This window comes from Crotalus tigris, unplaced genomic scaffold (genome assembly GCF_016545835.1).
Source record: "Crotalus tigris isolate CLP2741 ecotype Arizona unplaced genomic scaffold, ASM1654583v1 scf7180000018833.132574, whole genome shotgun sequence".
Classification (NCBI taxonomy): Eukaryota; Metazoa; Chordata; class Lepidosauria; order Squamata; family Viperidae; genus Crotalus; species Crotalus tigris.
The window spans coordinates 3,213-132,574 of NW_024097223.1; the positions used below are offsets into that span (position 1 = coordinate 3,213).

Consider the following 129,362-nt stretch of genomic DNA (forward strand, 5'->3'; position numbering starts at 1 on the left):
TCCTGTGTCTCCACCACTTCTTCTCCTGAGGAATCTGGCCTCTCGGATCCCAACATCTGGCAAGGTTCCAACTGGGTCAGCAGCTCTCTTTCCAGGGAGTTTTCCCCTCTCTTGCTTCGTTGTCTGACATGGTAAATTTTTGCAAAATCCCCCGGCAAGGGTCTCCTTCCAGGTGGATTAATTTTGCAAGTCCTGTCTAATGTAAGGACCCACCCCACTTTGCATCTTAAGAAGACAGAACTCTTGGAATAATTCTTCCAACAGGAATCCTTTATTAAGAGAAGTGGTTGCAGGCATGCTAGACAGGACTTGGGGTTCAAGCTCTCCCATTCAAGGTTTTAAGGGGTTCCCCAGTAGTCCCACCCAATCAAACCCCCTTCCAGTGATAGTTTCAAGTATCACAATTCCACCCCTTTTCTTCTTTCTTCCGTCTGGATGGAGACTTCAGATAACTACATGAAAGGCAATTACCCTTCTTTGATATGCTAACGCTTAGAGGTCACAATAAACACACATTCATCATTCAGCCCTTTGAAGTGTACTGAAGGAAGTGAGGGCCATAAAGCCCCTTTGCTCTCCCCCTTCTCTCCCTCTTATGGCAGAATCCAGAGAAGGCAGAATTGGGAGTTTCTATATTTGATAATTAAAGATGAAATATAATTGGATTCTGACAGTGTTCTTGATCTGGCCAACTGTTGTGAAGGGTGTTTTCTTCACCAGGGAAAGAATTCTTTGGTCATCCACCACAGTTGTTTTCTGTGGTCTCCTGGGTCTTTTGGTGTTGCTGAGCTCACTGGTGCGTTCCTTCTTTTTGAGAATGTTCCAAACAGTTGTTTGGCCCGCCTAATGTTCTTGCTATCTCTCTGATGGGTTTGTTTTGTTTCTTCAGCCTAATGATGGCTTGCTTCACTGATAGTGACAGCTCTTTGGATCTCATATTGAGAGTTGACAGCAACAGATTCCAAATGCAAATAGCACACTTGAAATGAACTCTGGGCCTTTTATCTGCACATTGTAATTGGGGTAATGAGGGAATATCACACACCTGGCCATGGAATAGCTGAGAAGCCAATTGTCCCATTACCTTTGGTCCCTTAACAAGTGGGAGGCACATATGCAAACTGCTGTAAGTCCTACACCATTCACCTGAGTTGGATGTACATACCCTCAAATTAAAGCTGACAGTCTGCAATTAAAGCACATTGTGTTTGTTTCATTCCAACTCCATTGTGGTGGTGTATAGAGCCAAAGATGTTCAAATTTTTGACCTGACTGTACATCAAACCTCAACTTTTTACTTTTACAAAATAATATAAACTAGCCATTTCGATAACATCAAGTCTATCTAATTGGTAAAACCCTCAAGCACAAAGTCTAGAAGTGGTTTCCATGTAACAATAAAAGTATTTGTATTCTTTTCTTTAATCAATACAGTCAGTTTAGCCATCTTTGCTAGCTCCATCAGTTTTTGCAATCATTCCTCCATTATGGGAATCGATGTAGTCTTCCATTTCTGAATGTAGAGTAATCTTGCTGCTGTCAACATATATAACATCAAAGTTCCATATTTTTTTCCAGATCCTTGTCCATTAGCCCCAAGAGAAAAATCTCTGGTTTTCTTTCTATATTCACTTTAAGAATTTTCTATTAACATATGAATCCTACTCCAATATTTTCTTGCTTTATCAAATGTCCACCATAAATGGTAAAAAGACCCCAGAACTGCATGGTCTGATCTTGGAGAGAATTTGCTGGGACGCCCACTCCTGGGAAGATTGACAACTGACTTGAATGTTTTCCACTTGTGATTAATCTTCCTCACTGTAGAGTTATGGATTTTAAATTGTTAGGAAATGGCCAAAGAACCCTTCCCAAATTGATGGGCAGCAATAATTGCTTCTATATGATCAATGCTGATGTCTTTCCTCTTTGGCATTATGTTAGGGCAGTGGTTCTCAACCTGTGGGTCACGACCCCTTTTGGGATCAAACGACCATTTCACAGGGGTCGCCAAAGTCCTGGAGTTTTTCCTCATAGAATCCTTATGAAACGCAGTCCGGCATTTTTCCCCCCCTTTTTCATGAGCTGTGTTACTCCCTCTTATTCTATTGGCTTTTGAAAGCCAATAGAATAGACTCTATTCAAGAGTGTCTATTCTATTGGCATTCAAAAGCCAATAGATTCTATTGGCTTTCGAATGCCAATAGAATAGACTCTCTTGCATAGAGTATAATTCTATTGGCTTTCAAAAGCCAATAGGAATTATCCAGGCTGTCTCTGCCCTGCTGAGCCACCAAAAGTTCCAGTCGGCAAATGTTGCTGCAAGTTGTCCGCAGCTAAGGTGAGCTTTCTGGAAGTTTCCACCCCTCCCTGCTGAGCAACTACTAAATGTAAGTAAAAGAGGGCCAGGGGTGGGAGGGCTGCCCAGGAGTGCCTGGGCCTGCCTACTGCTGCACCGAACAGGCGATGGCAAAGGTAAGGCTAGTGGGCAGCGGCAGGCACTGGGAGGGTAGCTGGCACGCATGGGACCTGGCGGGTGGCTTACCTCCCTTGGGCTGGGCCAGCTGGTGGCCCAGCCGGTGGTCAGCCTGCGCCCTCGCTGCCACTTGCCATGGCCACCCAGGAGCACCTGGGCCTGCCTGCCGCCGCACTGAATGGGTATCTTGATCCGCGATTGCTGGCTCCGTGCAAGAAACAGAGTTTTCTTTTCTTTCTTTTACCCCCCTTTCTCCCCCTCTCCTGTCCCCTCTCCCCTTCTTTTCTCTCCTCTCCTTCCCTTCCCTCTCCTCTCCCCTCCTTTCTTTTCTTTTCTTTTCTCTTTTTCTCCTCTCCTCCCCCTCCCCTTTTCTCCTCTCTTGTTCCTTGTCCTGTCCTGTCTTGTCCTCTTGTCCCCTTTCCTTTTCTTTTCTTTTCTTTTGTTTAATTTTCTTTTCTTTCCTTACATGGTGTAACTTCTTAATTGATTGCCTACTCAAATAATGGAGTAATTACTTTGTTGAAGTGCTTAATTACATGTTACGATTTCCAGGAAGAGGGTTTGGAAAAGGGGAATAAAAGTTGATTTGTTCTGCTCTTTTCCTTTTTAATATTTCATTCCCAGAATGAAATCTGAGTGCAACGTATTTCAGCAAATATTGGGCAGATTCTGCCTATACTCCCTCAGGTTGGGTGGGGCATCTTGGGCTCCCAAATCATGATGAATACTCAATTATGTGGCCACCTAAATATGGACTTGTGGTTTCTCATGGTCTCAGATCTCTGGCTAAAAATCTGAATTGCATGAGCCTGGTTTCTTTCCCAGGATAGTAGAGTTGATTTTCCACCAAAGGAGTAAGACTCCTCTCATGGAGTTGGTGATTGATGGATGTGAAGTTCTGGGAGTTGAAGTCCACATGCCATAAAATTGTCAAGGTTGAGAAACACTGGGTTTGTAAATAGAACAACACAGAGAATGGTAAATTATAGGAAACTTTAATGAACTGTTTTGACTGAACTATGCCATGTGTCATGTTTTGTATTATTGAAGCTATTGTTACATATTTTCACTAGCAAATCATTCAATGACAATGGATCCGAAGAACATCAGGAAAAGGAAATATAGTGAGGATTTCTTACAATATGGTTTCACCTCAATATTTACAGCGGGAATTGAGAAACCGCAATGTGTAATTTGTTCCGAAGTTCTATCAGCTGAATCGATGAAGCTAAACAAACTGAAATGCCATTTTGAGAGCAAGCATCTGAGCTATGCTGGCAAGGATACAAACTATTTTAGAACCAAAGCTGATGGACTCAAGAAAGCCAGACTTGACACTGGTGGCAAGTACCACAAACAAAATGTAGCAGCCGTTGAAGCGTCATATTTGGTGGCACTCAGAATCACCAGAGCTATGAAACCTCACACCATTGCTGAGGAGTTACTGTTGCCAGCAGCTAAAGACATTGTTCGACTTATGATCAGAGACGAATTTGTGATGAAATTGAGTGCAATTTCCTTGTCCAATGACACTGTCCGCAGAAGAATAGATGACATGTCTGCTGATATTCTTGATCAGGTAATCCAAGAAATCAAATCTGCTCTACTTCCAATATTTATTATCCAGCTTGATGAATCTACAGACGTTGCAAACTGTTCCCAGCTACTGGTTTGCATGAGGTATATTAACGATGGTGACTTTAAAGATGAGTTCTGTTTTGCAAACCTCTTGAGATGACAACTACTGCATGTGATGTATTTGACACAGTTGGTTCCTTTCTGAAAGAGCATAATATATCTTGGGAAAAGGTTTGTGGTGTTTGCACAGATGGTGCTCCAGCTATGCTAGGATGTAGATCTGGATTTCAATGTTTGGTACTGAATGAGTTACCAAAAGTCATAGGAACTCACTGTATGATTCATCAGCAAATATTAGCAACAAAGACACTGCCACAAGAGTTACGAGAAGTAATGAAAAACATCATAAATTCTGTCAACTTTGTAAAGGCAAGCAGTTTAAACACACAACTGTTTTCACAACTGTGCAACGAGTCAGATGCACCAAACAATGCTCTGCTATTTCACACTGAAATGAGATGGTTGTCGTGTTTTTGAGCTTTGTGATGAACTCAAAATGTTTTTTAGTCAGAAAGCAAGACCACAGTTTGAAGCTCTTTTCAGCGATAACAGTGAACTGCAGAAAATAGCTTACTTGATTGACATCATTGCCATCTTGAATGAGTTAAATTTATCACTGCAAGGACCAAATGCAACATGCCTCGATTTGTCTGAAAAGATCCGATCATTCCAAATGAAACTGCAGCTTTGGCAAAAAAAAATTGTATGAAAATAAAATTTACATGTTGCCTACCTTATCTGCTTTCTTTGAGGAACATGACATTGAACCAGACAATAGGATTACGATGATAAGTTCTGTTAAAGAACACCTGCGCATGCTTGCAGATGAAACTTCATCGTACTTTCCAAATCTACCTGACACCCCATTTGCACTTGCCAGAAACCCATTCACAGTCAACGTTGAAAATGTTCCTGAGACAGCACAAGAGGAGTTCATTGAACTTATTAACAGCGATGCAGCAAGAACTGATTTCTCCACAATGCCAGTTACAAAATTCTGGATCAAATGTTTCAAGTCATATCCTGTTCTGTCTGAGATTGTGTTGCGCCTTCTTCTTCCATTTCCAACAACATATCTTTGTGAAACAGAGTTTTCCAGCTTGTTGGTTATCAAGTCTAAATATAGAAGTAGACTTGTTGTGGAAGATGATCTTTGTTGTGCTATTGCAAAGACTGCCCCAAGAATTTCTGATCTGATGAAAAAGAAGCAACCTCAACCTTCGCACTGATGTTGGCTTTTTACGCATACTGTTGAAAAATGTAGCAATGTAGTTTACTGTTGTTATATTAAGACTGTTGCCCATGCTACACCATGCTTCAAGACAAAATTTCATTTTTTTGTAATTAAAAATAAATATTTAACAATATATAATTACATATTGTTTTTGTGATTAATCACTATGCTTTAGTTATGTTCAATGCAAATACATCCTGCATATCAGACATTTACATTGTGATTCATAACAGTAGCAAAATTACAGTTATGAAATAGAAACTAAAATAATTTTATGGTTGGGGGTCACCACAACATGAGGAACTGTATTAAGGGGTCACGGCATTAGAAAGGTTGAGAACCACTGGTCTAGGACAACTTGGTGCAGCCATCTCAGCACAACCAGTTTGGTATGGCCAGCTAGCCATTGCCAAATCACCTTTGCCAATGCACTGCCACCAAATCATCACAGGATAACTCAACAAGGCCAATTCGCTGTAGAGATAACTTGCTGCAAGCAGCTGGAGAGAGAGTCGGGTGGGCGAGCAAGTGGGTGGGCAGACCACAGAGCAGTGGCAGCAGTCAGGGGCTTTCCATTTTCACACACCACACTGCCACTGCCAGTGTGGGCTATTTGGCAGCAGTGGTGTTTGGACCATTGGTGGTGGAGGTGGATGGGGCAGGCAGTAGGGAAGTGGCAGAGGCTGCATGTCCCATTTTCACACCTTCTGCCACCTCCATGGTGAGTTCACTTGCTCACGTTCAGCACTGCTGTGGTGGGGTGTGTGAAAATGGGACGCCATGCTCTCTGCTGCCTCCCCGCCACCCGCCCTCCCCACCACCATCACCAAGCAGCCTGAACAGTACAGCTGCCAAACGGCAGCAGTGGCAGGAGAGGGGCTGTGAAAATGGGAAGCTCCCAGCTGCCGCTGCCATTGTTCTGTACTCTACCCACCCACTCACCCACCTGGCTCTCCCTCCAGTTGCCTGAGGTGAGTTCACCACACACTAAATTGGCTGTACTAAGTTGTCCTGTGATGACTTGGTGGTGATAAATTGGCCATGCTGAGATGGCTGCACCAGGATGGCCGCACCTAGTTCTTGTATTCTGATTGCATTAACACACAACTCAGTGCTAAAGACCAGCAAACTCCTAAAACTTCAGCTTTTATAAAAATAGATAAACTTGCTGATGATCAATTGATCAAGGGCATGATTAGCAGGACCTGGCTGCTACTTAGCCTCTTTATATCTATGGAAAGGTATACTTAGGTGTACTTAGTTTTTCACATATGACTTCCATTTTGGCTTTCTTTTTGTAAAATAAATGATGACATGGTGTAATATAGGTTAGCAGGTAACAGAATAACAGAGTTGGAAGGAACCTTGGAGGTCTTCTAGTTCAACCCCCTACTCAAGGAGGAGACCCTATACCATTTATAGTGATGTAGCACTATAACTTCTGAAGGCAAGCTGTTAATTGTTCTCACTGATTTATTTTTGGCTAAATTTAAAATCTTACTTTTCTTTACATTGAATTTCATTTTGTTAGACAGGGTCCAGTGTTCAAATACACGGAGATCTGTATGTGGAGGTTATTTTTAGTGTCATCTGCAAATTTGATGAGTTCCCCTTCTATTCCCTCATCTAAATTGTTTATAAAGATGTTGAAGAGTACTGGGCTGTGGTTGTCCATCTATGGTTGAATTTACTTACTTTTAAGAACAGCTAAGGACAAGATGGTTTTTACTATGTCCTGATAGGTAAAGCCATTGAACTCAAAGACGGTGGACCAGTAAAATGCTATGGACATAGTACACTTGGATTTCAGTAAGGCATTTGACAAAGTAGTCCATGATCGATTTCTTGGTAAGCTAGAAAAAAGATGAAAGCTATGCCAGAGATTTAACCTTACTGGGCAAACTTCATCCCTAAGGGGTACTTTTTATGGGGTGAGAGATATTGGCTGGTCCAAGAGACCTATCTTTGTCAATATCCAGATTTTCCCAGCAGTTGCTCATGCCTGGTCTTCATGCGGTTTATCTTTTGGGTTTTGCAGTGTCCACTAACAACATCTTCTTTTAAATTGCAGTTGAATGTGTTTCATTTTAAAATCCTGTCATTGATTTTCCTAACTCCTTTTCCAATTTACTATTTGCAAGGCAGAATGTCAAAGTAGAAGGTATCTTCTGAACTTTCTGGTACTAGATTCAGGGCCTGTGACCACATTCCCTATCTCATCTCATCTCATCTCATCTCACTCATCTCATCTCATCTCACTCATTTCATCTCATTTCATCTCATCTCATCTCATCCCATCCCATCTCATCTCATCTCAACATCATCTATTCTAATGTCAAAGCTGATTCGGATTTTATCCCTACCTGAAATTTTCCTCCCAGGATAACAACAGAAATGGAAGGGAGGGGGTGGAATCATTGGAGGGAATTGGGAGGGGCTGAGGAATCAAGCAAGCCAGTTGGGCCCTGTGAAAGTTCCTTCACTTCAAGGTCATTTTATGAGAACTCTTTGAATGGCACAGACTGTTTTCCAAAACAGAAAGAAAGCATGCTCCATTGGCAGAAAATGGAAAATAGCTGGTCTAAGGGGAAAAGGGGGAAATTTACTTATGCTGCTATCTGTGGGAACCTTTAGAATTGGCTTCACTCCATCTGTACCTATATGGATCTATCAGTAAAATTATATTCTTGGTAAAACTATGTCCTAGGAGTTTCTTTTTCTGCATATGCTAATGGGACAGTTGACATTAAGCCAATTCTCTTAATGTAACCTAATTGGACCCTACCAGGAACTCAACAACCTTGAGATGTTGATGGTTGACAAAGAATCAGAGAAAAAGAAGACGCTAGGAGAAATTCTGGCCTAGGAGGTTCCGGTAGCTCAGCAAACTGGAACAGGAACGTACATCGTAAGCAGAGAGATGAGAAATCTATGCAGCAGCCTGCTAGCACCAGGCAATGCCTGAGGGATGCCCCATCCCAGGGACCAAGAACCCACTGGGTGACAAATATGGGCAAGGAGTGCTAGCAGAAGACCCCATAATTTCTTCAGGGGTCAATGTGGTCTGAGGGAGTAAGTGGAAAGCAAGGTAGCCAGTTGAGTGGGATGAGCCAGCTGAATGGAAGCTGCTGATTGCCACCCCCTGCCCCTCAATAGAGTAGCTGAGAGTGAAGGTCATGCAGTTGATAAATGAGGTTCTGCATGAACATCTGTACAAAGGGTTCTTGGTGTACCTGGTGATATATTAATATACACAGAGACCCCAGAAGAGCATATGAAATTGGCCAGAGTGCTCCTTAAAAAGTCACAAAAGACTGACTTTTATGCAAAGTTAAGTGTAAATGGAAGGAGACAAAAGTGTATATACCAGGAAGCCAGGGATCGTGACACAAGGGTAGCAGGACATTTTGGAATTGTAAACATTCTCCACCTAGTGAAGAGGCAGTTTTGGTGGCCCAAAAATGAAAAAGGACATGGAGGTGTATGTGGCCAGCTGCCCTGTGTGTTTGTCAATGAAAACCCCCCCAAACTACTGTAACCAGTGGCCAACCCCATGAACCCATGGGAGGAGATCTCTATGGACTTTATTGTAGACCTGCCAGAGAGTGCTGAAAATCCCGTAATTTGGACTATTACTGATATTTTTTCTAAACAGGCAAATTTTGTGGCATGCTCCAGGATTCCTTCAGCCCAATCCTTGGCTAAGTTATTCGTGCAGCATATCTATTGACTGCATGGGGTCCTGAAATGCATCATATCAGACTGAGGAATGCAGCTCATGACAAAATTTTGGAGTGAATTCCTGAAGCTAATAGGCTCCTCCCAAGGGCTTAGCTCCACCCACCATTCTTGTATTAATGGAACTTGTGAACCATACAAATGCCATCCTCGAGCAATACATACAATGTTATGTAAATTACCAGCAGACAAATTGGACTGAGCTTCTGTCTTTCACAGAAGTGGCATATAATAACTCTGTACATAGTGGTACAGGATTTAGCCCATTTTGGGTGGCTACTGGGTAGAGTTTGTGCCAATGCCAGAAATCCATCAGGAGAAACCATCCTCAGCATCCTTGGCTGAGTGGATAGAGGTGTTAATGGATATGTGGGCAGTGTGCAAGGCATTAGAGAAGACTAGGGAGGCTCAAAAGAGACAGGCAGACCAGAAGAAGGCACTCCAAAAGGAATTCAGAGTGGAAGATAAAGCGTATCTGTCTAGTAAGTTTTTGAATCTGAGGCAACCCTGTAAGAAGCTGGGATTCAAGTACATAGGACCTTTCTAAATTATTTCGATCATAAATCTGGTGACTGTAGAGTTGCAGTTGCCAAAAAGCCTTAGGTGCATTCATCCAGTATTCCACTGTAGTTTGTTAAGGCCTTTCCATATTCAGCACTGAGATCTGCTACAGAGCCACCTCTCCCTCCAATTCTAGTGAGAGAAACGCACTATGAAATCAAGAAGGTCCTTGATTCCAGGACTCATAAAGAGAATGTCAGAATCCAGTTATATTTCATCTCTAGTTATCAACTATAGAAAACCCCATTTCTGCCTTCTCTGGATTCTGTCATACGATGAAGGGAAGGGGATGAACAAAGGGGCTTTATGGCCCTCACTTCCTTCAGTACACTTCAAAGGGACTGGATGTGGATATCACCAAAAGGACTAACCATAACAATGGGGCTATTACCTTTCATGTACTCCTCTCTGAAGTCTCCATCCAGCCGGCAGTAAGGAAAAGGGGGTGGGAGTGTAAGGCCTGAGACTGTCACTGGAAGAAGGGGGTGATTGGGTGGGGCTACTGGAGAACCCCTTAAAACCTTGAATGGGAGAGCTTGGACCCCAAGTCCTGTCTAGAACGCCTGCAACCATTTTCTCTTAATAAAGGATGCCTGTTGGAAGAACTATTCCAAGAGTTCTGTCTTCTTAAGATGCAAAGTGGGGTGGGTCCTTACAGAGAAGCTGTAATACCTCCTGTTATGCAAAAACTACCCCTCAGCTGAGGCTGAATGGGTGACAGTGAAGGATGTTAGAGCAGCTAGACTAATTGGCAGGTTTCCTGCCAAATACCCAAACCAACCCAAATAGAGCTCCAGCATGGAGGCAATGGTGTTGTGTATTATTGTGTATAATTGTTTTCTGTCTTTTAGGCTTATCATTCTTCTGGAGGGTCAGCATGTCAAAGCTGATTCGGATTCTATCCCTACCTGCAATTTCCTCACAGCTTGACAACAGAAACAGAAGGAAGGGGGTGGAATCCTTGGGGAGGATTTGGGAGGGACTAATGAATCACACAAGCCAGCTGGGCCCTGTGAAAGTTCCTTCACTTCCAGGTCATGTTATAAGAACTCTTTGAATGCACAGACTCTTTTCCAAAATACAAAGAAAGTGTTAGCTTGGCAAGCAATGGACAGTGGGTAGCCTAAAGGGAAAAAGGGAAAATTTACCTATGCTGCTTGTTCTGGACTTAGCATAGACCTACATAACTCTAACTAGGGAGCATGTGTTAGTATGTTAGAATATCTGGCAGTTATTGGGTTAAATGCTGGGTATGTTGATGGGTCAGTGGGAGGAGTCAAAAAGGGTCATTGGGAGACTTCCTGGACACAAGCCAGATGGAAGCCTTTGTTCATCCAGCCACATGTGTTTTGCCAACATGTGATTCTCAGCAGAAGAGGGGAAAATTCAATATTAAATTACCTATAGGAATGAACAAATATGGAAAACCAGATGCATCTACAGCATAGCAAGTCTCTGCTTAGAATTCCTGGACAATAAATGTTTGTTTAAATCATTTCTATCGAGTTATCTGTCTGTTTAGATTGAATTCAGAGCCACGAGTTCCATCTGGGCAGAACACTGCTGTCTGTGAGAACCTTTATAGAATTTGCTTTACTTCATCTGTATCTATATGGATCTATCAGTTAAATTATACTCTTAGTGAAATTATGTCCTATGAGTTTCTTTTTCTGCATACGCTAATGGGACAGTTGACTCCTGTCTTAACATCTTATATTTTATCTTATCTTATTTCTTATCTTGTCTTATCACACATCCCAAGATGATTTCAATGGAGGAGGCAGCATTCCATCATGGAAAGAAAAAGTTAATAAACTAAGAAGGAATGGAAGAAGAATAGGAGGAGGAGAGGGAGCAGAAAGATAGTGAGAGAAGGAAGACAAGACAAGAGAAAAAGAGATAAAGGACAACTGAAAACAATATCAAGAGAATACGAACAGCTAGGCAAGAAAGTTAAGGAGTTAGAAGCACAAGTCATATTTTCATCTATACTTCCAACAAAAGATCAACATCCTATGAGGAAACAAAGGATTTTATAAATGAACCACTGGCTTAAGAGTTAGTGCCACCAAGAGAATATCAGATTCCTAGACATTGTCTGCATTACCTACATGAAGGGCTCAATCAAACAAGGATATAAAGTGTGAAGAGAAGAAAGAAAAAACTCAGATACAACTTTGAAGATGTAGGAAACATACTCAGGGTCAGCCATAAAGGAGTAAGTTGCCTATACACTAATGCTCAAAGTTTGGGAACAAATAGGAAGAAATTATGACGAGACTAAAAAGAAGTTTGACAATATAAATGAGCACATCTTTAACTTAAACCTACAACAAGTAAACCCTCAGAAAATGACTATAAAGAATGAATAAGCAAGTCAGAAAACAGAAGACAAATAAGAGGAAATTGACCCAAAGATGGAGGATATAAAGGAAGGAAATTACAGACTGGCACATGCAAATAAAAATCTGGAAGACTTAACCATAATACCGGAAATGGAAAAGATATCCTATTTCTTAAAACCTCAAAATATACCAAAGAATAAGGAAGATCATCTTATTGAATGGACTATAGAATTAGTAGGTGAAATGTTAGAAATCGGAAAACAACAAATGAAAAGAGAAACTGAAGAAGAAGGAAAGTGGGAGTTGTTTAATGAATATAAATGGATTGAACTCCCCCTCAAAAATATTCTACCCAAATTGTCTTTCCTATTTCAGACAATATCCATAAAAACAGAGGAAGAATCCTTTGGTGACTTAAATACATTGACTTGGAAAGTTATTTGGCAAAGGAAGAAAGACAGAGTTAGACTGAAGAAAACAAAAGATCTGACATACCAGATGGGACACCATATGAATAAACCTGTGTTCGAATATGGCTAAAAGAACAGATAACCTTTTGATACCAAAAGATTTTTATAATTAGAAAGAAATTATTTATAATTAGGATAGCACACTTCTTTATGATAGGGGAAATATGAAAATATAGGATGATTTGTACAAATGGAATGTTTGGTCACCCAAATGTAATTAATATTGAGAAAATAAAGATACTTTGAATACAGAGGGGAAATTAAAGCTAAATAAGGGCTGGAAAAACAGGATATTGACTTAACAAAGAGACTTTAATTGCAAATACAACTAAGACATGAGTGGGTTAGAAGAAATGTTACAAACAGATACTATTTTTATTATATATAATGCTAGAAAATTATGTCTATACTTAACTTTGCATGTATTAATAGCAAAAATTTCTATTTGCTCAGTGTTATGAAAATGAGAACACCAATGGAAGAACAGAGGATCAAGAAAGCACTGTACTCTGTAGTATTGGACAGATCAATGTTGAAGAAGTTAATATGTATTACTGAGTAACAAATGAACCAGACAACACATTGTTTACTAAGCACGTATGACTTGTAATAATAAAAATTAATAGAATTGTTTTTTTAAAAGAAAGAAAGAAAAAAAGATTGGACAGCCATTTGTTCAGGATGATATAAGACTTCTGCTTTGGGCAGGTGATTGGATTAGGAGACATCCAAGGTCCCTTCCAGTTCTAGGATTCTACAGGAACAGATTAGATGAAATGTGGCTCAATAGAAGTAATTGCAAGAGGGATCTTAGAGTCCTAGTAGACAACCACTTAAATATGAGTCAGCAGTGTGTTGCAGCATCCAAAAAAGCCAATGCAATCCTAGGCTGTGTTAACAGAGGGATAGAATCACCATCACATGAAATGTTAGTACCATTTTATAAAGCCTTGATAAGATCTTATTTGGAATACTGCATTCAGTTTTGGTCATCTTTTGAGACTCTGGAAAGAGTGCAGAGAAGAGCAACAAAGATTATTAAAGGGCTGGAGGTAGAACATATGAAGAATGGTTGCAGGAATTAGTTTGTTTTTTTAGTTAGAGAAAAGAAGGACTAGGAGTGATATGATAACAGTGTTCCAATATTTGAAGGGTTTCCAAAAGAAGAGGGGTCAGCTTATTTTACAAAGCACCAGAAGGCTAGACAAGAAGCAATGGATGGAAACTAACCAAGGAGAGAAGCAACCTAGAACTAAGAAGAAATATCATGACAATTGGAACTATTAAGCAAATGGAACAGCATGCCTTCAGAAGATATGGGTACTCCATCACTGGAGGCTTTTCAGAAGAAAAGCCATTTGTCTGAAATAGTATAGGGTCTTCTAAGCCAGCCTCCTGCTCAAGCAGGAGAACATATACCATTTCAGACAAGTGACTGTCTAATCTTTTCTTAAAGTCTCCAGTGATGGAGCGTCCATGATTTCTGAAGGCAAGATGTTCCATTAGTTAATTGTCCCCACTATCAGGACATTTCTCCTTAATTCCAGGTTGCTTCTCTCTTTGGTCAGTTTCCAACCATTGTTTTTTGTCTTGCCCTCTGGTGCTTTGGAGAATAGTTTGACCCCCTCTTCTTTGTGGCAGCCCCTCAAATACTGGAATACTGCTACCATGTCACTCCTATTTCTTCTTTTCTTTAGACTAGCCAAACCCAAGTCCTGCAGCCGTTCTTCATATGTTTTAGTCTCCAGGCCTTTGATCATTTTAATTGCTCTTCTCTGAACTTTTTCCAAGGTCTCAACATCTTTTTTGTAGTATGATGACCAAAATTGGTTGCAGTATTCCAGGTGTGGTCTTACTAGGGTATGATAAAGTGGTACTAATGCTTTGTGTAATCTTGATTCTATGCCTCTGTTTATACAATCCAGGATTGTATTAGCTTTTTTGCCAGCTGCTGCACATTGCTGGCTCATAGTCCAGTAATCGTCTACTAGAAACTCAAAGGTCCCTCAAACAACTGCTGTTTTTGAGCCAGGTCTCACCTAATCTGTACTTAAACCTTTGATTTTTCCTACCTGTTGTGTCCTGGGCCTGATGAGGAAACTCAGCAGGCCCAGAAATGTTGCAAGTGGTCCTGGGCAATCTAAAAGCTGCCCAAGACCAGACTGGCTGGTGCCGGACTAATGCGCATGCGCAAGGCATGAAGAAAGAAGGATTCCTATTGGCTGGACTGCCTGGGGGTTGGAAAACTATAAAAGGCCTGCGTGCCCGTTTTGCAGTTGCTTGGAGTGGAGTTAAGGTGAAATAAAGAAACTTGTTTTATGATGTGTCATGCTTCAATGCCTTGAATTCTGAAACACAAAAGTGGTGATGAAGGTGGGATCGCTGCAAGGAAAAATAGCCTGAAGAGCCTGAAGCCTGGGGAATCGGCGTCCAGCTTTGCACTCACTGCCAGTACAGCATCGTTGGAGGTGAGCTTGGCAAACGGGCCCTTCCCCTCAACGAAGGCTTGCAGCGAGGCATTTGAAGCAGAAGATGTCAAAGATTGGACGTCTGTCCGAGTTTGACATCTCTCACCCAGAGCGCTGGAACTCCTATGTGGCCTGGGTGGAAAATTACCTAAGGGTTAACCAGGTTTGGGAAGATGGCTTGAAAGCGGCAACCCTGCTGTGCATCTGCGGTCAGGGCACTTTCGATGTAGCTGAGAACCTGGTAGCCCTGACACTGCTGGAGTCTGTCACCCATACAGATCTAAAGAACATGCTGAAGCTTGCTCACCCCAAGCTTTCTGTGATTGTGTGGAGGCATGCTTTTGAGCAGAGGGATCAGAAGCTGGGTGAGTCTGCTGCTGAATTCATCGCTGCTTTGAGACAAGCTGCCAGGCCTTGTGAATTCAAGGCCTTGAATTCACAATGCTTACAAGAATGCTTACAAGACATTTCATCTGCGGCCTTAGAAGCAGGGAGCTGCAACAAAAGATCTTTGCTAAAGCTGAAATCACATTCCAAGATGTCTTATGTGAAGTTGCAGCTGAAGAAGCAGCAGGCGGTACTGTGAAGGGCTCTGCGGCTCGCCAGAAACGCTCCAGCTGTCGTGACCGTCCATCAAGAGGTCGCTCAGGAAGTCCAAGATTTGGATCCTGAAGAGGAGGTGGACAGACTTCACCAGCCGGCGGTAAGAAGACTGTGAGAGAAACCAGACAAGGCCCCAGCATCCCTTCAGTATCTCGGTTGCGGAGGATGCCACAAGTGCACGGACTGCCAGTTCCACTCCGCCATTTGCCGGGCATGTGGTAAGCAAGGCCACATTGCCACCATTTGTTTGGGTCGCCAGCAGGTGCAACCTCGGGAAGAATCCCTTTGGAAAGGTACCAGGGTCCCCAGCCAACACAGGGTGGGTTTCTGCATGTCGCTTAGAAGCATCTTGCAAACAGGATGCACAAACCCCTTAAAAAGAAGCTTCACATTGATGTACAGTTACAAGAAGTTCCCTTATCGATGGAACTGGACACCGGGTCCGCTCTATCAATCATTTCACACAATACTTTTAAAAGGATTTGCTGTAGTAGTGGCCGTCGAGTCAAACTCAGGCCATCGAACTTAATTCTTACTGACTTTCAAAATTCAAAGGTTAATGTACTAGGAGAAGCCACACTCAAGGTGCAGTGTAAGGCTTTCCAAGGCCTCTTAGATGTGGTGGTTGTTGGGGGTGATCGTACGAGTCTAATTGGACTCGACTGGTTTGAGATCCTGGGAATTCAGGTGACTGGTCTGAATAGTTTGCAAACTCCAGGACTTGCAGAAGTCTGCAAAGAGTTTGCGGATGTGTTTAGTTCAGAGCTTGGTTCATACAAAGGGCCTCCCATCGCACTGCGATTAAACCCAAACATCGCACCAGTTAGGATTAAACCTAGGAGGGTACTATTCGCCCTCAAAGGCAAGATTGATGCTGAACTGGACAAGCTGCTCCAACAGGGCATCTTGGAACCTGTGGACTCAAGTCCATGGGAAACCCCAATCATGACGCCTTTAAAGGCTAACAGGGAAGTCCGAATTTGCACAGACTATAAGTGTACTCTGAACACAGCTTTGCAACAGCATGCATACCCTGTACCAGTAATGAGTCATATTCTGGCCTCCCTTAAAGAGGGAACACTGTTTGCAAAGCTTGATTTAGCACAGGCCTATCAACAGCTACCTGTTGATGAGGCAACTGCTGAAGCCCAAACAATAGTGACCCATAGGGGTGCTTTTAAAGTAAAAGGGTTACATTTTGGGGTGAATGTTGCTCCTGGCATATTCCAAAGTGTCATGGAGCACACGCTCAGGGGTATTCTGGGGGTTTGCCCCTACTTTGATGACGTCCTCATTGCAGGGGAGTCATCACAGAATTTGGTTGAAAGATTAAGGGCTGTGTTGATGAGGTTCCGTCAAATGGCCCTCAAATTAAAAAAAGACAAATATAAAATTGGTGTTACTTCTACAGAATTTTTAGGCTTTAAAATAGATGCTCAAGGCATCCACCCTGCAGAATCTAAGTTGAAGGCCATTCAGGAGGCCCCAAGTCCCAAGTCTAAAAGTGAGCTTTAGGCTTTCTTGGGACTTCTTAACTTCTATCATGCTTTCCTTCCCCATAAGGCTGCTGTGGCTGAGCCGTTACACCGGCTCTTAGACAAGCAAGCTCCATGGCAGTGGACTAAAGTCCATGACAGGAGTTTTAAAGAGGTCAAGGTCTTGCTCTCATCAAATGCAGTATTAGCCCATTTTAATGAGCAACTGCCTGTTTGCATCGCTTGCGATGTATCCCCTTATGGAGTGGGTGCAGTACTCAGTCACCTAAAGGCTGATGGAACACAAGTCCCTGTGGCTTACTACTCAAGGACCCTGTCATCTGCAGAGCGGAGTTATGCTCAGATTGACAGAGAAGCCCTGGCAATAGTGTCTGGCATAAAGGAATTCCATGATTTCTTATATGGCCTTCACTTCATGGTCTACACAGACCACAAGCCATTGCTGAGGTTGTTTGATCATTTCCCCCCGTATGCTGAGGTGGTCCATTTTCCTGTCAGCATATGACTACACGCTCATTCACAAACCTGGCACAGAAATGGGCGATGCAGATGGCCTCAGTAGGCTACTTCTGACTCACATAGAGGCAGATCCTGCCCCTGCTATTAATATTCTTTCTATTCAGCAACTACCTGAATCTCCCCTCAATGCTAGGGACATGGCTGCAGAAACTGCCACTGATCACACGTTTGCATGCGTGCTGACATGGGTGTTGTCAGGATGGCTTGACATGTGTCCAGATGCTACATTTCAAAGTTTCTGGCAAAGGAGACACAAACTGTCTACCTTTAATGGGTGCCTTTTATGGGGGAGTAGAGTAGTTATCCCAGCCTCACTGAGGTCTAGAATCTTGTCCTCTCTGCATGAGGGACATCTGGGCATCGTGCACATGAAAGCGCTTGTGTGCAGCCATTTCTGATGGCCTGGGCTTCACAAAGCTATCGAGGCCCAGGTGCACGGATGCCAGGTGTGCCAACAATCTTGGCCTGAAATGCCTCAGGCCCCTGTACACAGGTGGGAGAAGACACAAACCCCTTGGTCAAGGGTACATTTAGATTATGCAGGGGCAATTCTTCCTTATCCTTGTGGATAGCCATTCCAAGTGGCTAGAGGTTGTACCTGTCTCCTCCACCACCACTGCTAGGATCATCCAGATGCTAAGAGGAATCTTTGTAACCCATGGCCTTCCTGATGTTCTCCTTTCTGACAATGGTTTTCAATTTACATCTTGTGAGTTCCAGGCTTTCCTTCAGGCCAACTTGATACGGCATGCAATGTCAGCTCCCTTCTACCCTTCCACCAACGGGCAAGCTGAAAGAATGGTGCGCACCACCAAAGACGTGCTCAAAAGACTAACACATGGCAGCTGGCATCAAGGTTAGCAGACTTTCTTCTTGCACTGCCACCAGGAAGAGCCCAGCTGAACTCTGCTGGGGCCGCCGCCTCATCACAAAGTTAGGCAGACTGCACCCAGACTGCGTGGTTTCACAGGTGTCACAGCCATGGGCTTCTAGGAGACTCCAGGTGGGTGATCTGGACTGGGCAAGGGACTATGGTCCTGGACATCTCTGGGTTCCTGCTGTCATCTGTAAGATCTCTGGACCTCTATCATACAAAGTGACCTTGGGAGACGGCCGCGTCCTGCAGTGTCACATTGATCAATTGCGCTGGTGGTTGTCCTCTGTTGATTCCGCCCCTGCCTCCGCTCTGGGGGGGAAGGAGGCCCAGGAACTAAGTCACACTTCAGGTCAACATTTTGAGACCCAGCCTCACTGTTCCTGGGAATCACCACAGGTCGCTAGGGACTTCCCAGGGGAGGAGCAAGGGCATCCTCATGGTTCAGTTATTGTACCAAACAGGGAGTCATACATATCTGCAAGAGCTCCAGAAAGGAATTCTCCTGAGGAGGGGTTTGCCATAGAGGCAGCTCCTGACTCTGGCACCCCGGCACTTACAAGGGGGAATGGAATTATTGGGGCACACCTGCAATGCAGGTCACATCTGAGACTGGTCACTGGCTTGAGGGACTAAGTTCCCTGGAGCCATCCAGGGTAGTTGGGGAGTCCTCATCCACTCCAGGGGGTTGGGGAAATTCCTCTGCTCTAAGGGAGCTTGGAGAGAGCCCCAACAACTCTGCCAGCCCGCCTCATCAGGGGGTCACCTGCAAAATTTGTGCATAAAAGTCCTGGTCTAGCGAGCCCACCAGATGGGCCGGTAGGCCAGGCGCCCTTAAGTACAAGTCCTGGTCTGCCTAGCTGGGCAGGTGAGCTGACAGGCCAGGCACCCTCCCTGACTTTGCGTAGGTCACAAAGGGCTAAGGCCCCTCCTAAGCATCTAGGTGAGGTTCCTGTCAGCACAAGGAAACCTTACTGGTCTAGATGGACCTATGTTGGGTAGAAGATAGACATATGAAGTCCACATTAAAGGGTGGGTTGCTTAGATAACCCTATTATTTTATAAAAACATTGCCTGTGTGTGAGCAGGAATATTATTTTCTTTTTTTAAAATTTTATTTTATTATTAGTGTGAAAAAATTGGAAGTGTGTGTGTTTTATCTAGGGGGGAGGGGTGTTGTGTCCTGGGCCTGATGAGGAAACTCAGCAGGCCCAGAAATGTTGCAAATGGTCCCGGGCAATCTAAAAGCTACCTGGGACCAGACTGGCTGGTGCCAGACTACTGCGCATGTGCAAGGTGCAAAGCAAGAAGGATTCCTATTGGCTGGACTGCCTGGGGGTTGGAAAACTATAAAAGGTCTGCGTGCCTATTTTGCAATTGCTTGGAGTGGAGTTAAGGTGAAATAAAGAAACTTGTTTTATGATGTGTCATAACATTCAACGCCTCGAATTCTGAAACACAAAACTATCTAAATGTAAAACATTGCTTTTTTCTACATTGAAACTCATTTTGTTGGATAGGGCCCATTGTTCAAGTTTGTCAAGATGTTTTTAGATCCTGAGCTTGTCTTCTGGGTTGTTGGCTACTACTGCCAGTTTGGTGTCATCTGCAAATTTGACGAGTTCCCCTTCTATTCCCTCATCTAAGTCATTAATGAAGATATTGAAGAATACTGGGCCTAAGACAGAGCCTTGTGATACCCCACTGCTTACTTCTCTCCACGTGGATGTAGTATCATTGAGGACTAGCTGAGTACGGTTTTGTCACTGTGTAAGAAATTTTATGAACTGGAATAGCCATAGCAACAAACCAGCCAATGAGAACTGTTTTTGATTAAGACACAGTATTGGCTGTGTAAGGAATGTGATCCAGCCTAGGTCTGGGCGTGTCTTAGTCTTCTGTTTTGTTTTTTTCCTGATCTCCAAGTTAAAAGTTGTTGATGTTCCCCAGAGCTGAATGAAAGTGTATGTATCATGTTTATATATATTTTATAAATAAAGTTTTTCTAAACTATGCCTCCTGCTCATTTTGAATGTGTGCTTATTTTTGCACCAGAAAACTATAAAACTAACAGATTATGGGCCCAGATCCCAGCCAGCCCTTTCACACAGTTCAGACTGAAGAAAAAAATTGAGGCTCAGCAAAGAGCTGTAATTAACCTGAAGGACTGCCTGAGTTAAGAAAGAAAAAGGCAAAGACTCAGCTAAAGGCTTGCAGGTAGCTGATTTAAAGGAGAGCTCTCTGCCTCGATTGGGACAAAAGAATTATCTTATTTGGGCTGCAAAAATGGAATGCTTCCTGAAGGCTAAAGAGCTCTGGGATATTGTGATTAATCCACTCCAGGAGCAATTAGCAGCTGCAGATCAATGGAGGCATGATAAGACACTGGCTCACATCATCTTAAGTGTGGAAAATGAACAATTCTTAAATGTAGCTGACTTAAAAACTGCAAAAAAAGCAAAAGTCATGGGGAAAGGAGTGTGCTGATTCCATGTCTGAAGGAAAGGTTTAATAATGTATTATGTGTGCCTGAAATGGAGCATAATTTACTGAGTGTCTCCAGTCTTGACAAACAAGGGTTTTAAGGTAGAATAATATAGAATAATGTGGAATAATAATAATAATAATGAAAAATCACTAAAATAATGATGTGTCTGCATAATTACTGGAGTAATGCTGTGTTAGCAATATGTGACTAACCAAATGGAAATGTATGTAGCAAAACTGTCCATTGTATGCCTGTGAGAAACTAACCTAATGTAATACAATGTGTATTATAATGTATAGTTCTTTGTTCCTGAGAAAAGAAAGTATAAAACTGATGCCTGAACCCGCCCTCGGGGTTCAGAATTGCTTGTCTCTATTGCTTCTGAACCTGCACAATAAATCTCTCTGCTAAACCCTCTGGAATTCGTAAAAGTTCCTTTCGTTTTCCACAAGGGTTTGAGACCACACTTGTGGATGAGAGATGACTCATAAAAAGAAATGGGAATGTATGTGCACAGGGCATAAAACAGGATAATCTTTATTTGTTGCAGACACAAAAGATTAAATGTGCCCAAACATTTGGTAATGTAGCACAACATGATTCATGCATTTATCTCTTGCACAGAAAGCTTGGCCATGACAGCTTCAGAGGGTTGCATAGGACAGGGCTTTTCAACCAGTGGTACGGGTATCACCTGTGGTACATTGGCATCTGGCAGGTGGTACGCGAGCATCCTAGAAAAGTGGTAGCAGGGGAGGAGAATGAGCTGAACCAGTGGCAGCACCGCACAAGCCTGAGCGAGAGATGGCTGGAGCTGCATGGCTGTCAGGGCTCAGTGGAAGCACCAGGATCAGCGCCAGGCTCCAGCTGGAGCTCGGCACTTATCCTGGTGCTTCTGCTGAGCCCAGAAGAAGCGCCGATCAGCTGGAATGTTGCAGCATCTCCAGGGTCTTGTGATTTACACTCAGATGCTTGGCAACTGATTCATATTTATGATGGTCACAGCTTCCCATGGTCATGTGAAGTGACCAAAACATCACCCAGTAGAGGGGGGGGGGAGAATAAAAACCAAACACCCCCACCCCACCCCCACTGCCAATCCTCAACAGAAATGCTCACAACAATGAAAACCTTGGATAGGAGGAAGAGCGCCGCCGGGTGGGCAGGCAGGTATCTTGCTCAGCTGTGGCTTGGGGGACACTTTTTTCAGTGCCATTGTAACTTTGAACAGTCACTAAGTGAACTGTTGTAAGTCGAGGACTACCTGTACTTCATCATTTTTTTTTCCTTTTTTTGGTCATCAAGTTTTTGACACCTTGCTAGGCAACTGGTGGTACTCGGATATTGCCATATCCTAAAAGTGGTACAATGGGTGAAATGGTTGAAAAGCCCTGGCATAGTATGCTAGAGTTTGCAGAGGGCTTAACCTTGAAAGGGTGTAAGGCATACTTAGACTGTCCAGTATGTAAATCATTGAAATCTAAGGTATTCCCAGTAAGCAAGAAGAGCACAAGGCAGACAACAAGGGTTCTAGAACTGGTACATGCAGATTTAGTAGGACCAATGCAAGCCAGCTTGGGAGGAGCAAGGTATGCGTTGGGCATTGTAGATGACCATAGCAGATTTGAGTTCTGCTATTTGCTTAAAAGCAAAACAGAAGTACTGCAGAAGTTCAAGCAATGGGTGAGCTTCGCAGAAAGAAGATATAGGCAACAAGTATGCCAGTTGCAAACTGACGGGTTCAGAATTCATGTCAGCAAGTTTTCAACAGTGGTTGGGGCAGCTAGGAATAAGGCATACACGCACAAATCTGTACACAGCAGCTGAGAATGGCATGGCTGAAAGACAAAATGGAGTCTTGCAGACCATGAAAGACTCAATGTTGGAGGATTCTGAGCAGGTCATGTTGAGGTGAAGCCATGTTGACTGCCAATTATTTAGTCAATAGGTTGTGGAGTTCCTCTATCAGTGATACTCCACATGCTGTGCTATATGGGACAAAGCCATCTCTGGCACATTTAAAGGTGTTTGGAAGCAATGCATGGGTGCATATTCCAAAGGCAATCAGGAGAAAAGGCAACAAAAGGCTAGAAAGCTCAGATTCTTGGGCTATGAGCCTGGCTCAAAGAGCTACCGCTTTAGTGATGGGAGCAGAAGTATAGTAATTTCCAGATCTGCTAGCTTTGCAGAGAAGAATTGGGGCAGAATTGATGCCAATTCTGGAAATGATCCACTTAGTGATGACTCACTTAGTGATGGTGACCCACTTAATGACAGTGTCAGCATTCAGGGAGGAGAAGCTGATAATAAGCAAGAAAAGGAGTCAGAAGGAGATGGTGACTCTAATGTGAAGCAGGAAAGGGTTGAGAGTCAAAAGCAGTCAATGCCATGCAGGTCAGAGGATGGAACAAGGGGATTCCACTGACAGTTATCCTGCTGGGAAAGTAAAGGTGTATAATGTGTGGTATGAGCCAAGAAACTATCAGGAAGTATTGGCACTACCCAAAGTGGAGCAAGTGAAGTGGAAAGAGGCCATGGATAAAAAAATGAAATCTATGGATGAACATAAAGTGTTCACCTCTATGACTTTGCCACAAGGTTACAAAGCTGTAGTATGTAAATGGGTATACAAAAAGAAAGTGTTACCCAGCAATGAAGTCCAATTTAAGGCAAGATTAGTAGCACAGGGATTTTTGCAGAAGAAAAACGTGCACTATGATGAAGTATTTGCACCAATGGTAAAAAGTGAAACTATAAGGTTGGCACTAGCGTTGGCAAGGGCATGTGGTCATAAAATTTGGCACTTTGATATAACCCCAGCATTCCTCAATGCAGAGTTTGAGGAAGAAATTTACATGGTTCAAGTAACAGGGTATGAAACTAAAAAGCCTGGCACTATGTATAGACTGAACAAGGCCATTTATGGGCTGAAGCAATCAGCCAGAAACTGGAACATCTATTTAGATGTGGCATTGAAGAGTCTTGGGTTCAAGAATTGTAAGGCTGATGATTGCATATATAATACAAGGTTCCATGGTTGGGATTGCCAATTATTAGCATTTGTGGATGATCTTTGCTTCATTGCAAAGCATCTGGCACAGGTGAAGGAATTTGCTAATCAATTGGAGAAAAAGTTTGATTTGAAAAGACTGGGTGAAATACAAATCTTGGTGTAAAGATACAAAAAACTGAGAAAGGTGGCTATGTTCTCAGTCAAAGAAGGAAAATTGAACAATTGTTGGAGAGATACAACATGAAGGATTGTAATTCTGCTCCAATACCTATGAGCAAAGATTTTCACACAACTTTGGGTGAGGACAAAAATGAAGCCTGTGATCAGGAGATATATCAGTCAGCAATAGGAAGCCTGTTATATCTGTCACAATGGTCCAGACCAGACATAGCTTGTGGAGTAAGCATCTTAAGTCGCTTTATTGCCACACCAACGCAGTTGCATTGGATCGTATGAAGAGAATTCTCAGCTTTTTGTAGGGAACTGTGAATTTGGGTCTTCAAATACAGGTCTCTGAAGAATTAAAGTTAAAATGTTACGTTGACAGTGATTATGCCAATGATGTGTAAACCAGGAAGTCCAATTCTAGGTTTGTAGTTTTGTTTGGAGGGACTTTAATTGGATAGAAGTCCAGAAAACAAACAAATGGAGCTATTTCTACAGCAGAGGCAGAATTTATTGCTCTGTCTGAACTTTGTTCAGAGGTAACCTGGTATGGACAGTTGTTAAAGGATTTAAACATAAAAATTAAAGAATCTGTAACAGTATTTGAAGATAATGCTGCTTGCATAAAAATGGCAACAGGTGACTGAGTGAAAAGTAGAAGCAAGCATGTGGACATTAAGTATTATAATGTCAGAGAAGCCATCAAAAGTAAACTAATTCACTTGCTTCATTGTTCTTCAGATGACAATCTGGCAGATGTAATGACCAAACCATGGGTGGAGTACACTATGGGAAGAGTATTAAATTATTTGGTTTTATGTCTATTCCAGTCATAAAGGGAGGAGTGTCACTGTGTAAGAAATTTTATGAACCGGAATAGCCATAGCAATAAACCAGCCAATGAGAACTGTTTTTGATTAAGACACAGTATTGGCTGTGTAAGACATGTGATCCAGCCTAAGTCTGGGTGTGTCTTAATCTTCTCTGTTTTGTTGTTTGTTTGTTTTTTCTGATCTCCAAGTTAAACGTTGTTGGTGTTCCCCAGAGCTGAATGGAACTGTATGTATCATGTTTATATATATTTTATAGATAAAGTTTTTCTAAACTATGCCTCCTGCTCATTTTGAGTGTGTGCTTATTTTTTGGGCTTATTTTTGCACTGGATATCTGTAAACCTCTGACAGGTTCATCAGCCAGCTACAGCTCCATCTTATACAGTAGTGTTGTTGTCTATCCCAACTTTTTCTAGCTTATTAAGCAGCAGGTTATGGTCTACTTTATCAAATGCCTTACTGAAGTCTAAGTCTAATATTTTTATTTGCTTGAAACTAACCACACTACACTGATGATATTGTACTTGTGTGACTCTAGGTCTTGCTTTAATCTGCAAATGGGTGGAAAATATTTCTTCAGCTTCTTAAATTTATAGCCCTCCTTTCCTCCAGCATCTCAAGGCAACATATATCGCACAATATGTTTTCCAATATGTTCCTGCAACAACCAAGCTGTCAGGAGAGAATTTTACTGTCTCCCAGGAATATGAGAAAAAAAGAGGAATGAAAAAGTGCACCTTATATGTATGTCTACCCATGCTGAGTGGGTGCTTATACATTAATTTCCTCATTCTCCCCTCCCAGAATCACCCAGTTGACCTCATCCAGTTTTGATGGGATTTTGTCCACTTCATAATTAGCACTGGTTTGGGGATTTGGGGGTCACATTCTATTGTCATATGGAATGGGACAAATCGCTGCAGCCAACTCCCCGCAGCCAACTCCCCATGGTCAATTCATTGTGAGACAATTCAACAATTCAATTAAATTATTTAAAATAGTTAAAAACATATTTTAATTTTTGTCATTCACATTTAATTTTGTCTCTCCTTTGGCATAATTAATGATTCTGTTCCACTATTTCTTCAGTATTAGTGTAACTGTTGTCCCATAGCAAGTTGCCCCATAGCAAGTTGGCCACGGCAAGTTGGTTGTGGTGAGTTGGCCATGGCAAGTTGGTTCTGGCGAGTTGTCATAGACCCATTTTCATATGCTCTGGACAAGGAACTGAGTTTTCCAACTGGAAAACTGGGAGCAGTCATATTTATTCTGTACTTCAATGCTTCAGTTCAGAATATGAAGTGTATCTTCATGTAAATAAAGATTAGTCCTTTGTCAAAGGACCAAAATAATAAATTTTGTTCTTACTGAGGTAAACAATAGGAACACAAACTACTATTTAACTGGAGCACAATATATCTTCCATAGGTTTCTTCTATTTTCAGATTCTTTCCCTCATAACTCACCTAGTATAAGAGTTAGAAAATATTTCAGAACATATTTATCCAAAGATAGAAAAATAGAGTTGGAAGGGACCTTAGAGGTCATCTAGTCCAACCCCCTGCTCGAGCAGACCTTATACCATTTCAAACAAATGACTGTCCAGTCTCTTCTTTAAATGACTCCAGAGATGAAGTACCTACAACTTCTGATTTTCTATTCTATGTTAATATATAATAAATAGAATATTAATATTCTATTTCTTTAAGCTTCACTCTTCCATTAAAGAGTTACAATATTGATATGAAAAGAGAAGACACAACATGGTTAAAGCAGACATAGTCAATAGTGGCACTTACCAAAAACAGTTCTGGCAGGAACAGACTCTTTATTAATCCAAAATGACACCTGGGAAAGGATCACAGTCATAATGCATGGAATATATGTCTGTATCATAAAGTACCCCATTTTCCTTCGGAGATGGAAATGTACTGTCATGACCACGTATTCACCTAACAAAAAGCAGAAAAAAAATACACTTCACCCCATATATTTCAAACAACAAAAAATCAAAACACTGAATCTAATAAAAAAGTCAGAAAAGAAAATCTCTAGTTATTTCATCTCATCCTAAAATCATAAGAAGCTAAAGTAAAAAGGGTCACATTTTATATTGAAGCCTTTCTGGAAGCCTCAGCTACATCACTTTTATCTCTGTGAAGGAAATGAGGGATATAGAATAACTCAGAATGACAAGGTAAGACCAAGAAATAGTAACAGATTTTAAAACAAAGAACAAATATGAATCAATCAGTACCATTTGATTTTCCTCAGGTTGGCCTTCCAAAAGATGATGCCCTCTAAATGTTTTGAAATAAAATTCTCAGGTAGGTCCATCTAATTACAATGGGCAATAGAGAGAAGGAGGGTCTAGCTGTTTAAGGATTCAGAAAGGTTGTTTAGGGCTTTAAAAGGCTGCTTGGGGGCTTGTAATTCTTTAGAAAGTGTGTCAGATCTACCCCAATCTGATCCCTTAGGAAAGAAAGGCCCTCGACTCCATTGTGTTGAAGTGAAAGGGCAGCCATGAAGTGGTCAAAGTTTCTCAGTTCCAGGGCATTGTCATTGTGGAGGGTGACCATCCATTCAACTGCAGTCCCTTCCAACACCATGGTCATGCATCGCACTTTGGCTCCTTCTGTGGCTATTTCTGGACCATACTCTTGCATGTAAGTCCAGACATGTGCCAGAAAGAACTTCCAACTGCTTGGGATCTCCACTGAACTTTACACCCAGGGTTGGTGTCCTGTGTCCTCTCTGCCACACTGGCACTGCTCCTACAGCTAGTGCAGGCTGGACTGCAAGGCCAGGGGCTGGGGCAGGGGCAGGGGCAGCTGCCTCTGCCATGAGGTCCGCTGCTGCTGCCATTGCAGTGGAAGAGGTGGTTGCCCCAATGCTCGCCATGGCTGAAGGCAGCTGGTCAGCAGTTTGTGCCACCCAGGCCAGGGCTTCTTGTGCTTTGAGGTTGCTAAAAGCCCACCTCAGGAACTTTATGGCTTGCTCCAGCCTCCAGTCCTCCTGATCCAGCTCATGTATACTTGGTTCTTCCTCCAGCTTCTCCAGTTCCACTCGTGTCTCCTGCCAATGGCTCCCATGGCTCCCATGGGGGAATGTCACTCCCATGGGCTTCTCTTCCCACTCTTTCTTCTTCCCAACCATGAGGAGCCATCGGGGTCTTGGTGGGTCATCTTCTTCCAATCACTTGGATAGATTCACCCCTCCAGGAGGTGTTTTGAGGATGCTTCCCCCCAGTCTTTGATATCTTCCTGATTGCTCCCTTGAGCTGACATCATTTGCACAGTCCTCATGGTAGAGGTGATTTCATCTCCAGGTTGACCACAATTGCAGAGCTAACCTAATGTCACACCTGCCTTAATCTGATCCTGTAAGAAAGAAGGCCCTTGATTCTATTGGGTTGTAGTGAAAGGTTCTTTTACTAAAAAAAATGTTGGCTACAGTAAAGTCAGACTAGCTCTGGTTTTCCCATGCTCAAAGATAAAGAAAGGTTCCCCTCATCCCAGCCTTCCCCCATCACCAGTCCTTTAGCCAATCGGAACTCACTGAAATGTTTTGAGAATGTTGAGATGTTTTGAGGTAATTCACATTCATTCTCAGGTTACCTGGCCTTGGGTGCTGGTACAAACTGGTTCTGAGCTTCTGTGGTCTTTGTCACCTGTCATTCCTCCCTCCCTATTTCCCATCACGTATACACACAGCTTTATTGCACATCTATCCTCTGCCTCCCCTTCTAGCCCTTGTGTCATGTGTCTGACTAATGAAACACTTCAAAGAATTTTCAGGCAAGGTTTAACCTAAAAAAACCTTTATTAGTGTAGAGACGTGTCAGCACGGCATAATGGATGCCAAGATCTGAATTTCCCTTCCCTTTCACATAACATTCCAGGCATTTTCCCTCCCCTATTTTGGGGTCATGATTCACATCTTCCAATTAACTTGGAGGGCAAAGATTCACTTCCGTTCATTTTCCTGGGCTTTCCTTACTAGTCTCCTCCCTTTTCTCTGTCATCTGAATTAACTCTAAAAATACCAGACAGTTCTGCAAATTTTGTCAAAGCAAGAATATTCAATATTAGCAGTGTTAACATCCGCCCCCCCCCTTACAAAAAGGACAGATCCTGTAAACAAAAGCATATGTTAATGACTAGTTTTCAGTTTCTTGGGGTATTTCTTATGAAACCTTTTGATGAGCCTGTCAGCTTTCCCCTCACTGGATTTCACCCAGGTGGCTTCAGACAACGGGTATCCCTTCCATTGTACTAGGTACTGCAATTTCCCTTTAAAAATTCTAGAGTCAAGAATACGTTTCACTTCATAGTGGGTCTGTCCCGCAACTATGAGGGGCCCAGGTGCCTTCTTCGGGGGAAGTCTTAAAGTGGAGCCCCGATAAGGTTTCAACAAGCTGCAGTGGAAGACTGGGTGAATTCTCCCTAAAAGTCTAAAGAGTTTTAGTTCTATGGTGACCAGATTGATGATCCTTACTATGGGGAAAGACCCCAAGAATTTTGGTCCCAATTTCTTGCTGGGCAATTTGAGGCATAAATAGTTAGTTGACAAATAAACCTTTTCCCCAACTTGGAATGTTCTTTGGGGAGCCCTCTTTCTATCAGCCTGCTTTTTATAGGTTTCAAAAGTGTTTTTAAGGCAGTTTTTGTTTTCTCCAAACTTCTTCCCACCCTCTCACCATTGGTCAAGTGTCTGGGAAGCGGAGGGCACCTGAGGGTATTCAGGTATAGGGCTGAATATGGCAGATGGGAGTCCTTTGCAGGCGATGAAATGAGCCTGCTTCGAGAACAGGTCTATTACAGTCCAGATGACAGTATTTCCTCTACTTTCAGGTAGGTCTACTATAAAGTCCATAGCTATTTCTTCCCAGGGTTGAGAAGGGTCTGCCACCGGCTGCAGCAACCCGGGGTTTTTCCCTGGGATTCTTTTCATTGTTGCACATACAGTACAACTTTTTACATAGTTTTCCATATCCTATTTCAGCCCCGGCCACCAAAATTGCCGGCGGGTGAGGTGTAGGGTTTTCAAATATCCAAAGTGTCCAGCTTGTTTTACATCATGGCTGTGTTTGAGAGCATTAAGACGGAGGGCTTCTGGCAAATATAGTTTCCTCCCTTTGTAAGCCAAGCCATCCCTGCACGTTAGGGAGGTTTTATTATCTTTGAACCATTGATTGGTGAGGAGCTCTCATTTTATTTTACCCCAGGGTCATCAGGATTGGGGACCTTTTGAGGTGTAAGTTGAGCAGTAGTTTGTGGATTGGGGATAATTGCCTTGTTAACCTCCTCCCGTTCACTTTTGTATTGGGGTAGCTGGGATAGTGCATCAGTTAGGACATTTTTTCCTCCTGGTATGTACTTTAGAGTGAAGTTGATGCAGTTAAAGTACTGTGCCCACCGCACTTGCTTTGGGGACAATTTTCGGGGAGTTTTCAGTGCTTCTAGATTTTTGTGATCTGTCCATACTTCAAATGGCACCTTGCTCCCTTCTAGATAGTGTCGCCAGTTTAATAGCGCCCATCTAATCCCTAAGGCCTCTTTCTCCCAGATTGCCCATCTCTGCTCGCTTTCAGTAAATTTCTTAGAGGTGTAGGCGCAAGGTTGCAGGACCCCACTTTTGTTCTTTTGTAGTAAGACAGCTCCAACTGCCACATTGCTGGCATCGGCTTGAATCACAAAGGGTTCCCCTGGGCAGGGGTGCTTTAGAACCAGTTCAGTGGCAAATAGTCTCTTTAAATTCTCAAAAGCTGTTTGACAGCCCATCATCCATGCTAGTGGTTGGCCCGGTCATGGCTCCCAGCATCCTTTGCCTGTTTTGAGTAGATCTATAAGGGGTAGGGCAATTTTGGCAAAAGAGGGGATGAATTGACGATAAAAGTTGGCAAAACCCAGAAAGCTCTGGAGCTGTTTGCGAGTCTTTGGGGGCTGCCATTCGATTATAGCTTTCACCTTGGCTAGATCCATTTCAATGCCCTCATTGGAGATTCTGTAGCCAAGATAATCTAATCGAATCTGGTAAAATTTACATTTTGACAATTTGGCATAAAGCTTGGCATTCAATAGTTTCTTTCTTTTTTTTTCAAAGATAATTTTTATTAAATTTTTGAAATTTTACAAAAACAAAACAATTTCCCCCCCAACCTCCCCAACCCTCCCATTCCCTCCCCTGACCTTCCCAGAGCTGAATATAGGCTTAATTAAGATTTCATCAAAAAATCTTAAAAAAAGATATAAACCATAAATAAATCTAACATTAGTTAGAAATCTAAATACATTAATTAGAAAAATTATAAAATAATTAACAATAGTATATATATAAAAAAAACATAAATACAAAAAATAAATGTTTAGAAAGAAAAAGGATGAAAAAAGGAAAAAAGAACAAAAAAAGAACAAGATATTCAATTTTAAATATAAATTGTTAAAAAACTAAATAATATTTTTTTATATCCAACTTATGTTGTATAAAATCTATCCATTTTTCTATACCGCAACATACTTCTCTTGCGATTGATCCTTCAAGAAAGCCGAAATCTTTGCCATTTCCGCCAAATAAGAAACTTTAAGAAACCACTCTTGCAAGGTAGGCAAAGATTCCTTCTTCCAACATTGCCCTACTAACAACTTTGCGGCTGTAATTAAATTTAACATCAATGTAATCTCCTTATTGTCACAATCAGTAACGATACCTAACAAAAACAATTGTGGGGTAAATTTTACCCTCCTTCTAAAAATTCTTTGAATATTCCACCATATCTTAATCCAAAAGGCTTTTATATTTTTACACGACCACCAGATATGATAATAAGTAGCATCCAAGCATCCGCATCTCCAACATTTAGGCTGTAAGTCAGGATACATACGAGACATTTTTTGTGGATCAAGGTGCCATCTGTAAAACATTTTATAAAAATTCTCCCTTAAATTCTGGGCTTGTGTAAATTTGACATTTCTCACCCAAATAGTTTCCCAAGTGCCTAATAAAATGGTTCACCAAAATTTTGTGCCCATTTAATCATACATTCTTTAACTAATTCTGCTTCTGAATCCAATTCTACTAACACCCCATAAATTCTCTTAATGTGAGTTCGCCTTTGATCTTTTACTTGTTTAAAAAAATTCTCATCTTCTCTAAGCAAACCCACATTACAATCTACCTTCCATCTATCCACAATTTGTCTATACTGAAACTATGAATATATAATATTTTCTTGTGCTAAATCTTCCAAGGATTTTAACTGCCAATTTTTACCATCCCATCTGAGTAATTGGGCATTCAATAGTTTCTTTACCACTTCTCTCACCAGCTTTATGTGATCAGTCATGTTCGTGCTGTATATCAGGATGTCATCAAGATACATCAAAACCCCGACTTCTGGTGGTGACGGCCGTGCCAATGGTGGCTTTTTTCAGCCGTCCGGCCTGGGATGTGTCAAAGCCAGTTGAGGCAGTGAGCAACAGCTGTCTCGTGGCTTGGAACCTCTCTGCCCAGGTGAAGGGGAGGGAGTGAGCTTTCCTCAGTTAGTGGTAGAGCTCCCCAAGACCCCAAAGTTTTTTTTTGGTGGTCGGAGGATGAGAGCTCCCACGGAGTCTGAGGTGTTCTCCACATTCCAGGATGCCTTTGCCCTGATTTTTCTCCAGGGCAAAGCTAGATGCTGCTTCCACATCTGGCTAAAATGAATTTGTGAGTAAAATTTAAAGCAGACAGAGCTGACTAGGAGAGATTAAAATGGTGATTATTTCGAGACTTTAACTCAGGAAAAGAATTTATCTTCTCCTTTTTTCAATTAAGAGTGGTGAAAAATGGCACTGAGATGTTGATTCTTTGAGTGAAAGGACCAGAACTTCTATTTGGAACAATGTAACAGATTTTGTATTTATATAATCTTTTTTTTAAAGGGGGCTTTTGTCTTTTTTCCTCTCCTCTTTTTTTCTTTTCTTTTTTTGGTATTTGTTGATTTTTATAAGATTTTAGCAGACTTTTTAACAAGTGGTCTTAAAATAAAATGGCTTCAAAGCGTCTTGGAGCTTCTGTTGTTTCTAAAGCTTCGATCTTCCCGATAATGCAGACAGCTCAGCAAGCTAAGTTTAAGTTACCACCACCTTCTCCATCATCATCAGCATGTATACTTAAAGATTTACAGGATGCCATGGGAAATATGGCACAACAGATTAAAGAAGAGATGGAGGAATTTTTTGAAAATAAAATTAGGGAACTGAGAGAAGACATAGCATTTGCGTTTCAAAAGTTTGTTGGTCATATAGATTGTCTGGATGATCGTATTGATGATGCTGTGGAAAATTTTGAAAAACTGGAAGATCGAATTGACAAAGTAGAAAATAAGGTGGAAATAATACAGAATGAAATTACTATGTTACAATATAGAGACATGGAATTTGCTTTAAGAATAAGGGGAATGAAGGAAAACATGCAAGAGGATTTGAGACAAGTGGTGGTAAAATATATAGCTTTCATTTTTGGGGCTGGGCCTGAAGAAATACTGAGAGAGACGGAAAAAGTCTTTAGGGTTAATTCAAGGGTTGCGAGGCAGAGGAATTTGCCACGAAATGTGGTTATTTATTTTTCTAGGAGATCACTTCGTAATGAAATTTTACAGGCTTTTTATAAGCAGAGATTTCAAATTGCAGCTCAAGATGTTATAATTTTAAAAGAAATACCTTCAAAAATTCTTAGAAAAAGAAAGGATTTTGCTTTTTTGGCTGATGAGCTTAAAAAATGACAGGTCTGGTTCAGATGGGAGATACTGGCTGGAATAGTGGTGAATTATGCGGGGATATATTATAGACTTAATACAATTTCAAAGGTGAAAGATTTTTACACTTCTGTTTTGAAGGCGGGCTCTCCATCATCTTTATGACCTGAGATAATAGAAGAAAAGTTGGAAGAGCAGCCGGTTGAAGGTGCTATGTTATTGGATGTAGGAGACATATAGGCTGAACCTCTGCAGCAGTCTCTTGAGACAGAAGATTTTTAAAAGAAACCGAGAATGACTCGTGCAGTCTTTAGACGTAAAGAAAAAGAACAGCAGAAGGCGGGTGTTGGAATAAAGAAAAGGAAATGAACTTTTGTAGTAGTTTTTTGAGATAGAAGATGTTTTAAAGGAATAGTGAACAATGATTTGTGTAGTACGTAGATGTAAAGAAAAAGAATAATAGAAGGTGTTGATTTAGTGGAAAAGTTTAAATATTTGGGAGCATATATATTATAAATTTTTAATTTAAAGTGTATAAAAATAATTATGAGATATTATGGGAAGATGTGTAAAAGAATTTAAATTCTAATAATCTCTGTTGGTGAGAATTTTAGTGATTAAGATGAATGGTTTGCTGAAACTTCTTAAGTAGGAGGGTATTAATAGATTTACTTGGGGGGGGAAGCAAAGAGCTAAGTTTATCGAATGTAAGTTTGTTGGTTCGGTTATATCGGAGGGAACATTTTGTTTATTATGGATGAATGGTTGTTTAAAAGAAATATACACCTCAGTGTGGAGAAGATGGATAAATTACATGTAGAGTAAATATGGGTTAGAGTTGATATGGGATTAAAAAGTATTATTTAGATTATGAATAATTTTTAGTTTTCAATCTGGAATTGCTTATATTGTTATTTTTTTAATTTGCTTAAATTTGTTTTGTATTCGAGTTAAAGTACATTATTGATTTTGTTATTTGTATAGTTGGATAAGTTTATTTAGAATTTGCTTGTTTATTTGTAACCCTGTAACCAGCTCTGGGAAGTGAGGGGGGGAAGGAGGGAGGGGGTTATTTTAGTGGAGGATATTGTTAAAAACTTGTATAAAACTTTTCAATAAAAAAAGATACACCAAAACTCCTTTGTACAAGTGATCGTGTAGGACAGTGGTTCTCAACCTTTTTAATGCCGCGACCCCCAACTGGTCATAAGTTGAGGACTACTCAACCGGTCGTAAGTTGAGGACTTCTCAACTGGTGCAGCACCATTTGCAGAATGGGACTTTTGGCGGACTCAGCAAGGCAGAGACAGCCTAGACAATTCCTATTGGCTTTTGAAAACCAATAGAATTAGACTCTATTCAAGAGAGTCTATTCTATTGGCTTTCAAAAGCCAATAGAATAAAAGGGAGTAGCACAGCTAAGGAAAAGGGGGGGAAAATGGCGGATTACGTTGTTTGGCGACCCCCGTGAAATAGTCGTTCGACCCCAAATGGGGTCCCGACCCACAGGTTGAGAACCATTGCTGTAGGACCTCATTAATCAACTGCATGAATACGGCTGGGGCTCCCTGTAGTCCAAATGGCATGACCTTGAATTGATAGCTTCCCATGGGGCAGTTGAAGGCAGTTTTCCACTCGTCTCCTCCTTTATTCTCACCCGGTAATATGCCTCTCTCAGGTCTAATTTAGTGAAGACACTCCCAGATGGGTTAATAAGTCCTTTAGAAGGGGGAGGGGAGATTTATTTTCCACACTCACAGCGTGGTCTATGCAGAGACAAAGAGATCCATCTTTTTTCTCTTTGAACAACACAGGGACTCCCACAGTAGATTTGGCCCATTCAATGAACCCCCTCACTAGGTTTTTATTCATGTATCGCTGCATCTCCTCCATTTTGAGGGGGGACATAGCATTCATTCTCGGCCGTGGGAGTTTGGCTCCTGGCACCAGTTCGATGGAGCAGTCACTGGATCTGTGAGGGGGTAGGGCATCACATTCTTTTTCACTAAATGCCTCCGCCAGGTCCCGGTATTCATTGGGGATGAGTGGTTTGCCTGGCAGCGGTGAGGCAGCCATGTGCACTTGCTCATTGGGTGGCCTAAGGTGTCCTGCAATATCGGTTGAATCAACGGGAGGTTTAGGCCCTATAGGTAGTCTCACAGTTCTCATTCCTTTCTCCCACCAGATAAATGGCTTCCATTTGTCCAACCAGATTAGCCCTAGGATCACAGTCTCAGTCATTTTTGGAGCCACTAGGAAGTGAATAAACTCCCAGTGCGCACCTATTTCTAGGTGTAAGGGCTCAGTTACTTGTGTGACAAGAGTTCCTCCCAACAGGGAGCCATTGGCTTGCTCAAACCTCACAGGTTTGGAAAGCTGTTTTGCCCATATGCCCATTTTCATGGCAAACGGCAGACTAATAATGCAGCAGGTGCATCCAGAATCAATTAGCACATTTAAGTCCATTTGTGCCCCAGACTTAGGGATTATAAGTTTGGCGGCCAGTGAAAAAGGTGGGATTTGTCAACTCATCATCGGGTCGTTCTCTCCATCATCGCTGTCAAAGGAGGATAGAGCAGGAGCGGGTCCACCCAGAGTCTCGGAGATCTCCTGTGTGGGGGGTGTAATCTGGGCAACAGGTTCCTGCATGACCCGGTTGGATTTCTCTCTCATCAGCCGCTGGGCAGGTTTCCTTCTCGCCGCTGGTTCCAGTCTGCTCTGTAATCGGGGGTAGGGGACTGGACAGTTTGCTGCTCGATGTCTCTCCTGTCCGCACCAGAAACACTTAATTGATAGGCCTGTAGGTGGCCTGGGTCCCTCAGCCATGCAGTAGTTGAAGGCTTTTGTGGGGGTGATTGCTCTCTGGGTAGCCCTGGTTGCTGCTTGGGTTTGTGTGGGGGAGGCTTCTAGCGGGCGAACTGAACGTCTAGCTTCACTGCTGCCTGCTACCATTCGTGCAGCTGATCAGGTATGTTCGATAGATGCATTTCTGAGAGAGGTGATCATCTAATCCCTCAATGAAGTGTTGGATTAGGAATTGTTCAGGTCACCCCTCTATTCGGCCTGCTATCTTGCGAAATTCCCGCACATGCTCCAGGGCAGGCCTGCCGGCTTGTTTTATTTTGTGGATCTGTAGATGCATCCTCAAATCTTTCCCTCAGTCCTAGGAGGAAGAGTTGGGGGTCTTCCAATTTGGGGGCTTGCTCATCATATAAATAGTTCAGCCATTCGGATGCTTCTCTCTCTAGGCTGGACGCAATCACATCGACCATGGCCCTCGGGTCCGGGTAGAGATAGGCCCAGCAATTCAAATGAGAGCGCACTTGGTTGAGGAAAATAACCAGCTTCCCTAGATCCCCATTGAAGGTTGGTCTGAAAAGTGGTGCAATCATAGGCTGTTGTTGCTGGCTCCACCCTGGCTGCAGATTTATGCCCAGGGGTTGCACGTTCGGGGGCTGTGGCCAATCTCCCTGCTGTGGTCGGTCTCCCACCAGCTGCTGATGTGCTAGCTTCTGCACCACCCCAAGCTGTTGCAAGGCCTCTATTAGCTGTGGCATGCTCAGCTACTGCTGATCATCTACCTATGGGGGGCGCCAATCTGCCCATTGCTGCAGAGGCCTCAGTCTGGGATTCCCTCTATCTTCAGGACTGCAGTTCCTGGCTAGGGGAACCAGGATCTGATCTACAAGGGAGGGGCTATAGGCTTCTCTGCAGGAATCGATTTCTCCTTTTCACTTCTGGGGTTTGAAATCTTTCCAGTGACTCACCCAAAGCTTGAGTAGCAGGCCATTCATTAGCTCTGTACCATTCTGCTTTTGAAGTCTTTGCTCCCAGCTGGGAGATCTGCCAGAATTCTTTCTCTCTCGGCTGGCTGGCTGCTGCTCCACTCCCTGGGGAAGCTGCTGCTGCTGAGGGGCTGGCCTCAAGCCATCTTTCTTCTTCCATAATGAGATCTTCCCTGGATCTTTGTCATCTATCTCCTTTAGATTAGGAATAGTGACCGAGGTCCAGGACCTCGTAATTGGTTTAAAAGATTTGGAGATCTTGGCATGATGTCATGTGTCTGACTAATGAAACACTTCAAAGAATTTTCAGGCATGGTTTAACCTAAAAAAACCTTTATTAGTATAGATACGTGTCAGCACGGCATAATGGATGCCAAGATCTGAATTTCCCTTCCCTTTGCACATAACATTCCAGGCATTTCCCCTCCCCTATTTTGGGGTCATGATTCACATCTTCCAATTAACTTGGAGGGCAAAGATTCACTTCTGTTCATTTTTCCGGGCTTTCCTTACTAGTCTCCTCCCTTTTCTCTGTCATCTGAATTAACTCTAAAAATACCAGACAGTTCTGCAAATTTTGTCAAAACAAGAATATTCAATATTAGCAGTGTTGACACCTTGATTGTTTCTTTTTGATATTCTGCTCTCAGTCTTGTTGTTTTCAAGAGTTTCCATTATTATTATTATGGATTATTGCACAGTCAGCCAGATGTTCAGACTGAATTTGGCATTTTGTCTACCTATCGAGTCCTTACCCAGGACCTGCGATAGGCAGATGTGGATGTTTGATGGTATTACAGATATCGTCGCAGGATGGAAGCAGTTCCTAGTAAGGCTGCCTTTTGCAATTGACTAATAGCGAATCTGTCAATGCCAATGGTGTTCAAGTGGTGCTCCAGTTGTTTTGGGATTGCCAAGGAGCCTATCACTATTGGTACTACCCTTGCTTGCTTTTGCCACAGTATTATTATTATTATTGTTGTTGTTGTTGTTGTTATTGTTGGTGTTGGTGTTGCTGCTGCTGCTGCTGTTAATTATTGCATAGTCAGCCAGATGTTCAGACTGTAATTGGCATTTTTGTCTACCTATTGAGTCTTTACCTAGGACCTGGGATAGGCAGATGTGGATATTTGATGGTATTACAGCTATCATTGCAGGATGGAAGCTGTTCCTAGTAAGGATGCCTTTTGCAATTGTCTGATGGCAAATTTGTCAATGCCAGTGGTGTTCAAGTGGTACTCTGGTTGTTTTGGGATTGCAACCAAGGCACCTATTACTATTGGTACTACCTTTGCTTGCCTTTGCCACAGTCGTTCTATTTCTATTTGTAGGTCTTTGTATTTTGTTGTCTTCTCCGGTTCTTTCTCTTCTATTCTGCTGTCTCCAGGAACTGCCACATCCACTATCCAGACTTTTTTGTCTTTCTTACTGACAACTGTTAAGTCCAGGATATTATGTGACAGGTGCTTGTCTGTTTGAATTCTAAAGTCCCAGAACAATTTAACATTTTCATTTTCTATGACTTTCTCTATTTTATGGTCCCATCAGTTATTGCTTGCAGGAAAATTATACTTCTTGCAGATCTTTCAATGCACCATTGTTGCTACTTTGTCATGCCACTACTTGTAATCAGTCTGTGCGATCTTCTTGCAGCAGCTTACCAGGTGATCCACTGTTTCTTCAGCTTTTTTGCATAGGTGGCACTTACTGTCTGTTGCTGTCTTCTCAATTTTGACTTTGTATGCATTTGTCCTTAAGGCTTGGTCTTGTGTAGCTAGAATTAGTCCCACGGTCTCTTTCTTCAACTTTCCTGCTCTTAGCCATTGCCAGGTCTTGTTATTATCTGCTTTCCCAGCTATTTTTTTAATGTAGTGGCCATGTAGTGCTTTGTTTTCTCATGCCTCCATCCTGTTCTTCATTTGGTCTTTCTTGTAGGCCAGTTTGGTCTCTCCAGTAGTCACTAAGCCTTCTTGACTTTCCTGTCTCTTGCAGAGAACGTTGCTGGATTCCACTTGAAAAAGGCAGAATAAACTGGATGGATAAGTCATACAAAATTACTTTATTCCAGGTATCCTCAAGACATTAACTCACAGTTATTGTAGAAGTTCTTCCAGAATGTAGGTTGTAATCTGGACCCATCTCACAGGTAAAAGGATTCTACAAAAATCGTATATGCTGTTATTGAGCTCCTAGCCTCGTGGCTAGGATTCATGGAGAAAGATAATAAAAAACTGGCACGTAACAGGATGTCGCGTAATAAAGACAGAAGACTCTCCCAGTGGCCAATTAGAACACAGATATAACCATGTAACAACTAAACTACATTTCCCAGAAGGCCATTCCTTAAGGGAACAGCATTTTAATCCTTAAAATGCTACTTGCTCTACACACAGTTTTAATTCCTAACTATACACTCTGACCAGATGGCTACATACTGGTTCAGCACACTGACATACTAACTTAAGTGTATCTTCATCATTGTCCTTCAGATATTCTTCCAAAGCCATTTTTTCTTCTTCAATCATCTGATGTACTTGCAACATTTCACACCTACCTATTTGATAGAATCTGTCAATGTCACTGCATGGATGAAGGGCATGATTCATTGTCATTATTTTTCTGATCTTTTTTATTCAATGCTTTTAGTTCTGCTTGAGTCCAGTCCACTATTCCAGCTGTATATCTAATGACTGGAATTGCTGAGGTGTTGATTGCCTTCATGGTATTTCCTCCATTGAGTTTGGACTTTAAGATCTTTTTCACTCTCTTGATGTATTCACCTCTAATCTTTTTCTTGACTTCAGTGTGCTTGATGTTGTCAGCTTGAAGGATACCCAAGTATTTGTAGTAATCTTCTTCATCCAGACTCTTTTTTTAATAAATATTTTATTAAATTTTATAGGGTAGGGGCAGGATGGTGTGAATACGGGTATGGAAAAGGGTATGAGTAAGGAATTAAGGATAGGATAGGGTTAGGGTAAGGTATAATAATGGGGTAACCCCCAACAGTAATCTCATGCTTTAACAAGCAAACTACCATCTGGATATACATATTGAATAAACATAGTTTATATAATACAAAACAGTTATAGTAAATAGAGTTAACTATAATCATCTAATTAAAAATTAATAAGTAAATACAATTCCTTTAAGTGAATAACCTTAATTAATAAAATATAAAACTAATTCTAACTGTCTCCACTAGTACTAGTCACTACTAGTAACACTATTATTAACATAAAGGATAAAGCTTAGTGAAAAACCGAAAATCATATATTCTATTTAATTTTGAGCTCTTTTCTCATTCTGTCATATTTCTAACAATTGATAAAAAAAATTCCCAAGTTTTAAAATAAATTGAATCTTCTTTCTCTTTAATCTCCAAGGTTAATCTATCCATTTTTGCACATTCTAAAATTTTAGTAATTATAATCTGATCAGATGGTAGATTTTCATTTTTCCAGAATTGGGCAAATACTATTTTAGCAGCTGTTAAAACATGTAGTATTAAATAATCATTCTCTTTACCATAGTTAGATCCTAATATTTCTAGCAAAAACAATTCCGGTTTAAATTCTATCTGTATTTTCATCATCTTTTCCAGCCATCTATGAATCTTAAACCAATATTTCTTTGAATTAGGGCATGTCCACCAGGCATGATAGTAAGTGCCTGGCTTTTGTTTGCATTTCTAACAATTATTTGATAAATTTTTAAACATTTTCGCTAATCTAACTGGTGTCATATGCCATCTATAAAACATTTTATATAAGTTTTCTTTGTATGAGGCTGCTTTAGTAAGTTTAATGTTTTTGTCCCAAAGTTTTTGCCAGTGTTCTAAGCCTATAGAATATTCAAAATTCTTTGCCCATACTATCATTGTTTCTTTTACTTGTTCTTCTTCCATCTTCCATCTTAGCAGAAATTTATAGAATTTCTTAATCAAGTTTTCATCTGTTTTTAAAAGTATTTTATCAAGTGGAGTCTGCTCTTTATAAAATCCTATTGATTTTATATCTTTTTCATATCTTGTTTGGATTTGCAAATAGGACCACTATGTTAGGTCAATACCTTGATGTTGAAGGGCTTGCCTGTCTTTAAGTTTTCCATCCTTATCCAAAAGATCTGTATAACTAACAAGTTTGTCATAGTTAATTAAGTTTGGATACGCAAATGCTTCCATTGTTGATAGCCACTCTGGTATTTTTGTATACATTTTGTGTTTGATTCTCTCCCATTCTGAAAGCAATATGTTTCTTTTTTCATATATACACATTTTATTGGTTTTTTTTTAATTTTTACATCAAGGTGCTCAGGAAAACACCATGGTGAAAGAGTAATCAATCATAGCAAAACAAGTAATATATATATATAACTAAAATTAATACCTTAAAAATTCCCCCCTCTATTTCCCTCACATGATATAACAAATTTAGTTTAATCTATTTCTTCTTAAAATTCAATCAATTTACAGAATCCCTACTATTACATCTATATAAATCACTCCTGCTTTTAAGCTCCACTAATTTCAATTAACATATTCCAATTAATCTTAAATAAACATATTAATAAAACTTTGGGTATCCCTTCTACAACGCACATAATATTCCAAGAATATCATTCTAATATTTTCACATATATTCCATCTCCTAATTTAATACATCATTAATTATTACCCTTTCTTCTCTTAACATAGATCTCTCTAATTCTTCTGCTATTACAAAATAGTTTTCTATATAAACAGAGTAAAAAAACAAAAAAAGAATCATTTCAACCTGTTAAGTAAAATTTAAATCTCAACCAAGTTAACTATCGTATCTAAGACAAACATATTATTACACCAATTATTATCTTACTGCTTTCATTTACTCAATTAGATTGTCCAATCAGTCCAAATTTCTAAAGCCTTTTTGACCCAATACTTAAAATTTTTAAATCACATTTTTAAATCTAACTTTGGCTTTTTTTCTATACTAAGCTGGTTTCCATAATGTCGCATCTATGTTATCAAATCTCAGTATTTGAGTACTAATGTTTATCAATAAATCAATCTGATCAAAATTCTCTTCGCCTTCTTCCAGTATCATGTAAGCAATATAGTCCATTTTATTCCATATTATAATTTCAGCTTGATTATCCAGGTTGTCAGAACTTTCAATTGATCGCGTTTGGCTATCAATTCCTGTTGATTTTAGCAATGGGAGTACTTCACTTATAGTCAGTTTTTGATCTTCAAAGTTCTCCACCGCTTGTACATAGACTTGTGAATTATCCTCCTCTGTAGTAGTTAGTTGATTTATAGAGTAGTCATTTAAAATCTCAATTTGGGATTTGGGATCCAGAATTTTTCTAAAGTTCAATTGATCAGTGAGTTCTTCCATGTCAAATTGTGTACACTGTTGCATATAAGCTTCTTCTTGGCCTGTAGATTAGTCTTTTAAAATTTGGGGCTCAGCTTGTGATTCTACAAGATGGTCTTTAGTTTTTCTCCATGACTTCATCTCCTCTGCCATTTCCAATATTTTTTCCAATATCAGCTCATAATCCAGTCCAGAATTCAGTTGATCAGTAAATTCTTTTTCCATCTCGGATTGTGTACCCTGCTGCATATAGGCTTCTTCTTGGCCTATAGGTTGATCTTTTAAAGTTTGAGGCTCAGCTTGTGATTCTGCAAAATAATCTTTAGTTTTTCTCCATAACTTCATCTCCGCTGTCATTTCCAATATTTTTTCCAATATCAAGCTGTGGGTAAAAGTCTTCTATTTTCACAGTAAAAGAGTCTTTTAATCTTTTTGTGGAAACTATATTTATTAAGAGTCCATGTACATCCACCCCCACAATTTTTAAATCACAAACACAACCCACAGCTATTTCCAAGCCTTTATCTTTTCTTTTTGTTAATTTCTGAAGGTCAAAAACACCAAAGCAAAGACATTACAATTGCAGTAAATACTTTCACCACAAGATGTCCTCAGTAAGCTATAGAAAGTTTTTTCTTTGCATGTTAAAAGCCTTTATCTTATTGAGAATCACGAAGAAAGAGACAGAAAAAAGCAAATATCTTCAGTTATTTATGTGCTTTAGATTTCTCGTACTTATAATATAATGCTCTATATTACAAATCTTTCCAGGGATGCCCAATATCCAAAAAATATAATAAGTGCTATTCTGTAGTTTTGTTTAAAGTATTTTTTCCCCAAACAGACAGATGCCACTTTCTTAGAACAGGGAAGTCATCCAAAAAGCAAGCTCTTTGCAGGAAAAATAGTTGGGGATAGATGGGGGAAGGAAAAGTTTCACCCAGATTTCTCCACAGTGGTTTCTTCACGCTTAGCTGTTCTTTTGACTTCAGCTGATGCAGCTGAGTGGTCGGCCATTTTACTGGCCGATCTTTACCCTGTCGGCCCTAAGGAGTCAGTGGGGCCACGGGAAAAGCTGCCGCTTTCCCGCAGTCACCAGCAAGCCTGCTCTTCGGTGGTCGCGCCTCCAAGGCGACTTTCAACCCCCTCTGGGGTCTACCGGTGAAGGAAACACAGCTGATGGGGAGACAAGTCTCTTCCACACGACCGGAGTCACTGCGAACCAGAACCAAAAGTTGCAATACGTTTCTTATGGCATGATTTAGAAAGTATTTATGTGCTTTAGATTTCTCGTACCATATAAAGGCGTGCCAACCTAGTTGGAGATCATGTCCCTCTAAATAAAGAAGTCGTTTGTTTCTCAATGTAATCCATTCTTTAAGCGAAAGCAAAATGGCTGCTTGATAATAAAGTCTCCAGGCCGGGAGTCCAAAGCCCCCTCTATCTTTAGAATCTTATAACAGTTTACTTTTAATTCTTGCTTTCTTTCTTTGCCATATAAATCTTAATATTGTTGCATTTAAATCATCAAAAAATTTCTTGCTTAATTTAACGGGAACTGTTTGAAATAGGAAAATTAGCTTTGGTAAAATGTTCATCTTAACAGTCGCTATTCTTCCTAACAGTGATAGTTGAAGATTTTCCCACTTTTCCAAATCTATTTTTGTTTCATTAATCTCTCATAGTTATCCTCTTTTAATGTTGTACATTTTGCTGCTAAGTGGATAACTAAATATTTAACTTTTTTAACTATTTGAAGATTTGTCTTTTTGGCAAGTTGAATTTTCTGTTTATCTGTTAGATTTTTTGTTAGTACTTTAGTCTTTTCCCTATTTATTTTCAATCCAGCCACTTCTCCGAATTTCTCAATTTTCTGCAAAAGCTTAACAGCTGTTTCCAGTAGCTCCTCTAAAATAAAAACCAAATCATCCACAAAGGCCTGTAATTTGTATTTCTGGTCTTTAATCTCCAATCCTTTAATTTCTGTATCCTGTCTAATATTTCTAACCAACACCTCCAATGTGAGATTAAATAAGAAAGGGGACAATGGACATCCCTGTCCGGTGCCTTTTTTAATGTCAAATCCATCTGTATAATCTCCATTTAAGAGTATTCTTGCTGTTTGTTTCTTATAAATTGCTTGAATTGCTTTTATAAAGTTTTCACCAAAACCCATTTCCTGTAACTGTTGGAACATAAATTGCCAATTTAAATTGTCAAAAGCTTTCTGTGCATCAAGAAATATGAGTGCCATCTGATTCCCTTGGTGCTTTTCATAATATTCCAAAACATTTAAAATAATCCTTCAGTTATTCTTTATCTGTCTTTTAGGCAGAAAGCCATTTTGGTCTGAGTGAATAAATTCAGTCAAAAAATTTTTCATTCTTTCCACCATTATTGCAGTGAAGATTTTGTAGTCCACGTTTAATAGCGATGTTGGTCTATAGTTTTTATTTTGTGTAAGATCAGTATCTTCTTTGGGTATCAAAGTAATATTAGCTTCAGTCCAGGAATTCAGTATTTTTGTCTCTCTAAAGATTTCATTACACAAGTCTTTCAAAATTGGAGTTAGAATGTCTTGTAAGGCTACATGAAATTCTGCAGGGAGTCCATCAGGTCCTGGTGTTTTATCTTTCTTTTGCCCTTTTGTTGCCTCTGAAATCTCCATCATTGATATCTTCTAATTCAGGGCTTTTCAACCAGTGGTACTGGTACCACCTGTGGTACATTGGCACCTGGCAGGTGGTACCCGACCATCCTAGAAAAGTGCAGCAGGGGAAGGAATGAGATGAACTGGTGGCAGTACCGCACAAGCCTGAGTGAGAGATGGCTGGAGCTGCAGGGCTGTCAGGGCTCAGCAGAAGCACCAGGATCAGTGCCACTTTCCAGCTGATTGGCACTTCTTCGGGACTATCAGGGCTCAGTGGAAACACCAGGATCAGCACCAAGCTCCAGCTGGAGCTCGGCGCTGATCCTGGCACTTCTGCTGAGCCCTGAAGAAGCACCAATCAGCTGGAATGTTGCAGCATCCAGGGTCTTGTGATTTACATTCAAATGCATGGCAACTGATTCATATTTATGATGGTCACAGTGTCCCAGGGTCATGTGAAGTGACCAAAACCTGCTGCAACCACCCAGCAGACGGGAGGAATAAAAACCACACACACACCACCCTACCCCCACTGCCAATCCTCAACAGAAATGCTCACAACAATGGAAACCTTGGACAGGAGGAAGAGTGCAGCCAAGTGGGCAGGCAGGTGTCTTGCTTGGCTGTGGCTTAGGGGGCACTTTTTTCAGTTCCATTGTAACTTCAAATAGTCACTAAGCGAACTGTTGTAAGTTGAGGACTACCTGTACTTCATCACTTTTTTCTTTTTTGGGGGGGGAGTCATCAAGTTTTTGACACCTTGCTAGGCGACTGGTGGTACTCGGATACTGCCGTATCCTAAAAGTGCTACAATTGGTGAAAAGCCTGAAAAGCCCTGTTCTAATTTAACCTATGACGCACATTCTCAGGGACCTTTGGAAGATTTGCTTCTTTTAAATAATCCTGAATTGCCTCATTGGACACCACCTCCGCCTTATAAAGTGTCTCATAATAAGCCTTAATGATTTTTTTCATTGCATCATTATTTACATTGCAATGTATATCACCTTTTGAGTCTTGTAACTTATTTATTAATCTTTTTTCTCTTTCTTTTGTCAATCTATATACAAGCCATCTTCCCGGTTTATTGGCATTTTCAAAAAAGTTCTGTTTAGCTCGTTTAATCTGTTGTGTGATTATATCCAAGTAGGTTTAGTTTGTGTTTTATTAATTCCATTTGTGTCTTCAAATTTTTCTTTTGTGGATCAATTCGTAACTCAGATTCCAAATTGCTAAGTTGTTCTTTCAATCTATGCTGTGTTTGTTTCTTTTGTTTATTTTTTTTTAGCAACATAAGTTATAGCCAAACCTCTAAAATATGCTTTTGCCGTGACCCATACATTTTGCATAGAGGTTTCTTCTTTTTTATTGATTTAAAAAAAGTCCATTTCTTTTGTTGCTAACTGTAGAAATTCTTTTTCTTTCAATATAGATTTATTCAACGACCATCTTAGTTTCTTCCTAAATCCTTTCCAAGTCATTTTAATTGGATTATGGTCTGCCCTAATACTTGGTTCTATTTCAACCTCTTGTATCATAGTCTTCAAATCATAGGAAGTCCAGATCATATCAATTCTTGACCACGATTTATGCCTATTTGAGTAAAAAGTGTATTGTGCTTTTTCTGGGTTCATCTCTCTCCATATATCCTGTATACAGAGTTCATCTTTCATTTTTAAGAAGGGCTTAGGTAAAATATTTCTCCCTTTTTTCCTTGTTCATGGTTTTGTAATCTTGTACTGCATCAACAATTGCATTAAAGTCTCCAAGTATACAAAGATTATGATAGTTTAAATACACTAGTTTATCATATAATTGCTGAAAAAATTGCTCTTGTTTCTCATTGGGAGCATATATTGCAATCATCAATATTTGCTTTTGGTTCCATATAATTTCCACCATTAATATTCTCCCCTCTTCATCAACGTAAATTTGTTTTGGGTTCATCTTTTCTTTTATATAGAGGACTGTCCCTCTTTTCTTTTGTGATGCCAAAGAAAAATAAAGTTTACCTAATTTTGGTTGTTCTAAAATTCTAGAGTGTTGTCTGTTAATATGCGTCTCTTGAAGACAAATTATATCCATTTTCAACTTTTGCAGCTTATGAAATGTTTTACTCCTTTTTGATGGTGAGTTGAAACCATTTATATTTATTGAAAGAATTCCAGTTTCCTCCATGATTTCAATTATATCGAGACTTCAATCTTCTAGGAGAGCTTATCTGTCTCTGGTCTTTGGGTCTAACATCTTCCTCTAGTTGAGTCTTTTTAGGTACTTCCTCCTCAGTTTGCTTCGATGTTTCTGCCGCAGTTGTTTCCTCTGGTTTCTTGGGCTCAACATCGCCTTTTTCCAAAAAAGCTCTATGATTATTGAAAAATTCCTCTGCTTGAGATGGAGTATCCAGTCTGTATCTTTTCAAGTCCCAAAAGATTAATAATCCTTCCGGACCAACCATCTAAAATTCACTCCTCTATTAATCAATTTCCTTGTTAAAAATTGATATTCTCTTCAGGCTTCTCTTCTTCTAGGAATCTGTTTAAGAACTATAAGTTCTTTTTTTATATTTCAATGGTTGATCCCTTACTGCTCTCAAGATCTCATCTAATAAGGCTCTTTTAAGAAATCTGACATGAACCTCCCTAGGGACTCTATTTCTTCTTGCATAATTTGAATTTACTCTAAAGACCTGATCCAATTCTCGTTTCATTTGATCCATTTCCATTCCAAGTAGATCTGCCAATAACTCACTCATCAGTTCTAACAGGTTCTCATCCTTCTCTTCTATCATATTTTGGAATCTTAAAAAGTATGATGCCCATTCTATCTCCATGACAGCCATATTGTCCTCCAGTTCCGCATTGGATTGCGCCAATCTCTGATTTTCATCTTGCAAAGCTTCTAATTTCTGATCAACCACCACTGACTTATCTTCCATTTTTTGCATTCTTAGTTGAGTATCTGTCATCACCTGTTGGAAGGCTTCCATTTTTTGACCCATCTTGAGTAAATCATTTTTCAAATCTTCATAATTTTTTTCCAAATCTTTTTTCATTTCTATTTTAGAGTATACAATTGCCTGGAGTATGGCTTGGGTGTCCTTTTGCTGGGATTCCTGTTGTAGAAATATAATTGATTTTTGAGGGGCTGGGCTCACCGAAGTTGAGGCAGGGGCCGAGGAACCCTTCCTCACCCCTTTCGCCAAGTTTGAAGCACTCATCTTCTAATTATCATATTTATTTCTAATCCAGTAAAAAGCCCGATGGCCAATTTATTTGTTATCCAATAAAAAGTCTGATGGCCAATTATAATCCACCAAGTAGCCCAGAAAAATATATATAATCCAGTGCCCTCCTATTATCAGGAAAGAAAGCCAAAACGTAGTTTAAAAAGCAAGAGGGAACCAGAAAAAAAAAAATACAGGAGTCCAATGCAAGGATAATCAAAAGAAAAATAATAAAAGAGGAAGCAGGATCTCTAGAGAAAAATAAAAAACAAAACAAAAGAAGATGGAGGTATATTTATATCCAAAAAGCAAAACAGGAAAAGAAAAAAAAAGAACAATGTCCAATTTATAATCCAATTACAGACTTAGCAATTTTCTTTTATAATTTCCTTATTGTGGCAAGTATACAGCAAGCCAAAAAAACAAAACAAACAAACAAAAAAAAAACCAGACGCAAAGAAAAAACAGTCTCTCTTAGTAACCTCCAAGAAAGATGAGAATGTCTGGGCATACAGCCAAGTGTCTGGGCGTTGTCAAATAGAACAGCTAAATACACAAAGCAAGAAGAGGAAAGTTACAATGTAGCCACTAGGGGGAAGCTGTTTCTCTTCCCAGCTGTTTAAATAGGGAGAAAGAGAAAAAAAAATCCCAAAGTAGGCAAACTGTATTAGAGTTCTAAGAGGCAAGCAATTAGGGTGGCTTTCCCCAATTGAACTGTTAAAATGTTTTTCTTTCCCATCCTCAAGTAAAACAAAGTAATATCTTCAATTAAACTTCAATAGAAAAAAGGTTTTTTGTTAAAAGTTTGATAGCGCTTAAACCGCCGCTTCACGTGAGGGGGGAAACAAAAATCCCACCTCCTTCCTCCCTTAAGCTTTCAGCTTCAATTTAAAGGCAGGCAATTTGTTTCAAAAGAGTCCATTTTGCACAAGCAAAACCATCGTCTCACCCGGACCAGCAGCTTGCTTTCTGAATCAGCTGTTTTCTGTCTCCGACGATCTGCTGATGATGGCGGCAAGCGCGGAAGCACTCCGCCTTTCTCCTGCGGGTTCCAGGGGCTATTTTGAGTTTGAAAAGTCGGCTACCACTGGCTCTCATTCCTCAAAGGTTCGCCCCTCAGTGGCCACCCCTCCAGTGTGGCATTCAGCCCAAATGGGCCCGCCAGCAAAATAATTTCGGACCCTGGGAATGGATAGTCATTCCCAAGGGTCTACAACCAACATCACCGGAAATCCTCCTCTTCATCCAGACTCTTAATGTTATTTTCGTGGGGCATCTTGATTCTTTCAGTTTTCACTATTTTTCCTTATTTGATAGTAAGTGTGGCACATTTGTCCTAGCCAAACTCCATTGCAATATCTTGTGTATATATATAGACAGTTTTGAGCAGCAATTCTATTTCAGATGATCTTTTTCCACACAGCTTCAGATCATCCATGTAAAGGAGGTGGAATAGTCTGGCAGAAGTTTTTGATGTTTGATAGCTATGGCCTGAGTTATTCAGTATTGTTGACAGAGGAAACAATGCAATGACAAATACTAGTGGTGATAGTGAATCTCCTTGAAATATTCCTCTCTTGATATTAACCTCTCCCAGTCTCTTACCTGCAACTGTGTCTTCCGTTGTGCCATCAATCTTCGCACAAACTTTATGATATTTCTACTGTTATTTCTAGGTATTTGATTATCCAGTCATGTGGCAGAGAGTCAAATGCTATTTTGTAGTCAATCCATGCTACATTCAGGTTGGTCTTCTTTCTGTTGCAGTTTTCCAAGATCATTTTGTCTATTAGGAGTTGATCTTTTTTTCCTCTACTATTGGGGCAGTTTCCTTTCTGCTCAGATGGAAAGATATTGTTTTCAACTAGATGCTGTTGGGCTGCATCAGCTACCACACCAGTTAGCAATTTGAAAGTTGTTGGTAAACAGGTAATTGGCCTGTAGATGTCTGGAGCTGCCCCTTTTGCTGGATCTTTCAGGTAGGTTTTCCCAGTTGTTAGCCACTTTTCATTTTCTTCTTCTTGTAGTATGTTGTTGAACTGCTTGGAAATGAGTGGGTATAGAACAGTTAGATGTTTCAATTGAAAACCATGCAGTTCATCTTCACCTGGTGCTGGCCAATTCTTAATCTTCCTTGCTCTTTTCTCTACCATTTCTGCTGTTATTACTGGTTCTTTCATTTCAATTTCAGTTTTATTCTTATGCACCTCTTTTAACCAAGCTGCATCCTTGTTGTATTTCTTTGGGTTATCCCATATCTGCATCCAGAACTGCACTGTTTCTTCCTTGTCAGGTACTGCAGTTTCTTCACTGATGGATTGGTAGAAACATTTCTGATTGGATTGAAATTGGAGGTTCTGCCTATAATTTGCAATTCGAGCTTCGTATCTGCTGACCTTCCTGGCTATAGCTGTTATTTGCTGCTTTATTATTTCCAGTGCTACCTTGATCTTCCTTGTTTCTAAGTGGTATTTCTTGATTAGGTATTCTTTGGTCTTGTTTTTCAGCTTCTTTTCTTTCATCTGTTCTAGCTTGCTTGCATGTGATCTTAACTTGCTGATCTTATTTTCCAGTCTAACCTTCCATTTTTGTGGTATACTGTTTGATTTTTTTCTTCTTCTTTGCTGATTTTACATCCCAGGTATTCAGTTATAACTGCAGCTGTGCTATACATTAGTTGGGTTGTTTCTTGCAGTGAATTGGTGCTTATACTTGATATTGCAGTATTTGCAACTTTTAATGCTTGTGCTAGCTGTTTCTTTGGAACAAGCTTCAATGCAGGCAGCCTTATTCTGTTTTTTTTTTGTGTGTTGTTCTGGATGCTCAGTTATTCTTTGTTTCAATTCTTTTATTTCTTTAGTTAGAGGGCTTTGTTCTTCCTGAGGAAGAGGTGCCTGGTTTCCAAATGAAAACAGCTGTATATGTCTGCTGGATTTCTCTACTGCCAATTTCCCCTGGTTTGCCTCTACATCCTGAATTACTTCTGGCAAGGCTTTGTCTTCTTTGCCCTGGGTAAACCTTTGCAGTTTGTTCAGTTCTGTTTTTGTGAATACTTTATTTCGTATTATAAATCAATGTTGATCTGCTAGTCTCTGTTCTGTTATTTCTGATTCTGGATATTGTTCTTTCCACCATATTTTTTATGGGAGAGACACTCTTTGTCTGACTTCTCTGATGAGACCTGTCCAGTATGGTTGAACTTTTGGCATAGCTCTCATCTTCCTCAGAGTACACAAGCCCCACAACCACATGAAGGTAGTGCCTCATTGGGATGATTATGATTGTCATTAAAGATTTAATTTTCAATTTGATTCATAGTCTGCAACTGATAAAAACTTAACAATTTAAGTCCCAACCAAGGATCTAAAAACTGTTAAGGTAAAATCTGAGTATATTGGCAGTTCCGAGTAATAATCTTCAGTTTGATTCACAGTCTGGGACTGATAAAAACTTAATGATTCAAGTCCTAACCATGGACCTAAGAACTATTAAGGCAGCATCTGAGTACATAAGCAGTTCAAAGTAGGGAGTTTTTTTTTTTCAAAGTCAAGATAATCAAGATGAGTTCAAAATCCCCTTGTATCTAGGCAATCCTTTGGGTATTGCTCCACGGCTCCTATTACTATTGCTACAACCATTGATTTCTTCCTCCATAATTGCTCACTGTTTCATCTTTCTCATTGCATAAGCAACATGTTGAATTTTTGCTTTCAGGTAATTGGCCTGCAAGGCTTGTTCTTGGGCAGCCAAAATGAAACCTTTAGTTTCTTTCTTCAACACTCCTGATCTCAACCAGCTCCATGTTAGTTTTGTATCTATCTTTCCTTCAATGTCCTTCAGATATTGACTGTGCATAGACTTCTTTTTCCAGTTAGAAATTTGTTTCCTTCGATATTCTGATTTCAATTTTGTTGTTTTCAAGAGATTTCCTGTAAGGACCTGACTCAGCTGTCCCTTCAGGAAAGTACAACTCAGGAAACAGGCATTGTTTCAAAGAGGATCTTTTACTGAGAGATATATAATTTTGGCAACTCAATCATGATGTTGTAGATAATCAATCTGTGAGATTTTACTGCAGTCACTGATAAGATATTATTATTATTATGGATCATCGCACAGTCAGCCAGATGTTCAGACTGGATTTGGCATTTTGTCTACCTATCGAGTCCTTACCCAGGACCTGGGATAGGCAGATATGGATGTTTGATGGTATTACAGATATCGTTGCAGGATGGAAGCAGTTCCTAGTAAGGCCGCCTTTTGCAATTTACTAATAGCGAATTTGTCAACGCCAATGGTGTTCAAGTGGTTCTCCAGTTGTTTTGGGATTGCACCTAAGGAGCCTATTACTATTGGTACTACCCTTGCTTGCTTTTGCCACAGTCTTTCTATTTCTATTTGTAGGTCTTTGTATTTTGTTATCTTCTCCAGTTCTTTCTCGTCTATTCTGCTGTCTCCAGGCACTGCCACGTCCACTATCCAGACTTTTTTGTCTTTCTTATCGACAATTGTTAAGTCTGGGGTGTTATGTTGCAGGTGCTTGTCTGTTTGAATTCTGAAGTCCCAGAGCAGTTTAATTTTATCATTTTCTATGACTTTCTCTATTTTATGATCCCACCAGTTTTTGCTTACAGGCAAATGATATTTTTTGCAGATCTTCCAATGCACCATTGTTGCTACTTTGTCATGCCGCTGCTTGTAATCAGTCTGTGCAATCTTCTTGCAACAGCTTACCAAGTGGTCCACTGTTTCTTCAGCTTCTTTGCATAGGCGGCACTTACTGTCTGTTGCTGTCTTCTCAATTTTGACTTTGTATGCATTTGTCCTTAAGGCTTGGTCTTGTGCAGCCAGAATTAGTCCCTCGGTCTCTTTCTTCAATTTTCCTGCTCTTAGCCATTGCCAGGTTTTATTATTATCTGCTTTCCCAGCTATTTTTTTCATGTATTGGCCATGTAGTGCTTTGTCTTCCCATGCCTCTATTCTGTTCTTCATTTGGTCTTTCTTGTAGGCCAGTTTGGTCTCTCCAGTAGTTAGTAAGCCTTCCTGATATACTAATTTCAGTGCATCTTCATCATTGTTCTTCAGATATTCTTCCAAAGCCATTTTTTCTTCTTCAACCATCTGATGTACTTGTAGCATTCCACGCCCACCTATTTGCCTTGGTAGATAAAGTCTATCAATGTCACTGCGTGGATGAAGGGCATGATTCATTGTCATTATTTTTCTGGTCTGCCTATCCATTGCTTTTAGTTCTGCTTGAGTCCAGTCCACTATTCCAGCTGTGTACCTAATGACTGGGATTGCCCAGGTGTTGATTGCCTTTATGGTATTTCCTCCATTGAGTTTGGACTTTAAGATCTTCTTCACTCTCTTGATGTATTCACCTCTAATCTTTTTCTTGACTTCAGTGTGCTTGATGTTGTCAGCTTGAAGGATACCCAAGTATTTGTAGTACTCTTCCTCATCCAGACTCTTAATGTTATTTTCGTGGGGCATCTTGATTCCTTCAGTTTTCACTATTTTTCCTTGTTTGATAGTAAGTGTGGCACATTTGTCCAAGCCAAACTCCATTACAATATCTTGGCTATATATACGGACAGTGTTGAGCAGCGATTCTATTTCAGATGATGTTTTTCCATACAGCTTCAGATCATCCATGTAAAGGAGGTGGGATAGTCTGGCAGATGTTTTTGATGTTTGATAGCCATGTCCTGAGTTATTCAGTATTGTTGACAGAGGAAACAGTGCAATAACAAATAGTAATGGTGATAATGAATCTCCTTGAAATATTCCTCTCTTGATATTAACCTCTCCCAGCTTCTCACCATTGATCTGCAACTGTGTCTTCCATTGTGCCATCGATCTTTGCACAAATTTTCTGATGTTTCTACTGACTCCTGTTATTTCTAGGCACTTGATTATCCAATCATGTGGCAGAGAGTCAAATGCCTTTTTGTAGTCAATCCATGCCACATTCAGGTTGGTCTTCCTTCTCTTGCAGTTTTCCAAGATCATTTTGTCTATTAGGAGTTGATCTTTTGTTCCTCTGCTATTGGGGCGGTTTCCTTTCTGCTCAGGTGGAAAGAGATTGTTTTCAACTAGATGCTGTTGTACTGCATCAGCTACCACACCAGTTAGTAATTTGAAAGTTGTTGGTAAGCAGGTAATTGGCCTGTAGTTACCTGGTGTTGCCCCTTTTGCTGGATTTTTCATTATTAGGTAGGTTTTCCCAGTTGTTAGCCACTTTTCAATTTCTCCTCCTTGTAGTATATTGTTGAACTGCTTGGCAATGAGTGGGTGTATAACAGTTAGATGTTTCAACCAAAACCCATGCAGTTCATCTTCACCTGGTGCTGACCAATTTTTGATTTTCTTTGCTCTTTTTTCTACCATTTTTGTTGTTATTACTAGTTCTTTCATTTCAACTTCTGTTTTATTTGCATCCACCTCTTTTAACCAAGCCGCATCCTTGTTGTATTTCTTTGGGTTATCCCATATCTGCTTCCAGAACTGCACTGTTTCTTCCTTGTCAGGTACTGACTGATTCCTTGCAGTTTCTCCATTGATGGATTGGTAGAAACGTTTCTGATTGGATTGAAATTGGAGGTTCTGCCTATAGTTTGCAATTCGAGCTTCATATCTACTGATTTTCCTGGCTATAGCTGTTATTTGTTGCTTTATTATTTCCAGTGCTTCCTTGATCTTCCTTGTTTCTAAGTGGTATTTCTTGATTAGGTATTCTTTGGTCTTCTTGTTCTTCAGCTTCTTTTCTTTCATCTGTTCTAGCTTGCTTGCATGTGATCTTAACTTGCTGATCTTATTTTCTAGTCTAACCTTCCATTTTTGTGATGCACTGTTTGTTTGTTTTTCTTCTTTGTTGATTTTGCATCCCAGGTATTCAGTTATAACTGCAGCTGTGCTGTACATTAGTTGGTTTGTTTCTTGCAGTAATTGGTGCTTATACTTGCTATTGCAGTATTTGCATCTTTTAATGCTTGTGCTAGCTGTTTCTTTGAAACAAGCTTCAATGCAGGCAGCCTTATTCTGTTGTTTTTGTGCTGTTCTAGATGCTCAGTTATTCTTTGTTTCAATTCTTTTATTTCTTTAGTTAGAGGGTTTTGTTCTTCCTGAGGAAGAGGTGCCTGGTTTCCAAATGAGAACAGTTGTATATCTCTACTGGATTCTTTCACTGCCAACTCCCCCTGGTTTGCCTCTACATTCTGAATTACTTCTTGTAAGGCTTTGATTTCTTTGCCCTGGGTAAACCTTTGCAGTTCGTCCAATTCTGTTTCTGTAAATACTTTATTTCGTGTTATAAATCGGCGTTGATCTGCTAGTCTCTGTTCTGTTATTTCTGATTCTGGATGTTGTTCTTTCCAGAACTGGTGCATTCGTTTTAGATATCCTCGTCTTGTTGGACTTGATCTGTAGTAACAGATCATTATTTCTTTGTTTTCCATCACTGTGTATCTGCGACGGGTAAACACCTTTTCTTCCAGTAGTTCTGCAGCTGCTGGCCCTGGTTGCTCAGCCAACAGTCCTGAGTCCTGTAACCCATTTTTCACCAGATATCCAGGAACTCCAATATCTAGCGCGGACCTTGTTAACCCGGGCGACGTCCGAGCCGGTATGGCATTCTGAAATTTACGTCTCACCATATTTTGTATGGGAGAGACACTCTTTGTCTGACTCCTCTGATGAGACCTGTCCAGTATGGTTGAACCTCTGGCATAGCTCTCATCTTCCTCAGAGTACACAAGCCCCACAACCACGTCAAGGTAGTGCCTCACTGGGGGATTATTATTATTATTATTATTATTATTATTATTATTATTATTATTATTATTGATCATCGCACAGTCAGCCAGATGTTCAGACTGGATTTGGCATTTTGTCTACCTATCGAGTCCTTACCCAGCACCTGGGATAGGCAGATGTGGATGTTTGATGTGGATCAAACCTTGGCAATTGCATTTTGAAACAGCTGGAACATATGCCTTCTGTAGCAGCTTCATGGGACAGAGATTGTCATTGTACCGATAGGTCTTCTCATATTATTAGGCCCACCCAATCATTAAACGACTAAGTAATTATTGCATTAAACTATAAGTTCCAGAAAAGAACAAAAAGAAAGTTAAATCCCCAAATTTGTGGGAAATGAAATTGCATGGTCCAATTTACACATTCTAATTTTTGACTGGATTATATTGCAAATATTTCCATTTTTATCAACCATAAGCACTCAAAGCAAAACACAGATTGTGAATTAAACAGTGGCAAACCGGTTCATTTTTCAAATATAGCTTTTCTATCTAAAACAGGAACAGAACCAGTATGAAGCAGATTTTAATAAAAACTTCATCTAGTTTAAGAACATGGAAAGTACCATAAACTAAGTCAGGGAATGTAGTTTATATTGTCTATATAGATCTTAGTTCAATTTGTCTAAATAGATTTTTAAGCCCAGTATTGCCTTGATAAAATTTAGTTTAGCATTGTCTCTGTTAACAACCAGTAACTTTTTATTATTTCCAATCTTTCTCAGCCAAAAATGAATCAACTAGAATGTTCTGATGCAGGATCCACACTTTACTATCAATCTTTATATTCTCTACAAGCATACTAAATAGATATTTTTATAAACCAAGGTAGTATTTTTCATCTGTCTTTATAAATAACGTCAGCAGGCAGCAACACATATTGAAATGGCATGAAATGTAAATGATGCTCTATAGTAAAGATCTCCAGTGTCCTAAATGGCAAATCTAATGGTAAAGATCATTATTGTCATTATTATCATCATAAGTCAATAATTATTATCATTATAATTATCAGAACATAAGGCATGAGAAGAAACAATAAACAGCATTTATATGAAATTTAAAAATAAAAAGTGGTCTTACAAAAATCATTTGGTCTTCACTAAACTTAGCTGTGCCAAAAGTGCAGAGAAGAGCAATTAAGATGATTAAAGGCTTGGAGACAAAAACCTATGAACAATAGTTGCAAGAATTGGGTATGGCTAGTCTAGAGAAAAGAAAGACTAGGTGTGACATGATAGTAGTATTCCAGTATTTGAGGGGCTGCCACAAAGAAAAGGGGGTAAACTTATTTTCCAAGGCACCAGAGGGCAGGACAAGAAACAATGGATGGAAACTAATCAAGGAGAGAAGCAACCTGGAATTAAGGAGAAACTTCCTAACCATGATAACAATTAACCAGTGGAACAGCTTGCCTTCAGAAGTTGTAGTCTTTCATCACTGCAGGTTTTTAAGAAAAGATTGGACAACCACTTGTCTGAAATTGTATAGGGTTTCCGGCTTGAGCAGTGGGTTGGACAAGAAGACTTCCAAGGTCCCTTCCAGCTCTATTCTGATTGATAGAAATAAGTCTCACTGATCCTGCAACATATGAATCAGCATTCTCTGGGTCACACCTGACAACCATCATCACTACCACTATCAAGGAGGGGGAGGGTTACATTATATGTAAGAGAACATTACATATCTACAGTAATGCACATGATCAAAGATAAAATCTCTCCAGAATGTATATGGGTCAATATAAAAGAGAAAAAAAAGTGACATTGCCGTAAATCAGGGGTAGGCAACCCAAAACACTCAAAGAGCCACTTGGACCTGTTTCCCACCGAAAACAAAATACTGGTAGCCGCAAAACCCTTTTCATATCTAAAATGAAGATAACACTGCATGTATCCTTTTTTACCTTTAATATATATATTAAAGGTAAAAAAGGATATATGCAGTATCTTCATTTTAGATATCAAAAGGGTCTATCTCACCCTTTCCTCTCTCTCTCTCTTTCCTCTCCCTCTCTCTCTCTTTCCTCTCCCTCTCTTTCTCTCTTTCATCTCTTTCTCTTTCCTCTTTCTTTCTTTCCTCCCTCTCTCTTTCCTCTCTCGTTCCTCTCCCCCTCTCTCTTTCTCTTTTCTCTCTTTTCTCTTTCCTCTCCCTCTCTCTCTCCTCTCTTTCTTTCATCTCTTTCTCTTTTCTCTTTCCTTTCCCCCTCTCTCTCCTCTCTTTCTCTCTTTCCTCTCTCTTTCTCTTTCCTCTTTCCTTTCCCTTTCTCCTCTCCCTCTCTCTTTCCTCTCCCTTTCTCTTTCTCTTTCTCTTTCTCTTTCTCTCTTTCCTCTCTCTTTCCTCTCCTCCTCTCTCTTTTCTCTCTCTCTCTTTCTTTCTCTCTTTCCTCTCTCTTTCTCTCTCTTTCCTCTCTCTCTCACTCTCTCTCTCGTTCCTCTCCCCTCAATATCTCTCGTTACCCCTTTCAGTGAATCAGGGTGCTTACAGTTCAAAAATGTATTACAATTAAAAATACTAAAAACTTTTTAAAAGAGTAATGACAGCAAAACCAATAAAAACAACAGAAGCATCCAAATTAAGTGACCACGATGGAATAATGCCCATAATAATTGGGCCACGAGGTGCAACTTCCCCCCAGGAGGCAGAAAGAATTTGGGCAAATGGCGTTTTGGAGCCACACAGGTCAGCCTGGGGGTCAGTTGGGCCCTCCTGGGCACATTAGGGGTGGCTCTGCGGAGTCCCGGGTGCCTGACTCACGGAGGAAGCTGGCCAGGGGGCAACAATTAGTGGGCCTGCCAGGAGGCGGCTGACGTGGACATCCCCGCAGCGGTCAGGCGGTCCCCGAGCCGGATGGGATTTCTGGCCAGCCTGCCACGGGGCAGGAGCGGCTCCCTCACCAGGGCTGCTCAGCCTCCCTGTCTAGCTGGCTGTCCCAGCCTTTCCAGGGCAAATCCTGCCAAGCTCCACCTGCCGCAGGAGGGCAAGCTGGGCCAGGCTGGGCGGCGGGAAAGGAGGCGTGCTGCATTTGCACAGCCCCGGTCCCGGTCCAGAGGAGCACCCCTGCCCTGTTGGATGAGGGGCTGGAAGGGGGAAGCCCCTTCCGATGCCCGTAAAGCAGCGCTTCCTCTCCTGCTCCTGGCATGGGAAAATGGGCGGAGGTCCCGGGAAGGCCAAGTGTGGGGGGCCAGGAGGCAGCAGAAGGCACTGAAAGGCACCCTGGGCACCACGGACTGGACCAGGGAGATGTGTGGCCGGCTTGGCTGCCCAGGGAGCAGCCCGGGGATGGTCCAGGAACTGATGCCCCCGCCGGCATCACCGCAGTTGGAACTGCTACCCAGCCTGGGGAGACACGTGGCCAGCTTGGGTGCTAGGGAGCAGCCCAGGGATGGCCCAGGAAGCAATGCCACCACCCCAGCCAGGACTGCCACCCGGCCTGGGGTATGGCCGGCTCAGCAGCCTGGGGACAGCCCAGGAACTGATGCCCCCACCGGCCGCCACCTCAGCCAGGACTGCCACCCAGACCAGGCCAACGTGTGGCCAGCTCAGCAGCCTGGGGACGGCCCAGGAACTGATGCCCCCGCCAGCTGCCACACCAGCCGGGACTGCCACCCAGACTGGGGAGATGCATGGCCCAGGGAGCAGCCTGGGAATGGCCCAGGAAGACACATTTGCCAGCTTGGCTGACCCTCTGCCTGGTACAGGTAAGTTGGGGGGGTGCACCACCTGCCCTGTGGCCACTTTGCAGTGGTGCTCCATGGACTCAAAGTCTCCTCCCTCCCCCCACCACTCACCCTCCATCTCTGGCTCTGCTGCTGCTTGGCCAACCGGGGCCGCAGCTTGCGGGAGGCTAGACCACTCCCAGCAGGGATCCCAGGGCTTCCCCGTGCAGCTCCCCAGCCACATGCACCTCGGACAGGGCCAGCCCGGGAAAGGGACTTCCTGGCCACTCTTGTCCCAGGTCACCCAGGCGCAGGGCCAATCAGGAGCTCTATGAGGGGGCAAGCCTGCATGAGAGAGAGAGAGAGAGAAAGAGAGAGAGGGGGGAAGCACCAGTGCCCCCCCTCTCTCTCTCTTCAAATGGTGGAGGAGGCTCCGGAGCTGCAGAATATGGCTCAAAGAGCCGCATGCGGCTCTGGAGCCATGGGTTGCTGACCCATGTGTAGATGTATGTTACAGGCCACCCAACCAATCAGAAGAAATAGATGAACTTTTTGCCAACCAATTAACAAATGTATGTAGGAAACATACTGTCAGGGCCCACTTCAATACCTCATCCTAAGAAAGCAGAACTTGTGGAAGCATTTTCTTCCAAAAGGAACTTTTATTAGAAGTTGATAACAGGCATAATAGATAGGATCTGAGGGTTTCCCATTCAGATCAATAGCTTAAAAGAGTCCCCAGCAAACCCCACCCCATTAGTTTGTCTGGTCAGTTTGAACAGGCCAATCCTCAGGTGTTAAGTCCATTGTAGGAAAGTCGCTGATAACACTGGTCTTTCCCAGGCTCATAGCGATGTTGCTGTGTCTTCGCAACTTCCCTTCCAAAACGGGAGATAAGCCAGATGTCCGGAGGCTCATTTCTTTCTCCCCCAAGGTGACATTAAGGGAGAAACAGTTCAAAGAGTAAGTATGTAGAGAAAGCAAAAGAGATACATTGTAGCGAGAGAGAAAACATAGAGACATCCCGTAGCGGTTCCCCCCTCCCCTCTAGGAGTATGACAGAACCCAGAGCAATAGAAATGGAATGAGAGACAGTTCTCCTTAATAATATATGGGATCTGACATCCTGCCCCCCTTAAAAGAAAGAGAGATCCACCTGGGGGAAGACAGAAACAAATAAAATGAAAGAGATTGATTACTCTGGTTTGTTAGGGTATGCTGTGTGAAATTTCCTAAGGAGTTTAGGAGCTTTAACATGGTGTTTGCGGACCCACTCATTTTGGGAGGGTGGAAGATGTTTCCATGCTATTAGGTAATGGGTGGAGCCATGGTGTTTCCTGGAATCTAGGATTTCTTTAATTTCAAAATGCTGTTCCCCTTCCACCATAATGAGGAGAGGAGGAGGAGCAATAGCTTAAAGGTCTTAAAGGTGACTGTTGCTCATGTTTTAAAAGGCTGCAATGGAAAATTTGGTGAATCTGTGTGAAGCACCTTGGGAGTTCTAATTCTACTGTGACAGGATTCATGATTCTGGTAATAGAGAATGGCCCTACAGATTTGGGTCCTAACTTCTTGGAAGGTTTTAGGGATTAGGAATTTGGTAGACAAGTAAACCTTCTCCCATACACTAAATGGTTTTGGCTCAACTCTCTTTTTATCTGTTTGGGTTTTGTATGCTTGTCTAGCTTCATCTAGAGCTTTCCTGACTACTGGCCAGGTGTTCTTTAGTTGTGTGATCCACTTCTTTAGAGAAGGGATTGCAGGGTTGGTTGTCAGAAGTTCAGGCATTGGGTTAAAACTCTGTCCCGTTGCTACTTGGAAAGGAGTGTATCCTGTGCTGGAATGGGCTGTGTTGTTGTAGGCAACCTCTGTGAACAGGAGTAGGTCAGTCCAGTTGTTCTGCTGGTAATTTATAAAGCATCTTAAGTACTGTTCCAGTACTGAGTTCGACCTTTCAGTCCTACCATTCGTTTGTGGATGATGACTTGATGATAATCCCTGGGTGTATTGTGGCATTCTAGACAGTGTGTCTGCTAGAAAGTTTTTTCCTCTCAGCAAATATTTCAATGTGAAGTTAAATTGGTGGAAATGCTGCAACCACCTTGCTTTTTTAGGGGTTAATTTCCTGGGCATCTTTAGTGCTTCCAGGTTCTTGTGGTTGGTCACTTGGAAAGTAATTTTGTTTCCTTCCAGGACGTGCCGCCAAGTGAGAAGAGCCCGTCTCACTGCATATGCCTCTTTCTCCCAGACCGCCCACCATTTTGTTCTGTTTCTGTGAGCTTTCTTGATGTGTAAGCACAGGGTTGTAATGCTCCCTCATCATTTTCCTGCAAGAGTACTGCCCCTATGGCTACATTACTAGCATCAGCTTGAATCACAAAAAGTTTGTCAGTGTCAGGGTGTCTCAAAACCTGTTCTGCACACAGTTAAACATCAATATTGTACAAAGATTCCAGCTTGGTTATCGCCACTGGAGGCAGTTACATACCCCAATCTGTTTAGGAAAGACAAGGTTATTACATATAAAGACATTCTGACAGAAGAGGATTATTTAAAATCAAAAACAAGAGTTATGACAACAAGGAATAGACATAGAGTGGTGGTCTTACCTCCAGATTCAAGCAAGATACACGAAAGATAAGCAAGAATGGGGTATTAATAGACAAGATATGGGGCTAGACAAAATATTGCTAGGCCCGGAGAAAAAACAAATAAAGAATATTTATAAACACGTATTGGCGTATAGACTATTCAAAGAACAGGTCAAAGAAACAATGGTGACATGGGCGATAGATCTAGGACATAATATTAATTTGGATCAATGGCAGCAGGTATGGATGTGAAACAATAAAATCACATTGGTGTCAACATATAAAGAGAATTTGTATAAGATGGTTTACAGATGGCATCTCCCTCCAGCTAGATTAGCCAAAATGTATAACGGATATTCATCTATGTGTTGGAAATGTAAAAAAGAAAAGGGCACTTTTTCATGTTTGGTAGACATGTAGAAAAGCACAGGTGTATTGGCGTACGGTCTGGGAATGGGCAATAGAAATGACTATGCAAAACATTCAGTACAAACCTGAGACATTGCTGTTAGGAATACTTGAAAAAATGTAAGTAAAGATGAAACATATTTATTCATTCACGTGGTTACAGCGGCAAGGATATTATTTGCTCAAAAATGGAAAGCTACGGATGTACCGAGTGGGGAAACATTAATTCAGAAAATCATGTATTGCGCAGAATTAGACACGATAACTAAAAGATTAAAAAATCAGGATGAATCAGACTTTTATCAAATATGGAATAAATTTTATAGATGGTGGGGAAAAAATGGAGGTCATTGTAATGAGAAAAGTCAAGATTGAGATTAGAATGATGTTACTGTAAAGAGATTTATTTGTAATTAATGTAAATATGGACAGAGATGTCTGTCAAATGTTGATTTACCATGTTCAATGTTTTTAATTCCTTTTTTTATTCAATAAAAGTTATATATATATATATATATATATATATATATATATATATATATATATATATATAAACTTGTTCTGCAGAAAAAAAGTCTTTTAAGCCTTTCAAATGCGGCTTGATATTCTACTGTCCATTTTAACGGTTGGCTTGGCTTGGGCTTCCCCTTTCCTCTGATTTATAATAAGTTCGTAATTGGCAACACAATCTGGGCAAAGGAGGGGATGAACTGCTGGTAAAAGTTAGTGAAGCCAAGGAAACTTTGTAACTGTTTTCTGGTGCAGGGCAGAGCCCACTCTAAAACTGCTGGGAGTTTCTTGGGGTCCATTTCTATGCCATTTGGTGATATGCCTGATAATCAATAATCAAATGTAGAATTCACATTTAGATAGTTTTAGCATAAAGGTGAGCTACTTGGAGCTTTTTTAGGATTGCCCTGACCAACTTTTACATTTAGGCAGCAAAAATCAAAGGTTTAAGTACAGATTAAGTGAGACCTGGCTTAAAAACAGCAACTGTGAGAGGGACCTTGGAATCCTAGTGGATGTACACTTGACTATAAGCCAGCAGTGTGCAGCAGCAGCCAAAAAAGCCTATACAATCCTGGGTTATATAAACAGAGGCATAGAATCAAGATCGCGTGAAGTATTAGTACTGCTTTATAAAACCCTAGTAAGACCACATCTGGAATACTGCAGCCAGTTTTGGTCACCATATCATAAAAAAGATGTTGAGACCTTGGAAAAAATTATTTGAAGAGCAACTAAGATGATCAAAGGCCTGGAGACTAAAACATACAAAGAACGGCCGCGGGATTTGGGTTTGGCTAGTCTAAAGAAAAGAAGAAATAGGGGAGACATGATAGCAGCATTCCAGTATTTGAGGGGCTGCCACAAAGAAGAGGGGGTCATGTTATTCTCCAAAGCACCAGAGGGTAGAACAAGAAACAATGGTTGGAAACTGATCAAACTGATCAAAGAGAATTAAGAAAAATTAAGGAGAAACTTCCTGATAATGAGGACAATTAACCAGTGGAACAGCTTGCCTCCAGAAATCGTGGGTGCTGCATCACTGGAGAATTTTAAGAAGAGGCTAGACAGTCACTTGTCTGAGATGGTATAGGTTCTCCTGCTTGAGCAGGGGGCAGGACTAGAAGACCTCCAAGGTCCTTTCCAGCTTCTATTCTATTCTATTCTATTCTATTCTATTCTATTCTATTCTATTCTATTCTATTCTATTCTATTCTATCATTAGCCATATTCAGAACCATCTCAACTGTCATGTCCCCACCTATTGATATTTTCTCCCAGAAGAAAACATCAGAAAAGAATTTTGGCTATCAAAAGGTTGCCCCCTCCAATCCAAATTCTTCTCTATATGTTTTATTTTGACTTGTCCACCAAAACAGCTAATTAGATCATGTGTCCCTAATGTATAATTTGGATCCATCATATTCTTTTCCTACCTCATTGTCTAAATTGTGAGAGTACTGAGCATCATGCAACTGAACAAGTTCAAGAAAGCAAGAAATTACACATAATTCAGTAAAATCTTTAATGCTCATCTGGAGAAATACAGAACCTTGGAAAATGTAAGTAAAATCTTCCAGCTTCATTTATAATGAGGAAATAAAGGTAGAGTATTTTGAATATTTTGCAATGATTCTGCCTAGATTTCTTCCCACCTGGGCTGAGTTGCCATTTAAGCTATCAACTGCCTCGCCAACCATCTCTTCATATTTTATATCCCTTCCATTCTTTTCCTCCTCTTCCATAATCCCTCACAGATAGCTATATACATCTAGCTACTCTAGAGAACTCAATGTTTCTACATTGCTTCTTAATACAGGGTGGAGTAACTACTGCTATTTGCCATTGCTATCAAGGAAGCATTGATAAGGCCATTGACATAATAAGGAGGCCCTCTGTGAAATCTGCACGGAGCCTGCTCAAACCTAGAGCATATACTGCTGAACCTGGTTTGCACCAACACAGAATTCATATAAGGAATTGGATGGAGGTCATCAGAGTATAGAAGATTCTCTTGATCTTATGTTACATCCTGGTATTATGTTACATACACCCACACACTTAATAAAAAGAAAAAAGAAAGAAAGAAATGCTATCTTGTAGGAAAAAAAATACGACATGATGAAAGGGTACTATCAAAGGTCTGGGTGATACTTAGTGTTCCAACAAGCAAATATTCTCTTCTAGGGAACTTGTATTTCAGATTCAGTGTCCCAAATGAGAAATCAGATTATTTCACAATAGAGAATAAATGAATCAATATAGGTAAGATATATTTTTTTAAAAAGTGGAATGGTCTCTCACCTCTCTGTTATAGGATGGTAATTGAGAAGTAATTAAATATACAACAGAAAAGTAAAATGGATTTCAAAAGCACATCTATAAGATTTCTTAAGTGTATCTTATATTTATATGAATATCTAGGCTCTTCCAAGGAAGCATGGCCTGCAAAAGCAAAATAATGCCATCTTTGGCAGCAATGAAAAAAAGTTTATTGAACCTTCAGAGAGCCATTGACAATCACAGATTGATAGAATAGGATGCAATTTTCTCAGCTCATATCAAGATACATCAATGAAAAAAATTTACTTTTTAATTTAATTCTATATAGTTAAAATTTCTTGTATCAAATAATTATTCTAATATTGGCTGCTATTGAAACTTAATTTAATAGGATGCAAATTTAACTGCACTGAGTTAGAAGGATGTTCTTAAAGAGCCTCAAATACTGAATAGAAAATGTGCGAAGATTTGATTGTTATCCCTTGATAACTTTTTGTATAAAGTTTTTCTGAATGAATCAGGGATCAGTAGTGTCTCACTGACTAATAAATTCCAATTCATTATGAAAATATTGCTTCCTCTTGCTATCAGTAATGCCATTCAAAAATATGTCAGCTACATCTGCTTCCTCTGCTGCCCAGTTCTGTCCTCAGTTACAGTACAAGATTTCAACTGCACCAATAACAGCAAATTAGTAAATCTTCACATAATATAAACAACGAAATTAATTAAAAAAACACCTACAGACCATCAGTATTGTCACTTCTCTTGCTGTTCTACCTATTGCTTTATTCAAACATGATTTTAAAAACCGTCACAAACAGTAATAATGGTTATACTTGATACATTTGCTCTAGCAGCTTTTTAATATGAATTTCTTTGGACCACCTGCAGATTTTTGTTGTACTAAGTCACAAATAATAATTAGTATTGACAAACAGTTATGAAACATGCCACTTGTTACAAACTCCCATGTTTTTAATTGCCTTTTCAATCATTTTCACTTTGCCTCCTAAAGAATTACCCAGCAAAGAACAAGCAAGTTTATCTAAACTTGGAAGAATCTTACCTGTGATGGATTTAATTGTGTCAGTAGATGCTGTATGTCCAAGCAGGTCATATTGAACTAAACTGGAAGACTCTTCAGGGACTTCCACTGAATATTTTGGCCCTTTTGTCCAGGTGTAGATCATTTCACTCTTTGGATATGCATCTGAACAAGATATATTTAGAAAAAAAAATTAATGGACAGGACATTAGTCTTAAGAACTTATCTTAAAACCCATTGAAAGCATTCATGTTGCTTTCAGGGACACCAGCTTTCTTTTTTGACAAAGACATAAGCCTCTGGCTATTCTCTGACCTGTTTCTTACAACAAGAACAAAAATGAAGCTTTAGTACCATAAGTAAAATGTCATAACAGGGACTTACAGCTTCCAAATTTTAGCGGACAAGCATGTCCATCCATTGGGAAGTCCACCAATCTCATGGGACACTCGGCACTTATGGTGAGCCTATAGGAACCATGTAAAATTAGTCCTGACATCGGATAGTACATCACCAATTACTAAATCATGTAAAAGTACAGAATATATAAAGCAGTTACCTCATTGTATAGAGAATGGTGCCATTTCTCATAATTCTAAACAGTTTATTTGGGGCTGTCATGTTATGAGACACAGATTTTTTTCCATTTCGAAAGAAAGTATCTGGGGTCCACACTTTGTTAACCATCAAGTTGTTTAATCTTAGAATTTCAATGGGACCATCATATTTTAATCTCTTGTCCACCCATGTCTGACGAAAGAAAACATCCATTGTGTATTCCTACAATAATTGGGAAGCAAATGAAATAATGTTATACAGTACATGCATTTCACCAAGGACAAATCAATGATAGGAAACTATAAATTCCCTAAACACTATCAATTTGACAGAACTATAAACATTTTAATACTTTAATTTGCTACATTAGTTATATAAATTACTAAACATACTAAATCAAAAATAATTAGTGTAATCTAATAGAATGGCAAGAAGTATGTAATTAAACTTGTTCAGGATTGGAAACAAAATGATTAATTGACTAACATATGTTAATGATTTTGTGTCCATGCTATTTTGTTTTTTTCTACAAATGATTAAAATTTACACTGGGAATATACTGTACTGTATGCTTATAGCAAACAAATGAAAGAAATGTTATTGAATTGCAACCAGTAAAAACATCATTGGGTTAAACAAAAAGCGAAGACAGATTTTCCACAAAATAGTAAGTCTTCTGACTTCACCACCATTTATATTTAAGATAGATATGGAAGTTTGTAAATCATGCAGAATCATTTTAAGTGGGCCCTCAGCATCTAGGCATATTGCTCAGTAGAGAAGACCCCTGCATTGGGACATTCACAAGAAGTCTTAAAAAAAAATCAAGATGGTGACCATAATCACCTAATCAAGGCCTTCCCCTGTCTTAAAATACGTATGTGTTGGGTGTTTTCAATCATATAGTTCTGGGCACCATTTCTATTTCTATCTGGGGATGGTTATACAACTGTTGAAATGTCCTGCAAGTGTCAAAACTGAATAAAATAAAAATAAAATAAAAATGCATTGGGTAGAATTCAATTTCTAAAAATTTCAGTTTATCCTTTATTATTCTTTTAAAACTGTTATTGCAAGATAATTGCTTACATACATATGTAATGTGTAGTATAATTTGAAAATTCAGAGGTGTTTCTGAGCATAGGATCAGTGTTGATGTTATTTCTTGCCTTTCCTCCCAGGCAAATGGGATGGTTTCACTTGGTGGCGAACCTATGGCATGCAGTGCCAAAGGTGGAACTCAGAGCCCTCTCTGTCGGCACGCGTGCTGTCGGCCCAGTCCCACCTCCTCCCACAGCCCCTCCTCACCAGCAGCCCCCCTGGAGAATTGCCCTGAGCACGGCCCATATGGAGCAGCGCAGCCAAAGACATGGCAGCTGGACAGTGGGGACAGCTGGACAGCATGCAGATGATGCTACAGGGCATGGGCGGAGACCATGGCCACCATGGTGCTGCTGGGCCACCTGGGCAATCTGCTGCAGCGAGCCATGGAGGTGGGTAGCTCAGGGAGTGGGGTGGGGTGGGGTCAGACTGGGTGAGATGGGATGGGGTAGGAAGCGGAGCGGGGCTGGCAGGGAGGTGGGGTGGGGACGATTTTTGGGCCCTCGGTCTCTAAAAGATTCACCATCACTGTTGTAATATATTCATCATATCCTGACTGACTTCAGTCAAGCACCTATCCCTACCATGCCAATTTTTTGAGGTTTTTTTTCTTTTTTAAAATATTGAAAGACCAGAATAGAAGCTGTCATAGCCACATGTAATAAGCCTGAAAATAAGTTATTGGTAATCTGGTAATTTTTTACATGAATAACGGGTGAATCCCAAAGCCCTTCATTTAGTCACCCACTTAGTACTAGCTTTAATTTTTTTTTTCCTCCTTAAACCTACCAAAATACTCATACTTACCATTTCTACATCAGAAACAGGTCCAAAACTTGTGACATAGATATCTGTTTTGACTTCAGTAACAGGACCTAATGTATAAAAAGAAAGTAACCAAGGAGAATTGAATTGTTTCACATCAAAAACTAGGAAAAAAATTATGCAGACCAGTAATGCTAAGACTTACAAGAGCAATTCATTGGCCTCATTTTAGCAAAATGAAGCACTAACATGTGGCAGCTGTATTTACATATTCCTGTATAACATGGATTTCCATATACCTTTATATAATTTCCTTTGTTTATGCAAATACAATTCATATGCAGTTTTGTAGTGCTCCATTTCCCACTGACATGGATAAGAGAATATATAGTAAATGCATAAAAACCTAATTCCATACTACTTCAAACAAGGGAAAATAAATTGTACTACTCTATTTTTAAAATATCTCCTTATGCAAATTATTTACCTACAATAAGTTCTTCTATCACTTGCTCTATGTTTAAAAACCGAATGACATTAGCAATAGCAACAGCACTTATATACTGTTCCATAGTGCTTTACAGCACTCTTTCAATGGCTTACAATGTCAGCATATTACTCTCAACAATCTGGGTCCTCATTTTACTGACCTCAGAAGGATGAAATCAATGCTGAGCCCATCAGGATCAAATTCCAGGATGTGGGCACAGTTAGCCTGCAATACTGCCAGAGCTGTAAGTTTTGGGAGAATCCACCAGGAAAGTAGCTAGGCCTTGTTTGGATCTCCATTATATTTATACTGTATTTAAACTCCATTTCAACTCCTGCCAGAGCTGCTGGGACATGCTATATTGCATCAACTGCTGCCAGAGCTGTAAGTTTTGGGAGAATCCACCAGGAAAGTAGCGGTCCGCGCACCTAACGGCGCGTGAATTATATAACTAAAAACCATAAACAGCAGCAGTACATTCAGGGCAAGTGTGTCTGAGATCCCCTGTATCTAAGAATGTCTGGCTTAGTTCAGTGCAGTACTCTTTTCAAACTTGGAAACTTGGAAACTGTCATATCTGTAAACAAATCACTAGCCTACAAGGACAGATCATTTACCTAGGGTCTGTAATCCGTGCTCTTTGGGCAGAAATTAGATGTCCAGTTCAGCCCCTCTACTCTAGTAAGCCTCCATGCTATCAGCCCCTTTACCACAAAGATCCTGCAGGAGAAGGGCAGTGTGGACAACCGTGGGTTCTGTCAGGGTGAGAGCTGTGAACCATAAACACCAAGCTTTCGCTATGTCCCTGCACAACAGTTACAGTGCCCTTGCTGACCTTAATAGGGATATTAAGGAGACAGGTAAAGGTATTTGTGAAGATAACTCAAATAAGCAGGGGATTGTGGTCCGAGATGAAGAACTAGATTTAGACAGGGATTAGTGTGAATCAGGTATTGCACATCAGTCATGCAAGAACAGAAAGGCACCCAAAAAGAGAAGCTACCTTCTGGTAGGTGATTCAGTTATAAGGGATGTAAATTTAGGAAAGGACACAGAGGCTTCGAAAGAGGTCAGGTGTCTTCCAGGTGCTACTGCCAGTAGGGACAAGAAGCGTATTTCTAAAATAATCAAGAATGGCAGCAAGGACTGTGATGTGGAGGCTATTGTACATCTTGGCACTAACGATCTGTCCCAAAAAGATGTACTCTCTGTGCAGAATGATTTCCAGAGCTTGGGGAAGGAACTTAACAGAATAGGCTGTAGGCTTACTTTCTCAGAGGTTTTACCAGTGTATAAGGAGTCAGCTAACTAAGGTATGTAGGAAGCACATCACAATAATAATGGGGGACTTTAACTACCCTGACATCAACTGGGAGACAAACTCCGCACCAAGTGGAAGATCAAACAGGTTCCTGGCAAACCTAGCAGACAACTTTGTCTCCCAAAAAGTAGAGAAGGGAACTAGGGGGTTAGCCATTTTGGATCTAATTCTCACTAACAGAGATGAAATGATAGAAGGTGTTGAAGCCATAGGAACCCTGGGAGGAAGTGATCATGCAATATTAGAATTCAACATTATAGAAGCACAAGCAATAGAACACAGTCAAACTAGAGTCTTGGACTTCAAGAGAGCTAATTTCAATAAACTTAGAGAGGGCTTGGGAAGGATTCCATGGATGAGAATCCTCAAGGGGAAAACAACTCAAGAAGCTTGGGAAATTTTGAAAAATGAGATAATAAAAGCACAGTCTAGCACAATACCAACAAAGAGGAAAAATAACAGCTCTCAAAAGAAACCAGCATGGCTGCATAAAGAACTCTCTGACAAATTGAAAGATAAAAAGGACAAGTATAGAAAGTGGAAAGAGGGGAACATAACTAAGTCAGAATATCAGCAAATAGCCCGAGCCTGCAAAGATGAAGTGAAGAAAGCCAAGGCTCAAAATGAACTAAGGCTTGCGACCAAAGTCAAAAATAACAAAAAAAGCTTCTTTCAACATGTAAAAAACAAGAAAAAAGTGAAGGAAATTATTGGTCCATTAGTGGGTGGAAGTGGCAAGAAGGTGACAAGCAACAGGGAGAAAGCAGAACTATTTAACTCGTTTTTTGCATCTGTCTTTACACAAAGGGAAAAAACAGACCAACCTATCAAAAATAGTGCCATAAAAAACAAAATAGAAACACAAGTTAAGATAGGCAAGAAAATGGTAAGTGAGCACCTGTCCAGCCTGGATGAGTTCAAATCGCCAGGACCAGATGGATTACACCCCAAGGTTCTCAAGGAACGGGCAGATGTGATATCGGAACCACTGAACTATATTTTTCAAAGATCCTGGAACACAGGGGAACAACCAGAGGACTGGAAAAGACCTGATGTAGTTCCCATCCTCAAAAAAGGAAAAAAAAAAAAAGGATCCAGGAAATTACAGACGTATCAGCCTGACCTCAATACCTGGGAAGATCCTGGAAAAGATAATCAAACAACAAATCAATGAACACCTAGAGGCAAACAAAGTCATTAATAAAAGCCAACATGGGTTTGTCAAAAATAGATCATGCCAGACAAATCTTATTGCATTCTTTGACCAAGTGACAAAATTAGTGGATCAGAGGAATGCTGTGGACATAATTTACTTGGACTTCAGTAAAGCATTTGATAAAGTAGATCACAACCTACTACTTGATAAGATAGAAAAATGTGAGGTAGACAGAATCACCACCAGATGGATCCGTAGCTGGCTGACCGGCCGTACTCAGCGAGTGGTCCTCAATGGAACTGCATTTATATGGAGGGAAGTGTGTAGTGGGGTGCCCCAGGGCTCTGTTCTTGGCCCAGTGCTCTTCAACATCTTCATCAACGATTTGGATGAAGGGATAGATGGGGAACTCATCAAATTTGCAGACGACACCAAGCTGGCAGGAATAGCCAACACTCCAGAAGACAGGCTTCAGATACAGAAGGATCTGGACAGACTTGAACAATGGGCACTAACTAACAAAATGAAATTCAATGGTGAAAAAAGCAAGGTTCTACATTTAGGCAAGAAAAACCAAATGCACAAGTACAGCAGAGGTGGCACCATGCTCAATAGTAGTAACTGTGAGAGGGACCTCGGAGTCCTAGTAGACAATCACCTAAATATGAGCCAGCAGTGTGCTGCAGCTGCCAAAAAGGCCAACACAGTGCTAGGCTGCATTAAAAGAGGGATAGAATCAAGATCACGTGAAGTATTAATACCACTCTTCAATGCCTTGGTAAGGCCACACTTGGAATACTGCATCCAGTTTTGGTCACCACGATGTAAAAAAGATGTTGAGACTCTAAAAAGAGTACAGAGAAGAGCAACAAAGATGATTAGGGGACTGGAGGCTAAAACATATAAGGAACGGTTGCTAGAATTGGGTATGTCTAGTTTAACGAAGAGAAGGACAAGTGGGGACATGATAGCAGTATTCCAATATCTCAGGGGCTGCCATAAAGAAGAGGCAATTAAGCTATTTTCCAAAGCACCTGAAGGCAGGACAAGAAGCAACGGGTGGAAATAATCAAGGAGAGAAGCAACCTAGAACTAAGGAGAAACTTCCTGACAGTGAGAACAATTAATCAGTGGAATAGCTTGCCTCCAGAAGCAGTAAATGCTCCAACACTGGAAGTTTTTAAGAAGAGACTGGACAGCCATTTGTCTGAAATGGTGTAGGGTTTCCTGCCTGAGCAGGGGATTGGACTAGATGACCTCCAAGGTCCCTTCCAACTTTACTACTATTATTAGCCTGCAATACTGCCTTCTAACCAATGCACCACCAGGGCTTATACCATATAATTCACACCATTAGAGTATGAGTTAGCAGAAATATTTGAAGTTTTTTTAACTATTGCATGGAACTTCATGTCAGGTCTCCTTCTGGGTTCCCTGCCATTCTGTTGGAGGGGGGAGCGGGAGGGGGAGGCTCCGGGGAGCATTCTTTTCATGCTTTCTCTTCTGCTGTAACCGTAGGGAGATTGTCTTTGGAGATGGGATGGACTCCCTCCCAGCCGGTTCCAGCCTTATTCCAAGGTCGCTGTGCCCTGAGGATGACCTGTTATCTGTCCTGTACCTCAGCACTCTCAAAGCAACCTTGCAGCAATGTATTGGCTGCTGGTGGACTGGTTAGCGGGTTGGGTTTTGGAATGGGAAGAATAGCTTGGTGATTTGCGCGGGATCGTTAGATTCAACCTGACCTTATTGCAACCACTATCTCTCAGGAAAGTTCTTTAGATTAAATACATGGTGTCAAGAGTCATTCTTTCCTGAGAGGGCCAACTGCAGCAGGTGTTTACATTAGGCAGAATTTGCAATAGTGGTCAACTCAGAGAAGCACTTATCTGTACCATGGGGAGTGTGCAAGGAATGTTTGCACAAGGTAATGACCAGAAGGAAGTGAAGTGCTGGGGAGAAGCCTCTACCAAGTCTTACCCTGGGGCAGACCTCAGCAGGTGGACAGAGGATACAGATTCGATACCCCACTCAAAGAAGAGGAATTTTTCAACAACCACAGAACCTTTTTGGAAAAAGGCGAATCCGAACCCAAGAAACAAGGGGAAGTGAGTGTTGTAGGAGTGCCTAAACAAATGGAGGAGGAAGAAATTAAAAAGACCCATTTAGAGGAAGGAGCAAGACTGAGAGACCAGAGGCAGATAAGCTCCCCTAGAAGATTGAGGTCCAGATATAATTGAAGTCATGGAGGAGGTTGGAATCTTTTCAATAAATATAAATGGTTTGAATTCTCCTTCAAAGAGAAAAAAAAACTTTTACTAGACTACAAATGTTAAAAATGGACATAACTTGTCTCCAAGAGACACATATCAAGAGACAACACTCTAGAATCTTAGAACAACCAAAACTGGGTAAGCTTTACTTCTCCCTGGCACTTCAAAAGAAAAGAGTATAGCTTTTTATATAAAAGAAAAGATTAATCCCAAACAATATGTAGATGAAGAAGGCAGAATATTAATGGTGGAAATTACGTGGAATCAAAAACAGATATTGATGGTTGCAATATATGCACCCAATGATAAGCAAGACCAATTTTATCATCAATTACATAATAAAATAGTGCACTTTTATATACTGGGAGACTTTAATGCAGTAGTTGATACAACTCGGGACTATAAAAGTCATAAACAAGGCAAAAAAGGGGGAAACATTTTACCTAAGACCTTTTTTTTTTTATTGAAAATTTTTAAATTTTACAAAACAATACAGTTCCCTTCCCCAAGCCCCCCCAACCCTCCCATACCCTCCCCCGACCTTCCCAGAGCTGAATACAGGCTTAATTAAAGTTTTTCAAAAAATCTTAAAACAGATATAAACCATTAACAAATCAAAATACATTGATTAAACAAATTGTGAAATAGTTAACAATAATATATATATAAAAAGACAAAAATACAAGAAAATACAAGAAAATAGGAAGAAAGAGAAAAGAAAAAAGAAAAAAAGAAAGTAAAAAAAGAAAAAAAATCTATAAAATATCTTAAATTTTAAATATAAGTTATTGAAAAGCTAAATAATATTTTTTATATCCAACTTGTGTTGTATGAAGTCTATCCATTTTTTCCATACCAAAAAATACTTCTCTTGCGATTGGTCTTTTAAAAAAGCCGAAATCTTTGCCATTTCCGCCAAATAAGAAACTTTAAAAAACCACTCTTGCAAAGTAGGCAAAGATTCCTTCTTCCAACATTGGCCTACTAACAACCTTGCCGCTGTAATTAAATTTAACATTAGTATAGTCTCTTTAGTATCACAATCAGAAACAATACCTAACAAAAACAATTGTGGGGTAAATTTTACCCTTCTTCTAAAAATTCTTTGGATATTCCACCATATCTTAATCCCAAAAGCTTTTATATTTTTACATGACCACCAGATATGATAATAAGTAGCATCCAAACATCCACATCTCCAACATTTAGGCTGTAAGTCAGGATACATACGAGACATTTTTTGTGGATCAAGGTGCCATCTATAAAACATTTTGTAAAAATTTTCCCTTAAATTTTGGGCTTGTGTAAATTTAACATTCCTCACCCAAATAATTTCCCAGGTATCTAATAGAACCGGTTCATCAAAATTTTGTGCCCATTTAACCATACATTCTTTAATTAATTCTGCTTCTGAATCCAGTTCTACTAACACCCCATAGATTCTCTTAATATGGGTTCGTCTTTGATCTTTTATTTGTTTTAATAAATTCTCATCTTCTCTAAACAAACCCACATTACGATCTATCTTCCACCTCTCCACTATTTGTCTATAATGAAACCATGAGTAAATAATATTTTCTTGTGTTAAATCTTCCAAAGATTTTAGTTGCCAATTTTTACCATCCCATCTAAATAATTGTACATAAAAAACGCTATCCATCTTAACTCCTCTCCTTATCCCTTCTATCGCATGCCCCGGTATAGCCCATAGTGGAATTTTAAAATCACTTCTATAATATTTCCTCCAAACCCAAAGTAAAGAAATCCTTATAATATGAGATTTAAAGACCCTATCAACCTTTTTATTAAAAATTAAATAGGCATGCCATCCAAAAAGTAAATCCCAACCCTCCAAGAGGAGTATTTCTACATTTGTTAAATTAACCCAATTGATGTTAAAACCACAGCATCATAATACAATTTCAAATTCGGTACCTTGAGTCCACCTCTCTCACGAATATCTTGTATAATTTTAAGTTTTACTCTTGGTTTTTTCCCTGCCCAGATAAATTTGTTAATACCTTTCTGCCATTCATCTAAATTAACCTCATTCTTTAAAATAGGTATCATTTGAAATAAAAAAAGAAACTTTGGCAAAACATTCATTTTAATCACCGCAATTCTTCCCAAAAGAGATAACTGCAACTTCCCCCAATTTTCCAAATCTCTTTGTATATTGACCCACAGCTTTCATAATTATTTTTGTACAATTTTGCATTAGAAACAGATAAAATAACCCCCAAATATTTTACCTTGTTAACAACCTCAAAATCTGTCAAATTAACCAAAATCTGCTTATCCAAATTAGTCATATTTTTAGGCAATATTTTGGTCTTATTGTTATTAATTTTAAAACCCGAAACCTGTCCATACTGATGTATCAATTGTAATAACTCTATTACAGAATAAGTAGGTTGAGATAAGGTAACCACCAAGTCATCTGCGAAAGCCCTTAATTTATATTCTTTTTTATTAACTTCTATTCCTTTTATTTGCTGTGATTCTCGAATTTTAATCAACAATATTTCCAAGGTTAAGACAAACAGCAATGGTGACAATGGACAACCCTGTCTAGTCCCCATTAACTATAAGTTGTGCCATTTGCTTTTGATAAATAGCACCAAGAGCTTGTAAAATTTTTTCTCCAAAGTTAATTTTATAAACAGTTACATCAAAAAATAACTTTGCTTGATTATAGATCAGTGGTATTAATGGGTGATTGGAATGGTGTCTTAGATACACTAAGGGATAAGAAAGGTTCCTCTCCTTTTCTTAAACAAGCAAGGCTACCTAAAGCCTTTTTTGATATGAAAGAAGACTGGGAATTAAGGGATTATTGGCGGGAACGTAACCAAGAGGAGAGAGACTTTACTTTTTTTTCTGATAGACACCAATCTTTTTCAAGAATTGACTTTTTCTTGATTACCACGGACTTGTATAATAAAGTAAAGAATGTAAAGATTTTTCCTAGATCACTGACGGATCATAGTCCAGTTTGGATGGAGCTGATTCAAGAGAAAGAGGAAAGAAGATCCTGGAGAGTTAATGAAAATTTGTTTAGACAAGAAAAGAATGTTCAAAAACTAAAGGAGTGTTTAAAGGACTATTTTGCTTTGAATATGTATAAGGGGACTTCAATGTCAATGGTATGGGATGCAGGTAAAGCATTTATGCGCGGTGTTTTGATAAAAATGAATAATTTTTATAAGCGAAATCAGATTCAGAAACGTAGAGAACTTGAAGATGAAATTAAATTAAAAGAAAGGGCTTTGATTTTAAATCCTTCTGATGAGAGTATTAAAGAATCTGTAAAGTTATTAAGGTCACAATTTAATATGTTGATAGCAGACCAAGCTGCAACCAACTTATTATTTATGAAACAAAATACATTTTGTAATGCCAATAAGCCTGGGAGATGGTTGGCTTATCAATTAAGAAAGAAACAGAGACAAAGAATAATAGAGAAAATAAACTATAAGGGTAAATTAGTTTCTCAGAAGGAATTGATTAAAAAATCTTTTTTGGATTATTATCAAAACCTATATAAATCTACTAATATACAAATGCTAGATATAAATAAATATTTAGCTGAGGCAAGTTTTCCTAAACTGACTGAGGATCAGAAATATGAAATTAATGGTTTAATTACTAAGGAGGAAATTACCTCAGCAATTCAACAATTGAAATTAGGGAAAGCACCGGGTACGGATGGGTTAACAGCTGTTTATTACAAAGTTCTAATAGAGGAGATGATCCAACCATTACATGATCTTTTTAATGGTATTTTACAGGGTTTAGAGATTCCTCCTTCATGGCGTAGTGCTTTTATATCATTGATTCCAAAGGAGGATCAAGATCTTACCCTACCAAAAAATTACAGGCCTATATCTCTTTTAAATGTGGATTATAAGATATTTGTAAAAATTTTGGTAAATAGGCTTATGAGGGTGGTGCATCATCTTGTGCATAAAGATCAATCAGGATTTATAACAGGAAGGTATATGAAAAATAATGTCAGACAAATTATTAATTTACTAGAATATTTAGACAAGAACAACCAAGTTCCTGCAGGGCTCATATTTTTAGATGCTGAAAAAGCATTTGATCAATTGAATTGGCATTTTATGTTAAGAGTAATGGAAGAAATGAATTTTGGTGAAAAGATATTACAAGCCCTTATGGTAATATATCAAAAACAAACGGCACAACTTATTGTTAATGGAGGTTTGTCGGAGGTTTTTACAATAGAGAAAGGTACTAGACAGGGGTGTCCTTTATCGCCATTGTTGTTTGTTTTAACATTGGAAATATTATTGATCAAAATTCGAGAGTCTCAGGAAATTAAAGGAATATATGTTAATAAAAAAGAATATAAGTTGAGAGCTTTTGCGGATGACTTGGTTGTTACTTTGTCGCAACCTGATTATTCTGTAGTAAACTTATTACAGTTGATTCATTATTATGGTTTGGTCTCGGGTTTTAAGATTAACGTAAATAAGACTAAAATTTTACTTAAAAATATGTCGAGTCAGGAGAAGCAGATTTTGGTCAACGTGACGGGTTTTGAGATTGTTAATAAGGTAAAATATTTGGGGGTGATGCTGTCTGTTTCTAATGCAAAATTATTCAAATCTCTTTGTATATTGACCCACAGCTTTCATAATTATTTTTGTACAATTTTGCATTAGAAACAGATAAAATAACCCCCAAATATTTTACCTTGTTAACAACCTCAAAATCTGTCAAATTAACCAAAATCTGCTTATCCAAATTAGTCATATTTTTAGGCAATATTTTGGTCTTATTGTTATTAATTTTAAAACCCGAAACCTGTCCATACTGATGTATCAATTGTAATAACTCTATTACAGAATAAGTAGGTTGAGATAAGGTAACCACCAAGTCATCTGCGAAAGCCCTTAATTTATATTCTTTTTTATTAACTTCTATTCCTTTTATTTGCTGTGATTCTCGAATTTTAATCAACAATATTTCCAAGGTTAAGACAAACAGCAATGGTGACAATGGACAACCCTGTCTAGTCCCCATTAACTATAAGTTGTGCCATTTGCTTTTGATAAATAGCACCAAGAGCTTGTAAAATTTTTTCTCCAAAGTTAATTTTCTCAATTAATCTTAACATAAATTGCCAATTCAGCTGATCAAAAGCTTTTTCAGCATCTAAAAATATCAATCCTGCAGAAACTTAATTATTTTTATCTAAATATTCTAATAAATTAATAATTTGTCTAACATTATTCTTCATGTACCTTCCAGTTATAAAACCCGTTTGATCCGTATGTATTACATGATACAAAACCCTCATAAGCCTGTTAGCTAAAATTTTTGAAAAAATCTTGTAGTCTACATTTAAAAGAGATATAGGTCTATAATTCTTTGGTAAAGTAAGATCTTGATCTTCTTTTGGAATCAAAACCTAAGACCTTTTTAAAAATGAAAGAAGAACTGTCCATTCAAGATATATGGAGAGATGAACCCAGGAAAATCACAATATACCTTCTATTAAATAGGCACAAATAGCCCTCCCCAGTACAAACTTGTTAAAAATGAAAGGGGAGGACAAGCCTAAACCTAGTCAACCGCTAAAATGGACAATGGAATGTCAAGCCACTTTTGAGAAGCTCAAGCGCCATTTCACAACTGAACTAGCTCGGTGCTTTGCGTGGGATCATTAGATTCCATCTGACCTTACTGCAACCACTATCTCTCAGTAAAAGCTGTTTTGATGAACCATATGGTGTCAAGAGTTGTGCTTTCCTGAGATGGCCAGCTGGGGCAGGTCTTTACACTTCTGTTGGGCATCTATCTCAGAGCTGCAGGTTAAAACAGGCAAAAAAATGTACAGGAAGTTTACGAAGATAAGTAATCAAGAATCCAGTTGCACAAAGGAGTGTTTAAGCCTAAAAGGCCCAGTTTCTCTACTAGATGCTGGGGAATGATTGTGTTAAACGCCGAACTGAAGTCAACAAACAGCAAACGCACATGAATCTCCCTTTCATAAGCTTCCATCCATTACTTCTTATCCTGCCTTCAGATGCTTTGGAGAATAGGTTGGCCCCCTTCTTCTCTGTGACAGACCCTCAAGTATTGGAAAATGTCTTCATTTTTAAATACATTTTTTAAATGCTCTGGTTTAATTCTTAACCAATTTAAAAAGATGTTTATTCTATCCCTCTGTTTATACAACCAAGGATTGTATTATTTTTTTGGCTGCTGCACACACTGCTGACTCATATTTAAGTGATTGTGTCAAGCCCTCCAGGCTCGACATGGACAGGTGGGAGGGAGGGCAAGGATGGCACGTAGGGCAGAGGACGACGGAGGTAACCAGCACCAGCAAGACCAACCGCCTCCAGCCAGTCAGAACCTTTGGCCGCCGAACAGCTGATACGCAGCCACATGCCAGCTGATAGTCCCGGTGGTGTTCCTCAGCCCACTAAACAGCTGACGGGCTGTCACATCACTGGGCGGCTGGGGAGCTGCCATTAGAGCTGTGCCGTCCTATTGACAAGACGCTTACCGGACTGTTCGCAAGGCAGGCAGAGGGTGTGATCTGCAGCTGGTTAGGAGCTGAGGACAAGGTCTGAAGCTGGCTGGGATGCGGCCATGGAAAGCTGAGGCGGAAAGGCTGTTGGGCGTTGTCAACAGCCATTTGAGGTTGGATGGCCAGATGCTAGTTAGATGGGTTAGGGCGGGGTGTGTGTATATATAGCGCTGGGAGGTGGTTGCTCCCAGCGCAGACTTTGAAAGCGGTGTATCTTTGAACTGCATGCCGAGGATTCCTCTCAGTAAATTGAAAACCACCTGTGAACTGCTCGACTCTGAGTCTTCCTTGCCAGGGGTGAGGTAGGATCTTTGACAGGAAGTCCGTGCTACTTTATTTTATTTTATTTTATTTTTAAAATTTATAAGCCGCCCCACTCCCGAAGGACTCTGGGTGGCTAACAATAAAAAACACATAAAACATAACAAAACAACAATACAAAAACAATCATCCAGGGGTAAGGTTTTATAAACCACAGGCCTGCCGAAAAAGCCAGGTCTTAAGTAGCTTATGGAAGACCAACAGGGTGGGAGCGGTCCTAATTTCCGGGGGGAGCTGATTCCAAAGTGTGGGTGCCATCACAGAGAAGGCCCTCCTCCGCGGCCCCGCCAAATGGCACTGCTTGGCCGACGGGGCCTGAAGGAGGCCCAGCCTGTGGGATCTAACCAGACGTAGGGAACTATGAGGTAGTAGGTGGTCTCGCAAATAGCCTGGCCCTGAGCCATATAGAGCTTTAAAGATAATGGCCAACACCTTGAATTGGACCCAGAGACCAATAGGCAACCAGTGCAGCTCACGGAGGATAGGTGTAACGTGGGTGTATCGAGGAGCACCCACTATCACTCGCGCGGCTGCATTTTGGACCAACTGTAATCTCGGAATACTTTTCAAGGGTAGCCCCATGTAGAGCGCGTTGCAGTAGTCCAAACGTGAGGTGACAAGAGCGTGAGTGACTGTAAGGAGAGCCTCCCGGTCCAGGTAGGGTCGCAACTGGTGCAACAGGCGAACTTGTGCAAAGGTCCTCCCAGCCACAGCCGTCAATTGATGTTCCAAATTCAGCTGTGGATCAAGGAGGACACCCAAGTTGCGAACCCGCTCCGAAGGGGGTATATTTTCCCCCGCAAGAGTCAACACTGGACAGTCGACATGATCCTTGGGAGGCAACATCCAAAGCCACTCGGTCTTGTCAGGATTGAGCCTGAGTCTGTTAACCCCCATCCAGACCCTCACGGCTTCGAGGCAACGGCCCATCACATCGGCCGCTTCACTGAGAGAGCTCGGGGAGGAGATATATAACTGGGTATCATCAGCATACTGATGAAACCTCACCCCGTGCTGTCTGATGATCTCACCCAGCGGCTTCATATAAATGTTAAATAGGATGGGAGAGAGGACCGACCCCTGTGGCATGCTGCATTCAAGGGGCCTCGGGGTTGACCTCTGCCCTCCCACCAATACCGATTGCGACCGGCCAGAGAGGTAGGAGGAGAACCACCGTAAAACGGTGCCTCCCACTCCCACCCCTTCGAGTCGTCGCAAAAGGATACCATGATCGATGGTATCAAAAGCTGCTGAGAGGTCAAGTAGCACCAAGACAGAGGAATAACCTCTGTCTCGGGCCCGCCAGAGATCATCCATCAGCGTGACCAAAGCGGTTTCTGTGCTGAAGCTGGGCTGAAGCCAGATTGAAAAGGGTCTAGATAATCCGCTTCATCCAGAGACCGTCAGAGCTGGAGTACTTGTTTACTCTTTCTGCACCCCTCTTTCTCTGTGTTTGCACCCAGCGTTTGCCATGGACGAGCAGGTTTGCTTGTCTGCTCTTGGGGTTATGGCTGAGGGTACTTAGGAGACGGTGCCTACAGGAAGCAATTTCAGCTGGAGTCCCTGAGCTAGCCCCTCAAGACACTGACCAGCCCATGGTGCATCCAAAAGTGGTGAAGCCGCGGCCAGCGGATCAGCCAGGTGATGTCCTGGGTAATCAAGGGTCTGCTCCAGGAGGGGACGGGCCTTCAAGGGAGTGGTGGCATAGTCCAGCCGCTACTGGCCCAGCATCTAGCCAGCCACTTATGCCAGGAGATGAGGGCCGGCCGGTATCCCAATGGAGGGAGAGACATGTCACCGAAGATGATGAGGAGGAGTGAAGTTACTCCATGGCCCCTGGGCAAACTACAATGGATATTTTATGGGAGCACTTCGGAGTGCTGGCTCCTAGGCCTCTGACGGACCCCATGCATGGTCCGGGGTGGGACATGGGTCCCTGGCCTCAGCCCTCCAAACAACATTTGGCGGAAACCCGGATTGGCTGGCATTATTCCTTAGCCAAACAATTGGTCTGTTGTGGTTCCGGCTAATGAAACATTCCAAAGAACTTCCAAGCATTTATTTTCCTAAAAGTCTTTTATTGTTACAAAATGTCAGCATAGGCACAACTGAGGCTGTGTTTGAGAGCATTAAGATGGAGTGCTTCTGGCAAATATAGCTTCCCTCTTTGTAAGCCAAGCCATCCCTGCATGTTAGGGACGCTTGATTATCTTTGAACCATTGGTCAGTGAGGAGCTCTCGTTTTATTTTCTTCACTCCAGGGTCATCAGGATTGGGGACCCTGAGAGGTGTAAGTTGAGCGACAGTTTGTGGATTGGAAATAATCTCCTCGTTAACCTGCTCTCGTTCGCTTTTGTACTGGGGTAACCGGGATAGCTCATCAGCTAGGAAGTTCTTTCCTCCTGGTATGTACTTTAGAGTGAAGTTGAAGCGGTTAAAGTACTGTGCCCACCGTACTTGCTTTGGTGACAATTTGCAGGGAGTTTTCAGTGCTTCTAGGTTTTTGTGATCTGTCCATACCTCAAATGGCACTTTGCTCCCTTCCAGATAGTGTCGCCAGTTTAATAATGTCCATCTAATCGTGAAGGCCTCTTTCTCCCAATTGCCCATCTCCGCTCACTCTCAGTAAATTTCTTAGAGGTGTAGGCGCAGGGTTGCAGGATCCCATTTTTGTTCTTTTGCAGTAACACAGCTCCAACTGCCACATCGCTGGCATCAGCTTGAATCACAAAGGGTTCCCCTGGGCAGGGGTGCTTTAGAACCGGTTCAGCAGCAAATAGTCTCTTTAAATTCTCAAAAGCTGTTTGACAGCTCATTGTCCATGCTAGTGGCTCGCCCAGCTGTGGCTTCCCTCCTCCTTTGCCTGTTTTGAGTAGTTCTGTAAGAGGTAGGACAATCTCGGCAAAAGAAGGGATGAATTGACGATAAAAGTTGACAAAACCCAGAAAGCTCTGGAGCTGTTTGCGAGTCCTTGGGGGCTGCCATTCGATTATAGTTTTCACCTTGGCTGGATCCATTTCAATACCCTCATTGGAAATTCGGTAGCCAAGATAGTCTAATTGGGTTTGGTGAAATTCACATTTTGACAATTTGACATAAAGCTTGGCGTTCAATAGTTTCTTTAACACTTCTCTCACTGGCTTTATGTGATCAGTCATATTCATGCTGTATATCAGGATATCATCAAGATACACCAAAACCCCTTTGTACAAGTGATCATATAGAATCTCATTAATCAATTGCATAAATACCGCTGGGGCCCTCTGTAGTCCAAATGGCATGACTTTGCACTGATAGCTCCCCATAGGACAGTTGAAGGCAGTTTCCCACTCATCTCCCTCTTTTATTCTCACCTGGTAGTATGCCTCTCTTAGGTCTAACTTAGTGAAGACACTCCCCTTAGCCAGATGGATCAATAAATCCTTTAGGAGGGGGAGGGGGTATTTATTTTCCACACTTACAGCATTGAGTCCCTTGTAGTCTATGCAGAGACGAAGAGACCCATCTTTTTTCTCTTTGAACAACACAGGGGCTCCCACGGAAGATTTGGCCCGTTTGATAAACCCCCTCGCTAGGTTTTTGTTCACGTATCGCTGCATCTCCTCCATTTCGAGGGGGGACATAGCATACATCCTCGGACATGGGAGTTTGGCTCCGGGCACCAGTTTGATGGAGCAGTCATTGGGTCTATGAGGGGGTAGGGCATCACATTCTTTTTCACTGAACACCTCCGCCAGGTCCCGTTATTCCTTGGGGATGACTGGTTCTTCTGGAGGCAATGAGGCTCACTCATTGGGTGGCCTAAGATGCCCAGTAACATCTGTTGAATCAATGGGGGGATCAGGCCCTATAGGTAGTCTCACAATTCTCATTCCTTTCTCCCACCAGATAAACGGCTTCCATTTGTCTAACCAGGCTAGTCCTAGGATCACCGCCTCAGTCATTTTTGGAGCCACCAGGAAATGAATAAACTCCCAGTGTGCACCTATTTCTAGGTGTAAAGGCTCAGTTAATTGTGTGATAAGAGTCCCTCCCATCAGGGAGCCATCAGCTTGCTCAATTCTCACCGGTTTGGAAAGCTGTTTTGCCCTTATGCCCATTTTCATGGCAAACGCCAGACTAATAATGCAGCGGGTGCATCCTGAATCAATTAGTATGTTCAAGTCTATTTGTGCCCCAGACTTAGGGATTATAAGTTTGGCGGCCAGTGAAAAAGGCAGGATTTGTCGACTCACCATTGGGTCATTTTCTCCTTCATCGTTGCTGTCAAAGAAGGGTAGAGCAGGGGCGGGTCCATCTGGAGTCTCGGCGTCCTCCTGTGTGTGGGGTGTAACCTGGGCGACAGGTTCCTGCATGAGTCGGTTGGATTTTTTTCTCGTTGGCCGCTGAGCAGGTTTCTTTCGCATTGCTGGTTCTGGCCTGCTCGGCAGTTGGGGGTAGGGGACTGGACAGGTGGCCGCTCGATGTCCTCCTTGTCCACACCAGAAACACTTGAAGGAAGGGGGTGTAGGTGGCCTGGGTCTCTCAGCTCTTGCAGTAGCCAAAGGCTTTTGTAGGGGTGATTGCTGTCCGGGTAGGTCTGGTTGCTGTTTGGGTTCATGTGGAGGAGGCTTCTTATAGCGAGAGAGCTTAACATCTAGCTTCACGGCCATCTGGTACCACTCCTGCAGCCGATCAGGTACTTCTCGATAGATGCAGGCCTGAGAGAGGTGATCGTCTAATCCCTCGATGAAGTAATGTATGAGGGACTGCTCAGGCCACCCCTCTATTTGACCTGCTATCTTGCGGAATTCTCGCACGTACTCCAGGGCAGGCCTCCCGGCTTGTTTTATTTTATGAATTTGTCCTGCTGCTTTGAGGCCAATGGATGGGTCCTCAAATCGTTCTCTCAGACTTAAAAGAAAGCGGTGGGGATCTTCCAATTCGGGGGCTTGCTCGCTATATAAATTGTTCAGCCATTCAGATGCTTCTCCCTCTAGGTTGGATGCAATGACATCGACCATGGCCCCTGGTTCCGGGTACAGATAGGCCCAGCGTTTCAAGTGAGAACGCACTTGATTGAGAAAAAAAATCAGCTTCTCTGGGTCCCCATCAAAGGTTGCATTGAAAGGTGGTGCGAACACAGGCTGCTGTGACCCCCACTGGGGCTGGTTCCATGGCTTCTGGGCCCTCTGCTGCTGGCCAGTGGGATTTGATGATGCCCCCTGCTGCTGTAGGCCTCCCAATGGTGGCTGCGCAAGTGGGGGTTGTAGTGGTCTTCTCTGTTGTTGGACTGCAGGGGGTGGTGACGCCCTCTGCTGCTGATGATCATTCGCCTGCTGGGGAAACCCATCTACCCATTGCTGCAGATGCCTACTGGAACTCCCCCTCACTTCAGGGTTGGGGTCTCTGGCCAGTGAAGGCAGGGTCTGACAGGCTTCCTGCTGGGCTCCCCACTGCTCTTGTGGCCCCCCAGTTGCTGTAGGCCCCAACCTGGTTGCAGATTTATGCCCAGGGGCTGCACGTTTGGGGGCTGTGGCCAACTTCCTTGCTGTGGCTGTTCTCCCAACAGCTGCTGATCTCCTGGCTTCTGTACCACCCCAAGGCATTGCAAGGCCTCTATTAGCTGTGATAAGTTCAGAGGACATGGATCAGCCACCTGCTGGGAAACCCAATCTCCCCATTGCTACAGAGGATTCAGACTGGGATTCTCTCTCTCAGGGCTGGAGTCCCTGGCAGGAACATTTGCAATGGAAGGGCTGTAGGTTTCACTTTGTAGGAACTGATTTCTGGTTCTCATTTCTGAGTTTTGAAATCTCTCCAATAACTCACTCATAACTGTGTTATCTGTCCATTCTGCTTTTGAAGTCTTTGCTCTCAGCTGGGAAATCTGCCAAATTCCTCTCTCACTTCCCCCCCCCCCCCGGGGAAACTGTTGCAGCCACAGGGCTGGCCTCAGACAATCTTTCTTTCTCCATAATGAGATCTTCCCCGAATCCTTGCCAGCTCCTCTCAAGCATAGAGAGAGTGGATGGGGCTCGGGACCCCATTGAAAAGAATGTGAGATCTAGCATGATGTTGTGGTTCCAGCTAATGAAACATTCCAAAGAACTTGTAGGCATTTATTTTCCTAAAAGTCTTTTATTGTTACAAAATGTCGGCACAGGCACAACTGATGGATGCTAGGATCTAAGTTCTCGTCCTCTGAGCAGTTAAATTATCAGCATGTTCCCTCCCTAAATTAGCCGTCATATCTCACATTACCCAATTAGTGTGAAGGTCAAATGTTTTCTTCCTCTTTCTTTCCCAGGCTTTACCCCCAACCCCACTTCTGCTCTGTATTAACCCCATAATTACCAGACAATTCTACATATTGTTAAAAGCAAGAATATACAATATTTGCAGCGTTGACATGGTCACCTAGATCATTATAGTCACCTTTATCCATTCCAGTGAGCTATGGTAGGGGCGGTCACAGCACCCCTGCATGGGGAGGCTGTGGAGTGGGTGGCTGATCTGCACAGCAATCATGCCCGAGAACTAACCACCGTTGGGTCATTTCTGGGAGCTCTGTGGGCCCGCTTTGAAAATGTATCTAGGGTTCAGCGTGTGGAGGGGGAACTGTTAGCAATCAAACAACGAGGCAGACCCGCAGCTGACTATGTCCGGAACTTTCGATGAGTAGCCAGTAAGCTGTGAATGTAGCCAGAATGCCTGTTAGTCCACTAGTTTTGGGTGGGTCTGTACTGACAACTATGACAGGCTTGTGTATACCACGGAGTCCCGAGCAGGCTGCCAGAGTGGTTCCGCGTGGTAATGGATCTGGACACAGGCCTCCAGGAATTCTGGCCTAGGGGCAATGGGTCCATAGGACCATGTAAGGTTATGGAAAGACCAAGAGCCCCAGGCCTAGAGACAAGCCCACCCACAGGGACGCCTCGCCCAACATTCAGGTGTTTCCGCTGTAACCAGCTGGGACACCATGCCGCAGAATGCCCTGTTCCAGCAACCCGAGGGAAGCCAGAGTCCCCTGCGAAAGCCACCCCTCGAAAGACTCCAGAAAGATCAAGGGCTGAGCAACAGGCTGAGGGGCCCATTCCCCGTGGAGAGCAGTTGAAGACTGAAGATGCTACCACTGTGACAGGACACCAATTGGTCATTTACGATTGTGATGCTGAAGACACGGAAGACCCAATGGTGAGTGAGCCTATCCACCCATTCACCATTTCCAAAAGTAGGAATTAGGGTGAGGAACCTGGTCAAACTAGTAAGGTTCAAACAAGTGGATGGTTCTCAGTTGGGAGGGGCCCCTGCCATGTTTGTTACAGAACCAGTACGGATGGAGATGGGAGAGCACTGGGAGGTCATCCGCTTCATAGTAGTCCCCTCAATGACGGAGGCCATGATATTGGGCCTAGTGTTGTTAGACAAGTGGGATCCGACAATCTGGTGGGAGGGGGGGTTACCGGAAGGTTTGGATAGGTGTTGGTCCCCGGCCTCCACCACATGAGCAAGTTCAAGTAGGCAGAGAGAGCCAGGAAGGGGGTGTGAGGGAGTATGTCACCTTTCTGCTGGAATATGCCGACCTCGCTGAGGTGTTCAATGAGCAGGAGAGTGACGTTTTGCCTCCTCATCATTTTTTTTTAAATTGAAAATTTTTATTTTTTAAAACATACAATAAAATTTTAGAATAGAGAACCCCCCCCCTTACCCTCCCTCCCACCCCCACCCCCCCTCCCTTCACTTCTCAGAGCAGAATACAGGGTTAGAAAAAAAAAAGAAAATTATAATGATTAAGAAAAAAGAAAAAAAAAAGAGAGAAAGAAAAAAAAATATCATAATTAACCTTTAACTCCATAACCTATAAAACAATTCTCTATAATATTTGATATTCATTCATAAAATAAATAAAACTTTTTAATTCCATACTTTTTCTGAATATAATCTATCCACCTTCCCCATACAGTAATATATCTTTCTTGTGTATGATCCTTTAAATAAGCAGAAATTTTTGCCATTTCTGCAAAACTAGATACTTTAAATATCCATTCTTCTAAAGTAGGCAAAGAATCTTTCTTCCAATATAAACCTACTAGTAACCTTGCTGCAGTTAATAAATTCAACATCAAAGTAGTTTCTTTTTCATTTAAGTCAACAAAAATACCAAGTAAAAATAGTTGAGGAGTAAACTTTATCTTTTTTCTAAAAATCTTTTGAATGTTCCACCAAATCATAATCCAAAAAGCCTTTACTTTTTTACAATTCCACCAAATATGAAAGTATGTCGCATCATTATTGCCACATCTCCAACATTTGGGCTGTATGTTGGAATACATACAAGATAATTTTTTAGGATCTAAATGCCATCTATAAAACATTTTATAAAAATTTTCTCTCAAATTTTGAGCTTGTGTAAATTTAACATTTCTTATCCAAATTATCTCCCATAAATCCAATGAGATCGGCTCCTGTATATTCTGAGCCCATTTAATCATACAATCTTTAACCAATTCTGTTTCCGAATCTAACTCTAATAAAACATTATATATTCTTTTTATATGAGCCGGACCTTGGTTTTTAATCTGAATAACCAATTGTCTATCTTCTAGTGTTATTCCCTCTTTCTTGTCTACAGTCCATCTATCCATTATTTGTAAATATTGAAACCATGACTGTAGAATATTTTGCTGCCTTAATACATCTAGGGATTTCAAATGCCAATTCGAACCAGAACAAATTAACAATTCTTTGTATGAAATTTTATCAAAATTTGTCCCCTTAGAGGTTCCCTCAATTGCATGTCTGGGAATCCCCCAGATAGGTATTTTATAATTTAATCTATAATAATACTTCTTCCAAACACGAAGTAAGGCATTCCTCAAAATATGTGATTTAAAAGTCCGATCAACTTTCTTATTAAAAATTAAATATGCATGCCAACCGTATATTAAATCCCAACCTTCCAAAAAAAGAATATCCATATTTGTTAAGTTAAGCCAATCACTTAACCAAGTTAGGGCGGCTGCATCATAATATAATTTCAAATTAGGTGCCTTAAGTCCCCCTCTTTCTCGAGCATCCTGTAATATCTTAAATTTAACCCTTGGTTTCTTCCCGGCCCATATAAAATTATTGATACCCTTTTGCCATTCCTCCAAATTTGCCTCTTTTTTAAGAATAGGTATCATCTGAAACAAAAAAAGAAACTTTGGTAGAACATTCATTTTTACAGCTGAAATTCTCCCCAACAATGACAATTGCAATTTTTTCCAATCTCTTAAATCCTTTTGGACTTTTGCCCATAGTGGTTCATAATTGTTCTTATACAATTTTCCATTTGAAGCAGTTAGATATACTCCCAAATATTTAACCTTTTTTACCATCTGAAAACCTGTGGCTTTAATCAAACTTTCACTTTCTTTAACTGACATATTCTTAGATAATATCTTAGTCTTATAATTATTAACTTTAAAACCAGAAACATTCCCATACTGTGTTATAAGTTCTAATAAACCATCAATCGCCTGATTCGGCTGTTCCAAAATTAAAACCAAATCATCCGCAAATGCCCGCAATTTATACTCATTCTTCCTTATCTTTACACCCTTAATTAACTTCGATTCCCGAATCTGAATCAATAAAATTTCCAATGTTAAAACAAATAACAATGGGGATAATGGACATCCTTGTCTTGTCCCTTTTTGAATATTAAAATTCTCAGTCAATCCCCCATTTACAACAATTTGTGCAGATTGCTGCTGATATATAGCTTTAAGTGCATGTAAAAAATTGTCCCCAAAATTCATTTTCTCTACCAAAGAAAATAAAAATTGCCAGTCCAATTGATCAAAAGCTTTTTCAGCGTCCAAAAAGATAAAAGCCACAGGAATCTGATTATTCTTATCCAAGTACTCAATTAAGTTAATAATTTGTCTAACATTATGTTTCATATATCTCCCTGTTATAAATCCTGCTTGATCACTATGAATCAAGTCTTTCATAACCTGCATTAATCTATTTGCCAAAATTTTTGTAAAGATCTTATAATCAACATTCAATAATGAAATTGGCCTATAATTCTTAGGCTCTGTAAGATCCTGATCTTCCTTCGGAATCAGTGATATAAATGCTCTTTTCCAAGAAGGAGGAATTTGCATACCCAATAAAATACTATTAAAGAGTTCCTTTAATGGCTCTATCATTTCTTCAGATAAGATCTTATAATACCTAGAAGTCAGTCCATCTGTTCCAGGAGACTTTCCAACCTTTAACTGCTTAATAGCTAAACCAATTTCCTCCACAGTAATTGAACTATTCATCCCATTTTGTTGTTCCTCTGAAAGTCTAGGAAAATGTACTGATTGTAAATATTTATCTGTATCCAAACCCATTATATTATCACTTGAATATAATTTTGTGTAAAAGTCCAAAAAGCTTTTTCTAATCAAATCTTGCTGAAAAACCTCAGTACCTTTATATTTTACTTTCTCTATAATTCTAGCTTTCTGTTTCTTTCGTAACTGATAAGCCAACCACCTCCCAGGCTTATTCGCATTGCAAAAAGTATTATGTCTCATGTACGACAGATTGGTAGCCACCTGATCTGCCATCAACATGTTAAATTGTTCCTTAAGCATCTTTATAGATACCTTTAAATTATTATCAGTAGGGTTAAGAACCAACTCTTGTTCTTTTGATTTGATCTCTTCTTCTATTTCTCTACGTCTTTGTGACCCTTTTTCCCTAAAAACTTTATTCAATTGAATCAAAATTCCCCTCATATATGCTTTACTAGCGTCCCACACCATAGACATCGATGTTCCCTTATTCATATTTATAGTAAAAAAGTCCTTTAAATGTTCTTTACACTTTTGTACGAACTCCTCCCGATTAAATAAGTTCTCATTCAATCTCCAGGATCTTCTATTCCCGTCTTCCGAATATAACTCCATCCACACCGGACTATGATCTGACAATGTTCTAGGAAAAATTTTCACCTTCCTCACTCTAGGGAGGAAGTCACTAGTAATAAAAAAAAATCAATCCTTGAAAATGACTGGTGTCTATCAGAATAAAAGGTAAAGTCTCTATCACTTGTATTCCTTTCTCGCCAAATATCAATAAGCTCCAGTTCTTCCTTCAAATCAAAGAAAGTCATAGGTAGTTTAGTTTGAATAAAAGTTTTAGAGGAACTTCTTTTGTCTATAGTTGGGTCTAAAACCCCATTCCAGTCACCCATCAAAATTACCGATTTATAATCCAACTGAGATATCTTGCCATGCAGCAACTTATAAAATTGTTTCTGTTGTTGATTGGGAGCATATAGTCCAACAATAAGAACCTTTCGGCCTTGTAATAATAATTCCACAAAAAGATATCTTCCTTCAGAATCAGCCTCAATTAGTTTAGCTGAAAAAGTTTTCTTCACATAAATTACCACTCCCCCTTTTTTCCCAGGGGCTGGAGCAGTAAAATGTGTGCCCAGAAGGGAATTTATCAAGAATTTAAAATCCTTTAAAGTTATATGAGTCTCCTGCAAACATATCAAATCATTATTATGTTGTTTCAAATAATGGAAAATCTTTCTTCGTTTCTGGGGCACGTTTAAGCCATTAACATTCCAGGTCAGGAACCTGACCATCTCCACCAGCCTGGAGCCTCTGGAGCATGGCCTGCAGATCTGCTGTCGAAGATCTTTTTGGTCTTGCCCCTCCCATAGGCTCTGTAACAACCAAACTTTCACCACTCTTCTGCAACTGCTCTTTTTCTTTACGTTTATGGGCAGCTCATGTCATCCTTTGCTCTTTTATGTCAGAATTCGGTGCAGCTTGTTCCATAACCATCATTGATGAGGCTCCTGCCATAAGAGACTCTTCCGTCATCCTTATTTGTGGAGGTGGTGACAATCTTGCTTTTAAGATAGACTGATAAAAATCTCTTGCTTTGGAAACAGTAGTTAATCTGTGACGTATCCCTTCATAATTTACTATTATTCCTCTTGGAATCTCCCATCTGAACTGAATTTGACGATGTTTCAACTCATCAGACAAGAAAGTAAAATCTTTTCTGGCTCTTAAAATTTTTGGAGGTATCTCTTTTAAAATTATCACGTCTTGATCAGCAATTTGAAACTTTTGTTTGTAAAAGGCCTGTATAATTTCATTACGGATAGATCTTCTAGAAAAATAAATAACCACATCTCTTGGTAGATTTCTCTGTCTAGCAACCCGTGAATTAACTCTAAAAATTTTTTCTATCTCATTCTCAATTATTTCAGGCCGCCAGCCAATATTAGGAGCAATATCTTTCACAATAAGCATCTTTAAGTCTTCCTGAGGGTTATCCCTCAGGCCTCTGATACGCAATGCGTGTTCCATCTCCCTATATTGTGAAATGATTTGTTCATCCTGTGTAATTTCTATCTTGTTCTCTACCTCCTGCATTCTAAATTCCATCCTTGATGCATTTTCAGTAATCTTTTCCATCTGGTCATCAATCCTTTCTATGTGCAGGGCTAAGCCCTGAAAGGCCAGAAGGATATGGTCTCTTACTTGTTTATTCTTTTTCTCCAATAATTCTTCTGTATTAGCCCTCTCTGAAATTATAAGATCTTTTACCTCCTCCTTAATATCCAAGGCATGCTGTTTTAAAGCATCTTGTAAATCATTAAGAGAAATTGCAGGAGGAGGAGGAGAAGGTGGAGGTGATTTTGGTTTCTGAGATGCAGGCTGAGGCATTGGAGAAGAAATAGGAACCTTAGGGGCGGGAGGCAGATGTTTTGAAGCCATTTTCTTAAGTTCCAAGAAGAAAGATTCTTATTGAAAAAAAAAAGGGCACAGTTCTTTTAAGTATTCTTAAAAAAAAGAGAGGAAAAAAATAGAGAAAAAAAAGAGGAAAGAATAAAAGCCAAATTCTTACTTCTGTATTTAAAAAGTTAATCTGTATCCAGGTTTTACTCTGTAATGCAAATCAGGCAAGAAAGATGATCGCCATTTTACTTTTCACTTTCCCTTTCTTCTAAAGGGAAAGTGAACAAAAGAAAAGGAAGAGGAAACTTGCTGAAGTTAAAGGCACCATCAAACTTGAGCACAGTCTCTCCTGGTCTGCTCCGTCTGCTTTCAAATACTCACAAGCAGCTGGAAAAAAAAGCAGATGTGGAAGCGGCAACTTGCTTCATCCCAAAAACTTCGGAATGAAGTCTCCCTGGAACGCGGAGTTGCTCAGGCTCCGAGGGAGCTCTACCCTCCGATCCCCAAAATAACAGGGATCCAGGGGAGCTCTTACCTCTACCTGAGAGCTCTCCTCCTCCCTTTTTCCCAGGGAGGAGATTCAAGCCGTGGGACAGCTGATTGTCAAAGTCCCGTGGCTTTTACACGCACCAGGAACGGGCGGCTTTGTAAAACGCCGCCATTCGTCATCGCTGGAACCACCGGAAGCCGCCTCCTCATCATTCAACTGATTGTGCTATCGATATCATGCTGGGTGCCAAACTCCCAAAGCCTCGAATGTACGCCATGACACCCAAAGAGATGGCTGAATTAAGTTGGTATATTGACATAAACCTGGCAAGAGGGTTCTTCCAACCCACCTGCTCGCGGGTTGCGATCTTAGTGTTGTTCAAGGAGAAAAAGGACAGCAGTCTATGCCTATGTGTGGATTTAAGGGGTCTCAATGGCATGTGCATAGAAAACCTATACCCCTACCACTTATGAAAAATCTATTAGCCCACCTAGCAAAGGGTAAGATCATCACAAAACTTGACCTGCGGGAGGCTTATTATAAAGTACGGATAAAAAGGGGGAACGAGTGGAAAACTGTGTTCAACAGCCCGTTATGGAGTTATCAATATTAGGTGATGCCATTCGGGTTGCAAGGAGCCCCTGCTGTATCCATGCAGCTGATCAACGAAGTGCCGCATGAGCATTTGTATCAGGGGGTCCTTGTTTACCTAGTTGACATCCTAATATACTCTACGAACAGGACAGACTACGTTATGTTGATAAGACAGGTATTCGAGAAATTCCTGCAAGCACAATTGTACGTTAAACTGTCCAAGTGTGCTTTCCATCAGATGCAGATGGACAACCTTGGGTATTGGATCTTGGAGGAGGGAGTAGAGATGGATCCAGCTAAGGTTCAGGCTGTGCTCGAATGGCAAGCTCCACAAACATGTCGCCAGTTGCAAAGTTTCTTAGGCTTTGCAAATTTCTACTGGCAGTTTATCCCCTCCTTTGCTACGGTGGCTTTACCTTTAATGGAATTACTCTGAACCAAACACTCGGCGAGTAAGCCATGGCCTAACCAACCATTGCCATGGTCACTCGCTTGCCAGAAGGCTTTTGAGAACTTGAAAGTCCTTTTTTCGAGGGAGCCGGTATTACGACATCCAAACCCAGGGAAACAATTCATTGTGCAGGCAGATGCCAGTGATGTGGCAATGGGGGTGGTTTTGCTTCAGAAAAATGGCCAAGGGGTCCTGCAACCTTGTGTATTTACATCGCGTAAGATAACCGGTACTGAGTGAGCATGGGCAATATGGGACAAGGAGGCATTCGCTGTCAGGTGGGTGTTGGCCACATGGCGACATTTCTTGGAGGGGGCCAAAGAACCATTTGAAGTATGGACCGATCACAAGAACCTCAAGGCCCTACAAATGCCTCACCGCCTTGCCCCTAAACACATGAGGTGGGCACAGTATTTCCAGAGATTTAGTTTTCGTTTGAAGTACGTGCCCGGGGGAAAAAACTTTTTGGCAGATGCGTTGTTCTGAATGCCACAATACAACAGCAAGAGGGAGGAGGGAGTGCAAGCCATGATACCCCCCTGCAGCAGTCAGACAAAAGAGGGACTATAGTTAGACCAGCAGAGGATTTGATGCAGGAATTGCAGAGAGCAAGTATAAGTGACTCCTGGTTGCTGGAGCATCCAGCCATATTAACCGAGAGGAGGAGTTGGCATGGAAAGGCAGTAAGATCTATGTTCCGGAAAAGGTATGGGCGAAGGTTCTCCATCAAAGTCATGATGTTAAGCAGGCCAGTCACTTCGGCTTTCTGAAAACCTTGTATTTACTCAGATGCCAGTTCTGGTGGCCAGGAATGAAAACAGATGTGGAGACATATTTACGGGAATGTCCCGTATGTGCTACCACATTACCCCGTGTGGAAAAACCGCCTGGATTATTGCAACAAGTGTCCAACCCGAACCAGCCTTGGGAAGAGATAGCAATGGACTTTATTATGGAGCTCCTGGACAGTTATGGAAATACAGTGATATGGACAGTAATAGACCTTTTTTCAAAACAAAGGGTTTTGAAAAGGGTTTACCATCTGCTCGATGCTTGACCAAAATGTTTATAGCACATGTGTATCAGTTGCATGGGGTACCACGATGAATAATATCTGATCGGGGTGTACAGTTTACCGCCTGATTCTGGAGGGAGTTCGTCTGCTCAATCAGTTCATCACAAGGCTATAGTTCTGCGTCCCACCCCAGCACTAATGGAGCAGCTGAATGGGCCAATGCAATGGTGGAACGGTACGTTGACTATCAACAAATGGACTGGGCTGACCTTCTACCGTTCGCTGAGGTGGCATATAACAACGCGGTCCACAGCAGCATCGGCTTCACCTCCTTTCAGGTGGTGCACGGGATGGAGTTTGTCCCAATCCCTGAATGCCCATAGGAAGACCCCTCTCTTTGTCACTTGCAGGACTGGATGCCCCAGATCCGGGAGGTGTGGGACTCTATAAAGAAAGCCTTGAGAAAAACAGAAGAGGTTTCGAAAACACAGATGGGCAAAAAATTTCAGATATAATATAGAATTAGAGAAATGGGAAAAAATATGGGAAATAAACATAAAATTGACTATGTCAGCAGCATTCAAGGAAAACCAGTTGAAGATGTTTTACAGATGGCATCTTCCACCAGCAAAGCTTGCCAAGATGTTCCAGAACAATTCGCCAACATGTTGGAAATGTAAAAAAGTACATGGAACATATTATCATTTATGGTGGACATGCCCAGTTGCGAAAAAATACTGGACTAAAATAAGAAGATGGATGGAAAAAATAATAGAAAAACCCATGGACTAGAAACCAGAGATCTTTCTGCTGGGTATTTTAAACAGAAAATAAACAGAAAATAAAATAAAGAAATATGGTTCTTAATTCTACATATAACAACGGCAACAAGAATAGTATACGCACAGTTCTAGAAAAATGAGAATATACCATTATAGGAAGAAAAATCCTGGACTGTGTTGAGATGGACAAATTAACAAAATAGATAAAAGGAAGATACAGAGTACTATCTAATATGGAATAAGTGGTATGATTGGTTGGAGACTAGAAATAATAAAGGAGAATAAATGTGGAAAGGTCAAAAGTGGAAAATGTATGTATAATAATGTATAGTAATAATATGTATTATTTTTAGTATGAGGTATAGTATGAAGGAAGAAAAATGTAAACAACAAACAATGGGACAATAAGGACAAATATATCTAAAGAAGAATAAGGGGGGGAAATGCAAACAATAGAAAATTACCGTTACGAAATTGCTATTAAAAAAAGGAGTATATACTGTGTGTGTATGTATGTTATGTTTTGTTGTTTAAAAAAACAGGCACCACAAAACCCTTCCAGGCTGGAGACATGGTGTACCTGTCAACCAAGTACCTGAAACTGCACCTACCGTGCAAAAAAACTGGGGCCGAAATACATAGGCCCATTCAGAGTGCAACAGGTCATCAACCCAGTGACAGTACGTTTGCAGCTTCTCCGCAGTCTTGGCAAGGTGTACCCGGTTTTTCATAGTAGTCTATTGAATCCAGCAGTAGGATCATTGTTTAGACGCAAGAAACAACCACCAGGTCCTGTTGGGGGGATCATTATGAGATCTGGGAAGTACTCAATTCCCACATCCACCAGGGTTGTGTATAGTACTTGGTAAGGTGGAAGGGGTACCCAATATTGGAGGCCTCTTGGGTGGGGGAAGTGGATATCGCAGCCCCTAGGTTGTTATGACGGTATCACCACAAATACCCTCATAAGCTGGGGGGGGGAAGCTAACTGCGCCATCTCCCACGGCGTATACCTAATTGCATGTCTTTTCTTCTCTTCCAGGAGGAGCCCTGGTAGAGGGGGCCACTTGTCCAGCCCTCCAGGCTCGACATGGACAGGTGGGGGGAGGGCAAGGACGGCGTGCAGGGTGGAGGACAACGGAGGTAACCAGCATCAGCAAGACCAACTGCCTCCAGCCAGCTGGAACCTTTGGCCACTGAACAGCTGATACGTAGCCGCATGCCAGATGATAGTTCTGGAGGTGTTCCTCAGCCCGCTGAACAGCTGATGGGCTGTTGGGTTACCGGGCTGTTGGGTCGCCGGGCAGCTGGGGAGCTGCCATTAGAGCTGTGCTGTCCGACTAACAGGACGCTTACCGGACTGTTTGCAAGGCAGGCGGAGAGGGTGATCTGCAGCTGGTTGGGAGCCGAGGACAAGGTCTGAAGCCGGCTGGGACGGGCCGCGGAAAGCCAAGGCGGAAAGGCTGTTGGGCATTGCCAACAGCCACTTGAGATCGCACGGCCGGATGCTGGTTAGATGGGTGGGGGTGAGTTTACTGCCTGTGTGTATATATACAGCGCTGGGAGGCGGTTGCTCCCAGCGTGGACTTTGAAAACGGTGTATCTTTGAACTGCATGCGGAGGATTCCTCTCAGTAAATTGAAAACCACCTGTGAACTGCTCGACTCTGAGTCTTTCTTTCCAGGGATAAGATAGGATCTTTGACAGATTGTCTACTTAGAACTCCAAGGTCCCTTTCACAGTTACTGTTTTTGAGCCAAGTTTCATTAAATCTGTACTTCTACCTTTGGTTTTTCCTGCTTAAGTGTAAAACCTTGTTTTTTTCACATTAAATTTCATGTTGTTGGATAGGGCCCATCATTCAAGTCTGTCAAGATCCTTTTAGATTTTGAGTTTGTCTTCTGGGGTGTTGGCTATTCCTGATATCTGATAATTGATAAATTAAGAAAAATCAAGACATTCTCTCTTACACAATCTGGGAACAATCCAGATTTCATCACAAACTTCATTCTGATCTAATCAAACAACAAAATGTTACATGACTATTTCTTGCAATAAAGCTATCAGGCATAACTGCAAGGAGCACATTAAACAAAGTCAATATCTTTAAGCACCATTAATTCTGAGAGGGACCTTAAACATATGCTTGATTGTCTCAGTCTGAATCTTTGGCAGAATGGTTTCAAGCATTATCAGTGCAAGGTGAAACATGTTAACTGAGATGGCAACCACATGTTAGCTACAAGTGCAGTTTTAAAAATGAAAGAAAGGACTTTGATTTGCTGGGTATAACAGAAAAAATATAAGGGCTTTATAGTGTTTCCAACAGGTATTATAGGTGCTTTGATTAAATTCATAACATATTTTACAGCCATGAAGTATGCCTTTTCTGTGGCAGTACTTGCCCTTTGGAACAACATCTCCTCCAACATCAATATGGCTCCCATCCTGATGACATTCAAAAAGACTCTGAAACTTGATTTTCTCTGAGGTCTTGGGATAAGGTGATGGTTAAGCCTCTAGAAGATGTTTTGTTTGCTATAAAGAGTTTGCTTTGGGATGCATATGATCTGTTTATTATTTATTTACTATATTGTTTATTTAATGTATGGCATACCATGTTTCCCTGAAAATAGGACCCAGTCTTATATTTTTCTTTGCCTCTAAGAGGCATTAGGTCTTATTTTCAGGGGATATCTTATTTTTTCCATTGTCTTGCCTTGCAGTGGCAGCACCAACAGGCCTGTTCAGCAGGAGCCCATGTGGCCACTGCTTGCCCACTTCTGTGGCTGTTCACTACTGATCTCCTGTGATCTCACGGTACTTTAGGCTTGTTTTCTGCAAATAAAGGCCTCAACAAGATTTGTGGCAAAAGGCTGAAATATTGAAGTCTTCCCTCCATTTGTAAAGTCTTTTACCATCTTTGCAAAAAGCCTCTGCCATACGTCAATCCAGGGCTCCATTCTCAGCTGTAGAGGCCTTTTCCTGAAGGCCTCTCCAGCGAAACGGAGGCAGGGGCTCCATTCTCAGTTGCAGAGGCCTTTCCTGAAGGCCTCTGCCAGGAAAATGGAGGCTGGGGATGGCGTGTGTGAACGGTGGTGGGCGGCTACAGAAGTAGGCTGGTGGCGGCTATGTGGGTTGCTGCTGGACGGAGCTGTTGGTGCTACCACCATGAGGTGAGGATTGTGTTAGGCGTGGGAGGACTAGCTGTGGGGGCCCTGAGGTAAGCGGGTATGGGGTACATGGGGCAGCTCCATTGCCTCCTCCATCTGCCTCTCTTTGTGGCAGTGGCACCATGAACAACTAGACAGAATGGGTGGGGGGCAGCCAGCTGCACAGGCTCTTAACTAGGGCTTATGTCAACATCCAAAGAAACTTATTGTCAGGGCCCACTTCAAAACCTTATCCTAAGAAAGCAGGACTCTTGGAACAGTTTCTTTCCAAAAGCAACTTTTATTAGGAGAAGCTGATAGCAGGCATAATAGACAGGATCTGAGGGTTTCCTGCTCAGATCAATAGGTTAAAAGAGTCCCAAGTAAACCCCACCCCAATAGTTCAACTGGTCAGTTTGAATGGGCCAATCCTCAGGTGTTAAGTCCGCTGTGGGAAAGGAGCTGATAGCTGCTCCCATGCTTATGATGACGTTGTTGGGTCTTCACACCTTTCCTTCCACAGCGAGAGATAAGCCAAATGGCCAGAGGCACATTCTTTTCTCACCCCAAGGTAACATCAAGGGAGAGACAGTTCAAAGAGTAAGTTTGCAGAAATAACAGAAAGGATACATTGTAACAAAGCAAATGAGCATATCACAGAGCCCCCCTTCCCCTCAGGAGAATGGCAGAACCCTCGTAAGAAAAATAAAGAAATGAAATAGATTCCTCCTCCCCCCCCAGGAAAATAATGGGTTCTGACACCTATTTTGCTTCAGCCATATATGCATTTGACTTGCCAGCAGTAGCAGGGGGAGGGGGCATGTTTAGAGTTCTCAGAGCACCTGTGAACCAGCCACCTCGGGAACCAAGGTCATCGGAGGAACCATTGACTGAGAACTGAGATAGTTCTGGGACAATTCTCATAACACACATCTGAAAATTAATTGGGGAATGTAACTTGTACTGTCAGGGGAAAGGGGAGTTTCTACTTTTTTAATTTTCTATCCTGGTGCCTTTTTCACCCGAACTGTTTTTTTCCTTTCATCAGTGTTGATATGCTGCGTTCAATAAAGTTTTGCATTAGAGCTTGAACTATTTCAGCTGTGCTCACTTGTACCACTCATTGTACCACTTTTAGGATATGGCAACATCCAAGTACCACCAGTCGCCTAGCAAGGTGTCAAAAACTTGATGACCCCCCCCCCAAAAAAGGAAAAAAAATGATGAAGTACAGGTAGTCCTCAACTTACAACAGTTCATTTAGTGACTGTTTGAAGTTACAATGGCACTGAAAAAAGTGCCCCCCAAGCCACAGCCGAGCAAGACACCTGCCTGCCCGCCCAGCTGCGCTGTTCTTCTTGTCCGAGGTTTTCATTGTTGTGAGCATTTCTGTTGAGGATTGGCAGCGGGGGTGAGGTGGGGTGTTTTGGTTTTATTCCCCCCCCCCTGTCTGCTGGGTGGTTGCAGCAGGTTTTGGTCACTTCACAAGACCCTGGGACACTGAGACCATTATAAATGTGAATCAGTTGCCAAGCATCTGAATGTAAATCACAAGACCCTGGAGAGGCTGCAACATTCCAGTTGATCGGCGCTTCTTCTGGGCTCAGTAGAAGCACCAGGATCAGTGCTGCTTTCCAGCTGGAGCCTGGCACTGATACTGGCACTTCCGCTGAGCAATGACAGCCCTGCAGCTCCAGTCATCTGTCGCTCAGGCTTGTGCAGTGCTGACACCAGTTCAGCTCATTCCCCTCCCCTGCTACCACTTTTCTAGGATGGTCGCGTACTATCTGCCAGGTACCAATGTACCACAGATGGTACCCATACCACTGGTTGAAAAGCTCTGCCTTAGGTCTAGTTTAGTGAAAAATTTCCCTTTCAAGAGGTGGGATAACATGTCCTTCATGAGAGGTAGGGGGTATAGATTACTTTCACTGATTGCATTCAGGGTGTGGTAATCCACACACAAGTGTAAAGTGCCATTGTTCTTCTCTCTAAAGAGGATCGGGGCGGTTACCTTAGGCTTGGCAGGTTCAATAAACCCACTTTCAAGGTTTTTATTTATGAATCTTTCCATTTACTCTTTCTCCTAAGGGCTCATAGAGTATAGTCTGGGCTTTGGGAGTTTTGCCCCAGGCTTGAATTCTATGGCACAATCCGTGGGTCGGTGAAGGTGAAACTCATCCACCTGCTCCTCACTGAAAACTCCAGCAAGTTCTCGGTATTCCTCTGTATTTCGGGTAGCCACTTTTCCTCTCCCATCAATGCTTTCTGAGTTCCTAAGTTTGGTAGGGCTCCTTGGGTTTTTAGGTTCACATGATCCCCCTTTGGGAAATTGAGGTCTGCCATCCTCCAATTTACCCAAGGGCTCCATTTCTTTAACCATTCCAGCCCTAGGATCACTGGGCATTCCATGCCTGGAGTCACTACAAATGTTATGACTTCCTCATGATTCCCCAGGGTTAGGTGGACTGATAAAGTGGCTAGTGTAGCTGGCACCCCCCCTGCTATAGACCCATCTAACTGGCCAAATGAGATTGGTTGTTTCAGCCTCCTCACCGGAATGTCCAAGTTCCCCACTAGCATCAGGCTAACGAGGCAGTGGGTGCATCCAGTGTCTATTAAGGCATTCACTTTTGATAGCTTCGGGCATGGAGGGAGCTAATATAGTCACTGTCTTGAGTATGGGTGCGATGGGTCCACTTACCAGGGGTTCGCCCTCTGAGCTGTCATCCAAGGTATCCACCGGCACTGCGGTGTGGGCCGGAGTTCCCTCCTCACATTTGGCAGGAGCTGGGGACTCCACAGCCCCTATCACCCTCATGGCAAGTTATTTTGGCATGACTGGGGACTTCCCTGATTTCCTGGCCGGTGATCGGTCTGGGTTATGCTGAGGGGCTTTTGAGTGGCATTCTACAGTGTTATGCCCCTCTCTCCCACATTTGAAACAGCCTGTTGACTTCTTGGCTGTATACTCTTGTTTATACTCTGCTACTGGACGTCTGTCCTGCCTCACTGTCTTGATTCTCTCGTGGGCCTTTTGATCAGAAAGGGGATCCTTGAATCGCCTTCTCAGAGAGGACATGAAGTGGTTGAAGATGTTGAGCTCTGAGGCATTGGAATCATGCAGGTTCACCATCCAACCTGCAGCCACTCCTTCCAGAGTGGATTGCATGATACGGATACAGGCTTTATCACTGGGGATGTCCCATCCGTTTTCTTTCTCCATGCCTTGCTTCCATTCGGATTGGTGGCTGCCCCATCTCAGGGTCACCTTTCTTATTCTCTTTTCCCACTCATCCTTCTTGCCAATGCCCATTGACCACCAAAGTTTGGGGTTGTGCGTTTCCACCACTTCCTCTCCTGAGAAGTATGACATCTCGGATCCCGATAGCTGGTGGGATCCTGGTTCAGGGGAAGGCTCCCTTTCTACTGGGTTTTCTCCCTTCCCTGCAGTTCATCCGGACAATTCAGACCGGCCAATCCCCAGGTGTTAGGTCCATTGTGGGAAAGGGGAGATAATATCATTCCTGCTCTGTTTGTAGTGTGATGTTCCACAGCTCTTCACACCTCCCTTTGAGAATGGAGAGATAAGCCAAGTCCCAAAGGTTTGTACTTCTTCCCCCCCCCTTTTCCTAGCTGCCCGGTTAGGGAGAAGAAGGTTCAGAGAGATGCATAGTGCAGGAGGCAATTTGTTACATTGTAATGGATAGCAGACATGGAGTCAGTAAACAAAAGGTTACATTGGAGCAAATAGAGGAGTGAACGCAATAAACCCGCATGCATATCCTCCTCCCCCTTGGGAGTATGGCAGAATCCAGGGAAAGGTGAAATTTATTTTTAGATCAGAGGAGATAGATAGAAATGAAATATAACTGGATTCTGACACTTATTTCCACATTATTGAAAGTGGAAGCCATGTATCAGACCGGCCCAGTCATAACCCAACAGGAAAAAGCAAACAGAAAAACTCATTAACACAAATTCTTTTGAAGCCCCTTGCAGCAAAATTTAACAGCTAACAAAGATAGAATAAGAAGATTAAAATCAGCAACCCCTCACCCAAAAAAATCCAACAAAGGAAATAGCAACCAGCCAGAAAGAAGTTGCCCAAATACTCCTTTAGAAACACAAAACCCATATTACACAAACTCCAAACTTCAAAGTCTCAGAACCATATAAGAACCCTTCCACTCACTCAGCTAATTGTTCAGCTGACCTAGAATCGAACTGCTGAAATAGTATTTCACTTCTGTCAATAAACATCTCTTCTTGAGCAGCCAGTTTCTTCTCATCTATTTCAAATGGCAGTAGCTTCAGGTTTTTTTTCCTTTTCTCTTTTCTCTTAAAGGTATAACCTTGCTGATCCTAAATTATTACCAGAAGCCAACATGGGTTTGTTAAAAACAGATCTTGCCAAATCAATCTTATTTCATTCTTTAACAAAGTGACTAAATTAGTGGATCAGCAAAATGCTGTGGATATAGTATACTTGGATTTCAGTAAGACAATTGACAAAGTAGACTACAACCTACTTCTTAGTTAAGTTCGAAAAATGTGGGATAGCATCACCACTAAATGGATTCGTAACTGGCTGACAAACCAACACTCAACATGTAGTCCTTAATGAAACTACATCCATATGGAGAGAAATACTGTAAGCAGTGAGGTAAGCCAAGGTTCTGTCTTAGGCCAAGTATTCTTCAATATCTTCATAAACAATTTAAATGAGGGAATAGAACTCATCAAATTTACAGACAACACCAAATTGGCAGGAATAGCCAACACCTCAGAAGATAGGTTCAGGATCCAGAGGGATCTCGACAGACTTGAACACTGGGTCCCATCTAACAAAATGAAATTCAATGTACAGAAAAATAAGGTTTTACACTTAGACAAGAAAAACCAAATACCTCAGCAATTTTTAGAAGTGTAGATTTTAACTTGTACAATTTTCCTGGCAATTGTTTAAAATAAAAGTTGCTGAGGTTGAGAAATGTTGCTCTAGAGAAAAAGAATTCAGTAAAATGAATTGTAGCTTGGAAATAGATTTTTCTAGTCCATCTTTGAGAATAGCCAGACCTGAAATAAGATGTGATGGATAATCAAGATCACAAAGAGAGGTTACTGCATGTGGCTTCCCTACGTTAAGTAGAACTCCATTATTTGATGTCTACATTTAGGTTTAATCTTCATGGATTTTTTAATGTTTAATTCTAGTAATCACTTTGATTATGTACCCTTTGTTTGATGTTAAGTCTTAATGACTACACAAATGAAACATCACTATGTATTTATTGCTGTTACACAGCTTCTGCAAAATTGATGACACAATTTCTGCAAAACTAAATGCTATTGGCTTCCCTTTGGGTATTCTATTATTTTCTATTTTCATGCCCCTGTTTCATATAACATTTTTGGTTATTTATGTTTTGTTGTCCATCTGCTTCTCTTCTGGCAAATTCCTTCTGGGACTTTGTATGCTTGATCACAAATTCCAACTCTCAGGCTGTTGCCTTTCTGTTCTTTGCTTTATAGTTGCAACCTTGTTTTGCCTTTAACTTAACTGTTCATAGCTAACTCTTATTTTCTTCTGGGCCCAATCCTGCCAATTTTTTTTCCTCAAGAAGCAATAGTACCACTCTATACTGCACTAGTTAGGCCACACTTGGAATACTGTATCCAATTCTGGTCATCACAATACAAAAAAGATTTTGAGACTTAGAAAGAGTGCAGAGAAGAACAAAGATGATTAGGGGGCTGGAGCCTAAACTGTATGATAGGGGTGGTTGAAGGAATTATATATGTCTAGCCTAATGAAGAGAAGGATTAGGGGTGACAGGATAGCTATTTTCCAGTACTTGAGAGGCTATCATGGAGATGAATGGGTCAACCTATTTTTCAAAGCATCTGAGGGCAGGACAAAAAGCAATGGGTGGAAGCTCCTTAAAGAGAGTTCAACCTAGAACTCAGGAGAAAATTCCTGATGGTGACTGTAGTGTCCTGGGCCTGATGAGGAAACTCAGCAGGCCCAGAATTGTTGCAAATGGTCCTGGGCATTCTAAAAGCTGCCCGGGACCAGACAGAGTGGCGCCAGTTTGTGCGCATGCACAAGGCGCGAAAAAAGAAGAACTCTTATTGGTTCACTCTGTCTGGGGTTCAAGCCCTATAAAAGGCTTGTGTGCCTTTTGCTTTTGGCTTGGAGTTGGACTAGGAGAATAAAGCATTGTTGTTTGTCTTCATCATTCACCCACGAACGGAGAACACTGGCGACGAAGGTGGGATCATTGCAAGCTGAAGAAAAAGATTTAAGGACTTACCAGGAAGTCCTGAAGAGGGGAAGTTGGCATCTGAATCAGCATCCCAGCCTGCCAGTATAGCGTTGCTGGAGGGTGAGCTCGGCTAAAAGACCCTTTCTCCGAACACCAGCTTGTAGAGGAAGCGAGTGGTGAAGATCATAAACTTTACGATGTCAAAGATTGGCCGCTTGACTGATTTCGATGTCTCCCACCCAGAGAAATGGAATTCCTACGTAGTACGGGTGGAGAGTTATTTCAGAGTAAATCAGATTAGAGAAGACGGCCTGAAGGCAGCAACTCTTCTGTGTGCCTTTGGACAAGAAGCTTTTGACATCACAGAAAATCTGGTGGCCCCTGCACCTCTGGAGTCAGTAGCATATGCTGACTTGAAGAAAATGTTGAAGGACCACTTCCAGCCAAAGTTATCCATCATTGCTTGGAGGCACGCATTCGAGCAGAGAGACCAGAGGCCAGGTGAATCTGCTGCGGACTTTATTGCGGCCTTAAGGCAAGCAGCCAGGCCTTGTGAGTTCAAGGATCTGGAAGAGAGGCTGCGAGATCGCTTTGTCTGTGGCTTAAGTATCAGAGACGTACAACAAAAGATTTTTGCAAAAGAAGATGTCTCCTTCCAAGATGCGTCGCGAGAGGTGGCAGCTGAGGAAGCAGCAGGCGGGTCTGTGAAGGCCTTGCGCCTCGCCAGGAATCCTCCAGAAACAGCTACCGTCCATCAAGAGGACGCTCGAGAAGGATCAGAAATGGATCCTGAAGAGGAGGTCGACAGACTTCACCAGCCAGCTGAGAGGAGGCAGAAGGGACGTCCAGTCAAGGCCCCAGCATCTTTTCAATGCTGTGGGTGCGGAGGACGCCACAAGCGAACTGACTGCAGGTTTCGCTCTGCCATCTGCAAGGCATGTGGCAGGCAGGGCCACATTGCATCCATCTGTTTGGGTTACCAGAAGGTTCAACTTTGGGAACAATTGCTTCAGAAAGGTACCAGGGTCCCTAGCCAAAACAGGGTGGGTTTCTGCGCATCGCTCAGGAGCATTCTAAGAACAGGAACACACAAGCCCCTTAAAAAGAAACTTTCCCTTAACGTAAGGTTGCAAGGGGTTCCCTTACTAATGGAGTTGGATACAGGGTTCGCTCTTTCCATTATTTCAATTAATACCTTTTAAAGGATTTGCTGCAGTAGTGGCCTTCGAGTTAAACTCAGGCCATCAAATCTAATACTCACTGACTTTCAAAATTCTGTGGTGTGTGTTGAGGGGGAGGCCACCCTTAAGGTACAGTATAAGGATTTTGAAGGTTCCCTAGATATGGTGGTTGTTGGGGGTGATCGTACGAGTCTTATTGGAATAAGGCCCTGGGAATCCAGGTAACTGGGCTGCACAGTTTGCAAACGCTGGGCCTTGCAGAGGTTTGCAAGGAGTTTGCAGATGTGTTTAGTTCAGAGCTAGGATCCTACAAGGGGCCTCCCATTTCGCTACAGTTAGACCCAACCATCACGCCCATCAGGTTTAAGCCTAGGAGGGTACCTTTTGCCCTCAAAGGTAAAATAGATGCTGAACTGGACAAATTGCTCCAGCAGGGCATTTTAGAACCTGTGGATTCTAGTCCGTGGGAAACTCCCATAGTAATGCCTCTAAAGGCTAATGGGGAAACACGTATATGTGCAGACTACAAGTGTACACTGAATAAGGCATTGCAACAGCACGCTTATCCAGTCCCTCTTGTAAGCTACATCCTGGCCTCCCCCAAGGGGGGGGGCGCATTTTTGCGAAGCTTGACCTGGCACAGGCCTATCAATAGCTACCTGTTGATGAGGCAGCTACAGAGACCCAGACTATTGTAACTCACAGGGGGGCTTTCAAGATCAAGAGTGCAATTTGGGGTAAATTGGCATATTCCAAAGTGTCATAGAAAGCACATTTCGAGGTATTCCTGGGGTCTGTCCCTATTTCGATGGCATCCTCATTGCTGGGGAGTCATCTCAATATTTAGCAGAAAGATTAAGGGCTGTCTTGCTTCGTTTTAGAAAAGCAGGCCTTAAGCTAAAGCAGGATAAATGCAAGATAGGAGTCACTTCCACTGACTTCTTAGGTTTCAGGATTGATGCCCAAGGCATTCACCCTGCTGAAGCTTAACTACAAGCTATTCAACAGGCCCCAACCCCCAAGTCCAAGAGTGAGCTGCAAGCCTTCTTGGGGCTATTAAATTTTTACCATGCATTTCTCCCACACAAAGCTGCAGTGGCAGAGCCGTTACATAGGCTCTTAGACAAGCAGACTCCTTGGCAGTGGACTAAAGTCCATGACAAGAGCTTCAATGAGGTTAAGGCCTTGCTCACTTCTAATGCTGTTTTAGCGCATTTCAATGAGCAACTGCCTGTTTGCATCGCATGTGATGCATCTCCTTATGGGGTGGGAGCGGTACTTAGCCATCTGAAGGCTGATGGGACACAAGTCCCTGTGGCCTATTATTCAAGGACTCTGTCATCTGCAGAGTGGAATTATGCTCAGATTGACAGAGAAGCCTTGGCCATAGTAGCTGGCATAAAGAAATTTCATGATTTCTTATATGGCTGCCATTTCACGGTCTATAAGACCATAAGCCTCTGTTAGGGTTGTTTACTACTAAAAAACAGACTCCACATATCATTTCTCCTCCTATGCTGAGATGGTCCATTTTCCTGTCAGCATATGATTACACTCTAGTTCACAAACCTGGAAAAGAAATGGGCCATGCAGATGGCCTAAGCAGATTGCCTTTAACTCAGGTAGAAGCAGACCCTGCTCCTGCCATAAATATTCTTTCCATTCAGGAGTTGCCTGAATCTCCCCTCAATGCTAGGGACGTGACTGCTGAAACTGCCCCTGTTACACGCTTACACGCGTGCTGACATGGGTGTTGTCAGGATGGCCTGACTCGTGTCCAGATGCGACATTTCAAAGTTTTTGGCAAAGGAGACATGCACTGTCTACCTTTAATGGGTGCATTTTATGGGGTAGCAGGGTAGTAATCCCAGCCTCATTGAGGTCTAAAATCTTGATCTCTCTGCATGAGGGACATCCTGGGATAGTTAGGATGAAAGTGCTTGCGCGCAGCCATCTTTGGTGGCCTGGATTCGATAAAGCCATCAAGGCCCAGGTGCACGGGTGCCAAGTGTGCCAACAGTCTCGGCCTGAAATGCCTCAGGCACCAGTTCATAGGTGGGAGGAAACTCAAACCCCATGGTCTATGGTGCATATAGATTACGCTGGGCCATTTCAGGGGCAATTCTTCCTGGTTATAGTTGATAGCCATTCCAAGTGGCTAGAGATTGTTCCTGTTTCCTCCACTACTACTGCCAGGACCATCCAGGTGCTGAGAGGAATTTTTGCATCACACGGTCTTCCAGATGTTCTGGTTTCAGACAATGGCCCTCAATTTACCTCTTCTGAGTTCCAGGCTTTTGTTCAGGCCAACCTGATCCGGCATGCACCATCGGCTCCCTTCCATCCATCCTCCAACGGCCTGGTGGAGAGAATGGTGCGCACCACCAAAGATGCCCTCAAGAAACTGACTTACGGTAACTGGCATCACAGGTTAGCTGATTTTCTTCTTGCACACCACACCACACCTTGCACGACCACAGGTAAGAGCCCAGCTGAATTCTGCTGGGGTCGCAGACTCATTATTAAATTGGACAGGTTGCACCCAGACCGGGTGGCTTCACAGGTGTCACATCTGGGGAGACTTCAGTTGGGTGATCCGGTCTGGGCTAGGAACTATGCTCCTGGTCATCTGTGGGTTCCTGCTGTCATCTGTAAGATCTCTGGACCTGTATCATACGAAGTGACCTTGGGAGATGGCCATGTCCTGCAGCGTCACATCGATCAACTGCGTTGGCGGTTGTCACCTGTGGATTCCACCCCTGCATCTGCTCTCAGGGGGGAGGGGGCCAAGGAATTAAGTCGCACTTCAGGTCAACCTCCTGAGACACAATCTCACACTTCAGGTTCACTTATGAGATACAACCTCACTGTTCCTGGGACGTACCGCAGGGCGCTAGGGACTTCCCAGGGGGGGTGCAAGGACATTCTCAGAATTCAGCTATTGTGCCGAACAGGGAGTCATGCGTATCCGCAAGAGCTCCAAACAGGAATTTACCTGAGACGGGGTCTGCTAATGAGGCAATTCCTGACGATGGCACCTCGGCCACTGGGGACTGGGAGTATTGGGGCACAACTGCAACGCAGGTCATGTCTGAGACTGGTTGTGGGCTTGAGGGACTAAGTTCCCTGGAGCCATACAGAGTAGTTGGGGAATTCTCAGCCAACTCAGAGGGTTGGGAATTTCAGCTGCTCTCATGGAGCCTGGGAAGAGCTCTGGCAATTCTGCCGGCATGCCTCACCAGGGGTCACCTGCAAAACTTGTGCATAAAAGTCCTGGTCTAGCAAGCCCAACAGACAGGCCAGTAGGCCAGGCGCCCTTAAGAACAAGTCCTGGTCTGCCTAGCCGGGCAGGTGAGCTGACATGCCAGGCACCCTCCCTAACCGTGCATAGGTCACAACGGGCTAAGGCCCCTCCTAAGCATCTAGGTGAATATGTGAGGTTCTTGTCAGTACAAGGGACCTTACATGTCTAGGTTGAGGAGATGGGACCTTTGTGGGGTAAAAGATAGACATGTGAAGTTCACATTAGAGAATGGTTTTGTTGGCTAACTATGTTAGTAGAAGAAGGGTGTCTGCATGTGAGCAGACTATTATTTTCTTTTGATTTATTTTATTATGATTATAATGAAGTGGAATTGTGTGTGCTCTATCCAGGGGGGAGGGGTGTTGTGTTCTGGGCCTGATGAGGAAACTCAGCAGGCCCAGAATTGTTGCAACTGGTCCCGGGCATTCTAAAAGCTGCCCAGGACCAGACAGAGCGGTGCCAGCTTGTGCGCATGACAAGGCACGAAGAAAGAAGAACTCTTATTGGTTCACTCTGTCTGAGGTTCAAGCCCTATAAAAGGCCTGCGTGCCTTTTGTTTTTTGCTTGGAGTTGGAGTATGAGAATAAAGCATTGTTGTTTGTCATCGTGAGTCTTCATCATTCGCCTGCGAACGGAGAACACAACATTGACAACAATTAATGAATGGAACAGCTTGCCTTCTGGAGTTGTGGGTATTCCATCAAGAAAAGAATGGAAAAGAATTTGTCCAGGATGGAATAAGGTCTCCTGTCTTGGGCAGAGAGGGTTGGACCGGAAAGACTCTGAAGCCCCTTCCAGCATTCTGATTCTATGAATTCCACACATAGACCTATACAGTACCAGCTTTACCCAATATGTTAGAACTTTAATATCATAGAAGACACGAAATTCTTTTGACAAGCCTTTCCAGTAACACAGCAATTTGTTTCAGAATTATGGTTTGCAAACTTGATTCATTAAGGAAACCAATTTTCTCAGAAATGTTCTGTGATTCCTTTACATAAATATATCTTACATCAGTCATGTCCTCTAGAAATGTGTCTATCAATAGCAATTCTTTCTTCTGGTAGGAAATCATCCTGACACAACAGACACCTTGCAAGTTTACCTCTGAGAGACAATTAGTGCTTTACTTAGCATGAACTAGGGACCTAACTCCTGCAGCTTGTAAATCATGATGGTGCAAGTCTTAGTGAGCTCTCCAAACACAGTATACTACAACATTTTCAATAAACCATAAGAAAATGTATTGCAGGCCTGTGATGAGACTTCCTTGAATAAATCAATACAAGAATATTTGAAAGTAACCAGAACAGTGACATCTTTCTAATTCCTGACTTAGAAAGGTCACCTGTAGAAAGTAGAAGGCAAACTGCTTTTCATTCTTCTTCAACACTCAGCCTACCATCTGAAGACAGAAAGAAAGATGGTAATGGGCCAGATTCATGCTTGGGACACCTGTCCAAAGAGGACAGTACTAAAAATAGCACCTGATTTTGCCAAGGTTTCCAACCAAGAGACAGATGGTAATAATTTCTGTCACTGTCAACCTGAAGAAGGAATCAACTTGCAATTAATACTTCCATACTTGTTTTGCAGTCCCTTGACTAATGCAGTTTGGCAGGCTGGACAGCTGCCTGAAAGAGTGATCAACCTCATTTCATTTCTCACATGTTACTCAGAATTTTATTTTCTGTGCAAATTAATGTTAGCACCTTGTTTATCTATAGATAGATTTTTTACCATGCATTATCTTTGAATCTATGAAACCACAGAACCCCACATCCCTTACACATATATTGGCTTGTAAAAATCAAACAAAAAGGATGATGGAATAAACCAGTGTTTTTCAAACTTGCCACTTTAAAATGTATAGACTTCAACTGCTGACTGGGGAATTCAGGAGCTGAAGTCTATTCTTAAAGTTCCCAAATTTGATAAACACTGGGATAGACTATATAACAGTCTATTGTAGAGGCTTATTCTTACAGTATGTTCTTACAATGGCTCATTTCAAAGGTATTAGTACCTCACATTATTTATGCTAAAAGAATCCAGAATTACATGTCTAAATATTTCTGGAGGTAATATTTACTTTACTGTTTATATGTCCACATGAGCTGTAAAATCCAGTTCCAAAGTACAGAAGCAGAACACAATAACAAGGAATTTAGGAGAAAGCAAGAAGGCCTTCTAAATATTCTTGTCAAGTAAGGAATAGAGTTGCTTAGCTTTTTTACTATCAATATGCCCAAACCCTTTAAAATATACAACACATTTTAAATATAAATGGATTGTTTATTTATGTTACTTTTCTCTTATTCTTCCAAGCATAATTGGTTCTATAATAATAGTGCATAAAATTTAAATGGATGGATACTAATGTACAAAAATATTAAAAAAAAAACATTTAATATCAAGAACTTGTTTCAGCTACACAGTTTGTTCATCTGCTCTTATACTGGCACCTCTGTAAACATTTCAGTTTAGCCTTCTGGGCAATTATAATTGCAAATGTGTGTTCTAGAAGTTACAAAATACAGACTAAATGACCTGGTAGGGACTTGGAGGTCTTTTAGTCCAACCAGTTGCTCAAGCAGGAGACCATGGCTGTGGATGGCTTTAGATTGAGTTGATACAGGCAAAAGATTTCTTTCTCCCATATTTGGGCCGACAGGGTGCATCAAAAAACACTCAAGGTAATTCTCCTCCCCTGTCTATTCCTTCCCTCACACAGCTGACAAAGTGAGAAAGAGCCTGTGGCCTAGAGGTCAACACAGCTGCCCAACGTGCAAGCAGCCCAGGTTCGAATCTCAGAAGGGTATGTCTGGCTGATGAGAGCTAATTAGCTCAAAATAGCTATTCCAGTCTCCCTTAATTCTTTGTTAGCAATCCAAAAAAATTTAAAATATCTATATATCTATATCTATATACACACACTTCAAGTGATTTTTATTCTATACCTCTCTTTATATAACCAAGGATTGTATTAGCTTTCTTGGCTGCCGCTGCTCACTGCTGACTCATATTTAAGTGACCGTCCACCAGGATTCCTAGGTCCCTCTCACAGTTATTGTTTTTTGAGCCAGGTTTCACCTAATCTTACTTGTACCTTTGGTTTTTCCTGCCTAAATATAAAACATTGCTTTTCTCCACATTAAATTTCATATTGTTGGATTGGGCCCATTATTCAAATCTGTCAAGATCTTTTTGGATCCTGAACTTGTCTTCTGGGATGTTGGCTATTCCTGCCAACTTAGTGTCATCTGCAAATTTGATGAGTTCCCTTTGTATTCCCTCATCTAAGTCAATTATGAAGATATTGAAGAGTGCTGGGTCTAAGACAGAACTTTATGGTACCCCACTGCTTACTTCCCTCCATGTAGATGTAGTACCATTAAGGAGGACTTATTGAGTACCATTTGTCAGCTAGTTACAAATTCATCTGGTGGTGATGCTGTCTATCCCACATTTTTCTGGCTTACCAAGAAGTAAGTTGTGATCTACTTTGTTGAATGCCTTGCTAAAGTCTAAGTGTACTATGTCCACAGCATTTCACTGGTCAACTAGGATCTTGACAGACTTGAACATTGGGTGCTATCTAACAAAATGAAATTCAATGATGAAAAAAGTAAGGTTCTACATTTAGGCACGAAAAAACAAATACACAGGTATAGTATAGGTGGTATGTCACTCAATAGTAGTAACTGTGAGAGGGATCTTGGAGTCCTAGTGGATAATCACTTAAATATGAGCCAGTGGTGCAGCTGCCAAAAAAGCCAACATAGTGCTAGGCTGCATTAACAGAGGGATAGAATCAAGATCAGGTGAAGTGTCAATGCCTTGGTAAGGCCAAACTTGGAATACTGCATCCAGTTTTGGTCACCACAAGGTAAAAAATATGTTGAGACTCTAGAAAGAGTGCAGAGAAGAGCAACAAAGATGATCAAGGAACTAAAGGCTAAAACATATTAAAAACGGTTGCTAGAATTGGGTATGTATAGTTTAATGAAAAGAAGGACAAGGGGTGACATGATAGCAGTGTTCCAATATCTCAGGGGTTACCACAAAGAAGAGGGAGTCAAGCTATTCTCCAAAGCACCTGAGAGCAAGACAAGAACCAATGGGTGGAAACTAATCAAGGAGAGAAGCAACCTAAAACCAAGAAGAAATTTCCTGAGAGAACAATTAATCAGTGGAACAACTTGCCTCCAGAAGTTGTGAATGCTCCAACATTGGAAGTTTTTAAGAAGAGATTTGAAATGGTATAGGGTTTGCTGCCTAAGCAGAGGGTTGGACTAGAAAACCTCCAAAATCTCTTCCAACTCATTCTATTCTGTTCTGTTCTGTTCTGTTCTGTTCTATTCTATTCTATTCTATTCATCACTTTGTCAAAGAATGAAATAAGATTGGTAAATTTGGTAAATAAAAATTGGTAAATAAGAAGCATATCACCATTCAGAATCCAATTTTTAGAGCCACATCCTATCAGTGTCAATGCTGAATAGTAGTATCTCTTTTCAGAAATCAGAAATATTTTTGGCAGTCTTTGATGGCCACTGTGGATATTTTCCTACTCATGTGATCTTTGGATAGATGAAGATTTTTTAACCATCCTAGTTTAATCTGCCTTCCCTGGATTCTGTCATACAATGAAGGGAAGGGGGTGAACAAAGGGGCTTTATGGCTCTCACTTCCTTCAGTATACTTCAAAGAGACTGAATGTGGATAGCACCAAAAGGCCTAATCATAACAAAGGGGGCTATTACCTTTCATGTAGTTTTCTCTGAAGTCTCCATCCAGCAGGCAGAAAGGAAAAGGGGGTGGGAATGTAATGCCTGAGACTGTCACTGGAAGTAGGGGGTGATTGAGTGGGGCTACTGGGAAACCCCTTAAAACCTTGAATGGGAGAGCTTGGACCCCAAGTCCTGTCTAGAACGCCTACAACCATTTTCTCTTAATAAAGGATGCCTGTTGGAAGAATTATTCCAAGAGTTCTGTCTTCTTAAGATGCAAAGTGGGGTGGGTCCTTACAATATATCTGATTTTGTTTCCCATGCAGATGGGATTTCTCTCTCTGACCTACATATGGCTTAGATTACAACTCACAGACTGACCATTTCCTCACTAGCAATTTCTAACATTATTTATTTATTTATGAGACTTATATACCGCTTTAAGTGCAAGCACTCTCTAAGCGGTGTACACCAGTAAGCAATGTATATATATATATATATTTACATTGCCCCCAACAATCTGGATCCTCATTTTACCTACCTCGGAAGGATGGAAGGCTGAGTCAACCAATCTAGCCCTCATTATGGAAATATAAATCCTCTCACTAATCTTACATAGCCACTGACTGAATTGTAATTTACACAACTGACAGACACCAGTTTGAGAATCAGAAATTTTTTCACCCACATGTAATTTCCACTGGGATCCTTTCCCAGTCCATCTGGATAGGACAGCACTCTTCCTATGCATTTGGGGAAACTGGGGGAAATGACTATTTCCTCGTCGTTTCCCCAGTCATTTTGAAGCATCTTCTACATTGCATAAAAAAAGTTTTTAAAATTCTACTCATATTTTCCAAACCAATTTATCATAAGATACAAGGAACTGCTGGTCTCAAACTATAAATGCAAGCCCCCTTTCCTTTTAGATTCAAAAAACAAATGACTGATACATTTCAATCCTGGCAGCATTCCATTCTTCCTGCTAAAGAAGTTTCCCTAATTTCAAAAAGTGAATTTCCTTCTCCAATCAAAAAGCCTCCAGACTACAGTTCCCATAACTCTGAATAAATATGAGGATTTGTAGACCTAATCCATCGGAAAGTTATTAGACTGGAAAAGAAAGTCCCGCTTTAATAGAAGCTGGCAAAATCAAAACCATCACATTGGTAAGTATAAAACATATACATTCAAGACAAAAATACACAGAAGACAATAGAAAAGCCCAACTGAATTTAAGGAATCAATTCTCTATGGTGTTTTGATAAGATTAGCTCTATCTATCCTGCCCATCCTTAAATGGATGAAAAGGAAAATCCAGGTCTCTCAAATAATATTGAAATAAGCAGGTTATACACAGTTTCCGTGGTGGATAACTGGATATGTACATGTAAATTGGTCGAATAGTTGCTTTTGTAAATAAGTCACATGTCTAAACTAAACACTCAAAGAAAGAAATACATTTTTTCAGGGAACAAGCTTGGACTAAGTCTTCTTACAATGTCAACTAAGTAATTCCCAGGAAGATCTTTTCATGGCCTCCTCCTACATTTTCACAGATACCAATCTCTGGTGAGAAAGAAATGCCTGAACCAACCTCTCAGGACTTAAAGTGATACTACAAGCTGTTAGTCCCTCTTTGTCATTACTCTAAGTTGTATCTCTTCTATCCACAAATCTGGCCATGATTCAATTCTGAGTTAGCCACCAAAACTGTGAATTCCAGATGCTGGGCAGCGAGAGTAGCAGAGTAGAAACATCTGGGAGGAAACCAGTAACTGAGATACATAAGAGACTCTTTCAAGATCTCTACATCCGTGGAAAGCATGGATGTTACTAAAAAGGGCAAGTGGGGGTGCTATACATTTTCTGCTACTATAAATTGCAAAATATGGGGATTTTGAAAGTGAATATGGCTGCCAAGAATAAATCAAATGCAGGTGCAAGATCTCAAGCCTTGGGCTGTTTACATATTTCCTCCCTGCTGTCACTATTGAAGGACAAGAGCACACAGGTGTGTTTTTCACCAAGAAGCAACAGCTGCACTTGTTCTACTTTGACAGAATGTCAAGCAATTGCTGCCCACAAAGTGGCACAGTCCAGACAACCCACTCCTACCAGCTCCCAGTGGACAAGATCCACAAGATGGGTGGTGTGTGTGTGTGTGTGTGTGTGTGTGTGTGTGTGTGTGTATTTGTGTGTCTGTATATATGAGAGGGGGGGAGGGGGGGAGGGAGGGGGGAGGGAGGGAGGGAGGGGGGGAGGGAGGGAGGAAGGAAGGAAGGAAGGAAGAAGCAGAAGCTGAGAGGAAGAGAAATGTGGCATGTGAATTGGCATCAAATCTGCCTGGTATTTGGGAGTCATTTGCTGTGGTTAGCTCACCAAGGGGTATAAGTTGGAAGAGGAAAAGTTCCTCCTGGTGTTAAATATATAGAATTCAGTTCAATTGTGTCCCTGGCTTTCCAGGCATTGGAGGAGCAGGTACCATGACTGTGAGGAGTTCTGGAGGAAAGAACTAGCAGGATCTCTATCTTCTTTTTCCCCTCTTCAAATTCATCAGTGGGAGCAAGAAGAGAAAGGTTCTGCCACAACTCAACAAAGGGTTGGGGAAAAATGCAAAGATCATAATTACTTTCGGTTCTATTTTCAAAGGCGTTGAAGAATCTCTAAAGCACCCCCCCCCCCGTTAAGAAACAAAGGCAGACAACAAGGACCGCAGGCATGAACCATACCCCCAAATCCAGGACGCAGCCTGTTGTCATAGCCATCCAGGAGACGATCCAGGATGCGTGTAAAATTCTCCGGCCATAATTTTTCTTCCTTTCTGAGCTGTCCCGGGAGCGCGGTGAGACTGGAAGTCGAAGGAAAGAAAGCGTGAAGCCTGGGGCATACGAAATCAGGAAAGGAAACGAGATAAGACCGCCACCATCGAGAGAAGGGGGACGCATCCTTGCCTCCCTGGTTCGCGCCCACTCCGAATTCTCTGCCACCCCACCCACCCCCTCCCCGATTCTGGGCATCAGGTACACAGGTGCAAGGAAACTGAGAGCGGCGGTGGCGGCAGCAGGAGGCGGAGAAGCGAAGCGAGAAATAGAGCGCTTACCAAGTCGCCAAGCACAGGAAGTGTACGAAGATGATCGACAGACCCGAAAACATAGCGATCGTTGGCTCCTTGGCAGAAACCATCTTCGCTTGCCATACTTTAAGCCTGGTTGCGCGTTTCCACGTCGCTAAACGCCTCTTCCAGAGAGGAGATCACCCGGCCACTAAAGAAGGAAAGGGGGGGGGAACGGAGAAGGAAAGACCGAGCGGGGCGGGGGAAGGAGAGGAAGGGCGGACGATCCCGCCACCGGTACGCACGATCTTCCAGCCGGGAGCCCACCTAGACAACGATCTGGTACACGCCGAAAGGCAAAAGCCCGGAGGAGGAAGACGAGGAGAAAGACGACGAAAAAGTAGGGCCCGCTCCTCAAGCTAAGCCTCCATAGCCCAAAGCTACATCTTGTCGGCGTCCCCGGAGCCGAGGCAGGTTAGCGCCCGAGCGCGCACACCAGTTCCTCCCCTGCGAGTTCTTTCCCTTCACTCTTTGGGGGATCCCAGGCTTTCAAATCCCACCTCTTCCTGAGGCCCCTCCTTCTCTCCTCCCCATTCCCATTTCTCCGATTCATCTCTCCTACATCTCATTTTTGCTTCGGTTTAATTTTTTTCTCTCTGCTTTAGCAAAATTGGGGATTAAAATCACCTCGTGGAGTGCTCTGGGCGGATCGGCAAAATCAATCTCGACGTAACAACCAGCTATTAATGAATTTCCGAGCATATGCAGAGTGCCTCGACGATTACCCTTAACGTATTACCCTCCCACATGAATAAAGGAAGCCAAGGGGAAAGTCCTGCTCGTCAGTCACCTCTTCTTCTGCAGCCAAAAGTACAGTATAAAGCTAATTCATGAAATAAGGAAAAAGTATCTATTAAATGTGTCTTATTTCCCCCCTCATAATCAAATAAATTACTAGCACCGAAACTATCTGGGATTAGGAAGCTTCTTTAAAATTACCAACTATTTTAGGAGTATTCTCAGGGATTTTTTCCTTAACTAGAATTAAACATTACTTTACCCAGGATTAAGATGAAATGTTAATATATATATTGCTAGTCCATGTATGATATGCCATATGCTAAATAACCAGAATTAAGGATAAATTTTGCTTTCAACACAAAAAGAGCAGAATGATTAACAAATCTCTCTACAGCCTGGCATTACACTGCCCCACTTAATTTGTCTTCTACCTTCCTCTGCTCCAGATGCTACAGACCTCCTTGAATGGCATTATGGGTGATCACATCAGGCCTGCAAAAGTCCCGGTGACCACAGATGGCAGCAAAAACGGAAACATCTAACTTGGCTGCCATGAAGCTTTTTATAATCCAGAATGGAGAGCCTGAGTGACATCTTCTCTTTCATTTCTTGAAAGCCTCTACTGAATTACTATCACCTCTCCTCACTGGCTGGTTTGCAGATGTTTTCTTTCTTCTTTTTCTGGCTAAGATCAAGTTGATGAACTCTTCATTGGTCCTCATGGCGGGGGTGGGTGGGAATTGCCTAGAACAGGGGTCCCCAAACCCTGATCTGTGAAATGGCATCAGTCCATGGCATACCAGTGTTGAAAGAAAAGTCTTCATCCTGGTTCATCCAAGCCGGGGATAAATAAACAACATGGCAACTGCTTTAGAAAGAAGGTTGCAGTTTATTGAAGAGCCAGACCGAAAGATGGTTCTGGCAGGAAAGAGAGAAAAACTGGGCAAAGCACATGTGGCAAGTAGGTTTTTATACCCTCTGAAAGCCTTTTGTTTGGAATAGTTTTCTGTTTCTGTTTTAGGCTTTGTATTTCCTGTGTCACGTATTCTGACCTGAGTCTGGGTGTGCCTTTCTGGTATTCTGATGGTGATAGGTTAGTCCTATTATCATATCCTGCTTCCCTGGTGATGGGACTAATGACTCCTAGAGTTTGGGTGGGTTATGCAGTTTTTAGGTGCCTTTGTCTTCTTGATCTCCTAGCTGGGGCCTTTCTGATGGTTTACATCTGCATTTGTACATCTGGCTTCTGCTTGGGACAGAGAGACTTGGGGGCAGGGTTGGTTTCTGCTTTTAAAATCCTTTTGAGGAAATATATTTTTCTGCCCTTTTAATATCTTCTTCTCTGCGGAACTGACTTCCCTCACCAGCAACTGGACCACACAAACAAGTGAAGCCCCATTGCGGGATGTAGGCAACATGCAAAATCATGCCGCCTCCAATCTGCAGAAAAATCTGCATTGAACTGATCCCTAGTGCCCAAAAGGTTGGGGGCCACTGACCTAGAAGATAGTAAAATCAGAGATAAAAATAAATGACAAATTGGATTACAAGGTGGATTTTTTCCCCTAGAAATTATGGAAAGCTGCAGAGAAAAGGGGAAGTTGCAAATTAACTGCTTTGTTAAAAACTGTCTCTCAACCCATCAGTGTATGCAGTTGGGTTATTTGTCACTCAACACAAAACACAGAAATGTCAAAGTCACAGAGAGGAAACTAATCAGTTACATGTGTGCCCTTACATTGTTGCTCTCTATTATCAAATCAGATTTTGGTGACCCAAATAATTTGTATCACAGTTCCTTCAAGGTATTCAGCAACCACTTTTCAAGAGTATAGAAATATTTCTGTTCAATCAAAGCTTGCTGGATTTCTTCAGGCAGAATTCTATTTGACCCAGCTGGTAAAAAAGGCTCCTCCAATCAGAATGCCAGACTGTTTTATCTGGGCCACTAAAAATACTACATAGAGATTGGATTTTCATTGCACAATCCCACACAAGCATTCAGAAGTGATACCCACTGATACCCATAGGGCTTACTGCTAAGTAATATGTGTAACAGTGTTCTGTATTCTTGGGCCTTTTAAACATACTGGTTTATACCACATCATCTTAAAGTTGCCAAGTTTGAAAAACACTGGTTTACACAATAACCACTGAATTGATGGACTTTTAGGTCCAAGATATCTGGAAATTGTAAGAAAATATACCATGAGATTATTAGATTGCCTTCAATTCCATCATATGCTTGAATGCTTCCATAGGCACTGGGGAGTCTATCTCAACCCTTGAACTAGAACATCCCGTGAATCCCTTATATGCAGGGATTCACTTTGATTCTATCAGGTCTGGCGCACTAAAGCCTCCTAGTGAGACTTCTGCCTACCACTACAGTTTTGGGTCAAAAGGGGACCCATGGAGCACTCTGGATCCCTCACAGAGTACTGGGATGCTCCTTTAGGGATCTACCACCATAGTTTCAGACCAAAAATGAGTCTCTCGAGGATGCTTCTGCTCCCCTGCAGAAGATACGGGATGCTCTTACCAGCATTACTTTCACTTTTCACTACCACTGTTTGCAGACTTCAAATGTCTGGGACGACCTCTGCTTGCTTTCCAGAGGTAAGGGACGGTCCTAGCCCGGGCTTAATTTCCTAACTTTGCTTTGCTTTGCTGAGTTTAGGTGTGCCTTTCTGGCCTTTGTGAATTAATCCTATCATGTCACTATTTCTTATATTTTAATTTCTCTTTAATTACCATTATTTTGCCAAATTGATTTTCCAGCAAAGCCCTGAACAAAGTCCATTTTTTTGCATAGTTTCTCTACCTATCTCTTTTTCATACCTGCCAGAACAGGTAGTTGATTCCCGTCCCAGGCCTCAAGCAAACTTTTACTGGGGAGCCTATCTCAACCCTTGAACTAGAACACACCATGATTCCCTTATTCCTTATGCAGGGGTTCACTTCAGTTCTATCGGGTCTGGCACACTGAAGCCTCCTAGTGAGACCTCCGCCTACCACCACGGTTTTGGGTCAAAAAGGGATCCACGGAGGACTCTGGATCCCTCACAGCGTATTGGACACTCCTTTAGGGATCTATCACCATGGTTTCAGACCAAAAAGGGGTTTGCCGAGGATTCTTTTGCTCCCTTGCAGAAGGTACAGGATACTCTCTTACCAGCTTTACCTTCAGTTTCCAGAGGTAAGGGACACTCTTAGCCCAGGGCTTAATTTCCTAACTTCAGACTTTGCTTACAGGGCCTAACCAGCTGGTTGCCCAAATCCAATTCTCTCATTCACTCATTCCATTCCATTTTCATACAGCCTTTCCCTTTTTGTGGGGGAAAAAAGCACGCGCAGCAAACTGCCATGCTTTCCCCCCCACAAACATCATAACCTTTTGATACCCTTTGTCCTAATGAAGCAGCCAGAAGTTCATACCTTTTTGACTTAATACCTTACCTACCTAAATAAATAATATGCTTTAAGTTCCCCCTTATTTATTTAATTTATTTATATGCCGCCCAATCCCAAAGGACTCAGGGCGGCATACAAAATTAAAACAATCAATGAGAATAAAACAATAAAATAATACAATCATACCGCAAGTCCGATCATGTCCTGCCCCCCCCCCGGGGACATCAGCCCCAGGCCTGCCGGAACAGGAGAGTTTTAATGGCTTTCTTAAAGGCCGGCAGGGTGGGAGTTGTTCGAACCTCGGGGGGAAGTTGATTCCACCAGGTCGGAGCCACCACAGAAAAGGCCCTTCCCCAAGGGCCCACCAGCCAACATTGTCTGGCCGACGGGACCTGAAGGAGCCCAATCTATGGGACCTCACCGGTCTCTGGGAACTGTGCGGCAGTATGCGGTCCTGTAAGTAACCTGGCCCTATGCCATGAAGGGCTTTAAAGGTGATAACCAATACCTTGAATTGCGTCCGGAGACCCACAGGAAGCCAGTGCAGCTCGCGGAGGATAGGTGACACGTGGGCGTATCTGGCGCGCCCACAATCGCTCTCGCGGCTGCATTCTGAACCAACTGCAGCCTCCGAATGCTCTTCAAGGGTAGCCCCATGAAGAGCGCATTACAGTAATCCAGTCTTGAGGTGACGAGGGCATGAGTGACTGTGAGTAAAGCCTCTCGGTCCACATAAGGCCGCAACTGGTGCACCAGGCGAACCTGGGCAAAGGTCCCCCTGGCCACAGCCGATAGATGTTGTTCCAAATTTAGCTGTGAGTCCAGGAGGACACCAAAGTTGCGTGCCTGCACTGAGGGAGGTAAATTTGCCCCCCCCCAGGACTAATGATGGACCATCCAGTTGACCTTTGGGAGGCAAGACCCAGAGCCACTCGGTCTTGTCAGGGTTGAGTCTAAGCCTGTTCACCCCCTGTCTTATCTCTTCCTGTCTTTATCTCTTCCTGTCTTTGTCAGTTCTTTCTCCTTTTTACTCTACCTGTTTTTACCTGCTCTCTGAACAGGTAATATGTTACTAGAAAATAGTTGCTTATATGAAGGAATTTTTCAATTACTTTATGTCAACAGCTAAAGGTTAAACTTATGAATGTAAAATGTCAGCAGTTAATGGTAAAGCCTATGTATGTAAAAAGTATATAAGAAGCAGTAAACTCAGAGTTTGTCAAGCTGTGTCCTACAGCTTCAAACCTCTGCTCAAGACATGCCTGAGTCTTTTTCTTAGCATCGTTACAACTGGTGCCCGTGGACAGGGACATCCCCTCCTGAGGGAAAGCAACAACCAACATATTTACAGTCATCTGGAACAGACCCCTTGGTGCACCTTCTCGTCTTCTCGTCCTGCGAGATTTCTCAAACTAAGTATGGGCTGCGATATATCTCACCTTCAGCAAAAGCTTGTAAGAGAGTTAAAGTTTCTCTTACACAAATCAAGCATGACAATGCCTGAAAAGAAGCTTAGGAAGCTGGTGAGTGAGATAGGAAAAAACTGTCCCTGGTATCCTGAAAGGGGGACGCTCCAACTTAAGGATTGGGAAAGAATAGGTAACACCCTTCATCAGGAACCCCGAGCCTCAGTGGATGTTTTGCATTGTTGGCATCAATGTTGCCATGCAGTGGAAAACTATGGGGCTGATGCAGTACAATTAAGTTCTACTCCCTCTCCAGGTTTTAATCATGAAAAGGTTTCAGTTCCATCAGCTCCTATATCTTCCATGATGGATGTGACACCTTCAGAGCAAAAGAATTCTAGATCTTATGTTTCCATTCGCCATGTATTAGAAAATCAAATGGCGAAAGGAGAGGGAGATATGCAGGAAATAGCAGATATGCTCTCAGTTTGTCCTGTACATTTGACTGGGCAGGTAGATGCGAATGGAGCCCCAGTGGTTGAATATCGACCACTTTCTTATGCAATCTTAACAGAATTGTGTAAGGGTATAAGAGATACTGGGTTAGGTAATTCACATGTGCAAGGTATCTTAGAAGCAACAATGAGGAATCATGTTTTGGTACCAGAAGATTGGAAAACAACAATTCGTATGTTATTAACACCAGCTCAGTATGTGATATGGGATAGTGAGTTTAGACATCAAAGTGCATTAAGAGCTGCAACTTCTGGAGGTGCTTACCTCCCAGAGCAGTTATATGGCTCTGGTGATTACATTCCAGTGGATGCACAAATTGTTTTGCCTATAGCTACTCTTCAAATATCCTCTGAATGTGCTTACAAAGCTTTTGGAAAAGTTCCTATAACTGGGAAACCATCTCAAGCATATTCAAATATTTGTCAAAAGGCAAATGAACCATATGTAGATTTTATTAACCGTCTGCAAGATGCCTTGAGACGACAAATTGATAATCCTGATGCCCAAGCTGAATTGCTTATGAAATTGGCTAAAGAAAATGCCACCACTGAATGTAAACAGGCCATCATTGGATTGGGAGCTCAACCAGATTTAGCAGAAATGATCAAAGCATGTCAGGACATAGGGACTGTTTCTTTTCAAACTAATCTCTTAGCTGCAGCTTTTACAAAAACTCAGAAACTTCAGGGGAAATGTTATAATTGTGGTAAAATTGGACACTTTAAACAGGATTGCAGAAATCCTGGGGGAGGAAAGTATGCCTCCCGACCAATTAAAAATAATGCTGGGAGACGTCCAAAAACAAAATGCCCTAAGTGAAATAAAGGATTTCATTGGGCTGATGAATGTCGGTCGGGAAACTTCAAAGTGGGCCGGTCTCTGGCCCCGGTCCAAACAGAGACCCTTCAGTAATTTCATCAACAATTAACAATAGCCCTGCTGCCACTAGAGGGAGTGCTGGGATAGATTTAACTATCCAACAAGAAGTGTGTTTCAAATTTTCAGGAGAAGTACAAGTAGTTCCTTCACAACTTTCTGGACCTCTCCCTTCTGGATATGTTGGATTAATTTTGCCTCGATCTAGCATGGGAAAAAAGGGAATTTTTGTAATACCTGGAGTAATTGATTCTGACTATATAGGTGTAAGGACCCACCCCACTTTGCATCTTAAGAAGACAGAACTCTTGGAATAATTCTTCCAACAGGAATCCTTTATTAAGAAGAAGTGGTTGCAGGCGTGCTAGACAGGACTTGGGGTCCAAGCCCTCCCATTCAAGGTTTTAAGGGGTTCCCCAGTAGTCCCACCCAATCAACCCCCCTTCCAGTGATAGTTTCAGGTATCACAATTCCACCCCCTTTTTTCTTTCTTCCGTCTGTATGAAGACTTCAGATAACTACATGAAAGGCAAATACCCTTCTTTGTTATGGTAAGGTTCTTTGGTGCTAACGCTTTGAGGTTACAATAAACACACATTCAGCATTCAGCTCCTTGAAGTATACTGAAGGAAGTGAGGGCCATAAAGCCCCTTTGTTCTCCCCCTTCTCTCCCTCTTATGGCAGAATCCAGAGAAGGCAGAATTGGGAGTTTCTATATTTGATAATTAAAGATGAAATATAATTGGATTCTGACATCCGGCCCCTCTTAAAAATAAGAGAGATCCACCTGAAAGAAAACACAAGTATAAAATTTAGTCAGGCTTGTTAGGATACTCTGTGTGAAACTTCTTCAATAGCTTCGGGGCTCTGACATGACGTTTATGGACCCACTCGTTTTGTGAGGGAGGGAGGTGTTTCCAGGCAACTAGGTACTGAGTTGCTCCATGATATCTCCTAGCATCAAGGATTTCCTTTATTTTGAAGTGTTGTTCACCCTCCACCATGAGTGGAGGTGGTGGTGGGGGGATTTTTGGCCGTAGAGGTGACTGATGCTCTCTTTTCAGCAAGCTGCAATGAAAAATTGGGTGTATTTGCCTGAGATTTTTGGGTAATTCTAATTCTACTGTTACTGGATTTATGATTCTTTTAATTGGAAAAGGTCCTATATATTTTGGTCCAAGTTTTTTACAGGGCTGTAGGGACTTTAGGTATTTTGTAGATAAGTACACCATTTCTCCTATAATGAATGGTGTAGGCTCAACCCTTTTTTTATCGGCTTGTGTTTTGTATGCCTGCCTAGCTTCATCTAGTGCTTTTCTGACTATTGGCCAGGTGTTTTGTAGTTTCTCCATCCATTCTTTCAGCGAAGGGATCGTTGGTTTGTTTGGGGTTAATTCTGGCATGGGGTTGAAACTTTGACCAGTGGCTATTTGAAAAGGAGTGTAACCTGTGCTGGAGTGGACTGCATTATTGTAGGCAACTTCTGCAAAAGGGAGTAAGTCCGCCCACTCGGTCTGCTGGAAACTAAGAAAACATCTTAAATATTGCTTAAGTATGGAGTTCATTTTTTCAGCCGATCCATTTCCTTGAGGGTGGTGGCTAGATGTCAGTCTCTGAGTGGTTCCTAAGAGGGATAAAATTTCCTTCCAAAATGCAGACGTAAATTGCACCCCCCTGTCAGAGATGATGCGTTGGGGTGCCCCATGCAATCTGTAAATGTGTTGGATGAAAAGTTTTGCTAAGGCTTTTGCAGTGGGAATCTTTTGGCAAGGGATAAAGTGCACCTGTTTGGAAAACAAGTCCGTGACCGTCCAGACCACAGTATTCCCATTGCTTTCTGGCAATTCCACTATAAAATCCATGGCTATTTCTCTCCAGGGGGCTGAGGGACTTGCCACTGTTTGCAATAGTCCTGGCACTTTCCCTTGCAACCTCTTTGCCGTGGCACATTTTGGACAACTGGCTATATAACTTTCAATGTCCTTTTTCATGGATGGCCACCAAAATTGCCGTTTAATTAAATGTAAAGTTTTTACAATCCAAAATGCCCTGCTGATTTTGTGTCATGGCAAAGGTGCATGAAAGTTACTCTTTGAGTTGTTGGTATATATAACTTTTCCCCTACCCAAGGCAACCCGTCTCTCATTGTGCACATATTTTTGTTTTTCTGGAACCATTCATCTGTTTCCAAACTTTTTCTGAATTCAATCCCAGTTTGGCTGTCCAGTTGTGGTTTTATTTTGGCTTGGGTTCTTGTGGTTACTGGTGCTGCCAGTTGTGACTCTGCCATTATTGGTCTAGAGTCTGTGGTTCGTGCGCTGTTAATTGGGGCATGCGTTCTTTCTTCCTGGTAAATGTTTGAGCTTAAATTGGAATTGGTGAAAATGCTGGGACCAGCGGGCTTGTTTGGGATTGAGTTTCCTGGAAGTTTTCAGGGCTTCTAAATTTTTGTGATCAGTCCACACCTGGAAGGGGATTTTGTTGCCTTCCAGGAACTGTCGCCACGTGAGTAATGCCCAACGTATCCCATAAGCCTCCTTCTCCCATACGGGCCAGCGCTGTTCTGTTTCCGTGAGTTTCTTGGATGTATATGCACAGGGTTGCAATACTGCATCATCATTTTCTTGTAATAGCACAGCCCCCACTGCCACATCACTTGCATCTGCCTGTATTATGAAGGGCTTGTCCATGTCTGGGTGCCTTAGTACTGGTTCGGCAGAAAAAAGTCTCTTTAGTCTCTCAAACGCTGCTTGGCACTCCATTGTCCATGTTAGTGGCTGGCTAGGTTTTACTGAGGATGCTCCCTTCGTTTTTAGTAAGTTAGTGAGGGGCAAGGCTATCTGGGCAAATGAGGGGATGAATTGGTGGTAAAAGTTTGCAAAGCCCAGGAAACTTTGTAGTTGCTCTCTTGTGCGGGGTGGTGCCCAATCTAATACTGCTTTGACCTTCTCTGGGTCCATTTCAATGCCCTGGGGGGATATGCGATAACCTAGGTAGTCTATCCTTTCCTGGTGGAATTCGCATTTTGAGAGTTTGGATATAGGTGGGCGGCT

The 129,362-nt window shown here is 41.6% G+C and overlaps 1 protein-coding gene and 1 long non-coding RNA gene across 4 annotated transcripts; one reads left to right on the forward strand and one right to left on the reverse strand.

The window, feature by feature from the left end:
- Positions 1 to 2,852: 2,852 nt before the first annotated feature.
- Positions 2,853 to 119,479, reverse strand: LOC120314124 (gamma-aminobutyric acid receptor subunit alpha-4-like). Of its 3 annotated transcripts, none has more exons than XM_039356897.1 (8): positions 119,345 to 119,479; positions 118,974 to 119,092; positions 69,459 to 69,526; positions 67,552 to 67,772; positions 67,377 to 67,459; positions 67,014 to 67,157; positions 26,721 to 26,873; positions 2,853 to 5,362 (listed from the first exon to the last, which is right to left on the reverse strand). In XM_039356897.1, exons 1-8 carry the CDS (start codon positions 119,425 to 119,427, stop codon positions 5,328 to 5,330), a joined length of 906 nt encoding a protein of 301 aa, XP_039212831.1. In that variant the 5' UTR covers positions 119,428 to 119,479; the 3' UTR covers positions 2,853 to 5,327. The 3 variants fall into 3 exon arrangements, with proteins under 3 accessions (XP_039212831.1, XP_039212830.1, XP_039212832.1); XM_039356896.1 differs by lacking the exon at positions 2,853 to 5,362 and adding an exon at positions 21,586 to 21,644; XM_039356898.1 differs by lacking the exons at positions 2,853 to 5,362; positions 26,721 to 26,873 and adding an exon at positions 60,810 to 61,072.
- A 149-nt stretch (positions 119,480 to 119,628) lies between these two features.
- LOC120314125 lies at positions 119,629 to 121,160 on the forward strand. The gene is made up of 3 exons (XR_005558347.1): positions 119,629 to 119,770; positions 119,962 to 120,166; positions 120,544 to 121,160. It is a non-coding gene; the product is annotated as an uncharacterized LOC120314125 (long non-coding RNA).
- Positions 121,161 to 129,362: the final 8,202 nt, after the last annotated feature.

What these genes read in the sequence shown, in the direction of transcription:
- LOC120314124 (XM_039356896.1), bottom strand. Translation starts at nt 119,427, where the DNA reads ATGGTTTCTGCCAAGGAGCCAACGATCGCTATGTTTTCGGGTCTGTCG. An exon ending in ACCATTCTCTATACAATGAG is followed by an intron (nt 67,460 to 67,551) that starts GTAACTGCTTTA and finishes TGGTTCCTATAG; the next exon opens with GCTCACCATAAGTGCCGAGT. An exon ending in CACAATTAAATCCATCACAG is followed by an intron (nt 26,874 to 67,013) that starts GTAAGATTCTTC and finishes GCTTTTTGTTAG; the next exon opens with GTGAATACGTGGTCATGACA.